The sequence below is a fragment of the Hyaena hyaena genome, unplaced genomic scaffold (genome assembly GCF_003009895.1).
Source record: "Hyaena hyaena isolate Hyena2069 unplaced genomic scaffold, ASM300989v1 scaffold_28, whole genome shotgun sequence".
Lineage (NCBI taxonomy): Eukaryota > Metazoa > Chordata > Mammalia > Carnivora > Hyaenidae > Hyaena > Hyaena hyaena.
Window position 1 is genome coordinate 5108512 of NW_024080660.1, and position 121896 is coordinate 5230407.

Here is a 121896-nt window from a genome sequence, read left to right on the forward strand (position 1 = left end):
CAACAACCTCCTCTTTTTTTTTTTTTTTTTTTTTACAGCTTCTCTCTTATCAAATCCAAAAGTCAAAGTCAATCTAACTTACTTATCATCAATGTTTAACACAATTGACTACTCTTTCCTTCTTGAAACACTCTTCCCTTGAAATACAAGGGCTCTCTTCTCTCGGCATTCTCTAACTTCTGTCTAGGCAATCTCTTCCAGTCCTGTGGCTTTAAAGATCTCTTCCCTGAGCTGCAGGCCTGCATATCCAAATTTGACTTCTCCACTTGGACGTGGTATTCGCTTCTTAGGGCTGCAGTAAAAAAGTACCACAAGCTGCGTGGCTTAAAACAACAGAAATTTATTGTTTCACAGTTGTGGAGGCCAGAAATCCCAAATCAAGGTGCCAGCAGGGCCACACTCCCTGTGAGGGCCCTGGGGGTGGGGGTATGGGGGAGGAGAGATCCTTTTTTGCCTCTTCTAGCTTCAGGGAGCCCCAGACATTCTTTGGTTTGTGACAGCACCACTTTCTCTGCCTCCACTTTCACTTGGGGTTTTCTGTAAGTCCCAACTTTTCCTCTTCTTTTTTTTTTTGTAAGTAATCTCTACACCTACCATGAGGCTTGAACTCATGAGCCTGAGATCAAGAGTCACACGCTCGACCAAATGAACCAGCCAGGCACCCCTTTCCTCTTCTTTTAAGGACACTATCATATTGGATGAGGGCCACCCTAATGACTTCATCTTAACTTGATTACATCTGCAAAGATCCTATTTCCAAATAAGATCACTTTCATAAGTATTGAGGATTAGGATTTCAATGTATCTTTTTTGGGGGACATAATTCAACCCATAACAGACGTCAACTAGGTATTTCTTTTTTTTTTTTTTTTAAAGTTTATTTGTTTGAGAGAGAAGGGGAGAAAGAAAGAGTGAGCATCAGCAGGGTAGGGGCAGAGAGAGGGGGAAAAGAAGAATCCCAAGCAGGCTCCACCCTGCCAGTGGTGAGACCAACACAAGGCTGCATCTCACGAACAGTGAGATCATGACCTGAGCTGAGATCAAGAGTAGGATGCTCAACCGACTGAGCCACCCAGGCACCCCATCAACTATGCATTTCAAACTTAGCTTGTCCAAGAATGGAATTCTTGATTTCTATGCCTCTTGCCTCCATCCTGTTCCTCCTCCACCTTCCCCATCATCATCAGTTCCATCCAAAAGCCTAAAGAACATCCTTGCTTCCTCTCTTTTCCTCACCCCCTACATCTAATCTGTCAGCAAGAGCGCTGCCCAAATCCAAGCCCTTCTCCTGCTCCCCTGCTCCCATGTGAGTCCATCTTCTCCCCTGTCTCCTAGGCTGCTATGCCGGCCTCCTGCGCTGCTCGCTGCCCCTCTCCCTCCACGATCTACTTTCCATCAAAAAGCCAGAGCGATTGTTTTAGAACATAAATCAGATCACATCCCTCCCACTGCTTAAAACCTTCCAAAGACTTCTTACTGGAATTAGCATAAAATCCAAGCTTCTTAACTTGGCTTATGAGGTTTTATAGGATCTGACCCCTCTTCTTTCATTTCAACTCTCTCCCACTCTCGCCTCCTCTCCAACTGCACAAACCATCCTCTGTCTCCCTAACATGTTCCAAGCTCGTTCCTGCCTCAGGGTTTTGCATTTGCTGTTCCTTTCATCCAGAACACCCTTCCCCCGTCTTGGCATGAACAGCTTCTTCTCTCATTCCAGTCATATCTCAAATGTCCCCTCCTGAGAAAATGCCCCCACTGCGACAGGCACTGTCTATCCTATTATTCTATGTTTTAAATTCATACCTTTGCTACTATTTGTTAGTTCCCATGTTTACTGTAAGACTTCTATCAGGCTGCAAATGTCATAAAGACAGAGGGTTAATCTGTCTTTTAAAAAAATATATTCATTTAATTTTTTAAGTAAGCGCTACATCCAATGTGGGGCTTGAACTCACGACCCTGAGATCCAGAGTGGCACGCTCTGGACCTGCCTTTGCCACTGCCGAATTCCTGGCATCTACAACAGGTCCGGTACATCACAGGGGCTCCATAATATTTAGTAAATAAATAAATGTATTACTATATGCCATGCACCGTACTAAGACCTGGGGATTCAACAATGTGTGACAATATGTTCCTTCTCCACAAAAGAGACAGGGACACGCCCGGTGAGGAGACTGTCACAGCGATAACTGGCTCCTGAACACCTCCGTAGCCACACTGCCTCTGAGGAAGGAGAAAACCCCTCTTTCTTAGCCAGAGAAGCTTTTCCAAATCTACACCACACTTGACATTTTCCTGTCTCCTTATCTCAGTAGATGATCTCGGTTTCCGTTTCACAGAGAAAAGCTGAGGTCCAGATCAGGAACTCCTGAGCCCACCTTTTACATCCTTGCCTTTTCTCTTTCCTGTCTGCCCTACGGGAACGTGAACTTTGCTTTCAGGGAGACATGGGTGCCCTTGGACAAATTACTTAACCTCTGAATCTCAGTTTCCTCCTCTGTAAAACGGTCATGATAACACCTACCTCATTAGGTTGTCTGAGAATTAAGCAAACATCCTATGTCACATACCTATCTTTTCATAGATGCTCAGGAAATGTTTCATTCCCTTCCCTTCCCTGCTGCCTCCCCTGCTCCATGAGATAACTGTGTGGTTTCTGGTTTACAATGGAGAAACTGAAGGCAGGTCTTCTGATGTTTGAGTCTAAAGTCACACCCTGCTAAGGGGCAGACCCCAAGTTAAATCCAGAACTCGGACTCCAGACCCAAGGCTCCTTACACTGCAGTGAAAAGCAAACATAAAGACAATCTAGTGACTTTTTAATAAAGCCAAACAAATCCAATTAAAAATTTTTTTAACATTGATTCGCTTTTGAGAGACGGAGAGAGGCAGAGTGTGAGTGGGAGCGGGACAGACAGGAAGGGAGACACAGAACCCGAAGCAGCTCCAGGCTCTGAGCGGTCAGCACAGACCCAAGGCTGGGCTCAAATTCAGGGACCACGAGATCATGACCCGAGCTGAAGTCGGATGCTTAACTGACTGAGCCACCCAGGAACGCTGAATTCAATTTAAAGGATTGTCCTTCGGTCTGGCACTTTGTCCTCTATCTCTCTCGGCTTCCCCCCTCCCTCTCCTTCTCTCTCCTTTAGTGTTAGAATGTCCTTTATCCGAAGAAATGACGTGTTTTTTTCCTTACTTGGAAACAAAACTAGCTGTACAACATCTATCCCCACTGTTACAAACTGCCTCAAATATCCTACATAGGCTGCCACTCATCTCCCCTTGACAGAGCGCTGGCCCCAGGACTTCCGCATTGAAGGGGCAAACATAGTGGTCTGGTTGGAAGGAGGAGAGCGGGGGAATTGACTTAGAGCTGATTGCGTAACTATTAACCTTGGTTTGGAAGAATTAATGGAGACTTCAGAGAAATTAGAGCCCCACCCAGCCTCCTTCTCTCACTGCAGCGGGCTGGCACACAGGCACACCCTCTTCTGAGAAGGAACACCAAACTGCTCAGACAGGCCGTACCTCCGTGTTGTGGTCTTTGCCTGGCCAGTGAGAGAATAGTCCCTGCCTTTTCCCTCTAAAGAGTTCCCAGCATGTCTCATGGGGGTGATTTTTGGATTTGAATGAGGAGTATAAAAATGTGGTCAGCATATTGGGCCTGGTATTCTTCTTCCTGCCCCCCACGTGCAACTGGCCCCAGGAGGTGACTGACAAGTTGGGCCCAAGTGCACTGAAAGCCCTGTCTCTGTGTGTCCATAACCCCTGAGCCTCACAGACCCCGGAGGACCCCTCAAGGCAGTAGAGAGCCCTGAATCCGGCAAGCTGAAGCTGGGAGCTCACGGGCTGCACTGGGGGAGAAGTGGCCGATCCGATTGCTACGTGAGCTGGAGAGAAAAGGTAGTAGCTGGCGTGCTGGAAATACAACCGCTTTGGAACAAAATGAAGCAAGAGAGGAATGGCAGGGGGGACTGCACTTTTTTCTTCACTGCAACAAAGGGGCTGGATTATACTGGATCCGAAGCTCTATCAGCACTGAAATTCTGCGTTCCACCCTGCAACTGAGGTCAAGCGTGCTCAAGCAGATATGGGAGACGTGAGGGCAGGAAAGTCGAATTGGGAGGCCCAGAGAAGCCAGGAGCAGGGAGGAAGAGGAACTATTTACTGACCAATCGCTCTCACATTTAATCCTTAAAACGAGTAAGGTAGCTATGGTTTCTCCCATTCCACTGGGAAGAAGACTGAGGCACAGAGGCTGAATTAATTTCCCAGCATCACAGAACCAAAGTCTCAGGCTGGGATTCCAGCCCAGCCAGTCAGCCCCGGAGTTTGCCTCCTTGGGCACGAAGCCGCTTGCCTGTGTATGCGCAGTGACCAGAACGCTGCAAGAAGCATGTATACAACTGCTTCTCCACTGTGAAGGAGGGGAGTAGAAAACAGATGGTCCCCAAGGAGTGGACTGTCCTCAATGTCCACCTGTCTTCCAGAGGAGAGGAGTGTGTGTATGTGTGTCTGTCCATCTCTAGGGGGTGCAGGATGTGGCAGACAGAACCACAAAGCACATAGGTGAAAATATCCAAAAGGAATGGATGTATATGGGGCACAGAGTCCCCATTATATAAGAATGGGGGGCATTAGAAAGCAATTAGTTGGGGGTTTCACCTGTCAGCAAGCTCAAGCTGAGTCACCAAGGAGGCTTCAAAAGAGCCCGCCAAGGGGCAGAGTCTTACACTGGAGAGGTGAGGAACTCCCCACCCTCGCCGCAAGCACCTGCTTGGTTGAGTTCTGAGCCCCTTGTGGTGCCCAGGGCAGGGCCGGGCTCGGAGGAGAGCAGCTGGGACTGAGAGAGATGGCCATTTGGGAAGAGGTGAAACACTCTCCAGGTGGAAGAGCCGGGTGAACTTGTGTGAGCCACGCATATAGGACAGTCCCAGGTTTCTCACCCATGAAAGGGGTTAGATAGTAGAACCGGCCTGAAGAACATGTGCGGCAATGCATGTCCGGTGCTCGGCTCGGGGCCCAACACAATAAATGTCGGCTGCAGTAGCTGTTATGACACACTGAGCATGTTCACCGCAAACAAGAAAAGTCATCGGAAACACGGAGGGCCTTCTGCCTCATCAATCTGCCCAGAGCCACTAGCCTCCATGGACTCCTTGAGCGCACCTCCAGAGTCCCTGGGCCTTGTTCCTCGTCCTCTGACATTATAATGTCCTATGAAGAAACCCCAACAGCCCATTCTTTTTTTTAAATTTTTTTTAACATTTGTTCATTTTTGAGAGAGAGAGACAGAGCATGAGTCGGGGAGGGGCACAGAGAGAGAAGGAGACACAGGATCCCCAAAGCAGGCTCCAGGCTCTGAGCTGTCAGCACTGAGCCCGATGAGGGGCTCAAACTCCGAAACCGTGAAATCATGACCTGAGCTGAAGTCGAATGCTCAACCGACTGAGCCCCCCAGGCGGCCCCAAGAGCCCATTCTTGATGATCAAAGCAGAGAAGTATGTAGAGGACAGAGTCCCCCCCTCCCCTGGGAGGCTGCTGGGGTGGTCAGGGCAGCGGAGGGCACATGACAAGCAGGACTCCCAGGTCCAGGCGCTCCTCGTGTTTGCCTCCTGAGCCTTTCTGTCCTGCCTCTCCCCCTCCCCAGTTCATTGCCCCATCACCCCCCTCCCTCACCATCCCTGTTCTCTTGGTGGGAGCAAGAACAATGATGCTAGTCTCCTCGTTGCTTCTTTCCCTGCCCTCTGGCGGAGTCAGTCTCGTGCATGGGCAGGATCAAGACACACAGAAGGCTTTCAGTGACTAGGAGGACAGAGACTGGACGCTTAATCCTTAGCATCAGTGGTCTTCTAAGAATATTCAGCAGAGAAGTACTTGGGGAGCTTGTTAAAATGCAGGTCCTGGCCGCCACCCCAGTCCTACTGAAATACGGTTTCTGGGTTGGACAGCTGGAGATGTCCTTTATAACCAGGTGGTGGCATGTGCCGGTGGTCTGGGCGGACATTTTCAGAAACACTGCTCTGAGTGGCGACGCCTCCCTGCATCCCTACTACATACATGGACCACTGGGGAAATGATAAGAAGCTTTCAAAACGCCCCACCCTGGGGGTGCCTGGCTGGCTCAGTCAGTGGAAAATGGGACTCCTGATCTCAGGGTTGTGAGTTTGAGCCCCACATTGGGTATAGAGATTCCTTTAAAAAATAAAATCTTAAAGGGAAAAAAAAGGAATTTACAAAATGCCCTGTCCTCAAAGAGTTCACAGTCCAGCTAGAGAAAGAAGACACCCACAGGAGCAATTAGTGGTAAGGTCCTGACAGGTGCCTTGTGCTGTGGGAGGGCTGGCCCCGTTGGAGGGAGCTCTGGGAAAGAGGCGAGGTTCATGCAGGGCTAGGACAGTCAGGTACAGACTTCCTCCCTGAGCAGCTAAGATAGGCTCCATCGTGGAGGTGCTCAATTAGCCACACTCGTGAACCCTGCATGTCTAACTGGCTTTCATACCCCGCCCCGCGCCCGTCCTCCTTCCAGATGGAGCCCTCTGCTCTGCGGGATATAATTATACTCTCTGGTCTGTTTTAATGAAGGCAAACATATTCAGGATTTGTATTCAGGCTTCTCCCGTGTTGGAGACGGTTGGAGTGGGCAGGGCAGGGAGGTGGCTCCCTGAGAGAATGGGAGAGTACTAACCTCACTGCTCTCTTCCATAAGCCTCTCAGTTCACGAGGTTCATTCATGAGTATTTTCTCATCAGTGCAGCCACCCTTTCACTGTGGCCATGCATTTGAGAACTATTCGTGCCAGCGAGGTGTGCCCGCATGGCTTTGCAATGATGTTGACGTTATGTCGGTTCAAGTACATCAGTATTTCCAGCCCAACCAACTAATTTAGCTGGGAGCTCACATACCAGGATAGGGGTTAACTCCCACAATCCCACCATCAAAAATATTTCATTAGGGAGTCCGTTTTTATTTCTCGTATTGTTCATAACAACATTCACTAACCTCTGGCTAGCATACTACACAAACCTTGGACCAGACAATAAAAGCATAATTATTTTACAAACCGCCAAGAAAATAAAGAGCATTGCCAATTACTGTGCAACCACCGGTTATATGCTGTGTGCCGATTTCAAAGATACTAAAATTTGAAAAATAATGCATGTTAAAATCAGTGGGATGGTATCAGTGGCAGAGAACACAACACCACACATCAGTCCACCTGCCTTTGGCCTATGAATCTTTTTATTGAATGTTTATCCCAGATTCAACAGCAAATGGGAAGAGAATACAGAAAAGGGGGGAGGGAGAGACAATTTCCAATTTTTCTGATTTTTCTAAAAGGCCACTAGAGACTTAAATTTTTATGGTTCTGTTTTACAGGTGAAATTGCCAAGGCTCAGAGACATTATGGGGCTACTAAAGGCCGTAGAGGTAGAAGTGATATGGGACACAATGCTGGGATTTCCGTTTCAAAGTTTAGGGCCCAGGGGCGCCTGGGTAGCTGAGTTGGTTAAGTGTCCAACATCGACATCGGCTCAAGCCGATGAGTTCGAGCCCCACGTTGGGCTCTGGGCTGACAACTCACAGCTCATAGCTTGGAGCCTGGATCCTGGTTCATATTCTGTCTCTGTTTCTCTGCCTCTTCCCTGATCAAGTTCTGCCTCTCTCTCTCTCTCTCAAAAATAAACACATATTTAAAAAATTTTTATTGGGGCGCCTGGGTGGCTTAGTCGGTTAAGCGTCCGACTTTCGCTTGGGTCGTGATCTCGCGGTTCGTGGGTTCGAGCCCCGCGTCGGGCTCTGTGCTGACTGCCAGCTCAGAGCCTGGAGCCTGTTTCAGAGTCTGTGTCTCCCTCTCTCTCTGACCCTCCCCTGCTCACGCTGACTCTCTCTCTCTCCTAGAAATAAATAAAACATTAAAAAAAAATAAAAAAAAAATTTTTATTAAAAAAAATTGTTCAGTGCCTAAACCACCCAAATGTTCAACTGATGACTGGATAAATAAAATGTGTATAACCACACAGTGGAATATTATTCAGCGAGAAAACAGAATGAAGCACTCATACATGCAATAACATGGATGAACTTGAAAATATTAAGTGAAAGAAGCCTCACATACAAAGCCACATATTGCATTACTCCATTTATATGAAATGTCCAGAACAGGAAAACCTATTTTTTTAATGTTTATTTATTTTCGAGAGAGAGAAAGAGTGAGAGCAGGGGAGGGGCAGAGAGAGAGAGAGGGACACACAGATTTCAAAGCAGGCCCCAGGCTCTGAGCTGTCAGCATAGAGCCCGACATGGGGCTTGAACTCACGAACCACGAGATTATGACCTGAGCTGAAGTCAGATAACCGACTGAGCCGCCAAGGCGCCCCAGAACAGGCAAATCTATAGACACAGAAAGCAGACTAATAGTTGCCAGGGGCTAGGTGGGAGAGGGGGATTAACTGTTAATGAGTGTGGAACTTCCTTTTGGTGTGATAAAATTTCTGGAACTAAATAGTGGCAATGGTGCACAATCTTGTGACTATAGTAAATGTCACTAATGGCAAATTTTATGTTATGTGTATTTTACCACAGTCAAGAAGAAAGATACAAGCAGGCGGAGAAATCCCATTTCCTCTGTGGTACTACTGTAGAAGCAGGGGGGGAGGGTGGCAAGGGAGAAGGGGAGAGGGTGGGGGTACCAGAGCAGAGGGCACCCAGGCACTTAGCAAGCCCTCCCCCACCACACACCCAGTTGTGACTCTCCCTGCCCCAGCAGGAAGATGAGCAGAGTTGGCCTGAGATCATCTGTCTTCATTACACCATCCCTACCAGCTCCGTCACTTCTTGCCAGAAAACTCATCAATATTCCCCTGTGGCTTGGTAGACCCGCCCCCTCCCTCCCCTCCCTCCACACTGGCTCCTACTCCTCCTCCCAGGTTCTGAGCCCGGACCAGCTGATGCGTACACCCCAGCCCTCCACTCTGGGGTCCCTGCTCTCCTTTCTCTCCTCTGGAGGTCCCCGGCCATGCCCTTCCTCCCTGGCCGCAGGGTCCCTGGATACCCTGGGGGTGTGTAGGGGGCTTTGGGACCCAGACAAGTTGAGAAGTGCTGAGTGTCATCAGTCCCCTTTGAGAAGCCATCCTCACCCCTCTGTGTGAAACTTCTAAGCACTTCCTACTACTCCGGACTCCTGTGTCTGCTTCATTTTTCTCTAGTCTAAAGCATTGATCATTTTCTAATATGAGTTATATATTAATAACCTATAGTATTTATAGGTTATAGGTATAACATATGTATGCTGTTTACTGCTACTCATCCCCTATTAGAATGTAAGCTCCGTGAGAGCGGGGCTTACACTGCATGTGTTCACTGTTGCACACCCAGCTCCCGGACCAGGGCTGGAACTAATACGTAGAATGAAGGAATGTTTGAGGGCTGGGTTTGGGTGCCCAGCAACATGGTGTTAGCAACTTTGAGGGCCTTTCAGTACTTCTGGAACCCAGTGGCTTTGACAGCAAGAAACATAAGTGTAAATCAGATCGGAAATTCCCCTTCACTCGTCCATCCAGTACCCTCCATTACCCTTCAAACAAAATCCAAACTTACTTCCCAGCTTGGCCCTTGGCTGTGTCTCTGCTCTTTCCTTCTCTCGGCCTCATTCACTCTGCAGAAGCTACTCTCCTCTGGACCCCTGGCAGTTCTCCAGCCTCACCGCGACCCCGGGTCTCAGCACTTGCTATTTCCACAGCCCGGATTCCAGTGCTGTTCCCCATGCAACATTCAACCAGCCTTCAGATGGCTTGTCTCACTTCATTCGGGTCTCAGCGGAAATTTCACCTCTGAGATGCCTGCCCTGATCACCTGAGCTAACACAGTGTCCCTCACGCTCCTCCACCTCCTTACCCAAATGCTACCTGGCTATACACTACATAGATTTGTTTATATCTCTCTTATTAGATGGCAAGCTTCATGAGGGCAGGAATCTTGTTCACTGAAGGTAGCAGTTGCTGTTACCCACCTCCTCTGCCCCAAGTCAGAGCACAGTGGACTTGAACTTCAGCTGCCAGCGTCTGCATTTCTTTGCAGGATGGCTTTCTCTGGCTGTGCCAGCTTTGCTTATATCTGCATCAAGCAAACAGGAATTAACAGGAAATCAAGACACATGCAGACATATCCAGAAGCGCTCAAACAAGGCTGCTGGGAATTGGTTTATCATCCCCTTACCCCTCCTCCTCCTGAGTTCTCCAAGTTCTCCGGCCGACTCCCAGGGTTCAGAGGCAATGGCCTTAAGCTTCAATTGTTCTCAGTGGTAATTTGCTTGATAATAATCCTTTACTGGCCGCCTCCCCTGTTCTACTGGTGTTTCCTGGGATCACTTCCCAAATAGAATCCTACAGTTAAAATCTTATCTCGAATAGGAATGCTCATGCACTGCTAGTGGGGATGTAAAATGGTCCAGCTGCTTTAGAAAACAGTTTGGCAGTTTCTCAAAATATCAAACACGGAGTTGCCATATGACACAGCAGTCTCATCCTAGGTAGACACCCGCAAGAATGGAAAACATATGTCCACACAAAAACTCGTACACACACACGTTCATAGCAGCATGATCTATAACAGTCAGAAAGTGAAGCAACCTAAGTGTCCATTAACTGAGGAACGGATAAGCAAAATGTGGTAGATCCATATAGTGGAACAGTATTCAGCCACAAAAGTGAATGAAATACTGATGTAGGCTACAATATGGGTGACTCTGCAAAATGGTATGCTAAGTGCAAGAAGCCAGTCACAAAGGGCCACATACTGTAAGCTGCTGTTGACAGTAAATGTCCAGAATGGGTATATGTCTAGACAAAGTCCACTTGTAGCTGCCAGGAGGTCAGGGAGAGAGGACAATGGAGAAAGACGGCTAAAGGGTGTGGGATTTGTTTTAAATGTGTATTTATTTTTGAGAGACAGCACAAGCAGGGAGGGGCACAGAGAGGGGGGGACAGAGGATCCAAAGCAGGCTCCTTGCTGACAGGCCCGATGTGGGGCTCAAACTCATGAACCACAAGATCATGACCTGAGCCAAAGTCTGATGCTTAACTGATCGAGCCGCCCAGGGGCCCCTATGGGATTCTTTAGAGAGTGGTGGCAGTGTCCTAACACTGAGCTTGGTGGCGGTCCACAACTCTGAAAATATACTAAACATCGCCAAAGTATACAATGCAAATGAATACATTTTATAGTAAATGAATGATATCTCAATAAAGGTATTTAATTTTTATAAAGCCCTTTTTCTCAAGACCCACTTGTGGAGGAACCCAAAGGAAGATCTCAGAACCTAGGATTGTGCGTAGCAAGTAGTAGGTGTCCGATCAATATAGAAATGACACGTGGAGTAACTAAATGAATGGGAATTAGCTGCGAGCAAAGGCTTGATGACAACCACACAAGCAACTTCAAGCAGAGCTGTCCCCCCATGTGGGCCCTCAGCCATCACCTCGTGTGCCGCTGGGAGCAGACAGCACGTCTCACAGGCACGTCTATCTGGAATTAGCACGAGACATGAACAGAGTGATGTGTGTGTGTGTCCACCATGAGATGGGGGGTGGGAAAGGTGTGGGTGTGTGTTCATATGTGTTTTGTGTGTGCTCGAGTATGTGCATGTGTGTATCTGTGCATGAGGTAAGTGTGTTTGCATGTGTGGTATGTGTGGTGTATGTGTGGTGTGTGGTGTGTGTGTGTGTGTGTGTGTGTGGTGTGTGGTGTGGTATATGTGCAGCATGTGGTGTATGTGTGGTGTGTGCATGTGTATGGTGTGTGTGGTGTGAATGTGGTGTGTGTGTGGTATGTGGTGTGTGTGCTGTGTGCTGTGTGTGTGGTGTGTGTTGTGGTGTGTGTGCTATGTGGTGTGTGTGTGTGTGTGGTGTGTGTGCATGCTGTGTGGTATGTGTGTGTGTGTGTGTGTGCTGTGTGGTGTGTGTGTAGTGTGTGTGTGCTGTGTGGTGTGTGTCTCATGTGTGGTGTGGTGTGTGTGCTGTGTGGTATGGTGTGTGTGCGTGTGTTATGTGGTGTGTGTGTGTGATGTGTGTGCATGCTGTGTGGTGTGTGTGTGTGCGTGCTGTGTGGTGGTATGTGTGTGTGCGCGCGCTCTGTGTGTGTGTTATGTGGTGTGTGTGTGTGATGTGTGTGCATGCTGTGTGGTGTGTGTGTGTGCGTGCTGTGTGGTGGTATGTGTGTGTGCGTGCGCTCTGTGTGTGTGTGTATGTGGTGTGTGGTGTGGTGTATGTGTGTGTGTGTGGTGTGTGTGTGTGCTGTGTGGTGTGGTGTGTGTGTGCATGCTGTGTGGTGTGTGTGTGCATGCGTACTGTGTGCTGTGATGTGTATGTGTGTGTGTGGGGTGTGGTGTGATGTATGTGTGTGTATGTGTGCTGCATGGTGGTGTCTGTGTGTGTGGTGTGTGTGTGTATGCGTGCTGCGTGGTGTATGTGTGCATGCGTGCTGTGTGGTATGTGTGTGTGTGTGTGGTGTATGTGTGTGTGTGTGATGTGTGTGCATGCTGTGTGGTGGTATGTGTGTGTGCGCACTCTGTGTGTGTGTGTATGTGGTGTGTGGTGTGGTGTATGTGTGTGTGTGTGGTGTGTGTGCATGCTGCGTGGTGTATGTGTGCATGCGTGCTGTGTGGTATGTGTGTGTGTGTGTGTGTGTGTGTGGTGTGGTGTATGTGTGTGTGTGTGCTGTGTGGTGTGGTGTGTGTGTGTGCGTGGTGTGTGTGTGTGTGTGCGTGTGTACAAGAGTCAGTGTAGGAGCTGTCAGGAATCAAAGAACCGTTGGTTGTCGGTGAGGGGGGACTCTGAGCGCCGCCTCCTGGTCCTCCCAGCCCCTCCTGGGGGGGGGCCCCTTCTGGGCCCAGAGAAGCCCCTCCTATTGGAGGCCCCCTGGGGTCCTCGGAGCAGATCGCTGTCACTCAGCAGGATGTTCCTACCTGCAACATGCCCAGCGGTTCACTGCTCAGCTGGTCCCCTGGTCCCGTGGGAGGGGGCGGGGGGGGGGCTGAGAGGAGGAAAAGGAGCGGGTGGAGGCGCAGAGGGCCCCCTCCACACCCATAATCCAATATTTCAGAACTTTTCTTGCCCATTAGCAATAAGGCCAGTTCTTAATCGACTTAGAACACAGTCTCCATTAGAATGTGCTTCCGATTATCTGTGACTCATCATCTCACTCAGCCGAGTGAGATTTCAGAGGCCCCGTCGCGCTGCCCGGGGCGCCGCTGGGCTTCAAGCGCTAGCATCCCAGCGGCTGCACGTGTCTTCTGCAAGTCTGTGGCTTGGGTGCGAAGCACACTGGGGACCAGAGTGTGAGCCCTGGGAGGTCCTGAGCAGGCCCCACGTCCTCACAGGGCATGAGGGCACGGGGCTGGGGGTCTGCCGACGCTGGGGGTTCTGTGTCCCGTCCAACGAGGGATAGCCCTCCTCCTGCCTCCATCTTGGCAGCCACCAGGACCACCCCTCCTTCCTCACGCCCCCAGCGCTTCCAGGGTCGCCTGATCGGTGCCCCATCCATTCTGCAGGGCCATGTGGACTCTCTCTCCCTCTAGCTGTCCCCGGTCCAGGAGCTCAGTGGCAGAAGACTAAATCCTCTAGGCTGGCTCCGAACTCTACTCCCTGGGCACCTGCCCTTCCCGCCCCAGCAGATGGCCATGGCGCCCTTAGTTGCCGAGAGCAGGAAAAGAAGAAGCATGGCCCCCGGACCAGGCTCGCCCTGACGTTGCCTCCTGTGACCCTGGCATCTTTCTTTGGACCCCTCCTCAAACCGAGAACCCTGCCCATGTCCGGGCCAGTGTCGGCCTGCCCCACCAGCCCAGCCCAGCGCTCCTACTGACCATTTAATCAGTTGGCACTCAACAAATATTTTTGGCCTGTCTGCTCTGAGCCGGGCACTATGCCAGGTCTCCAAGATATCAAGATGAATGAAGATGCAGGAGGGTCTCTGCCCTCAAGAACCTTGGGGGAGGCAGACAGGTAACACATAACATGTCCTGGTAAGGGGCGCCTGGGGGGCTCAGTCAGTTAAGTGTCGGACTTCAGCTCAGGTCATGATCTTGAGGTTCATGAGTTCAGGCCGGGCGTGGGGCTGTCTGTCTGTCCCTGTGTGGCTGTCTCTGCTGTCAGCTCAGAGCTTGCCTTAGATTCTCTGTCTCCCTCTCTCTCTGCCCCACCCCCCAGCCTGCGCACGTGTGCACTTTCTCTCTCTCTCTCTCTCAAAAATAAACATTAAAAAAAAGAAGAGACAGGGGTGCCTGGGTGGCTCAGTCATTTGAGCACCTGACCTCAGGTCAAGATCCCTCCTGCCTCAGGCTCCCTGCTGTGAGCACAGAGCCTGCTTTGAATCCTGTCTCCTTCTATCCCTGCCCCTCCCCCTCCAGTGCTCTCTATATCAAAAATAAACATTTAAAAAAAAGAGAGACATGTCTTGGTAAGAGCAAGGAGAGGGCTCATAAAACACTGTAAGAGAACTTGCCATGTGCAATCATTGTTTTTTGTGCAATTACTGCTTTAAGCACACATATATAAAGTCACGAAGCCTAACAGCGATCCCAGAGTATGAATATTACCAATACAGAAGCTGAGGCTCAGAGAGGTTAGGTAGTTTGTCCAAGATCATCCAGCTAGTACAGGGGGGTGAGGAGAGATTCAAACCCACGCCATCCAGCTCCAGCGTGGAACTTTTAAACAATGCTAGCTTGCCTCCAGGCGAGTACAGGAAGGGACACACCAGTCCAGGCCGTCTCAGCTGCCTGGAGGAGTAGGGAAGGGCTACTGGACCATCAGCTTTCTCGTCCCAGACACCATGAATGACCTTAAATTTGGCTCTAAACACAAGGGGGAGGGAGGGGGGCGGTTCTTGACCCAGTCAGAAGAACATGCAACTCTTGATCTCAGGGCCATGTGTTCAAACCCCACGTTGGGTGTAGAGGTTACTTAAATAAATAAATAAATAAATAAATAAATAAATAAATAAATATGTATGTATATTTAAGATAAGGCCTTTGAGCTTCACAATATTAAGCCCTTAATGGTCAAAGCCTTTTTGCAAACCAAAGGGCAGCAGTGCGATCCTTGGCACAGGAGGGCCAGGAGGGAGCGGGGTCATGGTGCCAGGAATCAGTGACCACGAGACACTACAAGACCCCGTGTCTTTGGCGCTCAGCATCACAGCATGAGCGGAGGGCAGTCGTGGTACCCCAGCGAGGACTAGCCCCCATTTATTTCCTTCACTCTCATTATTCTCTCCCCTTTCTTGGTCGTAATTCAGCACACGTGAACTTCACCGTTCCCTTGTCTGTCTGTCTCACAACTCTCCCAGTTCTCTGGGGCCAGGGGCTCCGTGTGAGTCACTCCAGGTCACGCCCTCTGCAGCCAGTGCCCTTACCTCGTATGGAAGACACACAATCTGAATGAATGGATGGGTGAGTGAATGAATCGAGCCTTACAATCACCCAAGGAACACAGAGTAGCTATTACTGTCCCATCTTATGCGGTACAGAGTGGTGGCCTGGTAGAGCCGTGGGACCATAGCATTGGTCTGACTCCAGCCCGGGGAACGTCTTTGGGTCACAGTAGGGACAAGTCCCCAGGGTCACAAGAATCTAGGGACAGCTGACTTCTGGCTGCTCCAAGTCCCATTTTCCTTCCTCGCTGCTTCCTCCCTCTGCGGGTGCCTCTAGCAGCAAGTCCATAGACCCCGGATGGCTCCAGCCCCTTCCCCTGGCCTGGCCCATCACTGTGTCCTGATGGCCATTGTAGTGGAACAGACATGTGCCTGGAGAGGGACACGAATATTATTATTATTTTTTAAAATTTTTTAATGTTTTATTTATTTCTAGGAGACAGAGAGAGAGACAGCGTGAGCAGGGGAGGGTCAGAGAGAGAGGGAGTCACAGACTGAAACAGGCTCCAGGCTCTGAGCTGGCAGTCAGCACAGAGCCCGACGCGGGGCTCGAACCCACGAACCGCGAGATCATGACCTAAGAGAAAGTTGGACGCTTAACCAATTAAGCCACCCCGGCGCCCCGGGACATGAATATTATTAACGTGTGTCCCTGAGGCCTTGGGGACACCAGCTAAGTTCTCCTACACAAGCACTTTCACTGTAGTGAAGACCCATGTGCCAGACTCTCAGGGAAAACATTTCATTCATTCATTGATTCATTCATTCACTCACTCACTCACTCACTCATTCACTCAATGCATATTTATCAAGGGCACACTGTGTACCATGCAGTTCTAGGCCCCAGGGCTGCAGGCCTGACCTAAAGGGACTGTCAGTCTAACAGGGGAGACAGACAGGCAGTCACAAGCCAGCAGGGCAAGCAACAAGCACGTGGCGGGTACAGTGAGGAGGGTAAAAGGAAGTCGCCCCTTGGAAGGGCCCAGACACTGAGGCGAGAAATAACACAATTTGCAGGGCGGGGGGAACAATGAAAAGAAGTGCCCAGCTGAGCCACCTGCTGAAGCAAATGTGTGCGGCAGAAACAGGCAGGAGAGGAAGTGGGAGGAGGTGGTAGTAACAGTCCCAGTTCTCAGGAAAGCTCATGTAATTCTCAAGTCTAGGAGGCAGGTACTCTTAAAATTCTGATTTCATAGACGAGGAAACGGTGGCCCAGAGAGGTTTAGTAACTTGCCCGTGGTCACACAGCGAGGAAGTGGCAGGCAGGATTTGAACCCAGGAAGTCAGGCTCTAGCGTCTTTGCCTCTCACGGCACACCGCGCTGCCTTGGCAAGCCGGAGTCAAACCATAGGCAACTGTTTGGTCATGCTGAGGAGTCCAGCCTGATCCCACGGCGGGGTGGGGAGACCCTGGAGATTTAAATGGGACACAGAGCTGCTCGGCAAGGCCCTTTGGGGGTTGAGCCTGGAGGCCACCCTGGGGGACGGGCTTGTGGGGCGAGGCAGAGAGAGCCAGCCCCTGTGACCCAGGTGAGAAGAGGGGGGCGGGGGCTGGTGGGAGAGGGAGGTTGAGTTGGAGAAACACTGAGAAGGTAAACTTGTCAAAATGTGGCACCTGGCAGGAAGTGAAGAATCAGAAAGAGGGGATGGGGAGGAGGACCTTCCGATTTCTGGCTGGGCGCTGGGGGCCGGTGCCTCTCCAGCCAGCAAACAGAAGCAGGCGGAAGGTTGTAGGGGAGCGCCAGAGCCCCGGCCGGGACCGTTACCTCTGAGGTAGCTTTGGGACACCCAGATCTCGAGGTGCAGTGGTTATGCAAGAGTCCCACAGCCCCCTACCTCCCAGGCCCCACTCCCTTCCCCCTACCCTGCCCTCCCCACCCCCAGCCACTGCGCAGCCCAGCCTTCTTGGAAAGCCCCAGCGCTTACTCTGGCCTTCCAGGGCCCTGCGGTTTCCAGGGCCCCTCCCTGCCTCCTATGGATGGGGGGGTCCACGGACCCTCCCCCACTTCCTGTCTGCCCTCTGGTGGGTTGGGACTTTTCCACTCTGGTTTCCCCTGGCAGCTGCGGGATGTTAGTTATCTCCCTTTATATGATTCCACCCAACACCAGCACCAAACTGGGGAAGACCCCAAGGGGGGTGCACACGGTGGTGGGGAGCACATTGGGTGGGGGGGTTGCCACAGGGTGCCTGGAGGGTAGCCCTCCCCCCCCCCCTTGGTCTGTGGCAGGAGATGGAGAGGAGCTGTGTCAGGCATGGCTTGGGAAGGGAAGGGCCCTGAGGTGCAGGGCGGGCTCCCCTCCCTGGGCATCGGGAGACCTAGATGCTATCCTGGCCCTCCTACTGGCCTGTCACGTGACCTCGAGGAAGCCAGCCATCTGCACAAGTCTCCTCAGTAGCATTTAGGCTGTAGCCTCCGCCCTCGCCTCCCCGTGGGGAGCCTCTGCCACCATTTGGAGAGGGGGCGCCCACAGGGCCACACAGTGCTGTTCTAGAGGCGGGGGGGGGGGGCACTTGGCAGGAGGCTCAGCAAGGTGTTTTAGCAACAAGCCGGACAATAGAGCGGCTTAGCGCTGGGAGCTTATTCCGCTTATTTCCCCGGCTGTGTGTCGGGGCATGCCGGGGTTGGGTGTCTGCATTTCGGTAAGCCTCTTGCTACAATAGCATTCTCGGCAGCGCCCGTCACTTAGACCACAAGGGTAATCCGCTCAGGAAGAGCCCGGCCCGCCGCAGCCCAGCCCAGCCCAGCCCAGAGGCCGCATTTGGGGCAGGGAGCCCGCGCGTGCCCGTGCCCGTGCAGCCGCTCCTACTTGCCCGCCTCCGCTCTCCCTTCTCTCCACGCCCAGTGTGTCTGTCACCTCCAGATACCCTAAAGGCCCACCGACAAGCACCCGTCTGTGGGACGGCTGTCAGGTCACTCTCAACAGAAGGGAATCAGTTAGACAGTAGAAAGAACTGTCCCGGTGTCGGGTGGTTGAGTAAGAAGCAATGCAGTCTCTCTCTGTCTAAAGAGTGTCAAAGATATGAGATGTTTTCTTGTCTGAGGTAGAACTTAGCCAACGGGAAGTTTGGCATGAAGACAGGGAGATGGCCCTTAAGACTCCAGAACTTTCTGGAAAGGAGTAGAGGAGGGGATGGCGGGGAATATATCAAAACCATTAGTGAGGAATACCTCCAAGAATAGCTCTCCAAGACTCAGCTCCCCTTTGCCCTTTGAGGTAATGAACTTGACTGTGAGTCCTGAGTCCCGGGTGTGATTCTGCCTACAGGAACCTGTCTGACCCATTGTTTCTTCTTCTGTCACACAATTTTTGGATGAAAACCCGTCTCTGACCTGACACCCTCAGCATTTGATACTATTCATCTTCCCTCCATTTTGAAATCTTCTCCCTTGATTACTAAAGTGACATTCTTCCGGTTCTCCTCCTTCTTCCTATGAATGAGGGATCGTCCATTTGCTGGAAACAGAAATCTCTATCTTACTGCCTTCAACCACAATGGACACTGATTCATTTACTCTCGGTTCAGGCAAGGATCGATGGGGCAACTCCAGGATGCCACCAAGGGCCAAGTTTCTTTCCATCCCCCGCTGTCTTCCTCAGTAGGCTGGCTCCCCTGGGGCTCCCAAATGGGGGTCAAGTTGTCTTTGTCCCACATGCTTTGTTCACGTACACGGAAAGATCTTTGTCCCGCATGTCCGCCGAAAGTGCTGTGATCCTGATTGGCCTGACCTACGACAAATACTCCCCCTGAACCAAGCACGGTCTCCCCACTCAGGAGCTGCTGGGACGAAGAAGGGGACTGTCCACCCATACACACACCCTGCCCCAGGACCTTCCCCTTATCACCCTCTCCCTGCCGGGCCTCAGCCTCCCCCCACCCTGCCCACCTGGCATCCATACTGTTTCTCACAGCTCCAGAGGTCATGTCCACGTGGCCGCTTCCCTCCTCACCTAGGTCTCAAGCCCTCTCTTCCAATATCCATGGGGGTCACGTGCCAGGACCCTGAAACCACAGAGAGTACCGACCCCTTGTAGGCTATGTTTTTTCCTGTAATCCATACCCACAACCAAGTTTAACTTATAAATTAGGCAGAGCAGGAGCACCTGGGAGGCTCAGTTGGCTAGGCGTCCGACTCTTGGTCTCGGCTTAGGTCATGATCTCATGGTCTGTGAGTTCGAGCCCCACACTGCAGTCTGTACTGACCATGTGGAGCCTGCCCGGGATTCTCTCTCTCCTCTCTCTGCCCTTCCCCCATTCGCTTTCCCTCTCTTGCTCTCTCTCTCTAAATAAATAAACTTAAAAAAAATAAATTAAGCACAGTAAGAGATTAACAAAAAATAACAAAAGAGAACGATCCTAATAACACACCATAGTAAAAGTTATGCCAAGGGGGTCTCTTTCTCACAATCCCTTACTGTACTATACTCCCCCTTCTTATGATGACGTGAGATGACAAAACGGCCACGTGATGAGCTGAAGTGAGGCGAATGACGTAGGCACTGGGACGTAGCGTTGGGCTGCTGTTGACCTTCTGATGATACCCGGGAGGAGGGTCATCTGCTTCCGGACCCCGTGTACCTGAAACTGCGGGTAAGCGGGAGCACTAGCGTATCTTGAAGTACTCAGAGCGTCTCTACCTCACGTCCTCAAATTTATCCTCACGTAGAAAGAACCCCTCATCTTTTCCCTACCACTGCCCCCACACTCATACACCACTCGCCTCTCCCGTTGGTCCTAATTTGGTCCGTCTCCGTCGCCCTCCCACATCACATCAGGCGCGACACCCTGGCAGTTCACCCGGAACTCAGCCTCCTCTGCCATGTGTGTGCTTACCGTCAGCCTGTACCACGGGAGTATCTCCTCTGCTCCCTCCTCATCATTCTCGCATCAGCCTTCCTGAAACATCCGCAGCCCTTACCTTCCTACCCTCCTTCAAAAGCCATCTCTGCTCTCCCCACTGCCCGCATGAACAGATCTACCTCCCTTTTAGCCTGGCATTCAAGGCTCTTTGCCAGGCAGCCTCCTCTAACTTTATGGGCTCCCATTTTGCTAGCTGTTCCAGACCCCCATCTGGTTCGCTTCAGCCCCTGAAAGACCCTGAAAGAGGCCTTTCTGCCTCTTCACTCTTCTTCCTGTGGCTCCCCAAGGGCCGCCCTCCCCACAGCCTTCCCCCACCACCTCAGCCCAGCAGACTCTGTCACAGTCTGCAGCTGAGCCTCCCGTCCGCGTGCGTGTGTGCCAGTCTGCCCTTGCGTTCCCAGCTGTATCACAAACCCCTGGACAGGACAGTCTCTGCCTCAACCCCCCCTAGGAGAGCCTGTTCTCAGCTGAAACGAGCTCACGTGCGTAGAAGCACTTGAAACGTCCCCGAGTTCCACAGAGAAGCGGTTTGGTGTTTCGTCAGCAGGAGCAGGACACTGAGTGAAGCTGGGCAGCTGGAGCCTCAGGGACAGTGCGGTCACCGACAGCCTGCTGACCGGGAGAGGGCCACACCTGGCATCGGAGGATACGCTGTGAGCTATAACCCCAGCCACCCTGCTGAGGAGCTGTGGGCTCTTGGGCAAGTCACTCCACCTCTCTGAGCTTCAGCGCCCTCTCTGGGGTGACATTATCCCGCCTGCTTGGCCTGGTCCAGGGCCTCTGGAGGTTGACAAGAGGTGATATGCAAATAGATGGGAGAAGGAGTGCTTAACCCAGCAGCCTGGCCTCAGTCCGCCTTCCCCCGTCCCCCACCAGAAAGGGCAAGAAGGAAGCCTGGCCTGCCCCCCAGCAGGAGGCTCTGCGGCAGTCTGGCCCTCAGCAGGCTGTAGGGAGAGCAGGAGCCGATCAAAGGCCAGGCTTGTAAACAGCAGGGGCAGGCCCCTCTCCCCATGCGGGAAGCTGCAGACCGGCTCCATCTGACGCCCTCCTGGCAGCCAGCAGGGCCATCCTGTCCTCTAGTGGTGACAGTTAGGAGGTGCACCCACTTCGGTAGCCCTGCCAGCAGTAGAGTCGCCTACCCGGAAAGCAAGCACCAAGGTCTGGGGACGGCAGGATGCCACTGTGCACTGGGAATGGTGCTGTGAGATTTGTCACCTTATAGAATTCACAACAGTCCTCCGAGGTCTGTGTTATCATCCCCTTCTTACAGATGAAAATCCTACGGTTTCGAGGGTATGGGATTGTATAAGCCCAGCAGTTCATAATGGTGGAGCTGGGATTTCCACACCAGAGGGTGTGTGGAGGGGTCTGGGGCTCTTTAGGATTCCCCCAGAGAGCTAACTGGAAGCCAGGAAGATGGAGGCTCATCACTGGGGGGAAGGGTTGTCATGAGAAAATCAGGGCGGCTGCCTCTCCTCCTTCTGCTCCTTTGCCCAGCCCCTCCCTCCTCTGCTGTCTGCAGCCTGAACATCCCCCATCCCTTACCCCCTACCCCATCCCCCCCAACCCCATCTCCACCCAGCAGATAGGCTGCTTCCGCTGCAACAAGGGGGCAGAGGCTGCGGCTCAAGACCCTTTTTCTCTAAGCTCAGGATCCACAAACTTTTCTGCAAAGGGCCAGATAGCAACTATTTTAAGCTTTGTGGCCATATGGTCTGTGTTATAACTCAAGTCTGCCATTGTAGCAGGAAGCAGTCATAGAGAATGCATAAGTGGACGAGCACGGCTGTGTCAATAAAACTTTATCTATAGACATTGAGATTTGAATTTCCTATAATTTGGGGTGTCATGGTTTGAATTTGTTCGACCATTTAAAAATGTAAAAGCCCGATGGTCCACCAGCCCTTCAGCTTACAGTAAACTTCCTTACCTGTGTGTTACCTGGAGAAGGCACTTGCTTTCTCCAAACCGCCAGCAGCGATGTGCTTTGCTCCAGCAAGTGTGCGGGTGCTGCCGTCACTGCAGCTTGGATCTAAATCCTGACTCTGACACCAGGTAGCGTGTGATCCCTATCTTGTCCTTCTCCGGGGCACTCACTGTGCCTGTGTCTCATGCTATGTTGTTGGAGAAGCGATGTAGGGCTGTGACGTGAGAACGGAGGTAGGGCCAGGACACCTGGTGTCTGGTTCCAGCTCTGAACTTGGGGGAATTACGGGGTGATGGGTGCTGGGGTGTTAGGACCTTTTGCATCAGGACACACAGGCCTGGATCTCAGAAGAGATGAAGATTTGGGCTGAGAATAGATAGTAAATGTTCTCACTCCCCCCGCCATTCAAAATGTAATTATACAAGGGGTGTCCGGCTGGTTCAGCTGTAGAGCACTGGGCCCTGGATCTCAGGGTTGTGAGTTTGAGCCCCACATTGGGTATAGAGATTACTTAAACAAACTTAAGAGGAAAATTCAAAAACCCATAACATGGGGCACCTGGGTAGTTCAGGCGGTTAAACATCTGACTCTTGATTTCAGCTCAGGTCATGATCTCACAGTTTGTGACTTCAAGCCCCATGTCAGGCTCTGCACTGACAGTGTGCAGCCTGCTCGGGATTCTCTCTCTCCCTCCTCTCTGCCCATCTCCTGCTCATGCTCTGTCTGTCTCTCTCAAAATAAATAAATAAAATGTAAAAATATGTCAAAACCCGTAACTTTACGAGGCCGTGGATGTGTGAGCTGACCTTATTGTGCTCATTTCACAACATATATATATGTGTCATGTCATCATTTGTACACCACAAATTTACACAATGTTATGTGTCAACTACATCTCAATAAAGATTGCAAAACAAAACCTGCAATACTAATAATATATTAATATATATGTATATATTATATATAGTATATATACACACATATATAATATATATGTATATATTATATATAGTATATATACACATATATTATATATATGTATATATCATATATATGTACACATATATATAATATATATGTATATATCATATATATATATGTATATATATTTGGGAGTCAGCAGCATGTAGATGGTCACATAGCCCTGGAAGAGGATGACATCAGAGAAGAATCCTGAAAAACACCCCTGGGCTAGTCTTAACACTTTGTGGCCAGGAGGTGGCAGCATAGGCCTTTAAGGGGTGTTCTGAGGGGCAGGAAAGGGGCTTGGGAGAGAGGCGTAGTCCTCCCCCCAAACTTTAGATTTGCCAGCTAGTTGGGCAAATGCCTAGTACCCAGGTATGGGAGGGGAGGAGAGCTGAATCAGAGGGTATATGTACTTGTAGGTAGAAATATACGTAGCTTTTTCCAACAAAAAACTCCCTGGAATCAAGCAGGTCTTATATTGCCGAGAGCACAGACCTAGAAGCCCAAAGGGTAGCACTCAGTTGGGGAAGGCTGGAGGAACACACACTACACACTCCCAGGCTGCCTAGCTTCAAATCCCAGGTCTGATGTTTACTAGTGGTGTGACCTTGGGCAACTTACTTAACTTCTCTGTTTCAGTTTCGACTATAAAATAGGGACAATGATAGTATCTATTTCCACAGCGCTGTATAAGGACTGGATGAATTGATACGTGAAAAGCTCTTAGAACAGTGCTTGGCAAGTAGAAAGTGCTTAAGTATTAGCAATTAAAGTTATTAACTTTTTAAAAATGTTTTATTTCTGAGTGAGAGAGAGACAGCACGAGCAGGGGAGCGTCAGAGAGAGGGGGAGACACAGAATCTGAAGCAGTCTCCAGGCTCTGAGCTAGCTGTCAGCACAGAGCCCGATGTGGGGCTCGAGCCCACGAACTGTGAGATCATGACCTGAGCTGAAGTCGGACGCTTAACCAGCTGAGCCACCCAGGCGCCCCGAAAATTATTAACTTTAAAATCCCACACTGAATGGGAATCCTTTAGAGCCCTTACTTCCCATGAAGAGGCCCCACAATCTCAGCCTGGGGACTCAGAAACATAGTAGCCACATCAGTTCAGTCTGTTGGAAGAAGGATCCTGGCAGAAGCATGTCATGGCTCACCAGGCCGGGAGACTCAAGTTTCAGAGGCCATGCCAACAGAGGAGTCAGAGGGCACATACCTGCTGACCCTGAGCCCTTTTTACCTGACCTGGGTCCCCACCAATCTCCAGGAGGAATCAGAGCTGTGTGTTGTGTGTGTGTGTGTGTGTGTGTGTGTGTGTGTGTGTCTAGAAGCATAGGACTAGGGGTGGGGGGAGAAGACAGTCTCTCCGCCTCTCATGTCCCCACTATCCCAGTTTGTCTCTGATCCTGAATTCAAACGATGAGGCAGAAAGACCCTCAGACTGAGCATGAGGTGACCCAAGTTCCACTCCTGGCTCTGTGACTTTGGGTGACTTACCTTCCCTCTCTGATCTATTTCTCAAAGGTCCTTTCTGGCCCTGGTATTTCATGGTCTTTGGGTAGGCTTATGATTTCCCACCCCAGTCCTGCGGCTCCATCCCACACTCCTCTTCCACTTTCGTCTCCCTCATCCTCCCCAGCCCACTCCGGCGTCCTTGTAAAAGGATCCTAGGTCTAGAGTTGGGATAAGTCCTTTTTTGAGAGCGAATAAGAAGAGACAGACAGCCTCACAGCCTATCCGGTTCCATTTCCCCTACAGCAATGCTTCTCTGGGGTCAGTAGGTGGGCCTAGACTGCGAATTTAGCAAACGCTGGGCCCCTGGGAACAGCAGTCTAAAAACAGCTAAGGGACAGACGCTGTGGAGGTCAGATGCCGCAGAGCAAGCAGTCTGCACAGGAGGGAGGAGGCGCTCCGGCTCTGGCTCCGGCTCCGGCTCCTGCTTGGGTTCCAGTCCTGAGGCAAGCAGTGTGTGGAGTGTCTGACCCGGTCGTCATTTTTCTGACCTTCTTGCTCAGAGCTCTGTCTCTGCCCTGGCCTGTAGCCCTCACCCCAATGGGTGCCGAGGGGGCCACCACACTGCCGAGCCCCATGGACGAAGGGAGTTGGGAGAAGTGGGGGCTCCCGACCTTCTGGGGGCATTTCATACTTAATGGGCTGGTGGTATCAGGGAGACCCCCCCGCTGTTACCAGGTGCCAGGGCTCATGGTTTTTCCCCCCAGAGGCCCTCTCAGCAGAATAAGCAAGCCATTACCTGCCGCCACGGAGGTGCCAGAATCTGAAGAGATCTGTGGTTCTGCCTGGCTCTCTCTGATTTCTTGTAAGCGACAGCAAGATGCAGGAACGCTAGGCAGAGAAACTTTGGGGGCATAGGAAATCATGAAATGATGGAATGGTGGAAGCGTGTTCCAGCATGGGGCACAGTGAATTCTTTCTGGATTCAGGGAACTGAACCTAAACCAGTAAGCAGGATTCGTTAGATAATTTGCAGGACCCAAAGCAAAACGAAAACGCAGGGCCTCTTGTTTAAAAAGCATGAAGAATTTCAAGAAGGCAACAATGATGCATTAAACTGGGTGTGGGGACTTCTGAGTGCGGGACCACCTGGGCACAGCCCTGGGCACTGCATGACTGCACCCCTGCCAAGAATTATTGCATATTAAACACCTATTATGTGCTTGACATTTTAAATAATTTTTAAAGTTTATTTATTTTGAGAGAGACAGAGAGACCGCGAGCAGGGGAGGGGCAGAAAGAGAGAAAGAGGCAGAGGAGAATCCCAGGCAGGCTCTGCAGGGTCAGCACAGAGTCCGACATGGGGCTCAAATCCTCAAACCATGAGATCATGATCTGAGCCAAAACCAAGAGTTAGACGTGTAACCGACTGAGCCCCCAGGCGCCCCCTAAGTTTTGGGGTTCTTACAGAGTCATAGTGGGTCCGATCTCTTCTGTGGGTGCCAGCTGCTGGTCCTGATGCTTGCACCCAAGTGCTTGCCTTCCTCAGTGGGGTCTCACCCCAATGCCCCTCCTTTCCTTGTCCCCAGCCCCTTCCAGGAAAAAGTGTCTCCTTCCTACAGGAAGGCCTCCTTCCTTGGGCACCTCCAGCTGGGTACCAGGGCAGGACCTGGGTGCCTTCTTGTTCTCAAGGAGAGATAACTCTGATAACTCCTGGCTAAGCCCCCTCATCTATTTGTCCCAGTCTCCTTCCAGCCCCTCCCAGCCCATGGCAGGAAGGGGAGGTAGATGGTTGGGTTGGGGGATACTTAAGGCCTGAGAACCCCTCCAGTATCTGAGAAGCCACAGCAGCTTCTCCCTCCTTTTCCCCTCCCCTCCCCCAGAACCCAGCCAGCCGCAGCCTCGGCTGCCTGGGGTGACGCCTGCCCCTTTGCCCTCTCTCCAGGAGTAAATATTGGATCAGCCTCAGTCACCAGCTGTTTAACAAAGAGCGAAGTTGTGGGTTCACAAATGGCTGGGATCCTGGCGAAGAAATGCCGAACCCTATTAACACTGCAAGGGGACCCCAGGCAAGCGTCCTGGGGCAAACAGCAGGCCTGTGGGTTCCAGACTGTACACAAACCCTTGCCTGCTCCAGGGCACTGCGGGATACCAACCTGCAAGACAGGGCTGTTCACCTGGAGCAGCCGGTCCCCTGGACTGGGTCTTTCTTGCCAGGTCATTCGGCACTCTAGTCCGAGTAGGGGCAGCCTGGTGGATTCAGGTGTTGTACCTGGTTATACCTGCTCACTCAGCTAGACGGGCCACTCAGGTACATTTCCACCTGATAGTACCTGACGTATTCAGATACATTTCGCTCAGACATACCTGTTCATTCAGGTATAGGGTCCCTGGACCTAGCTGATCGTCCAGGTGTGTCTGCCCTGAGCTGCGCCATCACTCAGGGTGTGTCTCTGGGAGACCCTGGTGTCATACCGTTCTGGTCACGGGCTTCCCGCAGAGAAAAAGGAGGGTGAGTAAAACTCCCTACTCCTTTCTCACTCTTCTGGCTATACCCCCAACACCGAGATCCCTTCTGCTTCCAGATCCCTCCTGACCCCTCCCATCTGCCAGGCCCCACTCCTATCCCTCAGGCCACACCTGGCTGCTCTGGGGCCCCAGCCCCTCCCAGGCTGCGGGAAAAGGGGAAGTTGGTCTGGGAGGAGCCCCTAGGAAATTAGCCGTGACTCCAGGGCTGGGTTTGCATGGTGTGGTGGCAGGCCACAGGCACGGCCCGCACAGACATTTCTCAAGGCCGTGCTAGCCTCAGGGGCCCACACCGTGAGTCATCACTGCAGGGCTGTCCTTGCCTCTCCCTCAGTCCCCAGACCTGTGGTGGCCTGGGGTCAGTGAGAGTCGGGGTAACCACCAGGGGAGAGGGCCAGCAGCTAGAGGGGTTTCCGTGCCCCTGTCTGACTATGGGCTGAGCCAGTTCTCTGGGCCACACTTTGACATTTAATGCCTTCCACATGTATGCCAAATAGCATCCACGTCTTCTATCCATGGCCTGGGCTCAGAGACGCTGGCCTCTGGGTCTCCAGTCTCCGTTCCCCGTGACCTGGCCTTCCAGGCTGTGCAGAATGATGTGCTCTGTGGCTCTGTCCACCATCAGCATCCAGCTGCTGGAGCCAGGGCTTGGGGCTTGGGGGGTCGGGTCATTCAGGCCCAAGCCACTCAGACCAGATAACTCTGGGAGGCTGTGGACACTGCATCCCCATGTCTGAGGCATCTGCCTTCTCTCCGATCTCCTTTTCTGCCTCTACTCCATCCTCATGTGGGCCTCCCCCCCCACCCAGCAGCCACACTTGCATAGGGCGCAGGAGCCCCTCGGCATCTTCTCTACCCTTCAGCGGGAGACTGTTTTGGGCTGGAGACACGTGGGTGCCCAGGGCAGGCCAATTACATGGCACCTCTTCCTCAGGACATCTTTGCAGTATTTGTTCAAAGCGGTTTTAGCAGAGAAACCAAAGCTTGGCTGGGGTTGGTCAGAGAAGCACCATTGGGCCAGTCTCGTCCCCTCTGACTTTCCCAGTCAGCTCGCACTCCCCTCTTAGCAAAGCAAAAGTGCTCTGGTTGGCCCAGCTGCCCTCTGCCGCTAGGGCAGCCTGAGCACGAGGGGAGCTCATCTCCACCCCAGGAGGCCTATTGAATGATTTCTCCTACACGCATTTGTTGCATTTCCGGGAGTGTCTGTGCCCTGCCCGCCAGAGCACCCCCACCCCAGTTCCTGCTGCTAGGGTCTCTGGGGTCCGTCTTGTCCCACCCTCTTCCCCCAGAATCCATTCCTGTCAGCCCCCTTGTGGTTACAAACCAGTGGAGTGTGTGTGTGTGTGTGTGTGTGTGTGTGTGTGTGTGTAGTGCGGTATGTGAGTGTATAGTGGGGTGTGTGTATATTCAGGAATGTGCACGTTGTGAGGGGGGATGTATAAGTGGGAGTGTATGTATATGGTGTGCATAGTGTGCACGTATGCATGTGGTGGGTGTGTATATGTAAGGGCATGTGTGTGGGTATGTGGGGTGTGTATATATGTGGGGTGTGTGTATATGTGGGGTGTGTGTATGTGGGTGTATGTGTGTGTGTATGGGGTATGTTTGTGTGTGTGGTGGGAACGTGTGTATGTGGAGGGTGTGTGCGTATGTGGGGTATGTATATGTGGGGGATGTGTATATGGCATGTGTATGTGTGTGTGTATGGTAGGAGCGTGTGTATGTGGGGCAATGTGTGTGTGTGTATGTGTGTGTGTGTGTGTGTGTGTGGTATGTGGGTGTTCAGATGTTCTCAGACAAACCCAGAGCAAAGACTTTATAACACCCGTCTTTATAGGACCGCACTTCCTAGAATCTGGCTCAGAACCCCTGTAGAAGCCAGTGTGGCCCATTTGCCCTTCATCTGTCCTGGGTGTCCAGATAGGAAGAGGGTGGGGTCCCTCCTCTCATTCCAGGCCCTTTCACTTCCTTTCCCTGAGAACTTCCCACATCTCCTCCCCAGGGGAGGGTGCTGGGGATCCCCATTGACAACTCACACCCCTCTGGTTTCCCTTTCTCCCCCCACCACCCTACAGGGTCAGAGGGAGGCCTCACCCACACTCAGCCCCTCCCCACTGCCTCCCTAACCCAGCCCCTGGAGGGCCAGGCAGTGCCTTGAAGAGACAGGGATTTGGTGTTTAATTATGGAGCAGGCACTTGGCAAGGAGGCGGCTCCCAGCGGGGCGTGCGGCGTCTGGGCACCCTGGCTAATGAGACGGTGCCCGCCGGGCCGACGGAGGCAGGCTCTGTGATCATGGCTGTGGGGCGCTCTTGCTTCTTCATTCCACCAAGAGCAACCTCCTTCTTCTTCTCCCTCTTTAATCTAACTGGGAGAAATAGAGTTCTGCTGTCTCCTAAGGAATGCGCTGTCCCGATCAAGACCCGCTATTCTGCGGCACTGGGGTCCCTTCGAAGGTCTCTATTCCATATAACGTTACAGGTTTTCAGACTCGCTGGAGCCCTGCGGACTCCCTCCTGCTGCTCAGGGGTATGACCTTCTCCGCGTTTAGGAGGCCTGAACCCAGACCGAGATACCTGAGGGTAGGAACTGTGCCTGTCACCTTGACCACTGGATAAACAGTGCTTAATTAGTGTTTACTGAAAGAAGGAAAGAGGGAAGCCAGGGACGCAGAGGGGGAGGGTGTGACCCTTGCCTTCAAGAAGTTCAGAATCTAATTAGCTGGACGGAGAAAGACAAACTAAAAGAAGACTTTATCATTTTTATTTTTAATTTTTTAAAGAATCTTTATTTTTTAAAAAGTTTATTTATTTTGAGAGAGAGAGTGGTGGGGGGCAGAGGCAGAGAGAGACAGAGAGACAGAGAGACAGAGAATCCCAAGCAGGCTCCATGTTCAGCGCAGGGGTAAGGGGCAGCGGCGGAGCAAGCTAAGTGAGCTGATGAGGGAGGCAGAGGCCGGTCACATGGGCCTCCGCATGTTATTCTTCCTCAAGCAGGTCCATGAATGAGCTTGAAGAGGCCCATAGTTCCCAAAAATGCATGGAAAAAGCTGGGCATGTATGTTTTTGATTCTAGGAAGGGAGTCTCTCAGGTGTCATCAAATTCTTTTTTTTTTTATTTTTAAATGTTTTTATTTATTTCTAAGCGAGAGAGAGAGAGAGAGAGGAGAGAGAGAGAGAGAGAATGAGCAGGGGAGGGTCAGAGAGAGAGGGAGATACAAAATCTGAAGCAGACTCCAGGCTTTGAGCTGTCAGCACAGGGCCCGACGCAGGGCTCAAACCCACGAACCATGGGATCATGATCTGAGCCGAAGTCGGGCACTTAACCGACTGAGTCCTCCGAGAGCCCCAGCTGTCTTCAGATTCTGAAGGAGGGGACCCAAGGACCGCTGTTGGGGAGCTATTGGGAGAAGCAGCTGGGCAGAGGAACCCATTGTCAAATTTTCATTCTGAATTAAGATCTCTCTGGTAGTTGGCGGAAGGGAGGATCATGAGGTGTGGAAGCCAGAAGCCAGTTTGCCAAGGGGCCCGCAGGGTCTGAGTTTCAGCACTCTCCCTTGGCCTGGAGCAAAGTCTCCTCCAGGCAGCCTACTGCCCGGGTAAGCACCTGCTCCCGGCCCGCCCAGCAGACCTCCAGGACACTCTCAGATGTCCCCACCAACACATTCTACGGACCCTACACAGCCCACCTGGCCACAGCAGACGTCAGCATCGCCACCTGGCAAGGGGTAGATGCCAAGGAAATGTTTTCAAACTGAATGGAGGTCCAACTCTACAAGGAACTCATGAGCTGGACTGTAGGGTCTTTCTGTGGATCAACCAGAAGTCTTCTTTTCCCCAGAAGTCTCCAAACTCTCGCGGTTTTCTGAAAAGATCATGGACAGTTCCTGTCCTTATTTATTGGTTACAACGTAATTGCAATGCTGTGACACAAGCACACACTGTAATGCACATGCTGAGCATACACTAAAATACGAGTAGGAATCTGTGACCCTATAGGTCAAAGGCGAGCAAACTGAGGCCCAGAGCCAAAAACTGGGCTTCGAAAGTCCAGACGGACCAGCTCTCTTTTCCTCCCCTCCCTGCATGGGGACGCCCTCCCCAGAGTGCCCTAATGCTAGCCGCTGTTGCCGGCATGCTCACCCCAATGACTGGCCCAGCCTTGTTGCTAAGGGCCACTGTTCCATTTTCCTGCTTTGTGTGATGGTCTCGTTGCCATGGCAATGCAGCAACCTGAAGGGTGTGTGTGTGTGTGTGTGTGTGTGTGTGTGTGTGTGTGTGTATGGTGTGTTTGGGAGGCACTGCCGGACTCGGGGGTGGGGTTCTAATTGGTTTGATGGTTGCCAGGGTCAACAGGGCTGTGATTGGCTTACTCTGTTTATGTGCCGACCCTGTCCTGGAACCCTTTGGGGATGCAGCTGTTGCTCCATCTGAAGTCTGGAGTGGTTGTGCGTGGCGTGTGTGCGTGTGTGTGTGCATTCACGAGTACGCGCATGCCTGTGCGTTTAGCACAAGCAGTGAGGAGAGGAAGTGATGCTTGATGAAGTGACAGAGTGACAGCTCCCGGGCTCTGCAGTGGAACCACACTGGAGCCAGGTAAATGACACTGATGTTGATTAGGATGCAGCCACGTCCTGCCGCCTCTACAGACACATACACTTGTAAGGAGGTAGCCCACAGCAGGGTGTAGACCACAGTGGGGGTGTAGACCACAGGGGGTTGGTTCACGGGCCAAGCTCCCTGCTGCCATTCTCTCCCCTCCCGCCGAGGTCATAGATGTTCTGGGGGAGAGCTTCTCTCTGTTCGTTTCCCATGTCTCTTGTCTTCCCTTGTCTCCTAAGAACTCTAAGAAGGTCTCTTTGGCCAAACACTAATGATCTCATACACATGCAGATCTTTTTACAGTTTACAAAGTGAACTTCCACACGCACACTCTCATTTAGTCCTCCGGGGCGGCGGCCCTCACATTATTTCCCCTTTTTCAGAGGAGGAAAACTGATGCCTGGATACACGGAATGACTCTTGCACCTTAGGGGCCGAGTCATGTCTCCAGGCCTCCCAAGTGTCCCCGCAGTGCTTTTGGAGACTGTGCTGCGTGTGTGGGATGTGCCAGAAGGGAGGAGAGTCTGCAGCAATGTGCAGAAAGGAGATGCTCTGTTGGCCGGTCTCCCTGTCTGGCTGCTGAGCCTCCCAGGGGGAAAGTGGGGCGGGCTTGAACTTTGGTTTTTCAGAAGCTATTCGAATGCACTGCCCACACAGTCTGTGAGGGAGAGCTCTTTCCAGCTTCCCCGCTCAGCCCTCGGGCGCCCAGGGACGCCTGTCCTATCTGCAGAGCAGTGGCATGTCATGCGTGGCTGGGAGGAGAGATGGGATGGGAGTGGGGGGAGGAGTGGGCTGGGCTGCTGCTGGGCCCCCATTGTCATCCTGCCAGCACTGACTCCAGGGTGACCCAGGGATGCCAGGTAGGCTAGCAGAGGGGAAGGCCTATAGGGCGGGACCCCAGAAGTCCGTGGGCCGGGGGACATCCCCACCTGACAGTCTCCTGTCCCACCCTCTGCAAGGAGACAGCTATTGGGCAGAGAAGGGAAACAAACATCCACTGTGCGTCAAGTTCACATCACATTCCAACCTCACAACACGTCGCAGATGGGAAAGTCAGAGATGTGACCCTCTATATCACTGCAAAGCCCAGAGTCTTCCCTGGTGGGGGACCAGGGAGTGCTGTTTCTACCAAGCTGGGCTTGTTAAGAGATGTATAGAAAGAAAATTGGCAAGGGAGGCAGGCGGGGGACACCAAATGGTTTTGCAGAGAATTTTTAGAAGGGCGCAGACAGGGAGCAGAAAAATTAGGACGGCCCAAAGTGCACACACATGTAGGCTCCCTACCCAGCTAGTGAGCGCCAGCCACGTGCCCACGTTCCCTCTTACCTGGCTCCCCTCTTCTATCTGCCCATCTGTCCGTGCCCTTTCCTGGGGCTCCCACGGTTCTGTGTATTGTTCCCTGGGGTCCCATACAGACACTCATCTATAATCCATCCCCTTCTTCCAACCCTGAGGAGCAAGACAAATGCCTTCAAAACTGAACATTTCAGATTCTGAAACACAATCCCATGTCTGGGAGTGGGGGCGCAATATGATGGTCTCTGAGCAGACAGCTGGCCCTACGTTGTTTACGCTGTTATGTCTCCTCTGTGAAGTTGTCCTTGATTCTTTGGGCAAGGTTCCTCCTCTGCCCCAGCCCATACCAGCCTGTATTGCTTTGCAATATGACTATTTCTCTGCATCTCTCTCTCCCACTAGATGGTGAGCTACACGTGAATAGGGAATGAGACTTAAGTCCCAAAGATCTAGGACAATCGGTGGGATATATCAGATGCTCAACAAATGTTTGTGGAAGGGAGAAACAATCATAATTACATCTACTATTTATTGAATTCCTGTTATGAGTTAAGCCCTATGCCTTGGCATACATTATCTTTAATATATACAATAACCACACAAGACCAATTTCAGTGTCTTTGTTTTACAGATTGCAAAAGTAGACTCGGGAAGGCTGTCATTTGCCCAACGTCAAACAACCAATAAAAGGAGGTTTTATGAATCAAGGTATCCCTAAGAAGCTTCTAGCTTGGTCTATGACATCAGGGGCTCCAACCTTGACATTCATTGCTCCCTTCTCTTTCAGACTCAAACAGGCACAAAATTCCATGATCCTGGCTCCTATCTGTCAAGTCAGTCCCCTCCTCTGTCCCTGCTGCCACTGCCTCAGTCTAAGCCCGCATCATTCATCACCAGGATCAGCCTGCAAATTGGGGTTCCTACCTCCAGATTTTGTCCCACTGTCCATCCTCCACTTGGCTGTCCAAGGGATCGTTCTGTATCACAGACCTGCTGATTTCTCTTTCCTCTGCCATGTTCCACATTGCCCTGTAGTTTCAGGACAGGCCGACTACTAGGAGGGCATTCAGAACCCAGTGCCTGCCTCCTTCCGGCACATCACCTGTAGCCCTGGCAACTCGAAGTTCTGGCCTCTCACCCCTGAACTCTGCACAGGTGTTACCCTGCCTGAGAAACCGGAAGCCCCTTCTCGCTCTCCGCTGTCATCTTATCCCTGGACCCTCAGCTCAAGCAGCAAAACAAACCCTCCAGGCAGCCGCAGCTCTAACCTGGGTTAGACAGACAATATCCTGTCTCTTGTCACCTGTCCCATTAGATCGTGAGCTCCCTGAGGGCAGGGCTTGTGTTCCATCCATCTTTTGCGCCCAGAGTCCCGGCTATTATTTGGCATAATAGATGTTCAGAAAAGCCTTCTTGAAACCTCTTGACCTCATCCATTTCCCTGGTTCCTTGAAACTAGTTTGGCCCTGTTCTCCTGACTCCTCCAACACACCCAGTTCTTTAGCCATAGCCCTCTCCCCTGCCCTCCCTGTCCCTTCTCTGCCTCCGCATGGCCTCTGTGTCCCCTGTGTTGTCATGCACATGGATTATGGAGCCAGGCGGCTGGCTGTCCCCGTAGCCTGGAGGGGACACCCCTTTAGCACCAGGCAGTTTTCTTTTTCTGAAGTGCGTGCGCCCAGGAAATCTGCATGCCCTGGCAGAGAAAACAGGTAGCAGAGCTGGGAGGCCCTCTGTGGTGTGCCCCTGCGGACTGCCCACAGGTCACTCTCCCGCAAGGGCCCAGGGTCTTCCTTCTTCTCCGTGTTGCAGGCCGGGTGCAGGCTGGTGTTGGAGGGTAGACGGTAGGTTGCCATGAAAGGGGAACCTCAGGCCCATGTCTTCCAGAAAGGAAACACATCCACACTGTGGGCCACCCTCCTCAAGAGACCCCCACCCCCGGGAGGACCCCCAGACTGTAGAGGCCATTCCCACTGGCAAGGCAGAGGACACAGATCTCTTTGATGTGGTGCCCATACGATCTGCAGTACCACCTGCTCTAAGATCCCTTGGGAGGAAGCAGGGCTGGGCGGGGCCCAGATGGAACAGGTGTGCCCTTCACTCCATCCCAGTTCTCCTTTGATCCCTGAAGTTAGATGGTGTGGTCATTGGCTTGAGTCCTAATCACGATTTGCCTCTAAGTCTTTGTGGAACTGTGGGCCAGTCCCATCTCCTTTCTGGGCCTCAGTTTCCCCTTCTGTAAAATGAAAGCGAGACCAGCGCTAGCTATTCTGTAAGGTTTCTTGGATGAATTGCAATTGGCCGGGAGAGTTTCATCCCAAAAGGACAAACTGAATTACCTTCTGGGTAGGAAGTGGCAGTGATGGCCAGCAGTGAGGCTTCACTGAGGCTCTTGGGGAGGAGGGGAGCCAGCCAGGTGGGAGCTTTGTCCCAAAACGTAAGTGACAAGTCCCACCGGAGGGAGAGCCCTAGCTCTACTGTTGCCAAGGACACGAAAGGCAAATATGGCCAACAGGACCAGTCTTTGCACATTAGCTCCTGGGGTGCCAGGGGCTGGAATCGGTGGGAAAGCTACCTTTGGACAAAAGTGCTGTCAGCAAATCACCCCTGGTGGTCTGGTCCCAGTCCTGGGGTGCTCCGGTCCAGAGGGTCTCCTGGCCTAGTCAAGGTTCTCTGGGCCAGCCCCAGACGGCTGGCAGGGGCCGGGCCTAGGAACGAAACCGGAAGAAGCCCTTGGACCCTGGTTCCCAGAGTGGGAGAAAGGGGTGGGCACTCGGGCAGAGGGAGCCCTGGGGATTGGCAGCGGCTGTGGGCAGGGCGGGAGGCACGGGGGAGGAGTCAACTTGTACACGTGAAAAACTCTGGCGGGGGCCGGGTTTTTCCCTTCCTCCTCCTCCTCCCCCTCCCTCCTTTTCCCCACCTTCCTCCAACCCTCCCTTCCCCTCCCCTTCTCCCTCCTCCTCCTCCTCCTCCTCCTCCTCCTCCTCCTCCTCCTCCAGCTCAGGTTGCAGCTCCTCTGGGGAGCCGCTCACCTTTCCGGAGCAGGGGAGGCAGCCCCGCGCGGGGGGAAGAGACCCCAGCAGGGCGCAGGGCACCGGCGCCCAGCTGCGCGGCACCCCGGCCGTCGCGGGCGGGACCCGGCGCGCCGCGGCCCCCAGGACACGCGCGGTGAGTCCCGCGGGCGACGCGCCGTGTCCGGAGAGCTGGGCGGGCGGCGCGCCGGGGGAGGAAGGGGGAGGTCGGAGGAGGGGGCACCGCGGCGCCGGGTAAACCGAGCAAAGGTAAGCGGAGTGGCTCTTAAAGGCGCCGGTCTGCTTTTGCCCTGGGGCGAGAGGTTGGAGGGGAGTGCCGGAGCGCCGCGGGGTGATCGGAGATCACGAGGCTTGTGGGCCGGTGTGCCGGGGGTGGGTGATGCCCGGCGCAGCCCCCTCCCAAGTTCCAGGTGCGCTATTTTGCAGCCGCAGATTTCCCCCACCCCCTAGGGAGTCTCCGCCCGGACTCACTTTGGCCCCCGGGCTCCGGTCAGAACCCTGGGAAGCAAAGTTTTCCACCCAGGCTCAGACCTGGCGCTTTCTAGTCGCCCTTCCTTCTGGGAAGGGCAAGGGTCAGGAGTCCCCGGGTGACGGGAGAACCCGCGAATGTGGGGCCAGATCGCGCCTTGAAGGGCTTTCTGGGCTCCGGTGAACTTTCCAGAGTGGCAGGCTGGAGGGTGGGAGACCAGAGCCCTGGGGTGAAGGTGGAAGGACACGCGAAGCCCTGCCGGTTCCAGCGCGGAGGAGAGGGGGGTGGATTGGGGCCCCTGGGCATTGCTGCTTCTTCCCTGCCCACCCGGGAGACCACGGGGGCAGCGGCTCCCACCCCGCAGCGGTAGCGGGCGAAGGGTTAATAATACAGCGGTGGGGAAGGGCGAGTGGCCTGTTGCGCTATGTGGCGTGGCGTGGCCGGAGGGTCCTGCTGTCTGGGGGGCGGAGGGAGAGGATGGGGATCTGAAATCTGAAATCTGAAATCGGGAATGGGCTGGAACCCTCTCCTCTCTCCCTGTTGGCGGCGGGGGTTCCCTCGGGCTGCTGCAGGCCCTTTGGGCGGCGGGCTGTTAAGACAGTGGCTGATTTTCTGTACTGTGGGCTCAGCACCTTCCTAGGCACCAGTGGCCTCTTTAATGCTCTCAAACCCTTTCCAGACAGGGCGGCAGGGGGTGGGGCGCGGAAAGTGAGGGTGGTGTGAGGGGTGGGGGTCAGCCTCCCCCAGTCTCATCCCACCCCCAGCTTAACCTTCAGCAGTTCCCCAGCTGCGGCCTGGGCGCTGTGACTCACTGCCAACACCAGCTTGCCCCTCCTGGTCAGTACCCTATGAGATGCAGCATGTTTGGTGGCGTTTTCCACTGGCTCGGGTGCACAGCACATTCCAGGCCGCTGGCGGGAGGGAGCAGAGCCCTCCAGGATGCCTGACCGGCACCGCTGGCCCTCTGAGGTCCCCTGCCTTCAGTGTGGCCTAGGGAGGGGGCTGGGGAAATTGCTGAGGGTTGAGGGCAGGTGAGGATGGGCCCCGGCAACACTGGCTTCTGGGTTTGGGTCTGCATCTTGAGGGCGGTCTGGAGAGGGGGTCACCTTGCCACAGCAAAGCTACCATCTCCGATTACTCTGCCCCAGCCACCTCCTGTGCGGGCTGATGAGGCTGTGAGGCAGACCTCCCCGCACCCGTGCAACCACGCTGCCCATTAGGTTTCTGGGATGCTCCCCACTGGCTGCCCTTGCCCTTCCTGGAGCCAGGAGCCCTCGTTCCTCCCATATTTATGGGGCTTTCCAGAGCCAGAGGAGACTTCAGTAAGTTACAACCGATTTCTGGATGCCTTAGTGGCCGCCATTTATAGGCTATCTACTGGGTGCCAAGCAGGGTGTTACGCAGCTTCATAAAGTAGGTATTACCATCCCCGTTTTACAGGTAAGGACACATAGGCTCTGAGAGACCAACTTTGCCAACATCTCACATGAGTGGGATCCAGCCCACTTTCACTCGACCCTGAGCTCCCTGCTCGCAGTCCCTGCCCCATCGAGGGAGATCTCAGCCCCCTCTGGGGTCCTCTGGTTTGACATCAGTCCTCAGGAGAAGGGAGGCTGGGTGTGGTGCTCAGAGCAGTGAGCCCCTGCTTGTCCTGTGCCAAGCAGAGCCAGGCTTCTCCACAGGTCGCAGGAGAGAAGGCACCAGAGCTGAGGAACAAGTAACTTCTTGGTCTAAGATCTCATGAGGTCCAGCCGCCTGCCCTGGAAGCCACCGCCCAGGGCTCGGGCCACGGAGCTGCCTTCACGGCTGTACTTGTTTTCTCTGTAGACCCAGACTCTGTTGTCCGCCGGCCCGGGGCCGGACCATGTCCCAGTGCCCAGACTGACGCGCTCCATGCTGTAGGGTGGCGCCTGGCTTGGTCTTCCCAGCTTCTACCCCAGCCAGCCATGCCTCTTCTCTCCGGGGTCACGCTGTTTGGGATTTTTGCCCAGCAGCTCTGCCTGTCCCTCCTGATTCCTCTCCTCCCTGAGTTTGAGACCTACAGAGGGCAAAGCCAGGGTCTCTTTGGTATCCAGCTCCAGGACATACTAGCTGTGTGACTCCCCTCCCCCCAGCAAACGCCTGAGCTTCTCCCAGCCTCAGTGTTCTCATCTGTGAGACGGGGAACATCATAGGGAGGGTTGTTAAAGGAATTAAATAAAATAACTCCTCGTGCCTGGCACACAGCAGATGTTAAATGACTGCTAGCTGTATCGTGGATGGTTACTTGGTTATTTGGGAAGGAAATTTCCTAGTTATCACACCATGCCTGGCTCTGGGGTAGAGACTGAGGCAGGCTTTCCTAACCCCGACGGGCTGGGCCCTGAGCGTCTTTTCTGCTCCTGCGGGTTGGGAAGGAAGGGTTGGATGGAAACCTGCCAGGAGGGGACCAGCAGTCTGTGTGGTAGGAACTCTGCCCTCTAGTTTCCAGCATGCGTGAGGTGGGCTCGGAAGCTGGAAAACCAACAGCCTACTCTGAGAGGCCTCTGGCGGGGCCTCCTTTTCCTGGGGTAAGGAGACCCTTGCCCACCACTTAGGTAATTACAGTCCCTGTTTGGCTCCGTTGTCCATGAGGGAGTGGCTGGCCTGGATCCAAACTCACCTGATCAGCTTCACCTCGTTGGGAACAAATCACATTTCTCTTCTATAGCCCGTGTCCTGCCCTCACCCACCCTAAACCCTTTGCCTTTGCCCTCCTGGCATTAGCTGCGGAGTGGGCACTCTGCCGTCCCCAGGGGGTGGGAGCATGTCGCGGTGAGTCTTGTCTTGTCCTGGTCCCCACAGCTGCGGGCACACTCACAGAGCCCAGCGCTGAGGCTGGGGCCCAAGGCTGGGGTCCCAGGATGGCCACGGAGCTGGGGGCTGGGCCTGGCAGGAGCTGGCCAGCGGCCCAGCAGCAGCAGATCAAGGAAGAAGGAAAGCTGTAGGCGCATCTCAGCCAGAACTCCCGTGTGAAGGAGAGCCCATCTGCTTCTGGAATCTTCACAGTTTTGTCTGCAGAGGAGGAGGGATAGGGAGGCAAGGATGAGGTTTGGCTTCCAACCAAAAAGGGTCCTGAAGCTCCCTGCAGGCTTGAGCGGCCCTGGTGAGACAGGGCACCCTGGTGTCAGAGACATTGGCCAGAACTTTTGAAGGGAAGGTGGTGAGGGCCTCTTTCTAGGAACTGTGCATGCTGATCTCACCCTGTGCTCCCACCCCACCCCCCGACATGCAAGTCTTCCCCGGAATTGGGGGCAGGTGGTGGGGACAGACAAGAGGACTCAGGAATGGCTGATGCCTTCATTCGTTCTTTATAAGTGCCCGTCTTCTGTCGTGCCTGGGTGGGGGCACTTTACAGAATTTGGGGTTTGCTCAAATCATGCCCCTGCTGCTCAGCGAGCGGTTGCTGTAGGTGAAGGAACTTGCTTGCCCAAGCTTCTGTTTCCTCATTTAGAAAATGGGGAGAGTCGCAGTATTACTTCATGTGGTTATGAGGATGTGCGTGAGATCACGGCCACAGCGCTCCTAGCTTTTTGCCTCGCCTCGTGTCGTCATCGAAGAGCAGTGGCCAGCGGAGTAACAGGGTCACGTTAGGCAGTTCTCAGTAGCCAGGCCTCTGTGTGGCCCCCATAGAAACCAGGGCTGAGGCTTCCAATCTGGAAGGGCACTATTCCTGAACCACCCGCCCCCATTCCGAGCACCTTCTGGATTTTATTGCTCCCGTGGTCAGTTCTAACAAAACTCCAGAATGATTTCTGTCCTCATACCTTGCTTTCCTAAAGAAGCCTACCCTGTCTTGCCTTTGGGGCGTCCCTTTAGGATCCAGGGCTGCTTCTGTGCCCTGGCCCCAGCCATCCAGCAGAGGAGACCCTGGCTCGGTGACCAGTTTGGGTCCAGTTCAGCGCCTGGGAGCAGGTAGGAGGTAGGTCCTGTGCCGGAGGGTATGGCTCATCACATCAGCAGTGCTGGGTCTCCAGACCACCTCTGCCAGCAAGGCACGGGATGGGCCAGACGAGGGGTCCCGGAGCCCCTGTCTGTTCCTGGCATGGAGCCCAGCCGGCGGTACCTCCCACTGTGGCTGGGCGGGGTGCCATGTACTGGGCTGAGGCCATACCTGACATTGCCTCTTCACTAGGCAAGCCAGTCCTTGAAAGTGGGCTGATGATTGTCCAGGTAATAATGCCCTGTGCAGGGAGAACTATCTCTGGGCAGGTCCTTACAGTCCCTGAAGGAGCAGACAGGGCATTGGACTAAAGGTCACAAGCCCTCAGTTCTGGTCTCAGCTCTGCTTGTTCAGCCTCAGTGGTCTTGGGCAGGCCAGCCTCCCTTCTGAGTCTTGCCTTCTTCAACTGAAAAATGAGGGCACAGATCAAGGAATTTCCAGAGCTCCATCCAAGACTACTGGTCTGTGGTCCTGCTGCTGGTGGGGGCGGGGTGGTGAGGAGATGCTCTGAGACTCTGCCTCCCGGTCTTTTAAACCCTGGAGCACGGACAGGGGCTTCCCCCAGCTGAGGCCTGCGGACCCAGTCCCCGCCGCAGCTAAGATGAACAAGGAGGCCCTGGCTGCTTGGTGAACATGGCTCCCAGCCAAGTCCAGCCTGTTTCAGTGGGGCACGTGGGCTAAAAATGGTTTCTGCAGTTCTAAGTGGTTGGGGAAAATTCAGCAGAAAATGATATTTGAAGACATTGAGACTTAGATAAAATTCAAGTTTTAGTGTCCATGAGTCAAAGTTTACTGGAATGCCACCATACTCATTTCATTATAGCTTGTCTCTATTTTTTTTCTTTAAAAAATTGTTTTTCAAAGTTTTTAAACATTTATTCATTTTTGAGAGACAGAGTGTGGGTGGAGGAAGGGCAGAGAGAGAGGGAGACAGAGAATCCGAAGCAGGCTCCAGGCTTGAGGTGTCAGCACAGAGCTTGATGTGGGGCTCAACCGCACGAACCATGAGATCATGACCTGAGCTGATATTGGACACTCAACCAAATGAGCCACCCAGGTTCCTCCCCGAAAATATTTTTTTAATGTGCATTTATATTTGGGAGAGACAGAATGCAAGCCAGGGGAGGGGCAGAGAAAGAGGGAGGCACAGAATCTGAATCAGGCACCAAGTTCCAAGCTGACAGCACAGACCCTGATGTGGGGCTTGAACCCAGGAGCCATGAGATCGTGACCTGAGCCAAAGTCAGACACCTAACTGCCTGAGCCACCCAAGTGCCCCATCCCTGAGTACTTTTCTACAAGAGGTGTTGTATGATTGCTGCAGAGACCATATGACCACCCCCCCAAGCCTAAAATATGGACTCTCTGGACTTTTACAGAAAAAGTTTGCCAATCCCTGCTCAAGATAATTATAGCTCTCCCAAGGCTTGCACTGAACAGTTTCGGAATCTCATCTAAAAATACTTTCTTTTTATCTAAAAAGAAGTGTTACTTCTTTTAACATAAACAACGAATGGCCATTGTGGAAGTATTGGAGGATGCAAATAAGCAAAAAGAAGATATGAAAATCATCCCCAATTCTGCCACCCTGAGATAACTACTGTTAGCATTTTAACTTGCATATTTCTGGACTATTATCTAGCATTCGTATTTATAAGTCTATACATATACGTGTACGCGTATGGCAGGTGCATATCCAGCACACACACAGCTTTATAAGTTGTACACATCTGCCCTTTTCACTTGAAAACACATCTCAAACCATTTGCTACATCTGGGCCCAGTGAGGTTTATTCTAGTGTCTCAGAGCCTGGGGGAGCGGGGGCGGGGGGGACATCCAGAGAGCGGTGCCTGGCAGGTAGTCAGACCTACAGGTAGCACTGAGGCTGTGGGGCTTGCTGGGGCCAGAGCTATGGGCCTGGGAGTCATCAGCACATGGCTGGTGGTTTCCACCACGGGGGAGCATGAGGTCACTAGGAAGAGTGTGTGGAGAGGAAGAACAGAGGGCCAGAGAGGGAACTCTAGGGAGGCCCGGCACTGTGGGACAGGTGGAGGAAGTGAGTCTGGCAGACGCCCGGGGCAGAGAGAAGCAGGAGGGCCAGGAGACCAAGGGAGAAAGATGGGGCGTGGAGCCTAGGACTGTGCCTGGCCCGCCCTGAGCAGGTACTTGGGGAAAGAGTGAGTGACTAGAAGCCAGGGCCTCCCCTGGGGAGCCTGTGCTCCAGGCAGTAGGTGCCACTGATGGGAGCAATTAGAGAACAGTTGAACAACTGTGAGATGCTTAGAGGTTTCCCAGAGGGGGTCCTGGAGGCAGGGAGGGGTGGGGGGAAGTCTAGGGAGAGGGTGTGGCCTGGGCCTAGCCTGGTGGGAGGGAAGCCATGTTGAGTGTGAGGAGTCTGCTTGCCCTAAAGGTTGGGAAATATTGGCTGGGGGTCCTGTTGGAATGTGGGCCAGACTGGAGGGGGCGGGGGTGGGGAGGGGCTGGGAGTGGAGTATAAATAGGAATAGAGTCTAGAAACGCTGAGAAAGGCTCCCCCCTGCCCTCCCTGCTCCTGAGACTGAGAGGTCCCCAGGGATGCCGGCACTTGATGTTGACAAAGATCCCGTGACAGACCACCATGAAGGCCAGGCTTCTCACATGGACGAGGGACAGGGTGGGTGAACTTGATAGGCCTTATTTCTCCTCCTTTTTACTGTGTGGAAGCTGGTGGGCACCAGCCTCTGCACTTAGGCAAATGCAGAGCAGACAGAGGTGAGCTGTTTCCTTTGGGACTGAAGGAAGACCTAAGGAAAGGTTCAAGACCTTGGGATTTTGAAGACACTAGGCTGGGGCCGCCTGGCTGGCTCAGTCAGTGGAGCATGCAAGTCTTGATCTCGGGTTGTGTGTTCGAGCCCCATGTTGAGTGTAGAGATTACTCAAAATCTAAAAAACAAAACAAACACAGCAACACAGAAGTGAAAACGCTGGGCTAGGTGACTGAGGGACCTTCCTCAAGGGCCTTGAACGGAGCCTGGAGCTTACTGAAAGGAGTCGGAAGGGGTCTTCTCCCCTGGGAGGGGGGATGGAGCCGTTCTGGAAGCAGGACAGGGTGGGGACAGGGCTTACCTGCACTGCCCCTCACTGCAGCCTCTGGTCTGGGACGTTCTGGCGGGAAGAGAACTGGCCGGAGGGCGCCTTGGAGGGCGCCTTCTCTGGCACCTTCTCCGGTCGTGTCACTTGCAAATTCAGAGCCTCCCTAAAGATTGCAGACTAGACTTAGCTGGGTCTCAAAAGTGATCAAAAATAAAATAGAGAAGATGATATTTGAGCCCCCATTCCTTGAACGTTTGGAAGCCAAAGAGAGCAACAGAGAGTATCAGCAGTGCTGATGTGGGGCTCACACAGAGGGGCTAGAAATGGGCAGTCAGTGGGTCAGGAGGGGTCAAGGCCAAGGTCTGATCCCCGCATAGTGCACCTGACCTGTGAGGTGCGGGGAGTCTGCTCTGGAGGGATGGGAACCCATGAGGAGGGCCCCAGGGCTGTCACCACCCCCTCCCCACAACCCTGTGGGCCCCAATCGATGGTGTTTGGTCGGAACCCTGCATTAGGACTTTCCCCTCCCCCAGTCCATCTGTCACGGTGGGTCATCCACCGAAGTGGAGACCTGCGCAGACCTCACCGAGGGGGTTGCCGCGGGGCAGGCAGCTTCCCCGGTGCCTCAGGGGCCCCCTGGCCCCCACCACTGCCGTCAGGGAACTGGGGAAGGGAGGTTGAGTCCATTGAGTAGCGGACAGGCTCCTGGCTGCGCTCTCATCTCCAAACAGCCCCTAGAACTCAGAACTCACCGCTTCCAGATTCTCGTTGATCGTTCGAAGGCTCGCTCAGTGCCAGGCCCTGGGGGGGGTGTAAGGATGAGTCTAACCCAGTCCTTGCCCTTAACAAGCTTGCGGGCAAACTGGGGAAGCAGACAAGTGAGCAGGTGCAGTACAGGGAACCAAGCTGGGGCCCGCGGGCTCTCAGGTAGGAGAAGGGAGGGCCGTCCATCACAGAGGGCCTCCTGGAAGAGTTTGCGCCCTGGCAAGCCTTGAAGCTGTGAGCACTTCCCGGCTTGCCCTGGTCCCTGGCCCACCGTTCCTGCCCATGTTCTGGTTCCCACTGAGAGTCGGGAGAACCAAGGAGAGACGATGCCCCGGGGACTCAGGCCGCGGGGCTTGCTCTGGCGTGGCTGGAAGGAGGGCAGGGCCAGGCCCTCCCCCGTTGTGCTCGAGCCCCTACCTGCTCAGAGTGGAGCAGGCCTGACCGCTTAGAATGGGACCTTGGCTGGGCTGGAAGTAGGAAGAGAATCGCATATGCCGCGGACGGACAGAGCGTCCTGGAGGCTCAAGGGGACTATGGGGAAGGGTGACAGTGCGCCTTGTCCCTATTACGTCTGCAGAGGGAAGAGGTTGAAATGTCATTGGGGTGCAGTGGCCGATGATCGTCTCATTCACTGCACGAACACTGACAGCACCTCGTCAGCTCCTTACCCCGTGTCAGGTGTTGGGCAAACAGCTCACAGAGACCCTGCTGCTGTCCTGAAGGACATCACAGTCTAGGGACAAATGTTCACAGGCTGGACTGGGAGCGACAGGAGAGAGCATCCCATTTTTACCTAAAGGAAGGAGGTGTGGTCCTGCGTGCCTTTCCAGGGGAAGCAACACTTGGGTTGAGTTTAGAAGCCGCCTTACCAAGGGGACAATGAGGAAGGACATCCCAGGCCAAAGGAACGGCCTGTGCAAAGCTGCAGGGCACGAGTGTGGCTTTACTCTGGGAATGCTAAGTACACTCCATAACACCGGACCCTGCAGGGAGGGGTGAGAGCCGAGACTCCAGAAGGAGACAGCTCAAAACACAAGAGGCCTAGTCGTCTGGGCCCTGGAGTTTGGACTTTTGTCTGAGGGCAGTGTTATGTTGAAGGATTTTAAATAGGTGAGTGACATTGTCGGAAAGCAGCCAAGAAGGTTAAGTCTGGCAGCTTCTTGGCAATTGGATCAGGGAGTAGGTATTCTGTCCATTTAGCAGACAAGGAAACCGAAGCGTGGGGTCAGAGGGGTCGGGGGCTTCCCAGGTCACCGTGCTGGAAGTGAGAGAGCTGGGGTTTCTTCCATGCTCCGAACGGCAGAGAATTTTGGCGAGCAGGCCTGGACAGCGTGTGGCCCTCATTGGAGGACACTTCCATCAGGCAAGGGACCCTGCAGGGGTAAATGGTGCATCTGTCCAGAGGGGAGAGGCTGCCCTGAGCCCCAGCCACTTCACCTCCTGACCGTGCTCCTTGCAGGTCACCCCTGCTTGCTCCGGGAAGGCCCTCCTGCCTGCTTCCTGCATTCCAAACAGAGGCTGTGGGAAGCATCTGTTCCTTAGCAGGGGGGCTGCAGGCCTACCTCCTATCCTCTGTGCTGGCCGCCCAGCCTCCCATATAGGCTGGAGCTGGGGGCAGGGGTGAGGTCAGTGATGGGGGCTCCGGGGCTTCTGCTGTGGCGACTGGCGGTCCCTGAGGCCTGTCACAAGCTGAAGGAACCGAAGCCCCACGCTGTGCAGGGCAGGGGCAGCTGGAGGATGAAGGAAGAGATGGCTATCAGCAGGGCTCCCTGAGGCACACTGCTCCCTGGGAGGGGGGCGTGTCTCTGAAGCCCCGGCTCATGACGTCTGTGAACTTGGTCAGCCGTGGCCTCTTGTTCTTTTGAAACCCGCCCAAAGTGGCAGAGTGACCGTGTTGGGGGCAGGGAGTGAGCAGCAGAGGGTGTCCTGAGGATCCCGGCCAGCGGTCAGTCTTTGAGACTGAGGCTCAGACTCTCTGGGCTCCAGAAAGCAGGCGGTTGTGAGTTCCGTCCTTCGAGCTCTGCCTCCTGGGACCACGAAGACAGAGATCTAAAAAAGAAGAGAAAACGGGACGAAACCATAAGAGGGACTTGGAGGAGCATCTGACTTGTTCCTGGAATCCACTGGGTGCTCACCACGTGCCCGTCTGCTGTATGTCACCGGCACCAGGCAGAGAGAGCAGAGCTCCCCTGTGGGAGAGGCACTTGAAAAGTCCTCACCGTGGCCCTGTGAGATTATGCGCTTTCTCGGACCGTGTCCATCAGAGGCCTGCCCAGTGGCCCTGGGGGCTCAGGGAAGCCCCCGTGCCTGAACTGCGCACAGGGGATACGGGTGCTGGGGCCGAGCTGGGGCTGTGGGCAGCGGAAAGAGCAAAGCCAGGGAGCCAAGGGGCCGGATTGCAGGACCTTGGGTGCAGGCCGTGGACTGGGGCTTTGTTCAGAAGGCAAAGGGCTTCCCCCAGAAGGTTGCCCAGAGGAGGCTCCAAGCCAGACTCCCTGGAGGTTAGGGCTGAAGCTGACCCCCGCCTGCCACATTAGTCTCGCTTCCGGGGGGTGGAGGTTGCTCCCCGGCTTCCCTAGTTGCTCTTCGAACCTCCTTGTCCCAGTGAAAGCCTGGCAGGGGGTAGGTCGAGGACCTGGCAGAGGCCATCCTGGGTCGGGGTGGGGGTGGGGGGATGGCAGCAGGCTGTGTCTGCACAACTCGGACAATGAGCCTGGCCTGCTGTGTGGAGGTTTCTCCCCTCCGCGGATGGGGTTCCTCTGCCCTGCGTGGCCCTGGAGACTTGTGTCTGTCTGAGTGGGGGGGACCCTGCCTGCCCAGGCTGGAAAGAGGTGTCCGAGGGACGTGTCTGATGAGCTTTATCTGAGGCCTATCTTCCGGCACCTCTGCATCCTGGCAGAGCTTGAGAGAAGCCTTGAGAAGCGCCGGCCTCTCCTGGTGTCGTCCCCGGGCTGGTGCCGCATTGTGTCGCAATCTCTGCACCTGCACACAGATGCCCGCTGGATGTGCACACGTGCCCCACGCCCAGCTCTGGGGCTTCCCTCCCGCACCTCCACCCCAGCCTGTTTCCCCTCCACCGACGGCCACCCCCTCCTCCCACGTGCTCTGGCCACAGCCCTTCAGGGTCACGCGGGACTCCTTTCCGTCACTCCCTGTACGAATCCATCTGTAAATCCCTTTGGTTCCACCTGCAAAATATATCCAGAAGCCAGCCACTTCCACTGCTCCCACACTGGTCTCGGCCACCACCATCTGCCTGGATCTCTACAGTAGCCTCCTAGGAAGTAGGCTCTCTGCTTCCTTCCTTGTCCATACAGTCTGTTCTCAACACAGCAGCCAGAGTAGCCTGTTAACATCTAAGTGGGATCATATCATTCATCTGCTGAAACCCTCCTGTTCCCTGTGGGGGCCAATGCCATCTGCTCCGTGTTCTTCTATGGCCCCCTCTGCGGCCACACTGCTGTTCCTAGAGCCTACCAAGCACTTCTGCCTCAGGACCTTTGCACCTCCTGTCCCTGCACTGATCTGCTTCCCTCAGGTTCAGCATGACCAACTCCCTTGCTACACCTTCTTGGAATTCTTCCTCTAAGATGTCCCTTTCCCATGGAGACCTTCCTGGCCCCCCTGTGTAAGATTGCAACACCCACCCCCCCCACACCTTATCCTTCTTTGCTACTTCATTTTCTTTCATTGCACTCATCACTATTATAACATCCTGTGCATTTTATGTATTTATTTTCTTGTCTGCTGCTTCCCACCATTAAAATATAAGTACCACGAGGGCAGGAATCTGTCTGTTTCTTTCATAAATGGATTCTGAGGGTCTATACCAGTGCCTGGCATGTAATAGCTGTTCAATAGATAATTGTCAAATGAAGAAGCAGAACCAAAGCTAAGAGAGATGATAGAATGTAATTTGCCACCATCCACCCCTGCTAATGTGACACCAAAACTTGAATTTGGTTTTTAATTCAGGGTGGGGGTTGGGGAGACCCGGAACGGGAAACAGCACTCACAGCCTTGGCCGTAGGGAGGGGCAGGGTGGGGAGAGCTCCCCTTAGAAGCAAGGAGCCATGTGGTTGCAGAATTGGTGCACTTGGCAATGACCAGGCAGTTGCCGCGTGATTCTGAGCAAGTCAGTTCTCATCGTGGAGCCTCAGTGTCGTCCCTCCACGGGCCAGCAAGGGGGTGCGGTAGGTCTGTAAGTGCCTCTGCTGGCATTCCAGAAGTTCGGCCCTTTCTCCCTGGGTGCATGGTGGACTCTGGGCAAGTGTCGGTTTCCTCCCGCCTGGCTCCTCATTCCTCCTGTGCCCCAGCAGGAAGTACTGGGCCGGCCACTGTGTGCCAGGAGGAAGTGACAGCAGGTAGGCTGAGAACTTGTGGCTTCCCTGGCGGGGGGTGCAGGAGGGAAAGCCTAGTTGGGGGTCTGCTAGTGAAGAGTCTACCTTTATGGTTCTTGAGGGGGGCCCTTCTGCTTCCATGTGTCCCCCCCCCCCCACAGCCCAGCCAGGCCAGCAGCCCCGATGCCCATCCCCCTCCTCCCCTGGCACCAGTTGCACGAAGGCAGCCCCAGATGGCTCCCTGGCCCAGGGACAAAGGCCACACTGTGCCCGGCCTTGGGCCGGCCGCAGACTGGGTCACACTGAGCCCTTCTGTCCCCAGATGGGGGTGAGGGGCAGACGGCACCAAGGTGACAAGCCTTTTTCCTGTCTCCCTTCCCCCTTGACCCCCAAGTCTGAAGAGCTGATTCTCTCAAGGGAAAAGCGACAGAGGCATCTTATGTCTTGAGCTGAGGAACAACAAACCATTCACCCCTCCGTCTGCCCTGTCGCACCCAAGACCCCGCCGGGTTCAATGCCCCGATTGTCCCCAGCAGAGAGAGACGTCCACTCTCTGCTGCGGCCACCACCCCTGACGCCTGCTCCACTGTCACCGTCAGAAAGTCCATCCTCACATCTGCCCTCCAGCCTTCCTGCTACGGTGACAGCCACTTCCTCTGGGTTGCGAGTGGGTGGGGACCAGCGGGTCCCCGTCCCTCTGCATCGCGTGGCCCTGCATTCCTGCTTGAGAAGCTGTCCTCCCCTTCACCCTCCTTCTGGCTCCCACCCCAGCCTAGACCCAAGCCGGCGGCTTCCGGCTCCTGACTGAACTGAGGGGAGGGCAGGAGCAGGTGCGATTCTTGCAGAAATTGGGGGCCTCCCTCCCCAAAGCCTTTTAATGAGCCCCCCTCCCCCCAGACAAGCGCAAGGGCATAAGACTTATGGTGGCTACTGGTGGATTCCTGAACAAACCCAGCATACCATCCCATAAATCCCGGACTGCAGGACGGCTTTATGGGGGAGCCTTGTTTTTAGAAGGGGGCGTGACTAGTCCCTCTTGGCAGAGCTCACATCTCAAGGGGCCAAGTGACTGCCCCCTTCCAGCCCTAGGATAACGATGACCAAGCCTGGGGCATGAGTCTGCAGGGTAGACATCCTCCTCCCTTCTGTGGGGTGGAGGTTGGCGGGGGGAGGAGGGGGCCTGCTGCTCTACTCTGTATGCCTTCCTTCTGCCTTCCCGCACCCTCCCAGCTCTGAGGGTTCCCCATCTCTGCATAGAAGGACAGTCTGGAAACTGGGGTGCATTACCATCCCTCACCTGGACATCGGATGCTTTTCACCATGGCTCCATGTCCAGGTCAATGGGGATGCTTTTAAAAAAAAATCATTTTCTTAGTCCCCATCCTCAGTTCCAGACTCTGAGAGCGAGACACAGGAATCTGAATTTTTTTAAATACTCCCTGGTGCTGCTGAGGTTCAGCCCACTTTGTAAACAGTTGACCTGTACGGTGGGGACATCTCTGCCCTCCTGTCCTGCTGGGAAACATGAGGCAACAGGTAGGAAGCCTAGGCTTTCTTGTCCCTGGAACCCACATGCCGCCGCCATCACGGAACTTCCATCATGGGATCCCCCCCCCTCAGCTGGCTGCACACTGCAGTGTAAGGCGGGGTAGCTCCCTCTGGGAGCTTCCTGTCTGTGAGTCCTACAGAAGGCAGGCTGGGGGTGCCTGGGTGGCTCAGTCGGTTAAGCATGCAACTTTGGCTCAGGTCATGATCTCACGGTACGTGGGTTTGAGCCCCACATAGGGCTCTGTGCTGACAGCTCAGAGCCTGGAGCCTGTTTCAGATTCTGTGTCTCCCTCTCTCTCTGCCCCTCTCCTGCTCGTACTCTCTGTGTCTCAAAATTATATATAAATAAACATTTAAAAAAAATTTAAAAAGAAGCAGCAGGCAGGCCCGAGATGCAAAGAGCCATGGAGGAGCGGCTGAGGTTGGCAGCAGGAATGAGCTCAGGGATGGAGAATCAGGAGGGTCCAAGGCTGCTGGGCTTTGCCAAGAAAGATGGGAGAGGAGCTTCTGATACTTTCTCATCAAAGGTCTCACCAGCCCCTGAGTTCCTTAAGAACAGAGACCACACTTCATTGGCCATTGTGACCCCAGTGCCTAGTGCCATGCCTGGACACAGTAGGTACTTGGTACTCAGTCCTCACTTGTTGAGCTGAATTAAGCAAGCGTCCAGGGCCACTGACAGAGATGGGCTCACGGGCAGCGTGGCCCTGAGCCCTCTACTCTGAGGCCTGGCAGCCTGAGGAGACAGGGCCTGGCCAGCCCCAGTCTCGGGGTCCAGGCTCAATGCAGGGCCACCACTCGGGTGCATTTGGGGGCAGCCAGGAGCCTGTGGGCCCGGGGAAGGGACCCTTTCCAGGCTGGCTGAGGACAGAGGATGATCATTAAGCAAAGCAAGCATATTACTGACCCTTAAACCAGGAGGATTCCGGAGGGGTCTGGTTGCCTTGGCAACGGGGTACTGGCTAGTGACGGGACTGAGAGCATCCCCTGGGGATGGGCTGTGTTTGGTGCGTGGGTAAAAGCTGGGAGAGGGAGCAGAGTGTCCCCCTCCCATCACAGGACTGCCCCTGGATGCCCTCTTGGGAGGCGTCAGTGGGGCCCTTCTGAGCCCCCTCGGTCCCGACTGCACAGCAGCTGAGGGAGGTGTGGGCAGAGCAGGGTGAGGGCAACCACACTGAGATCTTGTGAAATCATGAAGGAGAGCGGGGAGGGGACAGTTTGGGGAACCGAGGTGGGACAGCTGCACTCCGGTTTTCGGGGCAGGACAGAGAAGGAAGTATCTGTAGGAAGAAGCAGTCTTGCTGGGTGGCCAGAGATGTCCCCTCACTCAGAGAGCAGGAGGGCTGGGGAGGCACAGGGAGGGAACCCTTTCTGGGTGAGAGAGGGGCTTTTAGGGTGAGCAGAGCAGCCCACCCTTCTCCCCACTGTGTTCTCTGCAGGGGACACCCTCCCGCACTCAGGGCTCTGGCGAGGGAGGGGCTCAGCCTCCTGTCCCCAAGGCCCTCTTTGTCGGCAGACTTCTGTGTTTCCCCTGAGACCTTCAGCTGCTCCTGACCTCCCACATTTCAGCTGGAGAGATGGGGCTGGGCCAGCGTGTGCCCCTCCCTTGTCCCTTCCTTCCCCTTTCCTGTCTCCCAGGGACCTAGGACAAGCCAGAGAGGGACCTCCAGGTGTCAGCAGCAGGATGAAATGGGAGTTTGGGCCAGATTCTGTCACAAGGCCGTAGGCCGAGCTGATGTTCAGCTTCTGCTCTCTGGCTGTTGGCACACTCGGGCTCACACGCAAGTTGGTAAAGAGCTGTTTGGCCTGAGCATCACCCAGTTCTGGTCTCCTTGCTGCCACTCCGGGCCTCTTTCGAGAACCCTCTAGACCTCCAGCAGCTAAAAGGGTTCTCCGGCCAGACCCGCCGTCTGGCCCTGGTGAGGCCCCAGGGTCCTGCTGGCCTGTCACGCGGCTATTAGGAGCGGTACTTTGCTACACTGCTTGGTTCGTAGTGTGACTGTCTCCCCAGGAGCAGGGAGTCCTGGGGGGCGAGATTCACAGGGAAGGAGAGGCTAGCTTCTCTCTGCTGGGGGCTTGGACTTTGGTTAGGAAGATGCAACCCCAGCTTCCGGATGCAGGGCCCCCGGGCTCGAAGGGCAGATGGAGACCTAGACCCAGAATTCGCATCCGGTGTCAGCACAGCACCGATGCCTTGTTTCACCTGCTCTTCTTCTCTCTGCTGTCTTAGGCCCCGCTGCCTGGTCCCTGCCGACCATGAACAAGATGAAGAACTTTAAGCGCCGTCTCTCCCTATCCGTGCCCCGCACAGAGACCATCGAGGAGTCCTTGACGGAGTTCACAGAGCAGTTCAACCAGCTCCACAACCGGCACAATGAAGGTGAGAGGTCTGCCGCCCCCCCCGCCCACCCCATCCGTGATGCTCCCCCGCAGCCCCCGCTGGCCCGTCCTGACCATACCCTCACTGCTGGGGAAGGACAGAGGTGGGGCAGCAGACTCCCCTCCCCACCCCTCCCCTCCCTCAGGGGCAGAAGGGCAGGGTGGGCAGCTGATGCCTTTCCCTCTCAGACCTGCAGCTCAGTCCTCTTGGCAGAGACCCCCAGCCGGAGTCCAGCACCTTCTCTCCAACAGACAGTGGAGAATACCCTGCGCAGTCATCCCCCGGCATGCAGTACCGGCGGCAGACGCAGCGCCGCTTCTCCATGGAGGTGAGGGGCCCAGGGCTCTGCCTTGTACCGGTGACAGGATGCATCCACAATGTATGCCCAACGAGGGTGCTTGCCTGGGAGCCAGACTTCAGGGGTTCAAATCCCAGCACTGCCCCTATTCAGCTCTGTGACCTTGAGCAGGTTTCTCAAGCACTGCATACCAGTCTCCTTGTGTTAAAATGGTCATCGCGGAGATTAAGCAAGTTAATATATACCAAGTGCACAGAACAGTCCTGGTGCATAGCAAGGGCTAGACAATTTGACTGTTGTTCTTGTGACCCATATGCATGCGCCCAAGTAAATGCAAAACAGGCTTACAGAATCACAGCATCTGTAGGCATCTCATTCTATAGATGGTTATACTACAGCCCAGAGAGGGGAAGGGACCTCCTAAGGTCACACAGCAGCCCCTGTGTGTTCGCATATGTCTCGGAGCACATCTTTGAAGCAGCTCTGAGGCTGGGGTCACAGCCCGTGGTTTGGCCCTGCTGGGCTTGCCGTCCGGGTAAAGCCAGGCCCTGGGGGAAAGGTCCCACAGCACAAGGCAACGTGGAGCAAATGCTAGTGTCCCTGTCTCCTCCCGGCCATTGTAGGACATCAGTAAGAGGCTCTCTCTGCCCATGGACATTCGTCTACCCCAGGAACTCCTGCAGAAGCTACAGCTGGAGAGTCCAGACCTGCCCAAACCGCTCAGCCGCATGTCCCGCCGAGCATCCCTGGTGAGTCCTAGAAGGGCCCGAGGTCACCAGGGTGGACCACCTTCTCCCCAACTTGGATACATCAGTCCTAGTTTTTTGGGTGGCAGCTGAGGTCAGCAGTCGTCTGTGGGCCTCTGGCGCCACCTGCTGGCCTCAGGAGACTCACAAACCTTGTACTCCTTGGTCAACTTCGGTTGCCTAGAGGAGCCCCACCAGGGCTGGCGCTGAGCCTCAATCCCCCTCTGGGCCCCAGGATCTTCACTGGAGTGAGAGCCACAGAGCAGCTGGCACCTGCTCTCCAAGCATGGCCGCTTATCAGATTTCCTTGGGAGCATCCTGCAAAACACACGGACTCTGGTCCCTGCTCCCGACACCCACAGAATCAGACTCTGGGTGGTGGGATCCAGGAATCTGTCCTCCAAGCTAGAAAAGGTGGGCTGATGAGAGAGGCTGCTGGGGAGGCGGGTTCTGAACTGGATTCTGCCCAGGGGTCATCGAGCTGGTGATTGATCAGGGCGGACAGACACGTGAGAAGGTGTGCGGCCCCACGTGCCCCAGCCCTGGCTCCACAGCCTTCACTGCCAGGGAGGAGGAAACTCTCACTCCTGAGGGCTCCTTCCTTTATCACGGGCATAGAGGGGAGAGGCCAAGAGGCGGGATCTGTGGCTGCTGTCATCCCTGCTAGCCTCTGTCGTTCCCTCTCACTGATGGGGGTCTCATTCCCTTCCCTCCTGGAGGCTGGCTGGGGGGTGTCATGTATGTGGGGCTACTGGGGTCTTCAAGCTCACAGGACCCTGTGTCTCTCCCTCTCAGTCAGACATCGGCTTCGGGAAACTGGAAACATACGTGAAACTGGACAAACTGGGAGAGGTAAGAGGCTGGGCAGGACCGTTAAGAGCAGGGACAGTGTCTTCCCCTCCCCACTCCGCCCCCGCCCCCGCCCCCGCCGCCTTCTCATTCCCCCTGCCTCAGAGAGGCACGTCATCCCCGCCATCCCATCTGGCCCAGCCTTCTGCAGGTGTTGAGGGGCCCAGGTCCTGGAGGAGGGCATAAGGATGGAGGGGCCCATGGGCTCTGGGCATAGTCCCCTCTTTTATTTTTTTTCCCCTATAAGTATTTCTCGGGATTCAAATCCCTGCTCTACCATTCACTAGCCCTGTGGCCTTGCGAGTTATATGACCTCTCTCTGCCTTGGGTTCTTCCTCTGGAAATGGAGATGTAACTGCTCTGCCCCCTAGGGTTGTGAGGCTGGAATAGGTTATTACAATAAGCTCATGTACACACTTAGTGCCCGCACACGGTAAGCCCTGGGTGCCGTTAGCTCTTTGTGTCACTGCTGGGCCGTACTTGGCGTCAGAGCCTTGGGGCGGGCGGAGGTTTACAGACACAGCCCCCTGCCTCCAGGACCCCAGAGAGGAGGTGTAAACGTCAGCATAAGGAAGAACAAAACCGGGGTCACAACAGAACGGCACCCAGCCTGTGGGGGCCTCGGGGAAGGACAGTCCATCCTGAACAGGGAGGGGTGGGGGGGATGGTCACAGAGAGGGGGGCCTCGGAGGAAACACGGAATATCCGTGAGAGGAGAAGAAGGGCGAAGGGCACAGCCCAGGTGGAGGCGCGCGGGCCCTGAGTGTGGCTGCTGCTGCGGCTGGGGTTCTCGTCCCCAGGGTACCTATGCCACCGTCTTCAAGGGGCGCAGCAAGCTGACAGAGAACCTCGTGGCCCTGAAGGAGATCCGGCTGGAGCATGAGGAGGGCGCACCTTGCACGGCCATCCGAGAGGGTACGATGTCCTAGGGCCCTGCTCCCCTGGGGGCTCCTGCGAGGAGGGTGGCGACCTGAGACCCAGTGGAAGCCTGAGGACACAGGGTCATTGCTGGAGCGGGGGCTCCTGGGGCCGATCCCGGGAAGAGAGGGTACGAGGGGGGTGTGGGGTCCCAGGGACCCAGGCGGGCCTGTCATCCCCCACAGTGTCTCTTTTGAAGAACCTCAAACACGCCAATATTGTGACCCTGCATGACCTCGTCCACACGGAGCGGTCTCTCACCCTGGTGTTCGAGTACCTGGTGAGCGGCGCTGGGGCTAGCAGCTTCTCCTCTCTGTGGTGGGGGTGGGGGCAGCCCAAGTGTTGTTCTAGAACCAGGTTCTCAGATGCCCCCATGCAGGAGTGGGCCAACGGGGCTTAAGGGCAGCTCAGAGCTTGGGCCCTGCCCAGGGAGGGGCTTCCGGCCAGGGGTCAGGACGAGTCGGGGCTGAGTCAAGCTCCGTGTTCCAGGACAGTGACCTGAAGCAGTATCTGGACCACTGTGGAAACCTCATGAGCATGCATAACGTCAAGGTGAGGGCCTCACGGAGGGCCGCCTACCCTCTGGCACCCCATCTTGGCACCCACCCGTTTTCGAGCCTGGCATGGGAACCCGCTCTCAGCAAGAGGGGCCCAGCTGCTGAGGTTGCTCAGATCTTCATATGTATGAGGGTGTGCAAGGTCACTGCCGTTCAGGGTAAGCACCCTAGTCTACCCCACCAATGCAGACACACACCCTTCACCACCATCTAGCTGTTGGTATAAGATCCCCTCTCCTGCTCTGAGCACCAGTTTTCCCATCTGTCAAATGGGTGTATGGATGAAGGGAGGCTTCTGGAGAAGTGAGAAGCAATGAGTGACCTCTTCTGGTCATTGTTAACGAATCAAGTGCAGACCTCCCTACCCAGGCCCTTCCTGGCCCTTTATGGCACTCTGCTCCCCACTCCCCCAGCTCCCAGGCCAGAGAATTTTCTGGCCTCCAGCACCCTGCTGCCTCTTCTGCATACCTCGTGCACTCCTCTGTGGCTGGGACTCCCCGGGATAGATGGAGCCCAGGATGGGGAGCACGAGCTAGCTCTCCAGACCCGTCACACCTCACGGCCCCTCTGTCCCTGCCCTGTCCCCATGCGAGCTGTGGGGCGGAGACACAGGGGGTTATGCTCTCCCCTCCTGTTGCTCACCTTTCTCTTCCCCTCCTCCTCCGGCAGATTTTCATGTTCCAGCTGCTCCGGGGCCTTGCCTACTGTCACCGCCGCAAGATCCTGCACCGGGACCTGAAACCGCAGAACCTGCTCATCAGTGAGCGGGGCGAGCTGAAGCTGGCTGACTTTGGTGAGGGCCGCGGCCGCCAAGGCGAGGGGGCCGCCGGCACGGTGGTCTGGGGACGTGGGCGCTGTGGGGGACGGACATTCAGTAACGTGTCTGTCCCCAGGACTGGCCCGGGCCAAGTCAGTGCCCACAAAGACCTACTCCAATGAGGTGGTGACCCTGTGGTACCGGCCCCCTGATGTGCTGTTGGGGTCCACAGAGTACTCCACCCCCATCGACATGTGGTGAGTGAGCTTCGTGGGGCCAAGGTGAGGGGGGCTGGCACACCTCCACGCTCCCTTTTGTGGCCTCAAGTCCCTCTGCAAAGAATTGCTGAACCTTTGACTAGAAGCCATGTGACATCCTGCTGAAGTAACTGGATATGAAAAATTAACTCTGGGCTACATGGAGGTTCCCCTGGCTCTAAGCAGACCCTCCAGGGCTATGCTTCTGAAACATGCGCCCAGAGACCCCCTAGGCCAGAGGGTACAGGAGGGCTTCCAAAGGAAACTCTTCCCCAAGCATTGGTTCTACTGAACATTTTGGAAAGGGTATATATTATTTTTGTGTTAAAATCAACATGCATATGATTTGGCATTGAATGAAAACTCAGCCTAATTTTAAAGCTAAAACACAGCTTTCCAATGAATGGCCACTGTGCTCTGTGCAGGGAGGCCCCAGGAGAGTGGAGGTATGGACTTACCTCTTGCAGCAGGGGCACACGTGGACAGAGCTGGAGACAGCACTGCTTAAGGGTGCCACATGGGTGCAGACACAAACTCAACAGAGTGAGGGGGGAGCCGAGAGAAGCCCCAGAGAGAGGCCACGGTGGCGGGTTGGGCTGTGCCAGCCTCCCGTGCCCCGGGCCACCCACCACAGAGCCATGACCACTTGAGCCACGGTGGCAGGAAGGGCATCCTTGGTGCCCTGGTGGAGCAGCCCTAGGAAGGGCGGGTGCGAGGAGGCCCAGCCTGACGTCGCCCCTGCCGGTTGCTCCCCGCAGGGGCGTGGGCTGCATCCACTACGAGATGGCCACGGGGAGGCCCCTCTTCCCCGGCTCCACGGTCAAGGAGGAACTGCACCTCATCTTCCGACTCCTCGGTCAGTCTCCGGCCGCTCCCTCCCTCTCGCCACCAGGGGGCGCCAGAAGTCTTTCCAGCCCAGGCGCCTAAAGGGAATGGGAAGAGGGGCTCCCACTCCCTCTCAACGGAGCGGAGACCCCTGTGGCCTCCGCCATTCTCTGCCCCCACCTTTTTCCTTGCTCCTGTCCAAGTTGCCCTTGGCCCTGGCCCCTCACCGTGTCCTTCCCACCCCCTCTCGTCTCCCCAGGGACCCCTACGGAAGAGACGTGGCCTGGCGTGCTGGCCCTGTCGGAGTTCAGAGCCTACAACTTCCCGCGGTACCTCCCCCAGCCGCTCATCAGCCACGCTCCCAGGTAGCCTTGCCTCCCGACACCTCCTGTCCTGATTGTGGTCCTGGCTGGCCTTTCTGGAGGTGGCTGCACGTGCACGCGCGCGCGCGCGCACACACACACACCACCACCACCACCACCACCACCACCATCACCACCCAGGCCAGGCCTGTTCCCCCTCCATTCTCTTGCAGGTTGGACACTGAAGGCATCCACCTCCTGACCGGCCTCCTCCTGGTGAGTGTGCACCCGGCTGGTCCCAGCCGTCAAATAGCCCCAAAGCCCCCACGCCCCACCTTGGCCCTCCGCCAGAGCTCTGTCCTCACAGCTCAGCCGTCTACCCCATCTTCCACCCTGTCGCCCCACCCTCAAGCCCAAGAAGAGCCCCTGTCTCCACACAGGCTTGGGAGTGGGCGTGCTTTGAACTCAAACCTCATATAAGTGGGTTCAGACCCAATTACTAGCCGTATAGCCTTGGGCAAGCTCTAGAACTTTTCTGGGCTTCCCTTTCCTCAACTGCAAAGAGGAATTGATAATCCCTATTTTATAAGATAGTCATGAGGATAAACTGAGATTATGGAACACAGTGTGGGGCCTGTCTTGAGGTAAGTACACAGTGAAGGGTGGTAGGTGGTGTTACATGTTAGTATCACTATTATTGATGTTGGGGTCGTGGTTGTTTAGCACCTGTGTTTCTATCCCGAGAGGAGGTCATTCTCTGGAAGACCCGTTTTCTGGTTTTCTCTTGGTGGTTGGAGACCCTAGGAGCCGAGACCTAGGACCGGCTTGGAGGTGGAGGCTGGTGGCTGACCCCGGGGGCTCCTGGGTTAGACTCCAGCCCCGCGCCTCTTGGCCGTCTAACTTAGTGTGGGAGCTGCGCTGCCCAGAGAGGTGCCCAGAGTCCCCAGCCAGGGCCCAGCAGCCTATGCTCTGCCTTTCAGTATGAATCCAAGAGCCGCATGTCAGCAGAGGCTGCCCTGAGCCACCCCTACTTCCGGTCTCTGGGGGAGCGTGTGCACCAGCTTGAAGATAGTGAGTGCCTGGGGGAGGTTGGGGGAGGGGACCAGGGTCGCCCCAGAACCAAAGAAGAGGCAGTGGGTGCGGGTGGAAGAACTGGAGCAAAGAGGCCACAGGTCCCCGTCTAGCTGGGCTGCCTCGGGCCCAGGGCTTCCCCTCCTTGGGTTCTCGTCTGGAACTAAGGGACAAACCCGTGGGATCTAAGACACTGCCTCAAAGGCCCAGTCCTGAATGAAGGGGGTCCCCAGCCAGGAGGTGTGGGGGGCCACGGGCTCTGGGATCAGGGCGCCCGCACCCAGCTCTCTCCCTGCCTTTCCCCTCCCTCACTGTAGCTGCCTCCATCTTCTCCCTGAAGGAGATCCAGCTCCAGAAGGACCCGGGCTACCGGGGCCTGGCCTTTCAGCAGCCAGGTAGGGGCTCCCCCACCGCTCCACTTGTCGGCGTACATGTAGACCATGCAGGTGCTCCTCCCTCTGGAAGAACAGAGGTGGGGCTGAGCGGCTCATCCAGTCCCTGCGGTGGGGGAATCAGCTTGGCCTCTGCAGGAGCCCGTGGGGAGCGAGGAAGGGGCTGGTTTCCGTATCTCCTGCCCAGGCTTCCTCCTCCAGTGTGTGCTTTGTCAGCTCCCACCCCAGACCCCACACTGCATCTGACAAAGCCCCGATGAAGGTGCGTGCTCTCTCTGGTACATTCACACTCTGACTGCTCTCACCTCCATACCTTGTCTCTAGAGCAGCCGATGGTTGACAGGTGCATTATTCTGTTTAATCCTAAAACACCCCTTGAAGCTGGTGCTTTTGCATGTGTGTATACATATATATATTCAGCATGGGGCTCAAACTCACCACCCCCAGTTTAAGCATAGCAGGCTCTCCCAACTGAGCCAGCCAGGTACCCTGAAATAGGTACTATTAATGTTCCTCATCACATAATCAATGAATCTGAAGCATAGGGGAGGTTGAGTCACAATTGCATGAAGCTAGTAAGTAACAGAGATGGGATTTGAACCCAGGACCAATTGGCTTCTGAGAGCATACTTCTGCTGGCTGTCAGAACAGCACCGGAGGACAGCCGTCCCTCCTGACCTCGGGCACCCTTCTGCCCAGCCTCCCCTCTGCAGCCCCACCCCTCCCCTCTGTTGTCCAGGACGAGGGAAGAACCGGCGACAGAGCATCTTCTGAGCCGTATCCACCTGCTGCTGCCCGGAGAGACGAGAGGTCACAGTGAGCACAACCACGAGCAGGATGGGGCCTGTGTGGCCCCAGCAGGACTGAGGAGCAAGGCTAATGGCTGGCCCAGAACACCTCTTGGCAGCCCTGCTGGCCACGGCTGTTTCCTCTTCCTGCTTCCCACATGCCTCCCCTGTAGCCTTCACCTGCACACCAAGCCCTCTGTCACCGGCCCTGGAGCCGGGCCGGAGCTGCTTTCCCAGGAGGAGATGAGGGGGCGGGGAGGGACTTCAGACCCTTTCTCACCCCAGAGTGCTCGGGCACCGGCGTGGGACCCACACGGACAGGAGAATCCAGGTGCCAGGCTGAGCACTGTGCCCGGGACCCGGGCGCCCCCGTGCCTCCCCACCCACACGTCACTCACCTTCTTACTCTCGGAGAGCAGGAATCGACATGGCACCTTGTCTAGGACCCTGCAGTGCTGGGTGCCAGCGTGTGTGCCAAAGCCCCTCCCCCCACGTGAAGGGAGGGTGTCCCTGGGCCATAAGAGAGAATAGTCGCCCAGCCCTTTTCTGCACGCCCTCACCGAGTTCCTATCCCCTCTCCTTGTCAGAGGCCCCATATGCTGCCGGGTCCCCAACTGAGTCCAGAGGTGGCCTGGTACCACCAGCTGCGCTCTGTCACCTCAGCTGGCTCCCACCCCTCTTCCTAGTCTGAAGGGATTGCCTTAAATCAGCAGGTGGTAGAGCACTCACTGCCCTTGGAACTCTGACCCAAGCTCCTGCCTGTCCTCCCTTTCCCGAGAGCGATTCCTGCTCATTGTGCCCGGGCGCTGATAAGCTGGCCCTGGGCCACGGTCCTGGGGGCCACACGAAGATATGCAGGGTCACCCTGACACTGGTGCCAGGCGGGCCTCGGCTCCTTGGGGCTAGCACAACCTCCCCTCCTCGCCTCCCGTTCCCTCCTTCCCACCCCCGTGGCCCTGTCCATGCTCCACCCAGTCCTTCCCCCACCTTCCCCCCCCCCAAGGGTAGGTCTGAGGTGGAGGAAGGTGGGATAGGATGCACAGGCTCTGATCCTGAGAGCCCTGCCCTAGGGGGCTGGGAGTATGAGGGGCCGCAGCCCCAAAGCAGGCACCGCTCACCACCCCTTCGGAGCACGCCTGCTGTATCCCCAAGGTCACCTCGACGCTTGGCCGAATCTTGAATGGCAAGGCCAAGAGGAGGCCAGGCCCGGCCATTCTACACGAGCCCCCTGCCCAGCTCGACCCCTCAGCCTGAGGGGCAGCCCTGGAGGGTCTTGGCCTCCCCACAGGTCCTTCCCTTCCCCCCCCACTGTACTGTGAATGTCCTGTGACTCAGCACAAAGACAGATAATATATTTAATTCATGTTGTACAGAAAGGAGCGAGCGGTCTGTACAGAAAAGCTGATTTTGACAGATTGATGCCAAAGATGGAGGACTGGAGGCCTTTCCCCAGGCCTCGGGTGCGGCGGGGGGGTGCTTGTGCACGTGTATGTATATAAAGCGGACAGAGAGTCTGGTCTGTGTGCATCTCTGAGCCCACCCTGGGCGTGGGCGGGGCTCCCTGCACCCTTCCTGCTGGATTCCGGAAGCTGCTGCCTCCAGGGCCGGAAGTCTGGTGTTGGGGGGAGTGGAGGCTGCCTGGGCCCCGGATGGTGGGTGGAGGGGTGGAGCCGGCCAGAACAGGACCCCCGGCAGGGGTGCTGGCTGTTGTAGCTGACCCTTGTGCTCCTGCAACTAAACAGCTTACTGACTTCCTGGGAGGGAAGGAGGGAGGTTTAAGAGAAGGTCGACACGGAGGAGGGCCAGGGTACAGAATGAGGGTGCGCACCTCTATCGTCCAGCCAAGCAGCAGTTTCTACAAACCCGGGATTCACGTTGTGCTGCCCAGACCGCCTCTCACCGTGGGTGTGCACAACCTTCTTCCAAACACATCCAAAGTCCCCAGCTTCCTGCGCTGTCTTCCAAGTCAGTGTCCGGGTTTGTTCTCCTGACAGCGCTCGGAGGCGGCCAGCCCCAAACCGCACCTCCCGACCCTCCCTGTGCAGTGGCCCCACGGCCGGCCGTAACAACCTTCCAGTCTGCTGACCTCCTTGGCGTGGCTGCTTTCAGGGAAGGAAGCGAGTGCTGAGGTTGGGTGATGTCTTCCAAGGTCGCCAAAGTAAGGGGCGGACCAGGGCTTGGGTCTCAGCCCAGCACCACTTCTGTCCCCTAGACTTCCTCACTCTTTGCAGGCAGCGGTCACCAAACTATAGGACGCTTAGTCCTTGATGGGAGATGCACTGGTGGGAATCAGGGTTTCAAATATATATGTATATATATGTATATATATATTTGAAAGAGAGAGAGAAAGCATGAGTGGGAGGGGCATGAGCATGAGCTAGAGAGAGAATCTTAAGCAGGCTCCATGCTAAGTGATGGACAGCTTGATCCCACGACCCTGGCATAATGATATGAGCTGAATCAAGAGTGGGACACTCAACTGACTGAGCCACCCAGGTGCTCCCAGAGTACGACCTTTTAAGCTAAAAGGTCGTGGGGGGGGGGGTGCACCCGGGTGACTCAGTCGGTTAAGCGTCCTACTCTTAGTTTCTGCTCAGGTCATGGTCTTACTGCTGTGGAATCGAGCCCTGAGCGGGCTCTGCACTCACACCACAGAGCCTGCTTGGGATTCTCTCTCTCCCTTTCTCTCTGCTCCTTCCATGAGCTCTCTCTCTCTCTCTCAAAACAAAACAAAAAGCTGAGTTTGGAAAGAGACCAGACAGACCTGAAATTTATGAGGCTCCCTACTGCGTGCCAGGCACGTGCAGAAGCATCTCGTAGACCCCTCACAGCGCCCATTTCTCTCCCTGCTTTGCAGGTGAGGAGAGTGAAGTTGAACGTCCTCCCAGAGTCATATAGCAAATAAGAATCCCAGGGCTGTCTGCCATGCCAGCCACTGGTCTTCAAGGAGGGAAAGGAGCAGAGAGGAGGAGGTGTGGACAGTGCGGGGCGCTGAGAGCCAGGGAGACGAATGCAAGGCAGGACTGCAAGTGGGCGCTTCGCTGGAGCTATCGAGAGACCACCATTGTGGGCACCACTGATGGCCCCCCACCACCGTTCACAGAGGGGCCTGCCCCTTTAAGAGTCGGGGGGCTATTCTGTCTGCTGTGGAGGCTCACATGGGTGGGGGGCATGTTGGAGCTCTATGTGGAGACCTCGAAGCACTCTGAACCGCCCTAGAAAGCCTGGGGACCCAGCGACAGGTTCGCACCAGGCGCTCCAAACCTTTCCATGGAAAAGCGGTTCTGGAGAAGGAAGCTGGAGGGCCCGGAGAGTCTGGTTCTGAGCTGCAGGGGCGGAGGGCGGCAGGGGCTATCCCCGCCTTTCTAGTGCCAGGCTAAACAGCACAGGCACCTGTTTCCTGCCCCCCCCCCTTGCCTTAGGGCTCAGGAGCCTGCTCATCTCGCTGGAGCCCTGGGCAAAAGCACCCCTTAGTGAGTCATGCCCCCCCGGCGCCACTTCTGCCATCTGCTCCTGGGGTAGGTCAGGGGGCCCCGGGGCCCCGACTGGCCTCTCACTTCAGCGCGTCCGCTCTGCCGGTCATTTGTAGTCTGCTGACCAAAGGCATTTGTGGATGGCTGCAGGGGCGGGGTGGGAGCTGGGGCGGGCTCTCCCCGCCCCGCCCTCCCCTTCCTGTGGGCTCCCAGGCGCCCTGCCCCTCCAGTCCCTTGGCTCTGCCAGGCTGCTTGGACCGGTGGAGTGTCAGCGCTGCTGCTGGACCTCCCCTTCTTCCCTGAAGGGGCCCCCTCGAGACCCGTCTTTCCACCTCCGTCTGTTTGGACACCTGCTTCCGGTCTTGGCACCTCCCAGCATGAGCCCCTCTGTCTCCAGAGCAAATCATCGGCACCATAAATCGGTCCGCTGGTCGCAGGACACCGAGATGCATGAGTCTGCCCTCCCCTTCCAGGGGCTCGGGCCTGCTGGCAGAGAAGGGCTTTCCTTACACAGGTTTTCGTCAAGCGCTTGTTGTGGGCCAGGCACTGTGTTGGGCCCTGAGGAGGGGAGTGAATGAACTCCATGTCCCTGGTGTCATAGAGCTTAGAAAGCTGTCACCCAAATACACGCCCGGTACATCAGGAGGTCAGAAGTGTAGTAAGGCAAAATCGAGCAGGGTCAGGGGAGATGTGATGGTCCCGGGGCGGGGGAATCCCGGACAAGATCAGGGGGAGCATGACTTGGAGGGGGGAGCCATGTGGACCCCAAGGACAGAGTGTTCCAGCAAAGGCCCTGAAGGGAGCGACTTGAGAATGAGCAAGGAGGAGGTGGGCTGGACACAGTGGCCGGCGTGTAGAAAGTGCCGATGCCTGGTTCCAGCTCAGATAGATTCGATTCACTCAGACCTGGTGGTGGGGACAGGCATCAGTAGTGTGTAAAAAGCTCCTTAGAGCCTAATGTGTAGCCAGGGCCAAGAACCACTCACCCGGGGTCATGTGGCGCGCGACAACAGAGAGGTAGCGGGGGACAGAAGCTCTGGATTTCCTTCTGAGATGGGAAGTCACTGATCCGTTTTCCAAGGCTCCGAGAGGCCCACAGGAGACATCAGCCCCAGGAGGAGGGCGCCAGGAGAGGAGGGGGGCGCGGCACCCCCCACCTGACTCCCTCCGAGGAGGCTTTGCTGGAGCAGCGGCAGGGACCTGTCTGGTGCATGGGAGGTGGGGCGGCTGAGGCCCCGGGGTGAGCCTGGCCCCGCTGCTTGTGCAAGTGAGCAGCCTTGTCAGGACTTGAACCCAGGGCCGCCCACCTGAGCAGCACCATGCTCTCGGCCACACCACCGGCCTCCCAGGTAGATGTGGGCAGCCAGCACGGAGGATGCGCGGCTGGGATCCTGAGGGCTGGGAGCGGCACCCTTGCCCTCCGGTCACCTGCAAGCAAAGGTCACCATAGGCACCAGAGGGTTAGCCAGCAGTCGCTGTCCCCCCACCCCCACCCCACCACATGCCCCCTGCCATCAGCCAGTTCCTCTGGACCCTCTGGACCTCCCAACATCCACCAACAGAAAGGGCAGGAGGGGACATGGTGGGGGGGGCACTGTGGGTGTGTCCTTTCTGATGGTCAGTGCTCAGCTCCAGTGAGGGTGAGCCCCCTCCTCAGACAGGACGGACCCGCCAGCGCCTTCCCTGCCCACCAGCCTTTTCTCCTCTCCCTCCCTCCCTCCCTCCTTCTTCCCCCACTCTCTCTCCCTTTTTCCCTCTGCCACACCCTCGGTCTGCCCCTCCCCCTCCTCTTTGGGGGGGAGAGGGGAAACACTTAAACCTGGAGAGCCACCATCTACCTGGCCTCCTCCCTGAGGAAGAAGATTTTGCAGCCTCCCCAGGCCTCAAATCCTTGAGAATCTTGCTTGATGCCAAGCGTTCCTTTCTCTCACCCTCATCCCTTCTCTAGTGATGTCAGCACAAGCATGGGGGCGGGTGGCAACGGCTGTGTGGCCTGGGGGGTTCAGCCAACGTGTGGCAGTGGGGGGGGGGGGCTTTGCCCCTCTGGATGCAGTAGCACTTCTCCCTGCTTGGAGCTTCTGCCCAGTCCCTGTCTTCCTGCCTCCTCCCTCCCTCTCCTCTCCCCTCTGCCTCTCCCTCCCTCCCCTCTCCCCTCTCCTTCCCCCTCCCCCCTCCCTGCCTCCTTCTCCCATTTATTATTCATCTGAGGGCTCCTGACAATGTGCCAGGATCTGTTTTCAGTACCCAGAATACAAACTTGACCCTGACTTAGACCCTACTTGGGGGAGCTCAGAGTCAGAGACAGTTAGGATGTGGTCTTGGCTTCCTCTCATGAGATCTCAGTTACTTGGGGGAAGGGGAATTGTCTTGTAGTCATTCTTTTAAAATTTACCAAGTTCTTTCTCTTCTTTCTTTCTTTCTTTCTTTCTTTCTTTCTTTCTTTCTTTCTTTCTTTCTCTCTCTTTCTTTTCCTTCTTTCCTTCCTTCCTTCCTTCCTTCCTTCCTTCCTTCCTTTCTTCCTTCCTTCCTTCCTTTTCTTTTCTTTTTTACATTTCAGATACAATAAAACCTTTTTAAGCCATTCAGGTGTTCCCTGGAGGAGGGTCAGCTGGGTCCTGCGTTCCTGAGAAGGAGTCTTACACATCCAGGGCTCCAAAATATAGGGACCTGTATTCAAATCCCATCTCTACTGTTTGCAAGCTGGGCCACCTTGGGCATGTGACTTAACCCCTCTATGCCTCAATTTCCTTCTCTGTGACAACACCCTGAATGCTTGTAAGGGGTCTGACACCCAGTGCTCAGTAAACGGTGGTGTGAATTCCAGCTCCCTCCTTCCCCAGATCCCAAGCCTGGCATTAAAATTTGCCACTTTTTCTTTTCTTGCTTTCTTTACCCTTGATAAAATCTTAATTATTTGCAAGAATGTATTAAGCACCTTCTACCTCAAAGATTTTGCAAGACTTTAAGAAGATGACCTCAGCCCAGAGTTTTGTCTCCACAGAGCTGGGGAAGGAGGTGACGTGGAAAAGTTTACAATAAAAGCATCGGGTCAAGGTGTCACTCAAAGTTTATCGACTGCCTTCTGAGGTAGCAATTGCTGTGTCCCTAGAAGCCCGGAAGCAGGGGCTGGGAAGCACCTCCTGGGAACTCGGAGGGGGGTGTGGGGCGGGGAGCATGCACTGCCTCTCCTAAGTCCCACCGGCTTGCAGAGGAAGGCGCCCTCTGGGCCAGCCCGCAGCCGGATCTGTACCTGGTCTACTCTTTGGGTCTCCACTTTGCCAAGCTGGGCAACAAGGTCTGGCCCACAGGTGAGAAGCGTTGCTCAGAGTCGCGAGAAAAACATATTAAACCGCAGTTCTGGGTTGCAAACCTCCTTCCCCTGGGACTCCCGGAGGCCTGGGCCCCCCTCCCAGTCAGGTCGCTGGCTTTAAGACCAGACTACCTTGGCCTTTCAAGGGCTGGAACTGACTCTGGGGTGTGGGAATGAACAGACCTGAGATTCCAGAAGCTGGAGCTGATGAGAGGGAAGGCTGTCTTGGGGAAGACGGGCCCAGGGGTTAGAGAGGTGACCCTCGGCTACCTGTTACTGTGTACCTGCGGCCAAGTTCCACTTGGTAATGGAATTGACGGCCCAGCGTCACTGTATAAGGTAGTGAGGAAGATCGGGACTCACAAGCAATGCGGTGTGGAAGTCAAGAGCAGAGCTCTGTCTAGTGCCTGGCTGCCTCGACTTGAATCCTGTCCCACCACTTTCTGGTTGTGGGACCACATAACATGGCTTCTCCATGCCTCAGTTTCCACATCTGTAAAATAGGACGATTAATGTGGAGGTTAAATGAGTTAATACATAGAGGTGCCTGGTGGCGCAGTTGGTTAGGCATCTGACTTCAGCCTAGGTCATGATCTCGCCATTCCCAAGTTCCAGCCCCATGTTGAGCTCTGTGCAGACAGCTGGGAGCCTGGAGCCTGCTTCAGATTCTGTGTCTTCCTCTCTCTCTCTGCCCCTCCCCCACTTGTACTCGCGCGCTCTCTCTCTCTCTCTCTCTCTCTCTCAGGAATGAATAAACATTAAAAATTTAAATGAGTTAATACATGGGAAATGCTCAGAATTTATTGGCCACATAGAGAGTACCACATTGTTACCTGTCTCCCAGGGCAGAAGCAGACAGCGGTGAGTGTCTCACCGGGCGGTGAGTGCTGTGACCAGAAGCCAAAGGTTTCTCACTAGAGGGAGGAAGGCTTGTGTGGGGACACAGGGATGAGTAAAACCCCTTCTGTGCGAGACGAGCCACCCATCCTCCCAAACGGCCATCAGAGCTTGAGAATACTGATGTCCCTTATCCTTACACATCTATGGCTTAGGCAGAGTGCTGTATTTTTTTAAATGGGTTTTTTTGTACTTTAACAGACATTTGTTAAAAATCTCCTTGGCCCAAGCAACTCTGTGAAACACTAAAGATTTAGAAATAAGTAAACAGTGCTCTTTCCTCAAGGAACTCACGTCTGGTCAGAGAGAGATAAGCCAGTTGCAGAAATAATAATAGTGGCTTCGAAGTGGCTTCGTTTATCTGCACCTCACAGATGCCCTGGTGATAATCCCAGAGGATGTGAGCCCCCTGCCCTGCCCGCTGTGAGCCTCCCTCCCCTCCCCTCCCTTTCCTCAGCGTTTGCAGCACCTGTGAGTTTTAGGAGCCTCCTACCCTGAGTTGTTTACACTCTCTGTTCAGGTCAGGGTTGTGAACAAAAATGAGCTAATATAAAAATGAAACATCTGATACATCAGGAATCTGCTAGAATCCCCTCTTCTCCAGTCCCTTCCTCCCCAGCCCAGCAGCAGGGAGCGCCCCCCCCCCCCCGCCCCAGGCTACCTCTGCCTTGTGCTCAGACCTCTGTAGGCATAAGTGCCCATTTACAGTCACAAGGTAAAGCCAGTCTGGTTTCTAGGTGTTTCCAGACTCTACTCCCTCCACCCAAAAGAATGTGGCCCTGGTGCAGTGGGGGTCTAACATCCCATTGACTCTCCTACTGGCATCTCCTCGGCAAGGTCCCCTCTTTCTCCACCTGGGTCTGACCATCCACTGCCTCTGCACTCATGGTGCTGGGCCAAGGACCCCCCTTCCCCAAAAGGGCTTCCTCTCTTAAAGCCTCTGCACCTCCATAGTCCGTCTGTCCGTATTCCCTCTGCCTGGACTTCTCCTTCCACCTCCCTCAGCAGCTCCAGCTCCGTCAGACTCACTGGGCCTCGGACAGATGCCTTCCCTTTGCTGGGACTCAATTCCTCTGTCCTATAATGAAGGGGGGGCCCAGATGCCCTACAGTGTCCTCCCTGCTCCAGATTTTACACCAACCTGTTTCCCCTTCAGTGTTTTGTATGAATCACTTCCCTCCCTCCTCCTTTCAAGCATGCCTTAAACTCTCCTCCTCCAGGAAGCCTTCCTTGATCAGCCCGATGAATATTTTCTGTATGCTCCTTTCTGTTGGCACCAACAGCCTCTCATGACCTCCATATACCCAAAAGTCACCCAAATACACACAACCTGAGTAAAACCAGAGCTGAAATACGGTAATGTGACCTCTAGGTAAGTCCTCCAACACCCTCACCTCCAGCTAGTCCTATGCCCAAGCCTGACTATCTAGAAATTCTAACAGCCTGCATTCTGTACTCAGGTTTCCAGTGTCTGCTAGGTCTCTTCCTAGGGCTCGGACTGTAAGCTGCCTGGGTGGTCCTCACGCCCACCCCACCCCTAACTGCTTTGTTAGGGTAACAACACCAGCTGGTGACCAAGTAATCCGTTTGCAATGACTGTGGCCCTTCACACACACTAGCCCATTTTGCTCTGAAAACAACCTGTGAGGTAGACAGGGCAGGCACGATTACCCCATTTCATGGATGTGGAAACTGAGGTTCTGGGAGGCTTCACACCTTGCACACGGTTAGTTAAATGACATAGCAAGACCTCCCACCAGGTATACCTACCTGCCTCGCTGCCCAGTGAACTAACTGCTTTGTTTGCCAGCTCCGATTTTAATCCGCTCTTAATCCAGTTCCAGTGTGAGGCTGTTGAGCCCTTGGCCCCTGTCACTGGCAGAGGACCCAGAATAAGCAGATTTGACTTTGAATCTGACTCGCCCAACTGGTTCAGAATACAGCCACTCTTCACCTTCCCTCTTCCACAGCTGCCCCGGGCCCCTCTCTGCACCCCTCCCTCTCCTTCCCCCCCCCCCACCTTCTCCACTAGCTCTGGGAGCCTTGGGATGGGCGTGGGGTGGGCTCCCAGGAGGATGTGAGCCTAAGGACAAGCGGGATGTTTTCCCTGCTTCACATTGTTCTGCCGGTGTCCATTGTGTGGGCTGAGAGCTCCACGTCACCACGTCCCCTGGCAGGCTTTCAGCAGAGCTGGGGAGCATTTCCGGAGGGAGCTGGCCCGTTATGAATGATTGAAGCTTCTCGAAAGCATTGGCATTTCTTTGGATCAGCCAGACTGGGAGAGCCAAGGCAAGGAAGACTCACAGGCTCCCCATTCCCAGCAGCCAGCTGCCAGTCTAAAGGTCCCGGGGCCCTTGGCTGACCTTGTCCCACCACAAGAGGGGTTTGGGAATGTAAAGTGGAGGGGAAAGGGGTTGGACAGCGGGCGGGGGTGGGGGTGGTGGATGGAGGACTTGCCTTGGAGAAGCCAAACTGAATGGTTGTTTTGTTTACATCACCTGGCTCCGACTTGGGATGGCTCGCACCTGAGGATGGGAACCAGCTCTGGTCACCTTGAAAGGCTTCACTGAGCTCACCCTGCAGGAAACGTGGGTCAGAAATGTGTTAGAACAGCTCAGTGTTTGCCATGGATGAGTAATGCTCCGCGTCCCCTCCCAGCCCTTCCCTCCCAGGGAACGCATTTAACTTGTGCATCCCTCTCTTTACCATGTGGCTGGGTGCGCCTCCCCGGAGGTTCCTATATGCCAGGTGCTGTGTATCGATTTTCCCACAGTTTGACTTCATCCCCAAGAAGCCGGCATAGTAACCCACTTCTTAGAGAGGAGGAGGCCAGAGTCTCATAAAGGTTAAGGAATTAATTCCAGACCACCCACACAGCTATTTAGTGGCAGAGCTGAGCTTTGAACCCTGGTCTGAGACATTGCAAAGTCCGTGTTCTATAGCAAGATATCTCAACAATGCACGAGCATAAGAATTGGCTGAGGAGCTAGCTAAGAATGCGGAGTCCTGGGCCCTGGCTCCCACTCCCCCATTCTCACTCAATAAAGCAAGGTTAGGTGGCGGGAATCTGCATTTGCACCGAAAAACAAAAACAAAAACAAAAACAAAAAATCCCACAGGTGATTCTAAGGTGGCTGGAGCACAATTTGAGAAACACTGCCTTGGGGTCTTGGGCTCCCTTCTAGGACTTTAGCCAAAGAGAGCAGCAACCTGGTCTGAAAATGTGGGTGCAGCCCCATGCCCTGGCCACGACCTCAAGGTGGCCCTCTCACCTCACGTGTCCCTTCCCTGAGGCATGAAACCCAGGAGAAGCAGCCTGGAGCCTGCAAAGACAACCAATCTGCAATCTGAAAAAGTCTCCCGTGGCCCTTTATAACATGTTAAACCCACAAGAGAACCCTGAGAGACAAAACCAGGGATAGAGGGGTCCTTGTTCATCCCTTGGATGTTTATGGCCCCCCCTGGCATGGGAAAGAGTTTGAGGCAGCAAATAGCACAGGTTTCTTGGAGCTGGGTGCATCCGGGAACCTCCTGTCTTTAGAATGATTTGGTGGGTGCTAAGAATTCAGAGCCCTGGGCCCCAACCCACACCTGCGCAGTCAAAATCTCTGGGAAGAGGGGTGAACTCTGGGAATCTCCATCTTAAATACACTCCCCAGGCAATTCTGAAGCAAACAGAGGTTTGGGAAGCAGTGCCCAGAGGGTCTGGAAGGCAAGGAACTCCGGAGGTTCAGGGGCCCCAGGAAGACCCCGATGCTGGCGGCATTGGCTGGGAGCCCTGAGGTACAGCCCTGGGGTTCGTGGAAAGAGTATCACACTCGGTGTGTGCAATTCTGGGTTTGAATCCTGGGCAAGTGACAACCTCCCTGAGCTCAAGCCCTTACAGTTGAGGTGAGGGTAGTCTGGGCCACCTCCCCACCTCGCCGCGAAGACCCAGGGAGCACGCAGTGGGCCCTGAATGGTCCACAGCATGTGTGTGGCCGCAGAAGTTTATTCTGGGCTTTTAGGCAATGCCAACAGAAGGATCCTGGCAGCATCCGGCATCTGGCATCCAGCTGGCACAGACCCACTTCCTTCCTTTTGGTCGCCAAGCGCAGGACTGGGTGTGGGGGGTTCGAATTCAGAACCATGGCTCTGGACTCTGATGGGGTAGCCTGGGGCATCCTCGGAGGGTCAGGGCTCAGGCTATGGCCCCCAGGACCCTGACGCCCAGGTCGGGCCTCGAGGCCTGTTGCCACCCCTCCACTGCCCTGTCTGTCTGTCCACTCCCCTGTCTGTCTGTTTTCAAGCACCTTTGCTCCACTCCAGGAAGTCACAGCAAAAGCATTGGCGGCGAGGGGTCAGCCCGGACCCTTCCTCCCTCTACCCTTACGGTTCCTCATGTTTCCCAGCTGTTGTCCCTACTGAGCTGAGGACCTAACTGTTCCCTGTCTCCTCCACCCTCAGCGGCCCTGACGACCCTGCCTTCTCTTCCTTGACCCGCAGGCCATCTTGTGAGGCCCCCTTCCCCACCCACCCCACAAGAAGCCCAGGGCTCATCCTTAGGCCCGCAGTCAGCTCCGACTGGGAGGGAAGGATCTGCTAAACTAATTCATACCCAGGAGGCCGACTAGGCCCTGGCACGTGGGCCCTCGCGGGGAATACGTGCACCTCACAAGAAGCTTCAAGAAAGAGGCACAGCAAGGCTGGAAGACGGCCTCTCCCCTGGCAGCCTAGCCTTGTAGTTAAGGACACGGCCTCTGGAGCCCAAGGGTTCAGATCCTGGCTATAGACCATTCACCTTGGGTCACCGTCTACCTCTCTGCGCCTCAGTTTCCTTGTGTGCAAAACAGAGATGTAGTCAACATGTCCATTTTTGTAAGCACTGAGGAAACGCACCCGGATCATGTCTGGCACACACCCGGTTCTCAGTGAGTATTAGGCATTAGCGCTTATTAATGGAAGGGTTTTGAACACGGGGAGACCTTTAATGGTCTGGGCTACATGGGAAACGGCCCGAGTCGGCCCAGGGTCATGTGCGCCCCACCTCCAGCCTTTGTGCTGCTCTCATCCAAGGGCGATGCTGCGAAGGAGCCGGTGTCCAGACTGTCGGGTTGAGACTCACCCTCTTGGGAAGTCTTAGGAGAAAGGGTGAGAACAGTGGCCAGGTTAGGGGCAAAGTCTCGAATAAGCCAGGGCAAAAATGGACGGGAAAGGAATTTGGCATCTTTCCCTCTGCCATTTCCTTTAGGTTCAGCTCCCCCATGAACTGGGGGCAGGGCTTGGTGAGAGATGGGGGGCACGGGGGGCAGTGTATGCACCACTGGTCTCTGCACTCTGGGAAACCAGGAAGGAGTGGGATTCTCCGGCAGCGACTTTCTTCCACAAGGATCTGAAAAACAGCAAGAAGGCTCAGGTCCTCCAGGCAGGGAGAGGGGCAGCAGGGCCTCTGTCACCCCTCCGGCTCCCACCCCTCCCTTCTGGCCAGCGTCCCTCCAGATGGGGGCGGGCAGGAAGACCGGAAGGCCCCTGAGTGGGGGCCGTGGACAAGTCTCTGCTGCAAATGTCACCTTGTCTCCCAGTCCCGTGTTCTCCAAGGACATGAAGAAGGGGCCTCCTTTACCTCCCGGGCGAGCCACCCTGGGAGAGCCCTCTCCCCTCACCCCGGACCACTGGGGGCCGGTCCGGCGGCCCTCGTTGGTTGGGAAGATGCGTCCCTGTCTGAAGAATGCCACTTAGGCAGAGGGCCCCACGAGGAGGGGAAGGAACGAGGACTGCGGCCACATCAGGCAGAACACCGAGTTCGCAGCCTAGAAACTCTGACACACAGAAAGGAGACACCGAAGTGCAGCCCGCGGCCAGGAGTAATTCTCCTAGTGCCTCCATCTTGCAGAAGGTGGAAGAAGCAACGAGGGAACGGCTGTTGGGCCCACCCGTTCCTGGCACCCGTGGTGAGTCAGGGCCTGCGCTACGCCAGGAAGCAGAGCGACGCCTAGGACAAGGGCCACTCACCTGAGGAATCCAGTCCAGAGGGGACGGTGGGTTACCCGGCCCCAAAGGAGGGCACCCCTGATTCTATCTAGGAGGGGGGTATTTGAGCCGGACAGACTGGGTTACATTACTGCAGGACAGGAGAGAACAGCCAAGGGGCCGTGTTCAGGGGTCATAAATCCCCCCGGAGGCACGGGGGTGGGAGGGATGGGCAACCACAGAGGAGGATGCAAATGCAGGCAGGGGCCTCACGTGCACACTGAAGGGACTCCTGCAAACAGTGGGGAGGGAGAACATACAGGACTTTTTCCTGATTATTAGAAGTAGTATATCTCTATCATGAAAAATTGCAGGAGGGGCGCCTGGGTGGCTCAGTCAGTTAAGTGTCCAACTCTTGGTTTCGGCTCAGGTCATGATCTCGAGGTTCATGAGATTGAGCCCCGTGTCGGGCTCAGCGCTGGCAGTACTGAGCTTGCTTGGGTTCTCTCTCTCTCTCTCTCTCTCTCCCTACCTCCCCTCTTCTCTCTGCCTGTCCCTCGCTCTTGGTGTCTCTGTCTCTCTCAAAATAAATAAATTTTTAGAAATTTAAAATAAGTTGGGAGAGCAACAGAAAAAGAAGAGAGAAGAAAATTAAAACCACTCATATGCCAACTACCCAGAAATAACCACTGTTAGCATTTTGATGTTTTCCCTTCAGATTCTTTTTTTATAAAGAGGACTTTAAAAAGGATAAGAATGATAAATACAATATGTAATATACAGGTATATTATATAGTAAAACGCATATATCATATTAAAGGGCTATGTTATATTAGAACATAATGTGAATTCAGAGGATATAGATTACCATACAAGTTATTTTATAATAATTTAGTATAATATGCCTGCTCTTTAAAAACCTAAATTGAGATGGCACAAAGGGGGAATTTTAAATTTTATTTATTTATATTTAGTAGACAACACCTTTGTGTGCTCCATAATTTAGAAGGTCCAAGAGCATTTATAGTGAAAGTGTCCCTTGGTGCATCTTGGTGGCTCAGTGGGTTAAGAGTCCAACTTCAGCTCAGGTCATGATCTCACAGTTTGTTGGTTCAAGCCCCACGTCAGGCTCTGTGCCGACAGCTCAGAGCCTGGAGCCTCCTTTGGATTCTGTGTCTCCCTTGCTCTCTGCCTCTCTCCTGGTCTCTCTCTCTCTCGATCTCACTCTCTCTCTCTCTCAAAAACTAAGTAAACACTAAAAAAATTAAAAAAGAAAATAAATGAAAGTGTCCCTCAAAGTGTCCCTCTCACCCCATCTCCCAGCAGCCAGTTCCCCTCCTTGGAGATGTGAATGTTGCTGTAAACTTCCCTGGACTTTATGTGGAGACAACACAAACACATCTTATTTACACAAATGTTGCACAAGTGTTAGCCACTTAATCTACCTTCCTCAGTCTTTACGAAATACATCTTGGACACCATTTCCTATCAATATATAGAGTGCTCTCATTTGTGTAACTACATAATACTCCATTATATGGTGGTATCTAATTTATGTCTCTACTCAGTCATTTGGGTTTTTCGCCATTTCTTGCCTAAATAAACGGTGCTGCAATAAATATCTTTGCACATATGTCATTTTGCATAAGAACACCTATCTAGGGGCACCTGGGTGGCTCAGTCAGTTAACTACCTGACTTCAGCTCAGGTCATGATCTCACAGTTGGTGAGTTTGAGCCCCGCATCGGACTCTCTGCTGACAGCTCAGAACCTGGATCCTGTTTCAGATTCTGTGTCTCCCTCTCTCTCTGCCCCTCCCCCACCGTGCTCTGTCCCTCTCCCTCTCTGTTCCCCTCTCTCTCTCTCTCAAAAATAAATAAGCATAAAAAAAAAAAAGACCACCTCTCTAATGGACAGCTCCTAGAAGTGGGATCACAGGTCAGGGACCAGGTACTGTCCTAATTCTGACGGCTGTGGCCAAATAGCCCTCTGCAGAGGTGACACTAATTGCTTTAAAACGTCTCTCTTTAGGGGCTCCTGTGTGGCTCAGTCAGTTAAGTACCTACTTCAGCTCAGGTCACGATCTCACAGTTCATGGGTTAAAGCCCCACATTGGTCTCTGTGCAGATGGCTCAGAGCCTGGACCCTGCTTCAGATTCTGTGTCTCCCTCTCTCTCTACCCCTCCCTTGTTGCACTTTGTCTCTGTCTCTCTCTCAAAAATAAATAAACATTAAAAAAAAAAAAAAAGAGGGAGAGTGACCTTTGGCCTGAAAACCATAAAACAGACACATTAAAAGGGAATTGAAGGGGCGCCTGGCTGGCTCAGTTCGTGGAACGTGTGACTCTTGGTATCAGGGTCATGAGTTCGAGCCCCACGTTGAGGGTAGAGTTTACTTTAAAAAAATAGATAAACAAAAAAAGAGGGAATTGAAGATTTCTGTTTATTTTTTTAAATGTTTTATTTATTTCTGAGAGAGAGCGAGAGAGAGCATGAACAGGGGAGGGTCAGAGAGAGACAGAGATACAGAATCTGAAAGAGGCTCCAGGCTTTGAGCTGTAACAGGCTCCAGGCTCTGAGCTGTCAGCACAGAGCCCAATGCAGGGCTCGAACCCACAAACCATGAGATCATGACCTGAGCCGAAGTCAGATGCTTAACCGACGAAGCCACCCAGGTGCCCCTGAAGATTTCTGTTTAAAGACAGACTACTGGCCACACGTATGTCGCCCCTCCTGTGACTCCCACCAAAAGGACAATAAAGCAATGAAGAAAAGTACATTCTCCTAGCGAGGAAGAGAACAGGAGGGGGCCCAGCACTGATGGACATTCTCGGCGGGTGTTTGGGAGTGGACCGGGAGAAGGGTGGATGCTGATGGAGGGGAGGAAGGGAGCCCAGAGTGGGAGGCGGCTGGGAAGGCCCCACATGGTCCCAGCAGGACGGCGATGGAGCTCAGGCCTCAGAGAGGCCACGGGGTTGGAGGGCACAGGGGAGGCAGAGACCCAGCCATGGCTGAACAAAGAGGGATTGGCCAACAGTATAGGAAGACCCGATTCCTAAGCAACACGTGGGGCAGCAGGCATCCATCCCCAAATGGAAGGTTCAGTGACCCCAAAGAAGGCCCTTCCACCTCTGTTACTTGGAGTCCCCCCCCCCGCCGCCTGTGTGACCCAGGCCCCCCTCTCAAAGGAAAAGAACTCTGCCAACTGGGCAGCCGAGCCTCACTCTTAGATACAGAAAGACAAAGATCATCAGACATTTGACAAAAGTCTCCAGTGTGAAAAGGAAACAAAGGTAAATAATTAGGGGCAGGGAGGATGCTCCGTAAGACAGAGAAACAACTTAGGAAACAGAAACACAAGAAAACTTTCAATAACTGACAGGTATTTTCAAGTGGATTTGAGGAGCTGTTGCAACCCGAAACAAGGACAGGATGCTATGAAAGAAGCAACCAGAAAATAAATGTGAGTTACTAGACATTAAAGATAGGATTATGGAGGGGCGCCTGGGTGGCTCAGTCGGTTAAGCATCGGACTCTTGATTTCCGCTCAGGTCATAATCTCGCGGTTCACGAGTTTGAGCCCCACATCAGGCTCTGTGCTGACAGCTCAGAGCCTGGAGCCTCCTTCAGATTCTGTGTCTCCCTCTCCCTCTGCCCCTCCCCTGCTCACACTCTGTCTCTCTGTCAAAAATAAATAAACATTAAAAAAACTAAAATTATAAAAAGAAAAAGAATTAGACTAGCTTCAGAATCCCCATAAACTAAGGCTAGAACGTCCTCAACATTGTGTGAAAAAGACAATTCTTTTTTTTTTTTTTTGAGTTTATTTATTTTGAGAGAGAGCTTACATGGGAGAGGCAAAAAGAAGAGGGAGAATCCCAAGCAGGCTCTTCTCTGTCAGCACAGAGCCCCACCTGCCCCACAAACAGTGAGATCATGACCCGAGTCAAAACCAAGAGTGGGACATTCAACCGACGGAGCCACTCAGGTGCCTGAAGAAAAGCAATTCTTAATGCAGAAGGTCTATATCCACCCGAAGTACCATTCAAGTGTGTGGGCAGAGCCATGACCCTTGCAGAAAATCCATGTACCACACATCCCTTCTTAAGAAATGACTTGAAGATGGGGTATAGGAAAATGGTAGTGTAAATAAGAAAAAGAGGGGACACCTGGGTGGCTCAGTTGGTTGAGCATGCGACTTCAGCTCGGGTCATGATCTCACAGTTTGTGGGTTCGAGCCGCGCATAAGGCTCTTTGCTGACGGCTCAGAGCCTGGAGCCTGCTTCGGATTCTGTGCCTCCCTCTCTCTGCCTCTCCCCTGCTCATGCTCTGTCTCTCTCTCTCAAATTTATTTAAAATTTGAAAAAGAAAATTTAAATAAATAAATAAAATAAAAATAAGAAAAAGAGAGGGAGGAAAGGAGGAAGGGAGAGAGAGAGAAGAGGGTGCAAGAGAGGGAAGGTGGAAGGGAGGGGGAGCCAGTGGGACCAGTCCAGGCATCAGGGAAGGGAAGCCCCAGGGAAGAGGCAGACAGCTGTGTGACGGAAAAGCAATTCACCCAGCTTGGCTGGCTTGGCAGAAGAGCGTTTGACTCGTGATCTCGGAGTTGTAAAACAAACTCAAGAAAATGATAATGTTGAGTGAAGAGAAGAAGAGAAGGGCAATGAGAAGAAGAAGGAAGGCAATCTGAGACTCTAGGATAAATGAAAACAAATAAAAGGAAATGTAACTATAAGACATTGCTGGCCCTGTCACAAACAGTATTTACATGGTCACAAATGTACACACCACTTATTGGATTCAAACCATTGGAAACAACCTATAGGCAAAGCACAAAGACCTGATTATGGTTAGAAAATTAGAATATCATGTCAGCAGCATTTGAGCATTTCAAGTAAATGCTCAGAAGATACAAGGTGGGAAGGAGAGCCAACGGGGAAACATAGGAGAGATGATACCCTTATCCCACAAAATAGTGAGTCCAAACTAGCAATAGCGGACGGCATGAGAAATAGATATGTTACTTGAAACAGCAAAGGTAATCAACAGATTTATTTTCATCTTATTTAGAGGAGCTGAATAAAAACAGCTTTCTAACCATGTTGGGAGGAGGCTGGGAAGAGGGTTGTATGGATGATATACGTGAGCTAATTCCCTAGCCTTCCTAGTTACAAATCAACAGAGCATGTCCAAAATGGAGAAATCCAGAAACAGCAGTAGAGGCGTATTATTTAGAGACATGGAAGTCACTCCCAGAATAACAGGTAGAAGTGGCTGCCTCCGAGGGGCGAGGCTAGTGGGAAGAAGGGACGAGATAGGGCTGTGTACCGTAGGCTCCCCTGTTCAGCTGTGTTTTCAACCCTGCGCATGAAATAGTTGGATATAAAAATTTAATTGCATCACAAGATAAATGAGAAGGCAGGCACTGAGAGCTTGTGTGCCTGCACATGAGTGCCGGAGGCCAGATTCAAGGCAATTAGACAACCGTGTGGCGAAATACCTTGCAGTTAGGACTGAAAAATGACCAGGATAAACGATGAGGACGTTGGAGATGAGAAAATGTTCTGATTTTCACAAAGAGCCAGAAGGTATTTCTGGAAACTATAGACCAAACGGCTCAATATAGAATCCTGGCAAAATTCTAGCACAGATTATTAAACAGATGGCATGGGAATGCTTGGGGATTTATTTATTTATTTTCACTCTGCCTCGTTCCAAAAAGGAGGATTTGTAGAGGCTTACAGAGATGCATACAGTAAACCAGATTAAAAAAAAATTTTCTTATGTGAGAAAAGATTCTCAAGTGGTTAACCATAGTGTTGCTATGTGACCCAGAAAATCCACTCCCTCTTAAGTATATGTTCACATAAAAACTTGTGCGCGAATGTTCGTAGCAGCGAACCCAAAAATTGGAAGCCCAAATGTCCATCAACCAATGAATGGAAAAGCAAAATGTGGTACATCCGTACAATGGAATGCTGTTCAGCCACAAAAAGGGCTGGGGTACTGAGGCCCGTCACAGCATGGAGGAGCCGTGAGCACACGCTACACAAATGAGGCTAGACATAAAAAGCCACATATTATATGATTCCATTTATATGAAATGTCCCGAATAAGTAAATCTATAAGGAAAGAAGGTAGACTGTGGTTGCCAAAGGCTGAGAATAGGGGGAAGGGAGAGTGAGGCAATGAAAACATTCTGGAATTAAGTAGTGGTGATGGTCACCATGGTCTTGTGAATATACTAAAAACCACCGACCCATACACTTTAGGAGTGAATTTGATGGTACAGAAATTATATCTCAACTAAAAAAAAAAAAAATGGAAAAAATAAGGAAAGGAGAATAAAATGACAGACAATAAAAAGGAACCAGGTCAGTACACAATACATATACTATAAAATTCTGTATGGATGATAGAGGTGGACCATGACCTTGGCCATGAGCTTTCTCCAGCAGCTACTACCAGCTTAGAAATAGTGTTAATTAAATGATTACCAGCATCCGTACGATAAAAAAGAACTGAATGTTCAGGTGAACCCGTTTTTCTTGGTCTTGATGCCCAACCGAATTCTTTCCTGTGCATCTTCATCTAGGGGTCCGTCAGCAACTACATCCCTACCATACACAACTCCGTTAACAGATCCTAGGATCCCTAGAGCAAGCCATAAACCCCAAGTCTAATTCAATGAGGGCACTTTAATGAGGGGCCTAAAAGGTGTGGCAGGATAAGCAAACAGTTCTTCGGTGGTAAAATGTAGATTCTCTGGGGCAGCAGTTTCCGACCTTGGCGGCACATTAGAAGGCCCTGGAGAGCTTTTGCAAAATACCAACCCAGGACTCCATCAACCGGAGAGTCTGACTTTCTTCAGCTTCCAGGTGATTCTAATACATAGGCAAGTCTGAGAGTGACTAATTAGATAGATGAATTGTACATCCCCTATGGAATCCCCCGCGAACATTACTTCTTGCCTCAGAGTTTATTCATAAATTCAAGCTTATCGTACACTTTAAATTCATGTACTGATATTTTCAGAATGTCTGCTGTGTACCAGGCAGGTGCTGTGCCGTCCCCCTGAGACAGAAGGATTAATGTGTGACCCAGCCTCCATCCTCAGGGAGCTGACAGTTGATCCCCGTTAAGGACACCCCAGCTGGTGATCACAAGGAAGTGTGGTAAGTGGAGACGGAGAGAACACAGGCAGTCGCCTGGGGGAGCGATGGGGGGGGGGGGAGCTCCCTGCAGAATCCACAGCTCACCTGAGCTCCAAAATGAAAGGTGAATCAGGGGGTGGGGGATGGTGCCGCGTGTTCAGTATGTCTCTCAACGATTGGATGACTATTAGTACCCAACACATGATGAATGTGAGGGGCCATCCTTACTCCGGAACAGCTGGAAAATTGCCCTTCTGCTGAATGACTGAGTTGGGATCCAAAGTGTGCCCTCAGGGGAGAGGAGCCCAAATGAGACTCTGGGTAGAGGAAGGCAACTAGGAGGTGTAGGCAGCGCCGGACTCAGTGTTTTACCAGAGGCTCAAGTGTGTTCTTGTTTCGTTCCGCTACAACACGGGGAGAATGTGATACGTTACAGTTGAAGGAAATGAGGCTTACAATGTCCAGTCCTGAGCTGACACCGTCGAGTGCAGGGCCCGAACCTAGTGCAGGTCTGTCCTGCTCCCACGTCAGGATACTTCCCGTTATTCTGTATATCCACACTGCACAGGACCTCAGTAAATCAGCTGCACACAGGGGCGCCTGGGAGGCTCAGCCAGTTAAGTGTCTGACTCTTGGTTTTGGCTCAGGTCATGATCTCATGGTTCGTGGGTGGGTTTGAGTTCCAAGTCGAGCCCCAAGCTTGCAGCATGGAGCCTGCTTGGGATGGTCTGTCTGTCTGTCTGTCTCTCTGCCCCTCCCCCACTCTCTCTCTCAAAATAAATAAACATTAAAAAAATAAATCAACTGCACATAGACAAGACAGGAAGACTTGGCCCGATAGCAGTTCCTGTGGGGGGAAGTGTTGCCAGCTATAAGCCCATGCACGAGTCTTGGCTGTGTAAATAGAAGTCGAGGGTGAGGGGCACACGGTGTCACGGGGAAGATCTGCACTTTGGAGCGGGCTCAAAAGTCAGCTTTGATACTTTCCAGCCATGTGGCTTTGGGCCAGTTACTCTGCCTTCTTGAGCCTCAGTTTCCTTATCCATAAAGTGGGGAACATCATGCCTACCGCGTGGGATCATTGTGAAGATTAAAGATAATGTAGGCACAGACAAGAAGACATTTATAGTACATGTAACTGAGAAAGGACTCATATCCAGAATTTAACAAAAACTCCTAAGTAATTCTTCTAAGAACAGACAACTCAATGTGGGTTTTTTTTAATGCTTTTAATTTATTTTTGAGACAGAGAGAAAGTATGAGTTAGGGAGAGGCAGAGAGAAAGGGAGACAGGAACTGAAAGGGGCTCTGTGCTGACAGCAAAGAGCCCAATGGTGGGGCTTGAAATTATGAGCGGAGCCGTAAGATCATGACCTGAGGCAAAAACCATCGCTTAGCTGACTGAGCCACCCAGGCTCCCCAGAACAAACAGCCCAATGTAGGCGAAGACTTGAAAGGGGATTTCACAAAAGAAGATATGCACATGGCCATTGAGGACATGATAAGATACTGAACAATATTTGTTACGAGAGAGAAGCCGACGAAAAGCACTATGACACTAGTGTACCCTCCAAATGAGCATTAGAATAAATATGACTGTGACAAGGATGTGGAGCACAGAACTCTAGCAGGAGTACTTGCTGGTACAGTCACTGGATAACTGCTTGACAGTGTCTCTCAAGGCTAAACCAATCAATGACCTTGCAAGTTCGCTTTGGGGCATCTACTCAGTGGAATGAGTGCTTATGTCCACCAAGAGTATCTGAATGTTCACAGCAGCCTTATTAATAATAGCTTCCAACTTGGGGCGCCTGGGTGGCTTAGTCGGTTAAGCGTCCGACTTTCGCTTAGGTCATGATCTCGCGGTTCGTGGGTTCGTGCCCCGCGTCGGGCTCTGTGCTGACTGCCAGCTCGGAGCCTGGAGCCTGTTTCAGAGTCTGTGTCTCCCTCTCTCTCTGACCCTCCCCTGCTCACGCTGTATCTCTCTCCTAGAAATAAACAAAAATATATATATATATATATATATAAAAAAAATAATAGCTCCCAACTGGAAACAACCTGAATGTCCATCAATAGCAGATGGGATAAATAAATTGGTCTGAATGCGTCCGGTGAAATACTGCCTAGTTATGAAGAATACTGAACTTGGGGCGCCCGGGGGGCTCAGTCAGTTAAGCATCTGCTCAGGTCATGATCTCACAGCCTGTCGGTTCGAGCCCTGCGTTGGGCTCTGTACTGACAGCTCAGAACCTGGAGCCTACTTCAGATTCTGTGTCTTCCTCTCTCTTGTCTGCCCCTCCCCTGCTCACACTCTGTCTCTTTCTCAAAAATAAATAAACATTTTAAAAAACTTTCTAAAGAAAGAAAAATAATGCTCTCACAGATATAATATTGAGCAAGCATGTGACTGTTTCTAGGGTGAGTGCTGGAAATAGCCTATATCTTGATCTGGGTGGTAGCCACTTAGGTATGTACACATATAAAAAGTCACTGTGTTCACTTAACACCTGTGCATTTTAGGGGTGCCTGGGTGGCGCAGTCAGTTAACCCTCTGACTCTTGATTTTGGCTCTGGTCATTATCTCACAGTTGATCTCATATCTGAGCTGACAGCACAGATCCTGCTTGGGATTCTCTCTCTCTCCCTCTGCCCCTCCCCCCACCTCAAAATAAATAAACTTGAAAAAAAAAAAAAGACTTGTGCATTTTAATGTATGTAAGTTTAACCTCAGTAAAAAAAAAATAAAAAGTAAACAAGGGGTGCCTGGCTGGCTCAGTGGGTAGAGCACGGGACTCTTTGATCTCAGGGTCGTGAGTTTGAGCCCCACTTTGGGCTGAGAGCCTACTTTAAAACGAGGAAACAAGTTATTATGTGTCATGTGCTTGGCACAGAGCAGGCACTCAATAAATTGCTGTCAAGTTTTCTAGAGAAGAGGAGGCAGCAAACCCATTGTACGGTGTGCTGCTTAGACCACTCAGGAGCCCCAAGTATAGTGCAGGGAGCCCCCATTTTTATGAGGTCACTAACAATCAGAGCATGACATGGTGAGAGATAAGCCTCGAGGGGAGTCCGGTATACCTGGCCAATGACGGACGGCTGAAGAAGTGGAGAGGATGTTGCTGGGGACAATGAAACTTAGGAATAACATGAAGATGTCTTCAAATAATGAATGGCTCTCTGTAGAATGGGAATTGGACTCTTCCTCTGTGACTCTAGAGCACTGATTCTCAGCCTGTAGCTGCATCTGAATGCCCTGGAGGGTTTCTTAAAACAGATGACTGAGCCGCACCCCCAGACTTTCTGATCCAGTCTGGAGCAGGAGTGAGAATCTGCATGTGTTTTTCTTTAAGATTTTAGTTTTAAGTAATCTTGCACCCAACGGGGAGGCTCAGACTTACAACCCCAAGATCCAGAGTCACATGCTCTACCGACTGAGCCATCCAGGCGCCCCTAGAGAATCTTCATATCCAGCAGGTTCCCAGGATATGCTGCTGCTGCTGGTCCAGGGACATACTTTGCTAGCTGCTGTATTGGCGTCAAAAACCATAGAGCAATTGGTGCTGTGTGAAGGTGGAGGAGGAGGAGGAGGAGGAGGAGGAGGAGGAGGAGGAGGGGGAGAGTTTATTGAGAATCTGGTGTCTACACCTCCTGTATTGCACTCTGTCTGTCTACATTTTCTCACAGTCAGGAAGACATTATTCTCCCCGTTTAATATTTTTTTAAAAGTAATCTCTGCACCCAATATGGGGCTTGAACACACAGCTCTGAGATCAAGAGTCACGGGCTCTACCAAATGAGCCAGCCAGGTGCCCCTATTCTCCCCATTTCAGAGAGGAGAAAAACAAGGCTCAGGTTTCACTCGCATCTCATACTTGACTCCAAGCCCGGACATGCTAACGCTGAAGCCGAGTACCTACCTGCTGCAGTGCTGTAACTGGAATTCCATTTCTGAGTGGAGGGATAATTTCAGAGGGTCCTTCCAACCCTCAATGTTAGACTAGCTTTAACTGGCACTTTGGAGCACTAACACATACTTAGCACCAGCTAAATGCCAGGTGCTATGCTATGTTCTCTCCAGGATGCATGCGGCCACCGGTCTAACTCTTAAGATGCAGATTCTGGGCCATCTTGCCGGCTCCCGTCTTCTCTGTCCCTCTTGGAACCTACAGTCACCACCGCCCACTCCTATATGCAGGCTGATAACTCGCTTCATCCAGGTACTTGGGGAAGGAGGCTTTTTGTGTACAAACCCCCCATCTCTGCTGTCTGCATTCATGTGGGGTAGGGTGGCTGGGTCATCTGGGTACAGTCCTTGGCACCGAGTTGTCTGCCACCCACCCCATGCCAACCCCAGACGGAGCCTGCCAATTCACTCTCCACACTCTGGCCAGCCAGGCAATGATGTGAGGGCTGTGAAGATAAAAGCCGGAGGTGGGGGAGGGGTGGCCTCATTCCCTAGAACGGCCAAAGGAACTGCAGATGTGCTTTATGACCTTGAACCAGAGATTTCGCTCTACTGCACCCGCCTTCCTCAGAGTCTGGGAAGCTGAGACCAGAGGGTCCAGGAGACAGAGAGCAGGCCCACGGTCACTTAGGGGATTCTGCCACATATGAAATCAGGTCCAAGTCCAAGTGACCTCCTCTGGGCTGTGATAATCAAAACTTTTCTCTTTGTACATTTTTTAATATTGAAGGTTTTCAGTTCTTTTTTTTAAAAAATGTTTATTTATTTTGAGAGAGAGAGAGAGCATGTAAGTGGAGCAGAGAGAGGAAGAGAGTCCCAAGCAGGCCGCACACTCCCAGTGCTGAGTCCAATGCAGGGCTTGATCCCACAAACCGTGAGATCACAAGCTGAGCCAAAATCAGGAGTCACACCCTTAACCAACCAAGCCACCCAGGTGCCCCGAAGGTTTTCAGTTCTAACAGAAACAGTAACAAAGACAAAATATAACCGCAATTCTATGCACTAAGGAATTTGGGCAGCTCTGACGTATGTAAAAAGCTGGTGGTGAGAGTACTTGGCTCTTATTTCACGCTCTGTTATATCATCTTGTTTGCTTTCTCCTTGAATGTTTCCCGGACGTAGATCACTGCCACTGGTCCAAGATGTACGATTGATTGATTGCTTATCAACTTCAAGGTCTAAGTGGGAGTCACTGTAGTGCAAGCATCTGTCACCACAGAACCAATCCTAGCCCTCAGTGGGGAACAAACCCCATGGCCCTTGCCTTGGAGGAGAGGCAGTAGACAGATGATGAGCAATGATGTAGGATGGGGCCCCAAGGAGGGGCCCCAGGAAGGTCAGGGAAAGCTTTCCAGAGGAGGCAACCCTTGAGGCCAAGAAATAGATTTCAGTCATCAAGAGCCCGAGGACCCTTCACTCCTAGATCTCTTATGCCAATGTAGTCAGTCTTTCCATGTTTTAGGGTCTTGAACTGCTTTCCAGAGCTAGTGAAGGACAGGGATAACTCCCTTCCAATTTACAAGGAGGGAAATCAGACAGGGGCTGAGGGAGCATCCAAGGTTTTGTTGGTAAAATTTAAGAGTAGCCACAGGGTGCCCCACTAGGGCTAGATATTTGAATACTCGACACAGAAAATATAGGACAGCCTCTGCCCTTGGGGAACTTGTTATCGCTGGGAGATAAGATATGTAAATGAAAAGCCAAAAATAATTGTAAAGGTGATGTGCAAATAATTCGGTTCCCCAGCTATTTATCCAAGACTTGCTATCTTAAAAGGCACTCTTTGAGGCACCTGAGTGAGGGTGGGGAGAATTAAAAACATAGGTAAATATAGTCCCAGCCCTTCAGAACTCACCGTTTCACTGGCTGCAGTGGAAGCAGGGTGGCAGGAAGAGGAAGTTAGCAGTCCATGGATACAACTGTGAAGACCGTAGGGGGCAAGGAATGGATCCAGGGCTTGCTAGAATTTGGGGGTTGGATAGAATTTGTCCAGAAAAGGTTCCTGAAGGAGGTAGACAATGTGATGATACTGGAAAACAGAGGAGGCAGAGAAGAAAAAGAAGAGAGAATAAGCAAAATCTTTTCACACACTCATCCTTCCATATCCAGTTTGGCAATGAAGTGTCCCCCCCCCCCCTCCCGGCCGGCAAAACAGGATACTTCCCCGTCCAGGCTCTCAAAGCATCCGCATCACAGAACCCCACTGCCTCACCTGCTAATCCCAGCTTCAGGGCCCCGCCCGCACGAAAGAAAGAGAGGGGTGCCTGGGTGGCTCAGTCGGTTAAGCATCAGATTCTTGGTTTTGGTTCATGATGTGATCTCACAGTTCGGTTTGTGTATGGTGCTGATCCCCGAGTTGGCATACAGCTTATTTGGGATTCCCTCTCTCCCTCTCTGTCCGCCCCTGTGTGTGCTCTCTCTCTCTTTCTCTCTCTCTCTCTCCATCTCAAAGTAAACAATAAACTTAAAAATTTTTTAAAAAGGAAGGGAGAAATAAAGGAAGGAAGGAAGGCTTGACTATAAGGGGGTTGGGTATTCACAGTAAAGTGCCTCACTTTGTTTTTGTTTACTTATTTTTACTTTTCACTATTTGGTCAAAGTGTAACTTACATACATGCTTAAGACACAGATCTTAAGCATGCATATGTTTGTACATGAATAAATATTTACATATGTTTATATCTGTGTAACCACCACCCAGATCAAGCTATAGAACGCCTCTAGCACCCCAGACTAGACTAGACTATGGGCTGCCTCACTGTACACTGTGCCAAAGTCCCTGATACTGTGGCTAAAGGAGCTGCCCCCATAGGGTGATCTCTCTGGGGGGTACCATCTAAGGAAATTATAAAAGAATTTTAGGTGTTTGGGCTGGAGAAACCAAGTGCTGGGATGAGGTCACGTGTGTGAAAGACTAACATGCACGGAGCCATTAGCCTTGTCCTGTGGGTGGCAGTGGGGACCCACAGGGAGGGCCATTTCAGTTCAGCATGAAACGCTTCCTAACAACCCGAGCTGACCCACATTGGAAGCGGACCCACAGGAGATGATAGGTAAGGTCCTCAACAGTAAGAGGTATCAGTCACAAACAGGACTGACAAGCATTTATCCGCAACGATGGGGAAGGAATAGGGGGCTCAAGTTGGAGATTGTTCTTACAACTTTGAGCTTCTGTGGTTCTGGAATTCTGTGAGAATGGCGAAGAGGACCCAACCAAACACTTGTGGTTATGATTCGCTTTGTTTTCGTTTTCTAGAGGATAACTTTTTACTGAATCACAAATACTGTGTAGACCCACCATTATCACCATTGAATAAATAACTGCTACTACCTACCAACCCACTGAGCCAGAGAGACCCTGGGGCTCTGCTCCCGTGTGCGCAGAGGCCCGGAGGGACGGAGGAGATGCCGGGGTGCCACTGTGAGACGAAACCAGCCCTGCCAGAAAAGTCGATTGCCCCCTCCTCATGCCAGGTTGTCACCAGAGCACCCACCCCCACCTCCTCAGCCCTTTTAACTCTTGTCCCTCTGGAGGCCAAGTGGGCACGATGCCATGGTTCCTGCCACTACTGGCAGAGGTGACACTCTGGACCTTACTGCCCCGCCTCTAGGTGCCAACTGCAGGAACCCTAGCTCCCTCAGAAGCAGGACCACACAGGACTCCAGTTCTATAGCCACCTGGGGGAAGGGACAGCCTGTGTCAGCCCAGCCGCAGGCTCCTCCGAGGACTACCAGTCTGGGACTAACTCCTCTCTCCCCACTCCCCCATCCATTTTTGCCCAGCAAAAAAGGAATTCTCCCCAGAACTCTTTTTCCCCCTGGATGATTACTTCCCAACTCCTCTTGGGATTCCTCCAGATCGCTGCCCACCCCCGCCCCCCACTAGGAAGAAGGAGAGAGATGGAGTCTGGAGAGAACACCTGTATCTTCCCCCTCCCTGCACCTGTCCCGCGCACACCCTCCTCCCGGCACCTGTCCAGTGCGCAGAGGAGATGCGATGGGTGAAGACCAGCTCGCAGGCGGAGCTTAGGGTGCAGATCAGGTGTTCTATCTAAACTGCTTATCCTCTCCAGATTCTAATGAAAGCCATGAATACTCTCCCAAGGGGGGGGGGGGTGATGTATGTAGATTTTATCTTCTATTCTGGGGGCAGATGGGGGCGCTGTCAGACCCTCGAAGTGCATCTGTGAAGCACCTAGGTATTGGGCTGGGGTGGGGGGGAGGAGGTTGTGCTCCGGGGTTTCTCCACCGCAAAGCCCAGGCCAGGTTGGAACCTGGGGGGCAGGGGGAAATTGCAGCTCCCCAAGCCTAGGCAAAGCGCTGGAAGGTCCCGCTCTCCAGCCTCTCCGAGCATCCAGGACGTCTCTCAGGCTCAGTTTGCCCAGCTCGGCAATGGGCGCTCGGGCCCCGCCGCCCCCGCGGGGCTGTGCGCGGACGCGGGTGGGACGGACAGCTGGAGAGGGGGTGGCGGCGAAGCGCTGCCGGCGGTCGGTCTCCCGCTGCCGAGGAGGGTGAGCGCGCGTTCGGGAAGCAGGGGGAGGCAGGCGCCCAGCCCAGCAGGAGGAAGGCGCGGGCCCCGACGCGGTGCCAGCCGGACGCAGAGCGCCCCCCGCCTCTCCCCCGGCCCGAGGGCGGGGCTCCTCGCCGGGCCGCCCCTCCCCGCCACTCCCTCCCGGCCGCCGGCCTCCCCTGCCCGGCGGGCCCTCCCGCGGGCGACGCGGCACTCCGGCACCGGCGCGCAGAGCCAGCAGCCGCCTGCCCGCCAGCCGGGGCCATGGGCTGCGACGGCCGCGTGTCGGGGCTGCTCCGCCGCAACCTGCAGCCCACGCTCACCTACTGGAGCGTCTTCTTCAGCTTCGGCCTGTGCATCGCCTTCCTGGGGCCCACGCTGCTGGACCTGCGCTGCCAGACGCACAGCTCGCTGCCCCAGATCTCCTGGGTCTTCTTCTCGCAGCAGCTCTGCCTCCTGCTGGGCAGCGCCCTCGGGGGCGTCTTCAAGAGGACGTAAGTGCCCGGCCCGCGCGGGAGCCCCCAGCCCCCACCCGCGCCGCTCCTCCGCACGGCCGCGCGGACCCTTCCCTTCCCTTCCTTTCCCTTCCTTCCTCTCCTTCCCTTCCCTTCCCGCCGCTCGCGTCCCTGCCCCCTCCCCCCCTCCCCCCCCCACCCCGCGGGGCTGGGGCTGCGGGGCACCCTCGCCTTCTGGTGGGCCACGACCACCCCTCCCCACGCCGACGGCGGCGCCCCGCCTTAGCAGGACTGCCTCCCTCCCCCACCCCAGCTCTCCCTGGAAAAGTCTCTCGAGAGACTGAAGGTGACTTGTGGATTATTTATTTGCCTTTGCTCACCCCCCGCGAGGGAGTGAACCAGGCCCTCACCCGCGCCCCCACCCACGCGCCACGGTCCCAGGGGTGATGGAGTCGGCAGGGGTGGGAGAGTCTCCCTCTCGCGCCACGGATCTCAGGTCTGTCAGTAGCCCCTGCTGCTGGGGGAGGAATTGGAAGTGAGGTGGAAGGAGAGTGGGAGTGTCACTTCAGGGGCCGTGCCAGGTGCCAGAGCGCTCTGGAACGGGGTCCACTCAGATCGTCAGCTCCGGTCCAGCTGACACACTCTATCCCTTACCCCCCCTCCCCGTCCCACTCCGCAGTGGCCACGCGGCTGCTGGATCCCGTGTGGTCTTGCTTCAGAGGGAGTCAGGAGTCCCGCGTCGGCCCCTGGAGCCCAAGCCCTTCTGCCTCCAAGACACTCAGGACCAAATTATTAGGGCCACGCAGGGGAGGTGCAGGGTGTCTCACGCATAGGGTGGTTAAGTTGACCCTCCGACTCTGGTGCCACTTCCCCCTCCACTTTTCCCACGCCATGTTACTTTTCCCTGGCCTCTGCCCCAGGACAGGGCTCTGGACTCTGCCTGCCTTGGCTGGAAAGATGCCCCTTCAGATACCATTGCAAGGCCTCCCTCTCCCCCGGCTTAAATTGGATAAATTGGACAGGCCGCCCCCACCAAGTCCTCTGAGAGGCAGCAGGGTTGCTCTCCTAGTGCAGCTGGGAACACAGACCCAAAGCAGAGGAGAGATGACTTGCAAACTGGAGGCTGCTGAAGATTTCCCTAGTTCTCGATCCTGGCTGGGTGGTTTTCTGGGCTGCATGGACTCAAGCAAGCGGAAGGCCCAGGAACAGAAACCACAGTTGGGCTAGCCTGGAGAAACCAGGGTGGGAGGGCCCTCCCCCCCTGCCCCCCCCCCCCCCCCCCCCCCCCCCCCCCCCCCGCATCCTCAGCCAGGTGCTCTCATCCTTGGGCTCACTCCTAGAGGGACGCATGCGGGTGGGCTTTCCTATCCACCCTTCCGGAGCTGATGGAGAGAACACAAGTGTCATATAGACCCACTTTAGGACGCCCCAACTAACAAAACAGGACCAATTCGGGACTGATTATCCCCATTACCAAATTCTTTTGTAAACGGAAGAATTCTCCTTTTAAGAGGCAAGTCTTGTGGACATTGGATTTTCTCTGGGTTTTGTACAAGATTGGATGCACGGGTGGTTCCGAAAATCCTAAGAAACAGCTCAGGATGCTTCCTGATTCTGCCTGGAGGTTTAATTAGAAATCTATCAGGGTGTTTTTCTGTTTTCTCTCTATCCTTTGAAAACATATTTTGACTTACAAAACCTCCCTTACCTGGTTCCTTTTTAGGAACATGTGTAGTGCAAAGAACAGGAAGGGGAATGGGAATAATTCTAAAGGGCAGGTTGGCGTGCCAGGTTTGTGAAAACAACAGAGATACACACCCCACACCCACCTGGCCTGTCTCTTCCTCACTTGCTCTGCACCGCCCTCAGGGCTCCTTACTCAACCAGGAGCTCTGAGCAGGCAGTGGAAAGGGTCATGGGGCAGGAAACCGGCTCACAGAGAAGGAAAATAATGGTAAGAACACAACGAGCTTCACCGAGCTCTTACTCAATGGCAGGCAGCTTCTTAGGACCTCACTTGTAGCAACTCACTTAAACTTCACAACAATCCTACAGAGTAGTACTATTATCCCTATTTTGTGCATAAGGAAGCTGAGGCACAGAGAGGTTAAGAAAGTTGCCCCAAGTGGGGCGCCTGGGTGGCTTAGTCGGTTAAGCGTCCGACTTTCGCTTAGGTCATGATCTCGCGGTTCGTGAGTTCGAGCCCCACGTCGGGCTCTGTGCTGACTGCCAGCTCAGAGCCTGGAGCCTGTTTCAGTCTGTGACTCCCTCTCTGTCTGACCCTCCCCTGCTCACGTTCTCTCTCTCTCTCTCTCTCTCTCTCCTAGAAATAAACAAACATAAAAAAAAAAAAATTTAAAAAAAAAAAAAAAGAAAGTTGCCCCAAGTGTGCCTGGGTGACTCTGTCAGTTGAGCATCCAACTCTTGATTTCGGCTCAGGTCATGATCTCTCGGGTTCGTGAATTTGAGCCCCACGTTGGTCTCTGCGTGGACAGTGTGGAGCCTGCTTGGGATCCTGTCTTTCTCTCTCTCAAAATAAAGAAATAAACATTAAAACAAGAAAGAAATTTGCCCCAGGTCACATCATACAGCTATCGAGTTAGGTTTTGAACCCAGGCATTTGTCTCTGGAACCAGGTACTTGGAAACGGTCTTGCTTTATGAGTATTTTCACTATAAATGTGTAGGGTTCAAGTTATACCCTGTCCTCCCCAGGCACAGGCATAGGGCTGAGTATCCCTGAGCTGACACTCCTGGGAAGGAAAGTGGGGGGCTCTGGGGCTTCCTGCTGGGATCTTAGGGGTGGGGGGCCTAAGTCCTATCTGTTCAGGCTCACGTTTAAATCCTGAACCTCAGTCCTCCCCACCCCCAACACAGAATGTCATAAAGAACCCTTTCCTTTGGCGAGGAGCAAAGTGGACTTTGGGAGGAATGGAGGATTTGTCACAGGGTGGCCTGTGTGTAAAGGAAAGGGATAATCCCCCACTTCTCAAAACAGACAGAACCCCCAGTAGCCCTAAAAGCAGCCACTAAAGCTTGATTCCTTGGGGCCTCACCACAAATTCAAATACCAATACCCCCCCTTCACACACACCAAGTGCTTTTCAGCTTAAGTGATTACCCGCTAGTGCCGTGCATCAGGCTGATACTTGTGGGGGAGGGGGGTTGGTTTAACAAATGGCAAGAGCCAGCTGTTGCCGACAGACCCACGGGAGGGGCGAGAGGCTGGGGATAGCCCGAGTCCTGCCTGCTGCTGGGCCCAGACTGAGGGCTTCTGCATGCCTCCATGCTTTGGAGGATCTGCTTGTGGATGGCCTTGGACATTAGAGCTGGACAGGACAGAACAGGCACTCTCCGCTCAGGATCAGTCACTCCCTGCCTGCCTGCACCCCTGCCCCCAGCTTCTAGCACAGACAGATCTTGAGGGAAGCCACCATGTGCAGGCCAAGAGGAAAATGGGTACAATTAGAGTCAGAAGAATCTGGACTAGACCTTCCTTAGAGATAGCTTGCTTATTGAGAACAGGAAACCATTCAGAGAAAAGAAAAATGCAAAGCCACCTGGTTGGCAGGGTGTACAGGTATGTGTTTTGTCCAACAGGAAAGAGAAAGGGGTATTTAGATAAAAGGTTTCGGTTTGTTTTTTCGTGGTTACTTGGGGACCTGTCTAACCACCCCGGGTGGTGTGGGAGACCCCTTTATCTCAAAGGCATCAGGGTAGATAAATGGCTTTCAGACCTTCCCCAGCCTTCTCCCAGCCTCACCTTGGCCTCTCGCCTGCATGCACCCTCTTAATTGAAGGCTTGGGCTCTTCCCCTCTACCCTATTCACTGTCTCCTTCTCTACCTCTCATTTTCCCCAAATTGCTGCAAGTCCTGCCCTGCCCAAGACCCACCTCTGACCCCCTCCTGCCCATTGCACGAAACTTCGTCTTTCCTGCAAGGTTTCCCAGGCCACCATCAGACTGCTTCCCCAAGAGGCTGGCCCCCTGAAGTATCTGGAACACAGCACAAAAGGCAGTTTCTTCCCCTGAGCTGGGTCCTGGTCGGTCTCCCATCTAAAAAGCGTCTGCCTCTCCCTCTGGCAGTTGGGAGGCAGGCAGCAAACCTGGCCTGAAAGCTTACTTGGGGTCCGGCCGCAGACATGGTTCTTGCTTTAAAAACTCGTCTCAACATGGGAATTACCATATGACCCAGCAATGCCACTCTTAGGTATATACCTCAAAGCCCCAAAGACATGTCAACAGAAAACCTTGTACAGGAATGTTTATAGCAGCATTATCTACTTTTAAAAATGTTTTATTTATTTTTGAGAGAGATAGACAGAGTGCAGTCAGGGGAGGGGCAGAGAGAGAAGGAGACGCAGGCTCCAGGCTCTGAGCTATCAGCACAGAGCCCGACACGGAGCTTGCACCCATGAACCATGAGCTTGTGACCTGAGCTGAAGATGGAGGCTTAACTGACTGAGCCACCCAGGAGCCCCAAGCAGCATTATTCATAATAGCCAACAAGTGGAAGCAAACCAAATGTTCATCAGTGGATGGATGGACAAAGGAAATGTGGTACACCTATACCATGGAATAGTATGCAGCCAGGAAAAGGAATAGGTTCTGATGCATGCTAGAGCATGGAGGAACTCTGGAAACATCATGCTAAGTGGAAGGAGCCAGACACAAAAGACCACATGCTATATGGTTCCATTTGTATAAAGTCCAGGAGGGAAAACCTGTAGATACAGAAAGTAGAGTAGTGGGTTCCTAGGATGTGGAGAGGAATGGGGAGCGACTGCTGCTGGGGACAGGGTTTCTCTCTGGGGAGAGGGGAAATGCTCTAAATTTAGATTCTGGTGATGGGTTCACAGCTCTGAAGATACTAAAAACCATTGAGTTATACACTTTGAATAGATGAATTTTATGGTATATAAATTATATCTCAATTTTTTAATGTTTTATTTTTAAGTAATCTCTATACCCAACGTGGGGCCCGAACCCACAACCCGAGATCAAGAGTCGCACGCCCCATCTCAATTTTTTAAATAAAAAAAATCTCAAAACTCATCCCACCCCTTCATTCACTCATCCAACAAGCATCTTTTGAGCCAAACCCCATTTTAGGGAAGAATACGATAGACAGCGCCCCTGCTTTCAAGGAGCTTCCGCTCTGGGGGCCATTGTAGTGAAATGAAGGAAATATAGCAGGGTGAAGACGGAGAGTAACAGTGTTGGGGGGAGGGGGCATTGCTTTCACCAGGTGGTCAGGGAGAGCCACTCTGAGGAGGGGACAGTGGAGCTGACATGTCAATGACAGGAGACAGCCATGTGGGAAGGAGCTTGTGGGAGAGGGGTCCCAGGTGGACAGAGCCCTTAGACCATCCCTGCAAGGCCAGCACCCCCATGGGCCAAGCTTGTCATCACACACAGGGCATCCCCCCAGCCTGAGTCTAATAGGACCTGAGTCCTGCTGGGACCTCTCCAAAGACAGGCTTTCGTGCCCCTCCCTCTGCGTCTCCCCAGCCTTCATAAAAGGCCCCTGAGCAGGTGGGGGTGTCACTATGGGAATGGCCAGTTAGAGGGGGGCCAACGAGAAGGCAAAAGTTGCCCCTCCCCTATCGGCCGGCTTGAACTGTAGTCTCCAGCCTACCCTAGCTCCCAGAATGTGGCCTTGCCTCCTGGCTTCTTGTCCCAGACCCCGACTCCCTCTCTTGGAGGCTGCTGGCTCCTTTTGGGGTGGAGAGAGGCTAAGGATGCCACTGACTCCTCCTGGGTTCTCCTCTTCCCTGGTCCCTCCAGGAAGATTATCAGGGTGGACAGGGGGTGCCCTTTTGCAAGACTGTGAGAAGGTCAGCGCCCATGCTGGACTCACTCACGTGGACGTGGCATGAAGCTGGTCGTCAGTGGCATTTTGACCCACCCCTGGGACGTGGAGGGCAGGACGGGCTGGCTGCCATCTTACTCCAGTTTGGAGCCCAGCAGCCCCCCTCCTCTGATCACGGAACCAGGAGGCCCAGAGCCGCCACTCCTGGCAACGCCAGGTCAAGGCGATCAAGTGTGCCCTCTGGGTAAAGCAGAGCACCTGGGCTGGCAGGGTCAGCAGCCTGCTCAAGGTCACACAGCAAACTGGTGGGGCAGGCACCTCCCAGCAGGCCACCGCCAGGCTGAGGGAGGACCTGCTCTCTCCCCCGTCTCACCTTCCACGTGGAGCCGTCAATGAGTAACCTGGACATTTCTCAGGCTTCCTGAGGAAGGGTTCCCTAGATGGTCTAAGCTATTCCCACATCTCCCCAGGCCTTGGGGGATTGCTCCCCCCGCCACCTTTAATTGGCCTGAATTAACCTCTGAATTCAAGATCAGAGGAGGGAAGATCAATGATACAATACTGGCTTTAGCCTGGAACAGGAGTTCAAAAACTGGATCCTGACTCTCTTCCCCTGTCTGGGCCTGGCTGCTGATCCACACAGTGAGGGGTAGGACTCTCAGTCCTTGCTGCCTCTCCAGCCGTTCCCGCACCAGCCTGCCAGGGTCACCCCAGAGGGCACTGCAGTGGGAACGGAGAATCCAGGACCAGGCACCCGTCGCTGCTGAGCGAACTCCCTGGGCCTGGCTGCTGGCAGGGAGGGTCTGAGCACTGAGGAGGGGGCTGCTGGGGGCCAGGACAAAATCCCAGCCAGTGAGCACAGGACCATAGCATCACACTGACTCCGCACAGCAGCCTCAGGAGACAGAGCTGTGGTCCCCATTTCATACTGGAGGAAACTGAGGCTCAGAGGGCCTATGTGTAAGTGCCTTGTCCTGGGCCACCTGCCGGGAAGTGACAGAGGTAGGTCTAGGACCAGTCTTTTTTCCTGATTTTCTTTTACTGCTTTAAAATCTTTTAAAAATGCTTACTTTTGAAAGAGAGACAGAGTGTAGTGGGTGAGGGGCAGAGAGAGAGGGAGACACAGAATCAGAAGCAGGCTCCAGGCTGTGAGCTGTCAGCACAGAGCCCGCCATGGGGCTCAAACTCATGAGCCGCGAGATCATGACCTGATCCAAAGTCGGATGCTCAACTGACTGAACCACCCAGATGCCCCCTTTTTTAAATTTTTCAATTGAAGTATAGTTGACATGCACATTATATCAGTTCCAGGTGTACAACATTTGACATTTTTCTACACAAGGACCAGCCTGATTACAAACCCCACTACATCCGTGCTGCCAAAGCTCTTTTGACATTGTTATTCCATCATTTTGAAATTATCCACATTCCTGGAAGGGGCCTTTGACTAAACCATTAAGTGACCAAGCCAATTAGTATATTTCAGTCTGGCTCTGGGTGTATCTGGGACTTCTCTTCTCTTGGCAGCAACAGATCACTCTAAAGAAGTGTGTTCCGGCTGGTGGCTGGAATGCCCAGGCACAGCCCCGCTGGGGAGACTGGGGAGGGTGGGCAGCCTGGGATCGAAACACGGGCTTTCCAGTGCTGGGGCTGTCCCCACTTACTGGGAACATGTGTCCATCTCCCAGTGCCTGGGAACCGCAGGCCCAGTAGAGGCTTAGCCCTCTGCAGCCCAGCTGGTGGCGGCAGGTTCAAGTCATGGCCCAGGGGCTGGTGGGAGATGCAGGAAGGGGCCTTCCCGGCCAGTTTCTCTCCAGCCTCTCCTTTCTGTTTTCTCCTTTTCCTTTCCTGCCTGTCGCTGGGCCTGGGAACAAAAATGCCCCCCCGCCCCCCACTGCCATGGATATCGAGTGTCCTTCTCAGAAATGACAAGGTGAGAGGGTACAAGCAGGGGAGAGGAGAGGCCTAGACGAGGCAGCCCCACCATGACCTCAGCCCTCCACATCCCCTTCCCGTCTCCCAGCCTCCTGGCGCTCCACTGGCATCCGGGCCCTACTTGCCTCTTTATCTCTTGCCTCTGTCTCTCTGTCTCTGTCTCTGACTCTCTCCGGGTATCACCCCATACAAGTCCCACATCAGCCTCGCAGGTCTCCAGGCCGGCCTGGGTGAGGTCACAGGAGGAGCTTCCTAAAACACTTTTCTCACGTGACCAGCAACATCCAGCAGCCTCCTCAGGGCCGAGCGTGGTACCTGCACTGACCGGCTGCGATGCCTTGGGAAGCCTGCAGTGTAGCCAGCGGGTATAATGTGAGGGGGTTGGAGCTGCCAAGACACCAGCAGAGGGACCCGCTGGGGGCTCATGTTCTAGCGAACAGCTGTTCCCCATTGCTTCTAAGCCTGCCATTCAAGGATCTGCAGACTCTGGCCCCCTGCTGGCTGCTGGCTGCCCCCTCCCCAGCCTGGCTGAGTCTGTGGCCCAGCACCAGCCCTTTTACACACACACACACACACACACACACACACACACACACACACGCATGCACACACAGGCTCTGGCTCTGGCTCTCTCTCTCTCCTCTATGGAAAAGCTGCATGGCATAGGAGTTATCACGACCTCGGTTTGAGTCCAGACTGTCAGCTACTTTTGTGGTCTTTCTCTGCCTCAGTTTACTTGTGGATCAAAGAGGCACAACTGCAAAGCCTACCCCCCAGCGCTGTCATGTGCACCAAAGGTCTTGAGCACTGTAAACACGTGTTAGTTGTCATTTTCTTGTCTCACAGCTCTCTTTCCCTCTCGCTTTCCTGATCCCGGGGCTTAGCTACAGGGCCGATCATGAACCACGCTCGTCTAGGTTTCTCAGGGCAATTGTGATAATGTGTTGAAGAGAATGTACACTTGACCTGGGGCCTCCATGTGTTACTGTAAAGTAGTGAGCGAGGTGGTGGAAAGGGCACACGATCCTGTGTGCCAGCGCGATGGGGAGAATATTTGAGGTGGGGAGAGGGGACCCTCCTGCCATCCCTGACGTCAGGCCAGCCAGGAGGAGGCTGGTTCCATGCCCAACACGGGGCCTGAACTCCCAACCCTGAGATCCTTGTGCAGGAAAGGGAAAGAGAGAGAGGGAGTGAGCTGTAATGAGAAGCTTGCCGTTTTCATCACCGTGGAGATACGGGCATCACCCCTGTGCTAGGGGAGGAAAGGAAGTCTTGGAGGCCAGGTTGCAGAAGGTGGAAATGCATGAAGCTCAGTGAGAAGTCCAGGCTGTCGGCGCTGGGGACCTGCTGAGTGAGGTGGGGGGCTGCCAGGGGGAACGGGATGGGGGAACCTAGGAGAGACCCCAACAGGCCTCCCCACAACACAACCCCCCCATCCTCCTCCTAGTGGCTGAGGCGAAGGGAGTCCCCTCTCCCTGCTCACATGGGGTTGGGATCAGGCGGGGGTTGTGATCAGTAATCTGTGCAGCAGATCATCCAGAAACAAGAAAAGAGAAAATAACGAACTAGTGCTATCAGCAGAGCCCTTCTGATAAAGGATTTAATCAAAGACGGGCCAGGAAGAGAAGCTGAGGGCCATGGGGGTCAGAGGCAAGTACTTCTGGCAAAGAACGCAGCCTGAGAGCTCTCCTGGGGGCCCCCTTCTTTTCCTTCATGTGCTGGAAACTCACATAGGTCTTCTGGCCACAACCCCGCCCCCCCGCCCACCTCTCCAGGTCCAGCTGCCAGAACAACTGTTCATAATTTGAGAAATTTCCTTTATAGCCTCTCTCTTCCAGAACCTTTTTTTTTTTTTTTTAAGTAGGCTCCATACCCAGCACGGGGCTTGAACTCCCAACCCTGAGATCAAGAGTAGTATGTTCTACCAACTGAGCCAGCCAGGCGTCCCCAGAACGCTGCCCAATCTCCTTCACCACATTAGCCTTTCAGCCTGGTTCCAGGAAATACAAGGCATCCTTCCTTGCTCAGAGTCTGCTTATCAGATAGGGTGTACCAAAAAGACCTTGACATTCCATTCCCTCACTCGTGGGGGAAGGGGCCCTCAGCCTGCCTGCTATGGGCTCCTCTGCGGGAAGGTCACCTCCCAGACACCTCTCAGTGAGGACAGCCACAGGGCCTCCCTTCCAGACCCTTGCAGAGTCAAAATCTCTGTCCAAGGTGGGGAGGCACTACATCACCCAAAGACCTTGGCTGTGGGCTCTAGTTCAGGTGGCTTAACTTGGTACCTACAAAGGGCCCGTCTGGTTTGCCATTCCTGTGTGGGGACACTGCATTGCAGCCCGGGGTGGGTGGAAGGGGGGTGTTGTGGAGGTCAGGCCCCACCCCGGGTTTCACCTCCCATTTCATGCATATGGCACAGGACCCATGAGATGCTCGAAGCAGATTCCGCTCCTACCTCCATGAGAGGAATAGAAATATCGTTGCATAAAATCTTTTCTAAGTAAAATGATTGATTGATTTATTAGCTTTTTTAATATAAATTTTTAGATGTTTATTTATTTCTGAGAGACAGAGAGAGTGCAAGTGGGGCAGGGGCCAAAGGTGGGAGACAGACAGAGGATCACTTGGTCTGATAGCAAGTCCGATATGGGGCTCAAACTCTGATCATGACCTGAGCTGAAGTCGGTTGCTCAACTCACTGAGCCACCCAAGCACCCTAAAGATTTTATTTTTAAGCAATCTCAACGTGGGGCTCAAATTCGCACCCCCAAGATCAAGAGTTACATGCTCTACTGACTGAGCCAGCCAGGCGCCCCTCTAAGTAAACAGTTTAAAGTTTAAAATTGCTTGTAAGTAAAATCATAGCGGGTACACTTCGCTAAGTGCCATCATGTGCCACCTCACACATGAGGTGTTGAGTTCTTACATACGCCCTAGGAGGTAAGGGTGTTCCCCCAAAAGGCACAAGAAACATCTGGCCTGCAAACCTGTCACTAATAAGTGACAGCTTCTTCAGCAGTCTCCTCCCCCCTCTACCAGAAGCTTCCCCCGAGGCTGCCCAACGAGCAGGGGACAAGGAGGGGGCTCTTTGTTTGAAAGCCCTAGGCCCCTCCACTCACCTCGCCCCTCTGCTACTGCAGCCTGGCGCAGTCATTATGGGCCCTCTTTACCTCGACCCTGGCCATCTCCCTGGTGTTTGCCGTCATCCCTTTCTGTCGAGATGTGAAGGTGCTGGCCTCCGTCATGGCGCTGGCCGGCCTAGCGATGGGCTGCATCGACACTGTGGCCAACATGCAGCTCGTGAGGGTCTACCAGAAGGACTCAGCCATCTTCCTCCAGGTAAGCCTGCACGCGGCCGCGGGGCCGGATGGTCACGGGAGCTCCCGGGAACCTGTCGGCCTCTCCCAGCCCCCTCCCTGGGGTGAGGTGTCTTTTACCCGAGGCCAGGTGGCAATGCAAAAAGAGCACCAGGGCCTTGGTTTTCTGTGGCCATTTCCAGCTGGGCCACATGGGGCTGCCATCTCGGCCCTTGGGTCTCCTCATCTCTAGAGTGGGTCACGATCCCTGCATGAAGGGTGGTCCGGACACTGGGTGCTCCAGGGAAGAGGTTCTTTGCGGATCAGAGAGTGAGATAGGAGGGCTTGCTGTCTTCTCAGCTCCTCCCCTTGCCTCTGTGTTCCTTTTCCTATCCAGCCCTCCCCTTCATCCCTTCCCTTGGGGTGTTAGCTGGTATATGTTATCATGGGAACAGCTCCCCGTTGGGGTTAAGATTTGGGAAAGAAGGAAGTGGGAGAGAGGGACTTGGCCACTGTCACCAAGTTATCCCAGGCCAAGAAGGTGGTTGAGAGGAACTTCTGTCCTCATCTCCTATTTCCCTATTGCTCCCCACTGTGGGCCGGGCAGGGGCTCCCCAGATGGGACACAAAGTGGGGGGTGAGGGTGTGAAGCCTGAGCCAGCCCCCCACCCATATACTTCTCTTCCCCCCACCAGGTTCTCCATTTCTTTGTGGGCTTTGGTGCCCTGCTGAGCCCCCTCATTGCTGACCCCTTCCTGTCTGAAGCCAACTGCTTGCCTGCCAACGGCACGGCCAATGTCACCTCTGGCAGCCACCTATTCCACGCCTCCAGGGTCCTGGGCCAGCACCACACTGAGGCGTGGCGTTGGTCCAACCAGTCGCTTTCCGGGCTGCCTCCGCAGGACAGGGCAGGCACCCGCGTGTCATACGCCTTCTGGATCATGGCCCTGATCAATGTGAGTGCCGCCGGGGCGGGACCGGGTGGGGACGAGTGGACGGTCACGCGTTTCAGTCCATAACAGCTCCCGGTGTAGATCCTTATGCTTCTGGACAGGGTGCTGGGCTCAAGTGTGCCTTCAAGAAGGCAAGGGGATGGGAAAACTGACCCCCCTCCCCCAGGGACGCATCTGAATACAGACGGGGTAGCAGGAGATCATCTCGAAGGGCCTCAGTTGTCACCTCCAGGACTGTGATTCTCCAGGGAGGCAGCCGGGAGCAGGTTTAGCACAGTGGAGTCAGGCCCACTTGCAAGCCATCTGAGACTCCGTGGGCAGCCACTCTTGTCCTCCAAGGCCAGACGAAGTGGAGCCTGGGACAGAGCACCCCAGCACGTGCGGGGCTCTTCCCCAGCGTCCCTCCTCACCAGTGGGATTCTCCTGGGTCCTGCTGTGAGGTGGGCTCCCGTGGGGCCAGGGGATGGACAAAACGACCACTCCACGGCTGCCACAGTGGGAACAGAGCAGAGAGACCACCTCCCGGCGACTGGGTCAGGTACTGAGGCGCCACTGCACCCCAGCTCTCCTCCTCCTAACTCTCCCTGGCTGGAAACCTCCGGTGCTCTTTAACCCAAGACAGATTCTCCACCAGTAGCCCGGGCTGGGGACAGAAGGACAGGTCGGGAGATGCCCCTACTCTCTCTCTAGCTTGGGAAGTACTTCAATGAACAATAACAGCCCTGGCCTCCCAGGCCAGGCCCGGCCTGGGCTGCGGGAGCAGACAATGCCAGGCGGCCATTGGCCTGGCTGCAGGACGAAGGCACCATATGGTGCATCATGACCCAGGGCCTCAGTTTGCTCTGGGCACACTTGTCACCGCTCTGCAGTGGCCGCCCAGCTGTGCACATAGCACTGAAAGGGGTCTTCGGGATCAGCCAGTCCCACTGAGCAGCAGAGCGGGGGACGTCACACCAAGGAGGCGCAAGGGCCAGCCTCCTTTCCACTGCCCCGTCGTGCGTGCTCATTGTCCCCTTCTTCTCCTTTGTGACCTTCCTTTCCTCATACCAGAGTCTTCACTGGGGTTCTCAAAACCACACGCCCCTCTTTCGCTCTTTCCGATTTCTGCCCGTGCCCATCATTGCTTTGAAAACAACCCAGCTTTGAGCCCGTGCCCTCCAACGGGCCTCTGCAAGGGGCAAGGTCCCCATCAGTGCAATGTCGGAGCTGAGACGCCAGGACCAGGAAGCAGGAAGGTCCGGTGTAAGCCCACGAGGTGCAGACTGGAGGCGCTCTGTTTGCGGCAGGATGTCCGGGCTTTTTGTTGTTGTTGTTAGTTTGTTTCTGGAGATAAACAGTCCACCACGGAAGAGAATGGGGCTGTGCATGCTTGTGGGTGCACCTGCTCACACACCAGACACACACACACACACACACACATACACACACACACAGAGCCCACCCAGAGCTCTTCGGCTCTCAAGGTGGAGCTTTTGCTGTTCCTGAATGGGCTTCTTATAAAGTCGGGCTGTGCTCTTACCAGGCGACCCCAGCCAATCCTCTGTGAGTCCTTCCCACCACCCACGTCCCTGGAAAGCCCCACTGGAGTGACCAGGCTCTTTCACAGCTGTTTCCCCTTGGCCTTCACTCAGGCATTCTGCCACCACACGCCTCTGTGTGTGGGTTTCCTGTTTCCCCCATCAGACTGCAGGGAGGGCTCGTCTCCCCCGTCAGACCTGGGAGTCCTGAGGGCAGGGGTTGTCTCCTCCCACTGAGGCCTGGTTTGCCAGACTTGGATGGACTTGGACTTGGACGTAGATTGGAGTGTGGAGGGAGGCTCCCAGGGTGCAGCACCCCCCACCCCACCCCAGGCCGGCCTCCAGGGAGGGAGAGGCTGCCTCAGAGCAGCACCAGCCCAACAGGAAGGGCAGAGGTCAGACTCGATGAGGAGCTTCCTGGCAGCGAGGGTGGTTAGACGCAGGCAGGGCACCTGAGGGAGGGGGTGGAGGCTTCTCCAGGCAACCACAGGGGCAGGAGACATTTCTCATCGCTCTGGGGAGTTCACTAAACCCAAGCGGCTTAATGTAAATAGCAGTGCACGGAACACTGGGCTTGTGCGGGTGATGCCCGGGGCAAAGGAGTCTGCAGCTTGGTTTTCCAGTTTAGACAGCAAGCCTCTGAGGAGGCCCTGTACCTCCTCGAGTCTCACAGCACCCAGACAAGCCCTGGGGTGGGGTCTGACTGGACGAATTCAGGGTGTCTGGGCTCCGATCCAGCTCTGTCCCCCCTCAGCAAGTGACCAGGCACTAAGGCTCTCTGGGTCTCTAGCTTACCGTTCTGGTCTCTTCCAGTTGTAACGGGTTATGACTAAGTGATAGCTTTGAGCCTCATTGGCCCCATCTAGAAAATGGGGACAAAAGCAAATGAATAAAAGCAAACTGTCTTCGTGAAGCATCATGTGATCTACCAGCATGAAGGAGTTTGGGGGTTCCTGCTTCGGCACCATCCTGGGTAAGGATCTTAGAAGGTACTTTATCTCTGACGTGTCTCCTGCGCCCGCGGTGGCCTGGTGTGAGTCCAAGTTCTGTATGTAACAAGGAGTTGTCTATAGGAAAACGGATGTGGTTAAGGTTGGACGGTCGATACACCTGGCAGCATTCGCTGGTTGTAGCGTTTAGGTGGACACTGTTGGAAAAGAGCCATCTTCTCTCAGGACTGTGCGGACACCTGCTGGTCTACCCTGTGGTGGTGTATGCAGGGCGGGCACGGGAAGGGGAGAGCCTGATGGGAACAGGGCTCTCCTGATGCTCTGCCCACCCCCCAGCTCCCGGTGCCCATGGCTGTGCTGTTTCTGCTATCCAAAGAGCGGCTGCTGGCCTGCTGCCCCGGGAGGAGGCCCTTGCTCCTGTCTGCGGATGAGCTGGCCCTAGAGACACAGCCTCCCGAGAAGGAAGACACCTCCTCGCTGCCCCCAAAGTTTCAGCCGCAGCCAGGTGGGGGCGCTAATGAGCTTTCGCGCCCACTGCCCCGCACGGGTCTCCCCTAGTAACCCCTTCCCCGGGAGGGTGAATGCAGACCGCAGGTGATGATAGTTGGAAACAAACCCCGGGGAACCTCAGGTCTCGTGAGACAGGACAAGGGCCAACCTGGTCCCAGGAATGGGGAAGGCAGGCTTCTGGCTCCTGCCTGCCTGTGTGCCCTTGGCCAAGTGACTTGACCTCTCTGAGCCTTGCTTCTTTCCAGTCGGACCGAGATAGACGGGGGCTGTCCCTAAGTTAGGGAAGGTGGGAGGCAGCAAGCAGTCCCCATCCTGCCAGGCTCGCCCGCCTGCCAGCCACTTAGCCGGGGCCTGTGGAGGCGGAGGAGCAGAAGCGGAGGCTCAGCCCTGTTCTTGCGTTTCGTCCAGGGCACGGGGACCTGCTTGGCTGCTGGAGGAGGAAGAGCTTCAGGGGAGTCCCTCACTCCTTCTTCGCCATCCACATCACAGCCGCCCTGGTCCTGTTCATGACTGACGGGATGACGGTGAGCCTGCCCTCCTCCCCGAGGTTCAGGCTCCGGGCAGCAGGAGAAGACGGGGGCTCCAAGGTGTCCTAGGGGCCTTCCCTGTTGTACAGTCAGTTCCAACATTTGAACTAAAACAAAAGTCTCGGGGGCCGGGACTGTCTCGAGAATGGTTCATAGCCGCTTGGTACTATGGTCTTCTGTCCTGGCCAGTTGTTTTTATTCTCCTTAGCTCTGTGGGCAGGGACCTCTCTGGCTTGTTACCAAGCCCAGGCTGCCCATGTTTTTAGAGGGGCAGGGCCTCGTCCCCCAGGTAGAGGTCACGCCGTGTAGACTCGAGGGCACTCTGCTTCCTGGAACGTGTTCCAAACCTTGGCTTCTCAAGCCATATTGTAAACAAGCTACAGGCAAGATGTGAGCCCAGCTATTTATTCTACTAGCAACCTCTGTTAATACTGTTTAGTGTCTTCTTCTGGAAGTCTCTTGGGCCTAGATCGGGATACTTTTGAATGGCCAATTGATTAACTGATTGCCCTACTAGGGCCTCTCCTAAGAGAAGGCCCTAAAACACGTGAGCCAGTGGCAAATCCCCGTGACAGCACTGGTTGGCTGCCAACTCTCGGTGTGACCTTGGGCAAGTCGCTTCTCTCCGCCCCCTCCTCTGGAAAACGGGACACGCGTGCATACCTTTCTTCCCCCCGGCTGTGGTACCCCTTCCTCCATCAAGAAACTTTCCACGGAATCCTCACGAATAAGACGTGTGGTGGCGCTCTGCGCTGGTGGAGTCGGGGAGCGGCCCAGACCTCTGCGGACCCCTCATGGAGACCCGGAGACGCCCCTCTCCCTACGTCCCCAGGCCTGTACCTCTGAGCGGGTGTAATCTGTAAGCTCTAGCACTGTGGGGTCTGCCCTCACCTAGGGTCCGCGAGTGTTGTGTGACCTTGCCCCTCAGCCCACCTTTGAGCCTCTGGGAGCAGGACCAGGTCCTCAGGCCTCGGCATGCCTGCCCCAACCCGGCCTTCCTTTTCTGAGGGCCCCGCTGTGCTGCCGGTGTGCTCAGCAGGGCCCATCTCTCCACAGGGGGAGTACTCGGCCTTTGTGTACAGCTATGCTGTGGAGAAACCGCTGTCTGTGGGGCACAAGGTGGCTGGCTACCTGCCCAGCCTCTTCTGGGGCTTCATCACCCTGGGTCGGCTCATCTCCATCCCCATCTCCTCCAAAGTGAAGCCGGCCACCATGGTGTTCGTCAACGTGGTAAGTGGCCTCCTATCACTTCGTGGAGACACAGGAGAACCGTCGCCTCCGGGCCCTACCGCTGCCCCAGGACATTTGCTCAGGACTGGACTCTGCCAACAGGGTGGGAATGCAGGAGGAGAGGGAGGGGAGAAGGACAGAGAGATGCGGGGGAGGAAGGGATGGAAATCCAGAAGGTGGAGCCTACCTGTGTGACCTTGGGAAGGTCCTTTTCCCTCTCTGGGCCTCTGATTTTGTACCCCTAAAAGAAAAGGGCTGCAGGAGGTGGTTACTGCCGTGAGAGGAGCAGATCCGGCTGACAGTCTGCCAAGAGTACAAGCGAAGCAGGCCTGGGTCCTCCTGTGTGACCTTGACGTCCAGCTGGTCAGAGCCCCGTGGCCGGCATAGGCCAGGCATCCCCTGGCCTTCAGAATCACCATGTCTGGTCTGGAGCCTAGGAATTTGCAGATGATTCTTAAGTAGTGAGACTAGAATGTAGGGTGGCATTCAAGGAACTGGTCCACCCGGAAGGCAGGGGGTCCAAGCCCAAGCAGTGGGGTCAGACTTTCCATCTGATGTGTCCATGTCACCATATATGACAAAGGATCCAGATTTCACATTCCTGTACGGTCGTCTAGCCCAGCCTCCCTCCAGGGCTCCAGTCGCCTCTATAACATCCCCTCCAGGGACTCCACAGTCTGTTTAAATACCTCCAGTGACTGGGAACTCACTATCTTTCCAGGTAGCTCAATTCACGGCCAGAAAGTACTTCCTTGGGTTAAGTTTCTAGTGCAAAGGGTGTTTGGAAATAACGTTGGGACTACAGAGACAAAGATCATGAGCCCCAAGAAAAGCCTTTACATTTGGCCTTGTGGTGGTTGATGACTTTTAAGAAAAAAATTACTTTTTTAAAAGTTTTTATTTATTTATTTTGAGAGAGAGAGACAGAGAGAAAGAGAACACAAATTGGGGAGGAGCAAAGAGAAAGAATCCCAGGTAGTCTCTGCACTGTCAGCGCAGAAGCCCAAATCAGGGCTCGAACTCACGAACTGTGAGATCGTGACCTGAGCCAAAGTCAGACGCTTAACTGCCTGAGCCACCCAGGCGTCCCTGGGCTGCTGGGTTTTAAAAGGAAACTCCAATTCCTGGGCCCAACCCAGACTTCATGAACCAGAAGGTCCAGGGGAGGGACCTAGTGATCTATCTATTTAACCAACACCGCAGGGGGTTCATGGCATCAAGCAAAGTTGGGAAAACAGCATCTTAGAACAAGTGACTTCCAAACACATTCGAAAATGCAGATTCCTGGGCCCCGCCCCCGGAGATTCAGACTGGGGGTGTGGAGCGGAGCCTTGGCGTCTGGCTTGTTTTCAGAGCTTTTCAGGTGGGCAACCTGGCAGGGTTACAGCTAAGCAGCCCCAAGCAAGTTCCCCTGACGCAGCGACCAGATCCACCGCAACTTCTTCCACGCGTTCCTCTCAGTTTTAAATTAACGGCCACTCTGCTCTCTGTGTTCTCCTGGGGCTCAACATCCACTTCCTGGTGAAGGAGCGTGCACTTTGTGCAGGGGCCTGTGGGAAGTGCAGGGGTACCAAGTTGTACAAGACGGGTGTCTGCCTCAGGAGCTTGCGGCTGGCTAGGGGAGAGGACGGGCAGGGGAGGGGAGGGCGGAGCGTGCCCTGGCAGGCGGGGGGCAGGCTGAGCACCACTGCCCGGGGTGGGAGGAGAGCTCGCTGGTAGGGTTGATAGTTTGCCCTGCGCATGCTCAGGGTCACCCCGGCTAAAATGAGAGGTGTTTGTAAAGCTCCCCCAAGTCTAGCGATCTCCAGGGTGACTCTTCAAGGCCTGCCTGCCAACGTGTGGTTTGTGTGGTTTGTTAATGGGGTCACCAGGTGTTGGCGGAGGGCGGGGGTATCAGGAGCAAAACATTCGCTGCTCCTGCCCGGGGCGTCTAAGCTACGAGCTGACTACCGAGAAGGTGCCAGCGACGTGAAGGGCAGAGGAGTGAGGGCTCCGGGCTGAGGGCCCTGCTGGTTGAAAGGCCCAGCGGGGGAGGGATCTGAGGGAGGGTGTGGTGGGGCAGGGTCTGCGATGGGGAGCAGAGAGAGAACATGTTGGGGACGCAGACATGGGCCACATCCTGGAAGGTCCTGGAAGCCAGGTTTGGGGTTTTATTCAAAGTGGGAGAACAGCAGGCCTTTGGAAGGTGTGAGGCAGGGAAGGGACATGATCTGCTTTGTATTTTAAAAGCATGCTGCCCTGCTTTAGAGTAGATAGATCTAGAAGGGAGATAGTGAGGAGCCACTCCTGTAGTCCAGGCACAAGAGAGGGGTCTGGGATGGGTGTGGAGAGGCACCAGACTGTACGGTGTTTTGGGGGTGGAGCTGATAGGACTTGACCTTGGCCTGAATGTGGGAGAGGAGGAAACAGGATGGAGAACGTACCTTAGTGACAGGGCCTGACCACGGGGTGGATGGAGATGCCGTCCACTGATGCGGGGAAGAGTGTGTTTGCCGGAGGCAAGGCCAAGTTCTGTTTGGATCAGGTTGTCAGTCATCGGGTGGAGTTCTGGACACAGGTCATGGCCGGAGGGATGGATTTAAGAGGCTGGGCGTAGAGATATTTGAAACCATGGCGCTGGACCATCAGGGAACGCAGACAAAGGAGCGCCAGAAGGGTCTGGGGCGGCACCAACATTTGAAGATTGAGCAGAGGAGGAAGAAAGAGCAGTGAAGCTGTGGGGCCGTTTTCTGTGCCAAAGAAATACATTATGCTTGGAACCTTAGTTATGTCCACCGCTTTCGCATTTGTGCTGCGTGAGTCTTTTGCGTTGCTTCTCCATTGTGAAGAGAGTGTGTTTCTTTCTGCTGCCATTTGTGGGACACACACCTCCCCCCCTTCCAGGGCAGCAAGTCTTTTCTAGGTCTCAGGTCTCAGACCAAGAGATCTTGCAGCAGAGACAGAGGAGCTGGTGGGGAAGGGGAAAGGGAGGGGGCAATCGCTGGCTTGGTTCTTCCAGTCGGAGCACATCCTTGGGATCTGCCTGTGAGTGTGACCGTCTCTTCCCTCCGCCTGCTCGGTTCATCTGTAAAGCAGCCAGGGTGGGGATGGAGGGGTGGCTGCGGTTTCTTACACGCCTTCTAGCTCCCTGCTCTGTAATTCTATCTTACTTTTTTCTAGAAACAGAGGCACTCACCCAGGAGATGCTTTTCTGAAAGCCATGGTTTTCTGTGGAAGATCTTCTGTCTGGAGACATTAGGGAGAGAGCTCACACACATACACTGTTTTGTCTGATATTTGTCGGAAGCGTCACACTTGAGGAGCTCCTGCGTTGCTATCATTTTCCCACCGCTCTTTCCATGTAGCTTTTGTAACCCATTTCGTAGACGAGGAGGCTAGAATCTGAGCGATCGAGGACTTCAAAGCCCCAGGTCTGGTACTTACACCTGGGTCTTTCGCCTCCAGACCCGGGCTGCCTGAGTTTCTTCCCAGAGGCATTTTGCATAGAAATTTTTCAATCTTGACATAAAAACATTTTGAAGGAATTGAAAAAACGCATCACTTAACAGAAATATGCCCGTGTGACAGATAAGAAGATCTCTGGCCCCTGAGCCCATCACAAGAGTCTCCACTTTCCACAGGCTGGAAACTGCTCATGGGAGTCTGAGATGAACCGGGAGGGGGTGGGGGGAGGCTGCCAAAGCCACGGACCCTCTCTCTGGGGGGTCTGCCTGGATTCACAGAGCGTGGGGACCCAGCCACCCACACCCACACCAGGCAGCCCTTCCTGCTACCCCTGGGCTTCCTCTGCAAACTCATGGCTTTTAGCGCCAGAAAAGCAGTTCCTCTTCATGAGGAGTGGAGGGCAGAGAGCTGGTGGCGTGGCTGGAACCCCCTGTGCTCCAAGATTAGACGTGGCGGATGGGCAGTTAAGTACTGCCTCAACAAGCCCTTCTCAAGTGTGTATGGCCGCCCTCTGCCTAGCGGTCTGCGAGGCTCATTCATCCCCCAGGGGCTTCCTTGGCCGAGACCCGGCTGGGGAAGGTGCAGTTCCCATATGGTCCACAGGGGGGCGCCCTGGTCACACAGCGCCGCTCCGGGGTCCGAGAGGCGCTTTCCAAGTCCGGAGCCTGACGCCCGGCTTTTCCCAGGTTCTAAGAGCCTCCTTCTCTGCTGTTAAAGGTCGGCGTGGTGGCGACGTTCCTCGTGCTTCTCGTTTTCTCCTACAACGTCGTCTTCTTGTTCGTGGGGACGGCCAGCCTGGGCCTATTTCTCAGCAGCACCTTCCCCAGCATGCTGGCCTACACTGAGGACATCTTGCAGTACAAAGGTGGGTGTGCTGGGGCGCAAAGAGCCCCCCTCCCGCGGCTGGGTGCCGCTTCCTCCCCCGACGCCCACCCCGCTTTCTGTGGTATTCCAGCCCACCACTGCCCTCCTGAGTCTGGTGAGAACTTACTCGCCAAGGAGGTTGTTCTGACCCACGTGGCGTTCCCCGTTCAACATTATACCCGTGTCATGGGATGTCAGGCCACTGAGAAGCAGTAGGCTTCTCTTTCCTGCTGTCTTTTCTCCAACGGTTATGTGCCCGGAGGCACAGCTGGCTTTCTGTGTGACATGTGTGTGCTGGAAATTCCAAGTTCAGAGACCCGCAGCGTTGCACAGGGAGAGTCATGGCATAGGAAAGGGGTTTATAACTTATCAGTAAAAGTACCTCCTGGCTCTGCTGTGCTCGTGGCTGCGTTTGGAAGCATGTGGGGATTCGAACAACGGCTCCACACTTGCCTGGGGGTTGTCATGGTGGGGCTCTTAGATGACGGAAACCGCACATTCTCTCCAGTAATCCCCCTCCCCTGCTGTAGCCTCCAGACTGCATGTAGCAATGAGCAATGATCTTTTTTTTTAAGCGAGTTAATTAAAAATAATTATGTTTTGAACATTTAACATTACCCTTAGAAGTAGCTAGAGTGCCCTGGGGTGTCGGAAAACCAACATTGAAGAGGAGGGATTTCTTTAGGGGAGGAGTGTGCAAATGGGTGTATGGTGGTGGGGGCGGGGGGGGGGGCGGTGTCCACAGCAGTTAGAGCGAGAACCAGCTCAGTTAGGCGCAGTAACAAGAGATCGCAGGCCTGGAACTGCGAAATCTAAGGATGATTGCCAAACCCCAGTGGGTAGACGGATCAGTGGATTAATGTTGGCATCACATGTCATGCAATGGATCCCAGAGTTGTAAGTGGTCAACAAATGTTAGAGGACAGGGGTGCCTGGCCAGCTCAGTCCATGGAGCATGTGACTTTTTTTTTTTTAATCAGAATATATTATTTTTTACAAATAGTTTATTGTCACGTTGGTTTCCATATAACACCCAGTGCTCATCCCCACAAGTGCCCTCCTCCATGCACATCTCCCCCCTCCCCCCACAGGAGCATGTGACTCTTGATCGTAGGGTCGTGAGTTCCAGCCCCACATCGGGCGTGGAGCCTACCTAAAGATAATTAAATAAGCCAAATGTTGGAGTATAATAATGACAATAATAAATGGTCACTCAGATCCACCCTCTTCCCATTTCCCGCCGTCCCTGCCACAGTTCAGGCCTTTCCCATCACATGCCTGCTTGGAATATTTCATGGTGCCCATATTTTGCAGTCTCTGATCGCCTCCATTGCTGCCTTGGCAGGTCTTGGCCTGGGCCCTTTAGATTTGCCTCCCTCAGTGGTTCTCAGTGCTGGTCCCACATTAAAATCACCTGGAGCACGGATAACACAACCCAAGGCCTCGGCTCTGTTTCCATGACGTCTGGTGTCATTGGTCAGGAGCCGCTGGGAAGCTGTGAAGTTCGGCCAGGGGGGGACTACCTAGCTGCAGGGGTGGGGGGGGCGTTCCCGGTGAAACGCGGTCACAGCCTTTGTATATTCCGGTGCGCTCTTCTCCTCCCTGCAGCTCCCCCATCCTACTGCTTGTACTCAGGGCCCGCGTCCTGGCGGCGCTGAATTACCCACTATTCCCTGATGGCACAAAAGCTAATCTCTGCCTGGAGTGCCCACTCGACTCTATCTGGTCCCTTTACCTGTCTGCTCAAGTCCTTCCTCCACCCCTTCTAGAAGCTTCTCTGATACTCCCACCCCGAGAAAGACGTGTCCCTCTCCTTTGTACCTGCCTCTCCTGTTTGACCCTTACAGCTTTTGAACCTGTTATCTGTGCCCTCTCCTCGACAACGGGCACCAGCAGGGAACAAGGGCAGGAGCGTGGGCTTTGAGGTCATTGGCAGACCTGAACGTCAGTCCTGCCTGCACACTTTCTGGCTTTGAGACCTTGTTACGATTCGATTTTCTTCCCCTCTCTGAACCTCAGTTTTCTCATCTACAAAATGGGGGTGCAAATGCCTATCTTTAGGATTGTTTGTGCATTTGACAAAATACAAGGTACTTGACTTAGCAGCTTAACTGACTCACAGGCGCTCAATACATATGTTCACTCTAATTATCCATCCGAGCACTCACAGTGTTTAGCTCGGTACCTGATGTGCAGAAAGTACTGGAAGGTTTTTGAATGAATGAGTGGAATAGATAGTGGGTGCTACTGGGATGCAGAGAAGGGAGTGCCCAGTGTTGAATCCACACATCGCTTCCTGGAGGAGATGGGATGCAAGCTGGCCCAGGATCTGGAAATGCAGAAGGAAAAAGGAAAGACATTCCAGGGAAGAGTGGGGCAGGGGCAGTGAACAAAGTGACAGCAAAGGCATAGAGACTAATGTGAACGTGAGCCAGACCAACAGAGGAACTTGAAGCCTGAAGTAAGGAACAATAATCTCTGTTTTAGTAAAACAAACAAAAACCCAACACTACATCTCTACGAGATGTTGGCCACTGGGCTAGTAATTAGCAGTAGTGTACGCCACTGAATACAATTCGGGGCCCAGTCCTCTCTCGTGGGCTCGCAGCCCAGAGGGCAAGGCTATCCTGCAAACAGACAGTGGGGTACCAGGAGAAGGGCGGAGGGGCTGAGGGAGACAGAGAGCACCTACTACAGGGTTGGGGCAGGGAGATTTCCTGGAGAAAGTCTAAAGGAGAAACTTCAAAAATGAACAGGGGCTTGGCCTGCGAAGGGGTGGGGGAAGGGAGGGAGAGAACGCATGTGACAGGACCCGGCGGTGAGCATGAGTGTGCAGGTGCGGGAAGCAAGACCACCTCCTGGAGGGTGGACTGTGAGCAGGTGTGATGGGAGGCTGAGCTCTCAGCAGAGACCGGGCCCTGCAAACCCCATGAAAGCATTTGGACTTCATCCTGAAGGCAGCATTGAAGGGGTGAAGCAGAGAACTGGCGGAGGTTCGAGAATTCACCGCGTGCCAGCACCGTGCTAAGCACTTACCTGTAGTGGATGAGACTCTCCGCACAGCAACCCTGTGGAGAAGGTGTTGTCACGCCCGGTTACAGAAGGACACCAAGGCCTAGAGAAGGGGGGAGAACTTGCCTACGGGCTAGTAGGTAACACAGTCGTTGGGAGCCAAGTCTGAGGCTGAAGCCTGGGCTCAGGGGGTCGGTGCCCTGTTGCCAGAGTGAGCGGAGGTGTGGCTGGTCGGTACAGTGCCAGGGCAGTGAGGACACTGGTTGGCATGGAGCAGAGGCCAGCTTGAGGAGATCAGGGAATCTTTCCAGAGCGGTGGGGAGCAGTCAGATTGGGAAGGACCCCGAATGCCAGGCTAAGCAATTTGGGATTTTCCCTGAAGACAACCCTGAGTCACTGAAGGTTCTAGAACAGTGAAAATACAATGATGACAGGACCTAAGCATCCCCAGAGCCAACGTAAGGACTCAAGTCTGAGAAATCTTAGGAATTCGAACTCGTCCTCTTAGGCAGTCACACCGTTTTCCAGAGTCTTCCCAGAAACAACCAGGATTATACTAGCTGACTCCTGTGTCCGTAACTTGCTTTTACTCACCCAGATCCTTCTCTTTTGCTTAGGCTGTGCGACCACGGTGCTGGTGACAGGGGCAGGAATTGGCGAGATGGTTCTCCAGATGCTGGTTGGTTCGGTATGTGGGAAGGGGACAGCGTCTGGGGCACGCCCCTCCAGGCAGGAGGGAAGATGCAGCCAGCCACCTTCTGAACCCAAGCTGTCCCTCCCTGAAGGTCCCACAGAGCAGGCAGGGCCCCCTCTGGCTGTTACCTGTCTCTGCTTCCGCATGTGAGGCCTGGAGATGTGAAGGGATGTGTGCTACGGTCCAAAGCAAACATAAGTCAGGTCTGGGAGCGGGGCCAGAGGGGCCCCGTGGGAATGTCATTCAGCTCCTGGAGCCTGGGGTGGGATTGAGCGGCGGGCGGGAGTTCTTTTCCCACCGCTTCTCAACCTACCATCCCCACCTCAGCTCCCCTAGCCTTTGGCCACCCTACACAGGGCCCAGCTCTCCTGCCCGAGTCCTGCGCTGATGGAGGGCCAGCCCTCCCGCTGCTCGTCAGACAAGCCCGGGCCTCATGGGTGCGCTGGGAAAAAAAAATACACCTGCTTTTGTTTGAAGACTCAAGCGGATATGTTGTCATTCTCCCTTTTACAAAGGAGAATATTGAAACTCAGATAAATGAGCAACTTGCCCCTGGTCAGTCATACTTCTAATAAGTGACGGGATGTTCAAACCGAGGTCTTTGGGTCTCCCAGATGCTCCTAATCCCAACCCTCCTTTCTTGATCTTGTGCCCTGTGGGGAGGGGGAAGAGCTACATCTGATACGCTCTGCATCGAAATGACGTGAGGTCTGGGGTCTGCTTCAGCGTAATCTAGTGCAGGGAAGAAGTGGAGGGGCCCAGGGGTGCTAATCGCTAAAGCTGGGTGATGGGCCCAGGGGAATTCCATACGGTACTTTGGCCTGTGTTTTTAAATTTTCCATGACAGAAAGACATAGGCATATATAACTCCTCTGCAGAGTTCTGGTTCGGCTGGTTGGTACAGAAACAGTCTGATCGGAGTTTTAGGGAAGAGGGAAATATTTTCAGAAGCTTCCCAGATACAGAGCTAAAAGGGACCGCAGGGGTCATGAGCAGGATTTCTGCCTCCTCCCCAAACATAACCTTGCAACAAGGCCAAGACATCCCCCTACTCATGACCCTGCCTCTCGGCGAGACGGGCCTCAGCCTGACGGCAGAGCCCGCCCGGGGTCGGAGAAAGCTGCTTCCTCCGGTCCGCCTTCCTGCGAGGTTCTGACAGTCTGTGTCTCTGTGTTTTCCCCTCTGGCAGACATTCCAGGCTCAGGGCAGCTATAGTTTCCTGGTCTGCGGCGTGATCTTTGGTTGCTTGGCTTTTACCTTCTATGTCTTGCTCCTGTTTTTCCACAGGATGCACTCGGGACTCTCATCAGGTAAGGAAAGAATCTGTTTCTACACAAGAGGGAGAAAACAAAGCGGGGTGAGGCCGTGCGCCATGCTATAGATCTTAGCACGCCACAAATGCTGTTCTGTTCCAAGTAAAATGCAAGGAAATGTTTATTTTTCTACAGCTTCCTTTCCCCCTCTTCCTGCTTTGCCATGCATGCGATTGTCCGCGCTCGACTCTTTGGGCAGGAGGGAATGGGATAGGCTGACTCATAGTTTCTCCATCAGGAGAGGGGCACAGATCGTGAACTTGGCTTCCTGCATCCCACCATGCTGTGGGACCACGGGCCAAAATTCCCTCTCCAGCCCGTGTGGGGCCCTGAAACGCAGTGTCTGCCTCCTTGGCTGGAAAGCGGCCCAGAAACCTAATTGGCCATCTCTTTACAGTTCGGGATTTTGACTCTAGTCCAGATATCTTTTTCAAAAAGAGGTCCTTCAGGCCAAGTGGCAAAGAAAAGCTCCTTCGGGGCAGAGACACCTCCTAAGAATAGTCTCATTCCTGAAGACTCAAGGCAGGGGGTGTCCCAGAGCTAGTTTCATATCCTGAGCCTCCCTGCCTTTCTGCCCAGAGATCTCAAAGTCCCAGCCACTGTATCAGCTGTGCATGTAGCCCGTCCTTAAGAGAAGGTGCCCACGTGAAGCCCTCATCCTCTCCATAAAAGCAAAATGATCACACACACAAAAATGGAAGAAACAGGTATCTGCAATCTAATCTCTCAGACTCTCAGATGGCCACTCTGTTTAAAGCACAGAAGACCAATGGGGGGGGGGGCGGGGGGGGCAGTCAGCACTAACTGTAGCCCCACTTCCAAGGTGGCCAGTACTGGTTGGCGTCTAGCCTAGCCCTCAGCATGGTACCTTCATTTAGGCCACGCGTTCAAGAAATATTTGCAGAATATGCAATGAGTAGCACCTAAGGAGTCCCCTATTCACGGGAGACAAAAAGAAACCTCTATTCTCCGAGCCCCAGACGCTAGTCCCAACAAACTCCCTCCACCAACAGTTGGCCAGAACTAGTCAGTCTGGGGAGCCATAGGGTGGAAAAGAAGCAAACGCCTGGGGAAGCTCTCAGAATGAGTAATTGCCGCAGCTAATCAGAGCTGCTGAAACATGCTACCTGTTTTTTCTGTTGTAGTTCCTACCCAGGACAAAGTACTAGGAATGGAAAGCCCAGAGTGCTACCAGAGGTAAAACTGGGAGAAGGGGGCAGGTGAAGACGACCGGCCTCTTGAGCACCAGCACAGACCAAAGTGTTCAAGAAAGTTGGGGGTCGCCCTGGAGGCGATCTCCGCACACCTTGGCTCAGATCTTCTCCACAAATACTTGGTTGGGTAGAAGAAATTAAGTTGACTGGGCAAATCATTAGCAGTTTACTGGATGGATATATTCAAGTTCCCTTCGTCTTCCCTGGTTCAGGCCTTCCGTCAGAGCTGTCCAGGGTACCCCATGGGAAGGAAGAAGACAGCCACACGCTTCGCTCCATTGGCCACCTCCTGCATGGACCGTACCCTGGGTTTGAATATCGCTTTTCGTTGAAGTTTGAAACAATAAGTTGAAATTGTAAAGTTCGATGATCACTGCTAGATGTAGATATATTTTAAATTAGTCAAAACAAACCCCAAGTTATTTCCTGGCATGCTCAAAAGATTTATGTGCTTTTCACTTTTTGATAATCCACAGTCCCTCAAATTCCCGTTGCTGATTATTAGTAGTTCGTTTGAAATCGAAAACTTTGAAAGGAAAAGTTGAATCTTGCTATCTTTGGGACACAAATTCAGTGGTATGCTGGGCTGGCTCATACTAGCTTATAAAAGCCGATTGTTAAAATTTAACTTTGAGAGCTAGTTGTTAAACTCAGCCAGTATTGAAAAGAAATTATAGAAAGTTAACAATTCCATTAAAGACGAAGGTAATAACCACTCACAACTCCTCACTTCCTTGAAGTTATCTAAGCATGTCTGTATAGTGGAAATAGGATATTGAGGTGTGACTCAGTCCATCTCTTCGCAACTGCGCTTTCAGTGGTAATGTGTTTGGTGGCTCGAAATCAGCCACGTCGGAGGATTCACCCATAGAAATTGGCAAAGGCCACAATTCCTCCCTTTTTTCTTCCCCCTGGAGAGCCAATGGTTAAACATCTACCAGCATACCACTGCTCACAAGCAATGCTAAGCGGCTCAGAAATTGTCTGGGAGAATGGGATGAAGGTTCTGGTTTTCTTTACTTGACTGCACTTACAAAAAAGTGTAGGAAAAGCACTAAGACATTCTCAAAAATACCCGACTCAAACTTTACATCTTTTATAAAGGAAACAAGCTCCGTACACCATGTCGAGTTGGTTTCCTTAACAAAAAGCTGGGACTGCTGAGTGATTCAGGGCACACAGGATACAGAAAGCAGTGTGGAGTAGGCGCTCCTGCCTGGAGCAAATCCCCTAGGAATAGAGAGGGACCAGAGCCGGCCACTTGGAAAGGGTGAGAGCACTGAGGCATCTGTAAGCAGTAAAATGGCCATGAAGGTGACCGACCTTACGTTCATTTATGTGCAGTTTTCCTGCATTATGTACAAATGTGCATGCGTGAATATAAAAAGGGTTCGAGGCTCTCAGTAGCCTGAGCCGCACGCCCCACACTGAGCACTGTAGCCTAGCTTGGCAGCATCGGCACGTAAGCCGGCTTCATCTGCCCGCATCCTGGTGGTGACCGGGCTCTCGCTTTCTAGCTTTGCGGCCCTGGGGCAGGAAGGTCACCTGTGTTCTTCCAGCCTGGCTTGTTCTTTTTGAATCTAAGTGACATTTCTAAAAGAACTTACCCTACCTCAAAGGAATTCTGAAAGAATGAAGTGACTTTGTTTAAAGCAATTATTATATGCCTGACCTAAAAGCTGCTTGATAAATGTTAGCAACTTTTATTTTTAAAACCTCTTCGTAAGCAGCTTCGAAGTTGTTCAGATGTTTGCTACATATTTATTGTAAGTCAGACAGATCTAAATTCTTTTAAAGGCTGATGGTCTAAAGGTGTAGTTTTAACTATACCTGTAAATACTCAAAAATATTTGATGGCTGCCAGACTTCAACGTGCAATCTAACTGGAGTGACTGACCTGGACAAAAAGAAAGTAGTTGTATTTTTCCTGTGGTTTTTAAAAAAACAAAACAAACAAAAAAAAATGCATCATTTTTATACAGATTTAGAAAGAAGAATCAATGGCTTTATCTAAGATGATCATGATTAATCTGAGAATATAGAGAACGAGATTGAAACAAATCTAAGTGCACCTTTCCTGAAATAAAATATTTTAAATTTAATAAGTGTGTTCTCCATTGTGGACAATCGATCCTTTCCTATGCAGCTCCGAAAGAAATGACCAGATATTTTCCAAAGAGCAGTCTCTCTCAAACTACAGTTCACAAGGCTGATATTTTAGAAGGAACAAAATTGTTAGGCTGACAATCACTATTCCCTCTTCCATACAATCAGAATAAGGGAAGGCAGAGGTTTTGGGACCCACTTCAAAACCTGTTACAGAGCACATAGGGCTTTTTCTCTGATCTTTTAAGAGTGTGACATTTCAGAGGGCGGTGGGATCCCTGTTTCCAGATGTCTGTCTGACGCTTGGGGGTGAGAATTAAATCCATCTAATCCATTCCAGATTCACTGAAGGAAGACAGAGTGACCTAGAGATCTTTTAGAGGATTGATTCATTTATTGGTTTTTAAAAGATTTAGGGGAACCTGGCTGGCTCAGTCAGAAGCACATGTGACTCTTAATCTCCAGGTTGTAAATTCAAGCCCCACGTTGGGTGTAGAGATTGCTTAAGAATAAAATCTTAAAAAAAAAAAAAAAAAAGGATTTACTGAGCACCCGTTATGTTCAAGGCACTGATTAGGTGCAGAGAATTACAGAGAACGAGATAGAAGCATCTGCCTCAGATTACACTGCAGCTGAAGACAGAAAGACAGCAAAAAGAACACGCCACAGGATGAAGGATGCTTTGAGTGCCACGGAGGAACATAAAGCAGGGGAGGGAGTGTGAAGAGACACTGGCAGCAGATGCTCCTGGAAGCCTTCATAAGGACGTGCCATCTGTGCTGGAACTAGATGATGTGCGGGAGCAGCAACTCCAAGTACCAGGAAAAGATCCTAGAAGGCAGGGGACAGGGCGAGTGCACAGACATCTGCCAGCATTTGTGCACTGTCCCCGAGAGGCAGCAAGCTGGCCAGTGAGGCTTAAGTGCAGTGAGGAAGGTGGGGACAGGAGCAGGAATCAGGCGGGAGTGGCCGCCAGGGGCCCGATCCTACTGGCCATGGCAGGAGTCTGTTGTGTTTCCGTGAAGTCATTGAGAGTTGCGAGCAGGCAGGGTCTCATTTACACTTTTAAAAGTAATAATAACTCTGGTTATTGTGTGGAGAGGAAAGTGGGGCAAGAATGAAACCGGGACACTGGCAAGGGCACCACTGCCTAAACCATGAAAGAGATGATGGTGGCTTGGACAATGTTGGTAGCATCAGAAGCAGTGAACGTGATTGGATTCAAGCTGTATTTCAAAAGTCGAATGGATAGAATTTGCTGATGGATTGGGCACGGGTGTGAGAAAAACGGGAACCCAGGGTGACCCCAAGGCACTGACTTGAGTTACTGGCTAGATGACTAGGCCACTGAACACTGGAGGAGACAGGGTACTCAAGAATTGTTTCGGACACGTTCATTTATGATGCTATCTTAGATGTCAAGGCTGGTAAATATAAACGTCCAGCTCAAAGATATAAATTTCATGGTCACATACATATAGTGCTTAAAGTTGTGAGACTGAAGGAGACCACCTAGAGAGAGAACATATGGCCAGAAGGTTGAGCCCCGGGGTTCTTCAATACTTAGTGGTTTGAAAAAAGAATACGACCCAGCGGAGCAAATGACAGAAGCCGGGGAAGTAGGAGGAAGTTCGGGAGACACTGTGGTTTCCTGAAAGGCACCATGAAGAGTTCGTATCTCAAGGAGAAGTAACGAACACTGCCCTGAGCTCTGACAAGGACTGAACATCCAGCGCTGGACTGGGCAGCATGGAAGGTAGCCTTGACAAGAGTGGGAGCCTATGAGGATGGATTTACAGCGCATGGGAACCGTAACATCCGCTGTGATGCTCCAACAACCTCCTTGACACCAATCCTTTCCATCTGGTAGAACCCATCTTTCCTATTTCATTTTCCATTATACACCGTCCTCTTAAAGTTATCCCAAAGGAATTCACCTTCATGGACTCCAGTTACAGGGCATATTCCTTTTTTTTAAGTTTTATTATTTAATCTCTGCACCCAACGTGGGGCTCGAACTCACAATCCTGAGATCAAGCCTCTGACTGAGCCAGCCAGACACCCACAGGGCATATTCCAGTTAAGTGCAATGCTTTATAGTGACAAATCAGTGTGAAAACTTACAACTGTTTTTTTTTAAGTTTATTTATTTTTGAGAGGAAAAAAACGAGAACAAGTGGGGGAGGGGCGGAGAGAGAAGGAGACAGAAGATCCAAAATGGGCTCCACCCTGACAGCAAACAGCCCAACATGGGGCTCGAACTCACAAACTGTGAGATCATGACCTAAGCCAAAGGCAGATGCTTAACTGACTGAGCCACCCAGGCACCCTGAAAGCTTACAACTGATAATGATTATCTCCTACCCAGTAATGCAGGCCCTGGGAACTTACCCAATGTTGGGGCATTAGTTTGCCATTAGATGCATCT

The 121896-nt window shown here is 53.7% G+C and overlaps 2 protein-coding genes and 1 long non-coding RNA gene across 6 annotated transcripts; 2 read left to right on the forward strand and 1 right to left on the reverse strand.

Annotated features, from left to right (window-relative positions):
• The first annotated feature begins 36182 nt into the window (after positions 1 to 36182).
• On the forward strand, positions 36183 to 61895 carry CDK18 (cyclin dependent kinase 18). 3 transcript variants are annotated; one of them, XM_039227617.1, is made up of 16 exons: positions 36183 to 36221; positions 52472 to 52621; positions 52810 to 52949; positions 53543 to 53668; positions 54461 to 54517; positions 55315 to 55429; positions 55618 to 55712; positions 55922 to 55984; positions 56659 to 56782; positions 56883 to 57003; positions 57762 to 57859; positions 58088 to 58193; positions 58364 to 58406; positions 59111 to 59201; positions 59519 to 59596; positions 60333 to 61895. In XM_039227617.1, the coding sequence occupies exons 2-16, from the start codon at positions 52498 to 52500 to the stop codon at positions 60365 to 60367; spliced, it is 1416 nt and encodes a 471-aa protein (XP_039083548.1). In that variant the 5' UTR covers positions 36183 to 36221; positions 52472 to 52497; the 3' UTR covers positions 60368 to 61895. The 3 variants fall into 3 exon arrangements, with proteins under 3 accessions (XP_039083548.1, XP_039083550.1, XP_039083547.1); XM_039227616.1 differs by lacking the exon at positions 36183 to 36221 and adding an exon at positions 48645 to 48717; XM_039227619.1 differs by lacking the exons at positions 36183 to 36221; positions 55922 to 55984 and adding an exon at positions 48632 to 48717.
• Positions 61896 to 73012: 11117 nt separating this feature from the next.
• LOC120228831 lies at positions 73013 to 90043 on the reverse strand. Its single transcript, XR_005527603.1, has 3 exons — positions 89961 to 90043; positions 86983 to 87156; positions 73013 to 73432 (listed from the first exon to the last, which is right to left on the reverse strand). It is a non-coding gene; the product is annotated as an uncharacterized LOC120228831 (long non-coding RNA).
• MFSD4A (major facilitator superfamily domain containing 4A) lies at positions 89861 to 119470 on the forward strand. 2 transcript variants are annotated; one of them, XM_039227416.1, is made up of 10 exons: positions 89861 to 90131; positions 100979 to 101177; positions 101830 to 102090; positions 104891 to 105059; positions 105473 to 105588; positions 106648 to 106821; positions 110983 to 111130; positions 114759 to 114829; positions 116025 to 116145; positions 117294 to 119470. In XM_039227416.1, exons 1-10 carry the CDS (start codon positions 89902 to 89904, stop codon positions 117347 to 117349), a joined length of 1545 nt encoding a protein of 514 aa, XP_039083347.1. In that variant the 5' UTR covers positions 89861 to 89901; the 3' UTR covers positions 117350 to 119470. The 2 variants fall into 2 exon arrangements, with proteins under 2 accessions (XP_039083347.1, XP_039083348.1); XM_039227417.1 differs by lacking the exons at positions 104891 to 105059; positions 105473 to 105588.
• Positions 119471 to 121896: the final 2426 nt, after the last annotated feature.

Excerpts from the sequence above, each read along its gene's own strand:
- CDK18 (XM_039227617.1), top strand. The coding sequence starts at position 52,498 with ATGAACAAGATGAAGAACTTTAAGCGCCGTCTCTCCCTATCCGTGCCC. Across the intron at positions 56,783-56,882 it reads GCTGAAGCTGGCTGACTTTG|GACTGGCCCGGGCCAAGTCA; the intron begins GTGAGGGCCGCG and ends GTCTGTCCCCAG. Across the intron at positions 57,860-58,087 it reads CCTCATCTTCCGACTCCTCG|GGACCCCTACGGAAGAGACG; the intron begins GTCAGTCTCCGG and ends TCGTCTCCCCAG.
- MFSD4A (XM_039227416.1), top strand. The coding sequence starts at position 89,902 with ATGGGCTGCGACGGCCGCGTGTCGGGGCTGCTCCGCCGCAACCTGCAG. Across the intron at positions 101,178-101,829 it reads ACTCAGCCATCTTCCTCCAG|GTTCTCCATTTCTTTGTGGG; the intron begins GTAAGCCTGCAC and ends TCCCCCCACCAG. Across the intron at positions 114,830-116,024 it reads TCCAGATGCTGGTTGGTTCG|ACATTCCAGGCTCAGGGCAG; the intron begins GTATGTGGGAAG and ends CCCCTCTGGCAG.